This window comes from Lissotriton helveticus, chromosome 4_1 (assembly GCF_964261635.1).
Source record: "Lissotriton helveticus chromosome 4_1, aLisHel1.1, whole genome shotgun sequence".
Classification (NCBI taxonomy): domain Eukaryota; kingdom Metazoa; phylum Chordata; class Amphibia; order Caudata; family Salamandridae; genus Lissotriton; species Lissotriton helveticus.
Genome location: NC_136063.1, coordinates 778,972,948 through 779,117,126, shown reverse-complemented (window position 1 = coordinate 779,117,126; position 144,179 = coordinate 778,972,948). Strand labels below are relative to the sequence as shown.

Below are 144,179 nucleotides of genomic sequence, written 5' to 3'. Positions count from 1 at the left end.
CTGTCTTTCTTTTAACATAACTGTCTGTTTCCTTCCCTTATACTTACTGTTCTTTTTTAAAAAAAAATTTTTGGGGTTCGCTTCCGGTTCGCGTACCGGGGAGCGAACTGGGAAGTGAACTAAGCGAAATAGAGGTTGGCACAGTTCCAAATATTGTACCAATTTTTTAATAACGGGGAGGTAGTTCTGAAAAGAACTTTTTTTTTATTGTTTTTGTCGTTTTATATTTTTTTTATTATTTTTCTGAACATTTTTTTACTTTTTTTGAATTTTTCTGAAGTTTTATATTTTTTTTGTTTTTTTTCCGGAGGGGGCAACGAAAACGATTCATTGTAAAGGGCTCAACAGGAGCAACAAAACCAAAAAAAAGAATTTATTATTTGGGGCGTTTCGTACAAACTTGCATATGATAGTCAATAGCTCTGTTGATCAGAGTGATGCTTCTTTCTCCATAGCAAATGAATCCACTGCAATGTACGCAGACTTGTTTTACTTCACGAAATCTTGTTTGTATATTTGGCACCATCTCCCTGCCCTCTGGTCCAGTTACTTCCGGTACAACAGATCTTCCGGCCATAATAGGGAGATTATCTAGGTCGTTACGAAACTGTGCAGCACTGTAGTTGTTAGGATGCCACCTAGTCATATGGCGATGCATTGTGTAGTTTCCGAAACTGTATTTTTTGTCGGTCCCTCTGGACAGTCTATCTTGACATATAAGGCAAGTTACGTATCTTGCATTTACTTTTTTCTGACCTTTGGGAATTTAAAAAAATTGCCAAATGAAGTTTTCTTTCCGGTGAGACGTCCTGGGCTCCTCAGGCAAAAAGTGCCTCTCTTCGTGCTCGTCGTCCTGTTCCTCTTCTTCCTCTTCTTGCTGAATTATAACTTGAGCAGGTGGTCCACTCTTCCTTGGATGTGGTGGAGGTGGTGGGGAAGCACCAGCTGAAGCTACTAAAGAAGCCATTGCTCACTGGTAACAAAGGGTCTTTCTCTCACAATGATGAAAGTCAGAGTGAGGAAAGAAGGAGGGATTTTCATCATTTGGGAAAAACAATAGTTCTCAACCAATGAAAAGTGTTCATTTTATATTATATGACCTAGTCTTACATCATTAGGAAACCAAAAGTGAAATGAACCAATGAAAAGTGTTATTACCAAGTCACATGACCTGCTGTGTTTACGTTACGCGCTTTGCAGGGCCTCCCGGTTTGCTTCCAGAAACCTGTGCTTTGCGACTCGGTAAGCGTACCAGTTCGCTAACGTAGCACGTCATATGACGTATCACGCGACAACGCGAAACGTCATGCGGACGGGAGGCGTGATGATGTTGTTTTCTAACGCGGCAGTTGCGGTAAAGAAACGTTTACCGGCTCGCGGTCTATTTCGCGGCATCAAGGTCAGCTAACGGGAAGCTTCCCGATTCGCGAAGCGGGACCGAAGAAAAAAAAATATTAAAAAAAAAAGTTATTAATAAACATATAAAATATATTTTTGGATTTAAAGAAGAATACATTTTACAGCTACAGATATTAGCTGTTAAAAAACCAATGAAATTCACTGAAAAAACCATAGGTTATAGACCATATATAGTTAGGAATTAGCATTTACAAAACCTTGAAAATTCACTGAAAAAACCATAGGTTATAGACCATATATAGTTAGGAATTAGCATTTACAAAACCTTGAAAATTCACTGAAAAAACCATAGGTTATAGACCATATATAGTTAGGAATTAGCATTTAAAAAACCTTATTTTACTCACACAAAACCATTGAAATTCCATATATAGTTAGTTGCACTAACTATATATCGCGCACCTGCAATCCACTGCTGATCATGTCACATATTACATCATTCATGACATGGTCAGTGACATCACTGATGACATCACTGATGACATCTCAAATGACATCACTGATGACATCACTGATGACAACATCCAGTGACTATATGTTTCTGTAAAGTTAAAATATGTCTTACATATTGAAGAATGAGTGGATGTATAAGTGTCTGGATGAAGGATTTAGTAGGTGCGTGACTGACTGTATGAGTGAGTGATTAAATGTGTCTCACTGAATGCATGGGTTAGTGACTAAACTGTCTTAATTTGTGCATCATTATGTCTGTTGTGATGTAAACTGCTGCATGTGTTGATCATTAGCTATACGAGAGGCTATATGTGTTATTAATTGGTTGCCCAAGTATTTCTATGGGAGATTGAGTTTGTGTGGGGGTGGCTGGAAGGTGTGTGACTCTGTGCATAGATGTGTGAGCAGTATATTCACTAGGTGTATGAGTTCAAGAGTGCATGTGGAAACAGCTACATGGGCAGTTGACTGTGTGCATGAGTGTATTGATGAGTGAATGGATATCTCAATGCTACATGTCATAGTAAGTACATATGTAAAACACAGTACATGTGAGAGTTGGCATATATAAATAACTGTGCATGAGAGCCACTGAATGAGTGAGTGGTTGTATCGATCATTGTGAACTTGTATCAGGGATTGTATAAGAGAGTAAATATGTGTTAGTATATGTTTCAATAAGTAAGGTGTGTATAACTGTATAGTTGAGGAAATGGAGGTGAGATTGTTTCTTTGCATGACTGACTGGGTGTGTGAGTAACTCCATGGATGAGTGGCAGTGTGTGAGTGTCTGTATACACTGAGTGTATCTAAGGTTATATTAGAGTCTGAAGAGGTTTATCGTATTAGCACAAGAATGATGTCAAATGAGACGTCATCAGTGATGTCATCAGTGATGTCATTTGAGATGTCATCAGTGATGTCATCAGTGATGTCACTGACCATGTCATGAATGATGTAATATGTGACATGATCAGCAGTGGATTGCGGGTGCGCGATATATAGTTAGTGCAACTAACTATATATGGAATTTCAATGGTTTTGTGTGAGTAAAATAAGGTTTTTTAAATGCTAATTCCTAACTATATATGGTCTATAACCTATGGTTTTTTCAGTGAATATATATATATATATATATATATATATATATATATATATATATATATCCACAGTCCTGAGGTGCCAGAAACAACGAACGGACACAAACCAGGTACAGACCACACAACGAGGAGTTAGAAGTAGATGAAGTGCTTTAATCCATAGACGGGGACAGCAACATGACGCGTTTCGTCCGGGAAACCCGGACTTGATCACATGGCAAAACCCAGAGATTTTAGTGGTTAAATACTGGTAGTCGCGAGACTCCTCCCATCAATTAAATAACATAGAAAAAATATCCTTAAACATCTATTATGGTTAACCATTATACACCAGGGTACAAATTCATGCATAAAATGCAAAGCATCAAACATTCAATTAAAAATTGAAAAATAAATTTGTTTGATAAATAAAGGGCAAGTGCCCAAAGGTCAACCACAGTGTAATCTGCATCAAAACTAAGCAATGTAAATTGATATAAAGGGGGTCAAGACGATAAACCAGTATGTAGGAGTAGAAACCACCTGAATAGATTATAAGTGCAAGAATTATAGTGCAAATAACATAATCCCAAAGTTTGGGAGAGAGCAATATGTATCCTGGTAAAAACCTGGAGCAAGATGTAAACAAATGTGATAAAGTGCATAGTGCAAGAATTATACATATATATATATATATATATATATATATATATATATATATATATATATATATATATATATATATATATATATATATATATATATATATATATATATATATATATATATAACCTACTGGCGGTCGCCAGTAGGTATATATAGTTAGGATTTTTTCTCTATGGGATTTTTGAAAATTCTATGTCTAATAACTTTGGCGTTTGTGGACGGAATTGGCTGAAATTTTCAGGAAAATGGAACATTTTGTTTCTGAGCAGCCACTGAAAATTTGGGGGGGGGGTTCGTCAAGGGGGGGCCGAGAAAAAAGGGGGGTCCCAAAACGCGTTTTTCCCATGTTAATTTCCATAGGGCGGTTGGCCTCACTTTTAGCCCGAACGGCTGAATGGATTTGCACGAAACTTGGCAAAATTGTAGGGACTGGTAGCCCGATGTGCCTTTGCTAGGTCTCAATATATGTGCTCCAGTGGATTTTGAGAAATTAACGTTCAAAAAAATATATATATCTGTAAGCGCGCTCCGGGCAGCGCCCCGGTTCGCGTACCTGACGCGTAACGGAACTTCGCGAAGCGAAGCTGATTGGCTCTCCGGTGTCTGTCAACATTCTAAACAGTCCGGAGCGGCCGCCATCTTGTCTCTTGGTAGGATCGAGAGACAAAAGGAGGCAAAAACAAAGGGGTAAATGACCATAAGGGGGCATAGAAGATCCTCCCTGACCCTCTAGGTTTGATGTGGAGGCTTTAAAAGGGCCCCGCGGGGCAAAAAAATAATATAAATTTTTTTTTTTTTTTTGGGGGGAGCGCTCGGTACGCGCACCGTTAAGCGGTCTGGGGAGCGTACTATAAGGAAAAAAGAATGATAGACTATGATATTTTGAAATATTGTATGTTTATTGATTGTTCTTTTTGTTGTGTTTTTTTATTTTTTTTATTTAAGTAGTAGTATTTATGATTATTAAATATAATTTTATTTTTCGGATTCTTTTTCAAAATTTAATAGAACGTCTAGCATTTGACTGTCCGATATGTCTTCTTTTTGACTGAACATAACTTCCCACATTTGACCGTCCTCGTATTGAAGTAAGAAATCCACAGATTCTACACATTGTAGAAGTTCATGGTCTCGTGATTCATCCATGAAATCTGAGTCATCATTGTTCTCAATATCTTTTTCTGTGTTGTTCTCCAGAACAATTTTGAAGGAAATATTCTGCTCTCCTTCCATTTTCTTGCTGTAATTTGCATAAAAAATAAATATATCAGTAGAGATAGGGCACTGTTGGGTTTAAGTTCAGACAGGTACTTGTGAGTTTATAACAGAGAAGTAATCTATGGGCACTGTATGGTTTCAGGCGTGAAGTAGTACTATTAAAAAGTGCCTGTGAAGAAACCTAAGTAAATTCATAATTATACCACAGAAACCTAAATCAATCCATAATTATAATAAACAAGCCTTTCTCAATGTCTAACTCTTACAGTGGGACAGTATATAACTATCTAAAAATGTTTTCCCAAATTAATTTAAAGTGCATGACATAGTTCTCCTTTCAAATTTACAAAATAACATCTTACCTTTTAAAAACAAGTTTAAGTTGTGAGTGAAAATGATCTTGCAATGTAGTTCAGGAAGTAGTAGTCAAAATGGCTGTGTTTCTCTCTTTTTTTTATATATATTCAGGTACATAACCAATCAAATGTCAGGTAAAAAAAGTAGAAAATGAAAGTAACATTTTAATTGGTTGTCAATTCCAACACTTCAGATGTGTTTTGTGAAGTAATTTACCTCAGGGTATTTAGAGAGGTCTACAGGCTAAATGGCTAAATGGAATTTCAATCAAATTTGTGAAAATGGTAGGGATTGGTATGTAGTATGAGCTAATCTATATTTGGTGAAAGTGTCTCCAGTCGTTTTTCTGTAAATTACTTTCCCACCTTTTTTAATGGAACGCTTCCCGGTGAGCGCCCCGGTACGCAAACCGGCAGCGTTACGGGAGTCCTCCATTTTGTATTACGGTAGAATTGAGATACAAGATGGAGGGCAAAAAATGTTCAGAATGGGTAGAAGGGGGCACGGTAGACGTATCCTGACCCCCTAGGTTTTCTGAGGGTGGCTGAGGAGGTCCATATGTGCGAAAAAAAAACATTTTTTTAAAAATTTTCGCGCGGTTAGCGTCCGGTGCGCGTACCGGGTAGCGCTCCAGGAAGCGTAAATTGTGAAATTTAGTAAAAAACAAATTACATTCAAAATTTGTTTATGGTGATCATAGTTAGGGTAGCTCTGAGAAGAGCTTTTGGGTTTATGGTAGATTTAGGTACTTATAAGTAGGTACCAATGCACAGTCTTAAATTCAGAATGAAAACTCTGTTCCCCTCATCTGAGAATTGAACTCCATCTCCTCTGTAGATATCTTGCATGTAGTAACGCAAGTTATTGTTGTAGATGCAGCCCATTCCATGGTCTCTCATGTAAGCTGAAACAGACTTATTTACATGCTTCCTCGATTTCTCAATTTGTGGACAAAATTGGTTTGACCACCTCCATTTCTGTCTTTGGCATATATTTGAATATACCAAGGCAGTTTGAGGAAAAAGTGCCATCAATTGCTCAAAGGTGTCCTTTAAAAGCATTTCCAGACCTACCCCAGTCAAAGTGCCCAAGTCATTACCTCCACAGTGCACAATTAACAGGTCAGGTTTTGGCAAAAGCAAAAAGGTTTTCGCCAATGGTATCAATTGGTGACATTTTAATCCTCTGTGGCCAATCCACTTAATTTCCACATTTTGTAAATTGAGGTTAGGTAACATTTTGTTACCAGCATACCTTTGAGCCCAGTAGATGTAACTATGTCCAACAATCCAGACAGAAAACATGGTGAGAGAAGGTTCTGCTGCAGTCAGATGAAGTCTGGCAATGAAATGGCAGTTGAAAAAATAAGAGTTTAAAATGAAAAAAACTGTGGAGTTTCTGTGTTAATGAAGCAGTAGCAGTGATTGGTGGATTTTGATTGCTGAAAACAGAAAGTTAGGGTGCATGGATGAGTTTTTTGAAAGATGTAATTTGAATGGTCAAGAAAAAATCATTTAATGAAACATTGCACTGGATATGCAGGTGTACTGAGAGTTCAGAGTTCAATTGAAACATTGTTGTGTGAACTTGCAAACATCAGAGGTCTTTCAGGAGGTGGTTGCTATGCAAAAAAGGCAGAAAGGGCAGAGGGGGGAAGGGTGTTGATTTGAAAAAAGTGAAGGAAGAGTTTTGATTGGGTGACATGAGAGATATGTGTGATGAATTATAGCATTTCTGTGCTTTTTATGGCTGCAGCCTCTGGAGTGCATACCTTTTGCTCTGCTAAAGACAAATTGGTGTGTGTTTGAGACTGTTTTGAAAATCATAAAGTATTTGCTAAGGTGAGAAAAGATTCATTTAATTTAGATAGAGAATAGTATGCTTTAGGGAGAAAATTATGAAGAAAGTTGTGTATTTAAAATGTTGCTTTTAGTCAAGTGTTTTACAAATAGATTTTGTTTCTTTGAGTTACATAGCCATGTTAAAAGTGATGCAAAAATAGTGCAAGGGTCTTACAAAAATACTTTCATGTGTCTTAGGGCATTTTAACTCAGTTCCCTATGAATGTAGGAATATAATTGCTTTACAAGATGTGTTTAAAAACGTTTTTTGAAATCAATTAGGTTTCTTGATATGTACTGCTAGAGTTTCATAGGTTGCTTGGGGCATATTTACAAGGCTTTTGAGTTCTTTTGATGTAAATTATTCTCATTTTATTTTCAGACATTTCCTTGTGGTGCAAGGTCCTTGTAAATACGTCCCCATGTGTGCTTGGCAAATTTAGATTTTGATTCTTTGAGTTACATAGCCATGTTAAAAGTAACACAAAAATGATGGAAGGGCCTTAAAAAAACGCTTTCATGTGTCATAGGGCATTTTAAGTCATTTCCCGATGAATGTAGGTATATAATTGATTTAGATGATGTGTTTAAAAACGTTTTTTGAAATCAATTAGGTTCCCGGATATGTAGTGCTAGAGTTTCATAGGTTGCTTGGGGCATATTTATAAGGCCTTTGAGTGTCTCTGACGTTATTTTTCCCATTTAAATTTAAGACCCTTCCCCGTGGTGCAAGGTCCTTGTAAATACGCCCCCATCTGTGCTTTGCAATTTTAGATTTTGATTCTTTGAGTTACATAGCCATGTTAAAAGTGACTCAAAAATGGTGCAAGGGCTTTAAAAAAACGCTTTCATGTGTCTTAGGGCATTTTAAGTCATTTCCCCTTGAATGTAGGTATATAATTGATTTAAATGATGTGTTTAAAAACGTTTTTTGAAATCAATTAGGTTTCTTGATATGTAGTGCTAGAGTTTCATAGATTGCTTGGGGTATATTTAAAAAGCATTTGAGTCCCTTTGATGTTATTTTTCCCATTTTAATTTAAGACATTTCCCCGTGGTGGAAGGTCCTTGTAAATACACCCCCATGTGTGCTTGGCAAATTTAGATTTTGATTCTTTGAGTTATATAGCCATGTTCCATACAGTGCTCACCTTCTGCGTAGTCTTTGATATGCTAGACTCCATCTGCACAATGAGATACCTAAGCAAAGGAAACACAGGTGATGTGATTGTGAAATGAGGAAAAGAAATTCCACATTTTTCAATTACATCACCTGTGTTTCCTAACTTTACGAATAACATTGTGCAGATGAGGTTTAGGCCTGTACACAGACACAGAAGAGGTCTGGCCTTTGTTCAAGAGTGAAGTGGACATGACTTGCTTCAATGGTAGGCCTGCACATGTATTATCTCCTCTGTACTCTTCAACAAGCTTAAATTTAATCTGCAACCCTGAGTAGGCCTCACCTCAAACAAACCTCTGAATAGGCCACACCTTATCGTCATCCTGAATCAATCATTTAAAATGTTAGGGACAGATTTATGATAGCCGTGTGCCTCTTTTGCGCCACTGTGCGTCACTTTTGTGACGCAGCGGTGCAAAAGATTTCCTATGTGGCGACATATTTACAACTTGATGCATCTAGGCAGATGTGTCATGCTGTAAAAAAACGCTTTCATGTGTCTTAGGGCATTTTAAGTCATTTCCCCTTGAATGTAGGTATATGATTGATTTAAATGATGTGTTTAAAAACGTTTTTTGAAATCAATTAGGTTTCTTGATATGTAGTGCTAGAGTTTCATAGGTTGCTTGGGGTATATTTAAAAAGCATTTGAGTCCCTTTGATGTTATTTTTCTCATTTTAATTTAAGACAATTCCCCGTGGTGGAAGGTCCTTGTAAATACACCCCCATGTGTGCTTGGCAAATTTAGATTTTGATTCTTTGAGTTATATAGCCATGTTCCATACAGTGCTCACCTTCTGCGTAGTCTTTGATATGCTAGACTCCATCTGCACAATGAGATACTTAAGCAAAGGAAACACAGGTGATGTGATTGTGAAATGAGGAAAAGAAATTCCACATTTTTCAATTACATCACCTGTGTTTCATAACTTTACGAATAACATTGTGCAGATGAGGTTTAGGCCTGTACACAGACACAGAAGAGGTCTGGCCTTTGTTCAAGAGTGAAGTGGACATGACTTGCTTCAATGGCAGGCCTGCACATGTATTATCTCCTCTGTACTCTTCAACAAGCTTAAATTTCATCTGCAACCCTGAGTAGGCCTCACCTCAAACAAACCTCTGAATAGGCCACACCTTATCGTCATCCTGAATCAATCATTTAAAATGTTATAGACAGATTAATGATAGCTGTGTGCCTCTTTTGCGCCACTGTGCGTCACTTTTGTGACGCAGCGGCGGTGCAAAAGATTTGCAATGTGGCGACATATTTACAACTTGATGCATCTAGGCAGATGTGTCATGCTGTAAAGTCCTGTGCCACATGAAACCGATGCAGCAGTGATGCAAAAGATGCACCATGTTGCAAGGCAGGCCTCACTTCATCTCCAACAAGATACCGTCAGTTTAAACTGTAAACATTTAGGACTGTGTAGGGGGCATGGAGAAGCTGAATGTTCTGTAAATGTCAAAATTGTTGTATACAGTGCTCAACTTCTGTGTACTCTTTGATATGCTAGACTCCATCAGCACAATGAGATAACTAAGCAAAGGAAACACAGGTGATGTGATTGTGAAATGAGGAAAAGAAATTCCACATTTTTCAATTACATCACCTGTGTTTCCTAACTTTACGAATCACATTGTGCAGATGAGGTTTAGGCCTGTTCACGGACACAGAAGAGGTCTGACTTTTGTTCAAGAGTGCAGTGGACATGACTCACTTCATTGGTAGGCCTGCACATGTATTATCTGCTCTGTACTCTTCAACAAGCCTAAATTTCATCTGCAACCCTGAGTAGGCCTCACCTCAAACAAACCTCTGGATAGGCCACACCTTATTCCATCCTGAATCAATCATTTAAAATGTTAGGGACAGATTTATGATAGCTGTGTGCCTCTTTTGCGCTGCTGTGAGTCACTTTTGTGACGTAGCGGCGGTGCAAAAGATGTGCTATGTTGCGACATATTTACAACTTGATGCATCTAGGCAGATGTGTAATGCTGTAAAGTCCTGTGCCACATGAAACCTGCGTCAGGTTTCATATAGGCGTTTTGTTGCAGGGTGGGCATTTATTTGCATGAAAGCCCTGTAAAACTAACACAGTGAAATTTAGAAGATTTCACTGAGTCAGCTTTATGGCATTGCTGAATCAAATCCTTACGCCTGTTTGAAACAGGCATAAGGAGTGATGCACCATGCAATGTGTGGCTTGCTCCTGTGCATTGCAGTAGACATGACGCGCTTACGACATGATTCCTGCAATGTGCTGCTTTTGCGGCACAGATGCGTGACGCATCTGTGCTGTTTTTACTCAATGGTGCTCCACATTGTAAATGCGGCACACCATGGGTGGCAGAGCAGCGGTGCACATTAACTGGTGCATCCCTGGGGATGCGCCAGTTAACATAAATCTGCCCCTTTACATTTAAGTATGAGCAGGGGACACAGTGTCGGTGAGGCTTATCCAAGGTTAAGAAGAGATGAGTCCTGTTCACTGAAAAATTGGACATAGGCCTCACCTCCTCAGCATCGCTGGACATGGATAAATAATAGCTGCAAAATGTTACTCTTGTTAAACAATTTTACTATTATAGTCTCTGAGATTTGTCTCTTACTCTGCAACATCTCATTGTTGTTCTCTTTCTTTAAAGATAACGACAACATCAACCATGAGTGATAATGAGCAATCCGTTGATCTCGATCTTATCGTTGAAATTGTCATTGAAACATCAGTGGAAGTAGATCCCTTAGATGATTTAAATCCTGAGGATGATGAAGAACATGATGAGGATGCCGATTTGTCAGAATTGTATGACATAGGGTGGGAAGCTGACCTGCTTGAGCCTCTGGAACTATAAACATTTATTTTTAAAATTTACTGGAAATAAAAAGTAAAAATGTAAACTGTTTCATTTAAAATTAAACACAACTTCAAAAACAGGTTATGTGTAGTGTCTTTAATAAAATAGTCTAATATGCTCATAAAATTAGATCAGATTCACATATAAAACAGCACAGGTAAAATGTAGAAGCATTCCATTTCTTTCCTACTAATTGTGAATACTAAATTTGCCAAAGCACTAAAAATTATTCTATGTAAAAATGACAAGTAGTGTGTTTTTTTTGACGACTGTTATTGATTTACTGTTTGGTAATCGTGGTTAATAACATTTTTATTATATTTTACCACAGATTCAACTGCAGATCATTTCGAAATTAGAGAATGCCGTCTAAGGATAGAATCCGAAAGGCTACAAAACGTCAAAGACAGCAGGTTCATAAATTGTTGCCGCAGTCCTCTACCAAAAAAACTTGTCAAGTCACCAAGAAAGCTCCGGGTAAGACAACGAAATCATTCATAAGAAACATTTGTAGAAAAAAAAGTAGTACTACAGAAAATGTTTTAGTCCAGAAAAAGAGAAGCAATTTAAACGGAAAGGAAAGGCCAATCAAAAATGTTACTGCTAGAGCAGGAGATAACTCTGTGCATGATAGTAGAAGGAAACAACAGTTTAGGGACATTCATAGACGAATGTTCCGCAACAGGATAATTGGCAATTTGTTAAAAAATATTAAGAAAGGTCAACAGAAAGTGGTTTTTTATAAGAGAAAAAAAAAGTTGAGAAAGTTATTGATCAGGCATTTGAAATTAAGCGAAAGTTATTTATTTTGATAATCAATAGAATTAGGAAGCTAAACAAGGCAATTTATGATTTCAAAAGAAATAGCAGATGGAAGAGAATAGTTAATCGTAGTAATTTTTGTGAAGTTTTTTCAGGAGAATGGATGCATAGTTCAAGTTGTGAGGCATTTTTTAATGAGGAGAGTTATTTCCAGGATAATGATTTGGTGCATGCAGTTGACACCAGTGGTCGAGCTTATGAGGTAAAAGATGGTTGTCCGGTTGAAAAAGAAAAACTTGTGACAACAGAGGCAGAAGAGGTGTTAGGTAATGAGGTTTTAGGAAGACGTCCTAAGGGACCTGTGTACACCTGGAAGTGTAGTAGTATTTGCAGTGTGCGACAGGATTCCATCAATTTGCTTTGTGATTTTGTAGGGACATTTAATAAGAAAAGTTTGAAGCAGAAAATGAAGTTGTTGCAAGAATTAGATCCTTGCAGAGTGAGAGAAGTGACAGGTTTGCATGGTCATTCACTGGCTTGTCTTTCCAGGAGAGTATGCCAGAGTGTTTTTCATAATTTCAGGATGCTAGCAGTGCATCATAATAAAGTGAGGAAATTAGTTAGAATGTTGTATTATGCTAAGAGTCCAGCAATTATGCTTAAACAATTATGCACTGCTCTTTTGCATGGTTCTGAAATAGATGTGAAGAATATTTGTGAAGAAATTGAGTTTTGTTACTTTGAAAGTAAAGAGGAGAATGTTGAAATTGACCCAGAAGAAGAGGGTAATGTGGAAGATAGTGTACAGGTTTCCAGTACAGATAATTTTCAGAAGGAAATTGCCACGTTTCAGGTGAAATCAAGTGAGAGGCCTAATTTCACTTGTGTGTGTTGTCGACGCACTTATTATAAGAATCAGACTAAGTTAGTGGATTTATATGCAAAAAGTGAAAGGGAAAATAATAGTGAATGGAAGGATTTCGCAACATACTTGATGGTAGAAAATTGTTTTGATTTGGGATCGGATCAACGTGTGTGTACTTATTGTTGTAACAAATTAAATCAAAACCAGATGCCTGCTAGAGCGGTTCATAATAATCTGGAATTGGTTGAGATTCCTTCTGAATTGAAGGATTTAAATACTTATGAATCTATTTTGATTCAAAGTATCCATCCCTTTCAGGCTATTGTAAGAATGGAGCCAAAGACAGAGAAATTACCTCCATCAGATTTACAGAGAGGATTAAAGGGAAGAGTTGTTTATTTGCCTCTAGATTTGAAGAAAAACATTAATACAATTGGAGTAGAAAAAGTGGAAGAGGAACCTCTGGTTATCTTAGTTAATGGGGTTCCGACAAAGAGTAAGAAAATATGGCAAGATTTAGTGGATGTTAGGAAAGTCAAAAAGGCAACATTGTATTTGAAAAAAAATAATAAGTACTATAAGAATGTATATGTTGCAGAAGAGGAAGTAAGTGAAGAAGAGGATAGCGATTTGTGTGCTGGTCAAATTGAGAGAGTAGAACCCTCTAAAAATGAAGAAATATATGAACATTATAGTGTTCATCCTTTGCATTCCAAGGAAGTCATGGGGAATGCTATTGAGTTGTTTCAAATGAGTCCCATTAGTGTTTGGGAGGAAAGTTTGGAAGCTCGGTGTTTCCCACAGCTATTTCCAACAGGTCAAGGAGGAAGATATGATGAGCGACCTCATCAAATTCCTGCTTCTGAATACCGGACTTTACGATGGTATGCAGAAGATCCTAGGTTTCGACAATGCATTCCCTATTTGTTTCATCTCCTGTTTGAAAGCGATCTGTCTGGACTGTCATATGCAGTGAACCACATCTTGAAAAGTGGTATACAGATGCAAAACATCTCGGCAAGTGACTTTATGGATAAAGTCAATGTGCAAGACAGTATTTTGGATTCTCACCTGATTAATCTCATGGCTGGTCAGCGTGGTACTAATGAGTACTGGTACCGTCGTCATGGTGATTTAAAATGTATGCTGAGGAACTTAGGAACTCCCACATGGTTCCTCACTCTCAGCTGTGCCGAGTATGGCTGGGAAGACTTACTTGAATTTCTACGAGAGGCAAATGGAAACATTGAAAATATCGAATTCAAGACACCCGGAGACCTGTGCTCTTTGGATCCAGTGAATGTATGCAGGTACTTTAATCATAGATTTGAAGCTATGATGTCTTTCATCATGAATAAGAAGAATCCACCTCTTGGAGAGGTGCTGGATTTCTTCTGGAGAAAGGAGTACCAAGCAAGAGGCGCTCCTCATATACATATGCTGCTGTGGATCAAGGATGCACCTAAATTTGGAACAGATCCAGAAGACTTAGTGATGAGTTTCATAGAACAGTATTCTACATGTGCTGTTCCAAACGCAAAGGAGGACAAAGGCCTAAGAGAACAAGTTCTACGCTTCCAAAGCCATCGTTGTGGAAAGTACTGTCGTCGTAAATTCAGAAACAAGGACAAGTTCTACACCAAATGTCGTTTCGCCTTTCCACGACCGGTGATTTCTAAAGGAAGAGTGAACAGTTTGATGTCTTCGCTGCGACATAATGTGATGAAGAAATCACCTAAAAACACATACAATTTGAAAAGGAACGAAGAGTCCAAGTACATCAACGACTACAACCCAGTGATTTTGTCCATGTGGAATGCTAACATGGATATACAGTTCGTGGCTGATAACTGTATGGCTGTGGCTCGGTATGTGACATCTTACATCACCAAAAAAGAAAAGACAGAATTGAAGGATATGTGGGAGGACATTTCCCATGAAAAGAGCCTCAGTAAGAAGTTGTACAGTTTCAGTCTGAAGATGTTGTCACATGAAGCTGCCACTGCCATGATTGAAGTGGAAAGAGCCATGGCACATGCTCAGGAGGATGCGGTTAACTTAGAAGACTTGGAAAGACAACTCAACGTTGAGCAGAGGAAAATATATGACGAAGTTACCAACCAAATTGTTCATGGATTAAGTCATGAGAAGAAAGAGTGCTCATGTACGTCGTTGAAGCCTGTCCGACTGTACGTGAGTGGAGAAGCGGGAACTGGAAAAAGTTTCCTCATTAAAGCAATTTCATGTTATTTGCAGAAAAGGACTGAGTAATCGCTGTCTTGTGTTGTCACCGCTCCAACTGGACTGGCAGCACATAACATTAAAGGTATTACTTTGCATCGTCTACTGATGCTGCCAGTGGAGCATGATAACAAATTACAATACCACAAGTTATCTGGAGATGCTTGTTGTGAAGTTTCAAGAGTCTTGAGGAAAATGAATCTTCTTATCATTGACGAAGTAAGCATGGTTTCCAATGTCATGCTTGCCTTTGTGCATTTGAGAATGCAAGAAGTTCTCAAAACAGAGTATGATGTGTTATTTGGTGGCAAACACATCATTGTTTTCGGTGATCTTCTGCAGCTGACACCAGTGAAAGGACAACCTGTGTTCAAAATGCTCACGCATGAAGATACCAGGAAGTGCCTAGGGAGCATTGGCAACGTCAATATATGGTTAAACTTCAATTATGCTGAACTGCATGAAAATATGCGTCAGGCGAAGGATGAAGATTACAAGAATATTCTACAAGATGTTAGAATCGGAAAAGTGACCGAGCATGGGAAAGAAGCTTTACATGCACGATTACTGTCAAATTTGTATCCAGAACAAGACGTTGTGCCTGAGAATATTTTTCAGAAAATTACTGAGAAGAAATATGGAATATGTTTGATGCCAACTCTTGCAGAATGTGCCATCTTCAACAACAAAATGTTGTATTTAGAAAACCAAGAGATTGTGAAACTGGAAGCTATTGACAGAGTAGAGCATATGGGATCAACAATTATTTTGTCTGAGAATTTGAAATCAAAATTGGATTCATTAGAGAAGACTATATCTAAAACTGCGGGTTTTGAAAAGACTCTGAATGTGTGCTTAAATTGCCGTATAATTTTAAGAAGGAATTTACATGTTGAAAGAGGTCTGGTAAATGGATCAATGGGTAATGTTGTTGATTTTGTGAAATACAGAAATAGGGATGGAATTGAATTTTTAAAAATTAAATTTGATGGCATTGAGGAAGTACAGCTAATTGGTCGTTGCTCTGCTAGGTTTTTGCTTGTGAAAGACTTATATGTTCGCCGTAAGCAGTTTCCTGTTTGCTTGGCATATGCGGTGACAATCCATAAATCGCAAGGTTTAAGTGTAGACAGTGCATTGGTGAATATTGGCAGTTCTGTGTTCAAGGAGGGTATGGCATATGTGGCATTGTCACGAGTCAGAACTTTATCGGGATTGTACTTGATTGAGTGTGATGTCACAAACATTTGTGCTGATCTAGATTGTGTTAAGAAATACAATAGGTTAAGAAGAGAGTATGCGCCACATTTGCCTCAATATCCTTTGTTTGAGAAACGTGTGGTAGGCCGGAAACGAAGAAATGTGACCAATAGTAGGGAGGTTGTAGCAAAAAGACGAAAAGTCGATGAACCAGAAATTATAAGCAGAAAGAAAATGGATTCTGTTGAAGATGTTGTTGGTTTTGAATTTGAAAACAGTTCTGGTGTCAACTGCTATGCTAATGTAGTGGTTAATGTTTTGTTTTCTCTAGAAAATGTAAAAGAAGAGATTGTGGTCAATTCGGATCAAAGATGTTGCTGCTTGCTGAATTCTGTGTTAGAGAAATGTAGCACTGATAGAACAAAAATAGAAAGTGTGTCTGAAATTCGAAATCTGTTAGACAGATGTTCAGGTCAAACACAATTCTCTCAAAATATTCAGCAAGATTGTCAGGAGTTTTTAATGTATATGCTTGATGTATTGCATGATGAAGGTGTAGATGTAGATCACCTGTTTGGGCTTTCTTATCAATGGCAGCATGACTGCGAGAACTGTAGGGTATCAAGTACTTCTAGTGTAGACTCAGAAAAATTTATATATTTAACTTTGCCAGACAGTAAATCAGTGTCCTTTAATAAGCTAGTAAAAGCAGCTGATCACAACATGGAGTGTAGCCAATGTAAGTCTGAAATGTTGTCAACAATATTTATACAAACATATGGCCAGTATGTTATTTTAATGTTCCAACGATGTAGGCCTGATGGAACAAAATTGACAACTTTAATTAAAAATTTTGTGGCTTCGCAGTTGTCAATATCAGGAAGGACTTTTGTAACTGCAGCAATTATATATCATGACGGTCCTTCAATAACATCAGGACATTACACAGCTTATTTAAAGTCTAGAAATGGCTGGTCATTCTGCAATGATTCTCTTTTAACTTTAAAAAAAAAATTGCCTTTTGACCTTAAAAATTCTTACCTGGTGTTTTTAAAACCAAAATTTTAGGGAAGGAATCTCAGGATTTGCTCTGAGGAATTTCAAGAGGTTCTAATGGCTCCTACACAATTTGGCCTTGAGGATAAGTGTAGTACAGAGTCAAAAGTTATTTTTGAGTTTTAAATAGTTCCTGGAAAAAAAGAAGGTTTTCTTACAGAAAGTGGTGGGCACAGATTAGTTAAAGGACAACAGAGTATTTCCCAAAGCAAACGGTGTTCTTACCATAACACTTGACGTCATGGAAAAATAACTGCACTTTGAATGAGTTCAGAAAAACTGTTTCTTTTTATAAGCTAATTCAAGCAGCCAATAAAAACATGGAGTAGAGGTAATGTAAGTCTGCAATGCTGTCTAGATTATTTGACCAAACTTTTGGTTATAATGTCATTTTAAAATTCCAACTATCTAAACCTGATGAAAGTAAGTCTTCAACTTTAATTACAAATGTTGTGGCTACACAGTCGTTTATTTTAGGAAGAACATTTTTAACTGCAGCTATTATATGACATGATGGTCCTTTGACAAGATCCGCTTATTACACAGCTTATTGAAAATGTAAAAAAAGCTGCTGTTTCGTAAATGATTCCTATTTGACTACGATACAATGTTGCCTTTTCACTTAAAAATATTCTTACTTTCTGTTTTCAGAAAAGAGAATTTAGGGTAGGTAACTGGCCTATAATGATTCTAGGGGTTGATATAATTTTATCTACTGTTTTAAATTGCTTTGTGATTAAAAGTGATGTAGAGAATTAAATAATTGTAGTAGTCATAGAGGTAGTGTAAGTCTGCTTCATAGTAAGCAGTATCAGTGTCATAGGAAATGTGGAACATGAGTGAGCAAGAAGGGTGAGATATTACTAGTACAGGATTGTGAAAGTGATCTTGAACGTTTTCTTTCTGAAAGTTGCGGAAATACAAAATGACGGGATTTGCTTAGAAGAATTCCAAGAGTTATAAATGGCTCTTACACGATTTGGCCTTGTGGAAAAGTGCGGGAGAGAGCGAGAAGTCATTTATTGTATGTAACATATTTGTCAAAACGATGGAGCTTTTCTTTCAGAAAGTGGCGGGCTGAAAATAATAACAGCACAACAAAGTGTAAGCTGTTCATAGGATATCCTTCGACGTCATGGAAAGTAAGTTACTTTTGAGGAGTTCTGATTTCTGATTGGTTATGTTATATTGGTTTTTTAAACACAATCATTTTGATTGTGGTTTTTTTTCCCCGCTGTTATATGATGAATACCTTCAAGTCACTGTTTTTAGTGAAATTTGATAAATTCTGAGAACAGCAAAAATAAACCATTTAACATGTATAATTAATTCTGTACTTTTTGTATTTATGATATACATTTAGAACTGTGTAGGAGCCATGGAGAAGCTGAGGCTTCTGTAAGTGTCAAAGTTGTTGCATACAGTGCTCACATTCTGCGTAGTCTTTCATATGATAGAGTACATCTGCACAATGATATACCTAAGCAAAGGAAACACAGGTGATGTGATTGTGGAATGAGCAAAACAAATTGCACGTTTTTCAATTACATCACCTGTGTTTCCTAACATTACACATCACATTGTGCAGATCAAGTTTAGGCCTGTCCAGGGAAACAGAGGAGGTCTGGCCTTTATTCAAGAGTGCAGTGGACATGACTCACTTCATTGGTAGGCCTGCAAATGTATTATCTCCTCTGTACTCTTCAAGAACTCTAAATTTCATCTGCAACCCTGAGTAGGCCTCACCTCAAACAAACCTCTGGATAGGACATACCTTATTGGCATCCTGAAACAATCATTTAAAATGTTAGGGACAGTTTTATGATGGCTTAGCACCTCTTTTGCGCTGCCGTTGCATCACTTTTGTGAGACAGCAGCAGTGCAAAAGATGCACCATGTTGCAAGATAGGCCTCACTTCATCTGCATCAAGATACTGTTAGTTTAAAATGTATATTTTTAGGACTGTGTAGGGGCATGGAGAAGCAGAGGCTTCTGTAAGTGTCAAAGTTGTTGAAAAACTGTTTGTCCTTCAATCTTTTCCCTTGTCTTTTCTAATTTTTAAATACATGTTTTAATATTTTTCAAATGTTTGTTCTCTCTTTCACAGATTGAAAGTATAAAAATAACAAGTGACTAAGTTAACGACAATTATAAGGTAAATGTTTTCTACTCTTTTCGTTACATTTCTATCACATTTAACTTCTATTAGTTTCACTACTTCATTTCTTTAACCCTCACTTTCCTGCCTTTGCTACTTCCCTCATTCCTTTCTCTATTACTTACTTACTCTACTCCTTCCACTATTTTTCTCAGTCCCTCTCTTCTCATACTTACTCACTCTTGTTCACTCACTCCGTCTCTATTACTCTCACTGTCTCTGACTGATCACTCTTTCACTACTTGTTCATTATGCTTTCTCTCTGTAGTTCAAGCACACTAAGGGGCATATTATCAACACAGACAATAAAATTATCGCTGCTTTTATCGGCAGAAAACTGCCGCAAAAGCGGCTTTAGCGGCAGTTTTCTGCCGCAATAGCGGCTTTAGCAGCAGTTTTCTGCCGATAAAAGCAGTCATTATCGGTAGAAAACTGCCGCAAAAGTGGCTTTAACGTCAGATTTCTGCCGATAAAAGCAGCAAAACTTTTATCGCCTATGTTGATAATATGCCTCTATGTTATTTACATTTCTTTGCTGTTTCAATCATTCCTTTTCTGTTACTTCTTCTTTTCTGCATTGTGTTTTTTCTCTCTGTTATTCCAATGTTTTAATCTTAATTTGATTATTCAGTCACATTCTCTGAGAAACTCTTGTTTGTTAGTCTTCTACTTTCCTTTTTTTCTTTCACTTCCTTATCTATTTTGTTTTTCACAATTATACCCTCTTCCATCTTTTCTTCGGTAAATAGATCTATTAAACAGTATCTTTGGTTTAGTCCCTATAGCTGTCTTTGTTTTAACATTACTCTCTGTTTCCTTCCTATATACTTTTTTTTTTGGTTCGCTCCCTGTTCGCGTACCGGCGAGCGAACCGGGAAGCGTACTCAAAAAAATAGAGGTTGGCAGAGTGCTAAACATTCTACCAATTTTTTTATAAAGGGGAGGTAGTTCTGAAAAGAACTTTTTTATAAATTATTTTTGTTGTTTTATATTTTTTTATTATTTTTCTGAACATTTTTTTACTTTTTTTGTATTTTTTTAACAGTTTTATATTTTTTTTGTTTTTTTTGGGAGGGGGGAAACGAAAACGATTCATTGTAAAGGGCTCAACAGGAGCAACAACAAAAAAAAGAATTTATTCTCTGGGGCATTTCGGACAAACATGATTGTCGATAGCTCTGTTGATTAGATTGATGCTACTTTCTCTGTAGCAAATGAACTGATTACAGCGCACGCACACTTGTTTCACTTCCCCGAACCTCATCTGTATATTTGGGACCATCTCCCTCGCCTCTGGTCCCGTCACTTCCTGTACAACTGATCTTCTGGCCACAGACGGGGGATTATCTTGCTGGTCACGTAACTGCGCAGCACTGTAGTTGATAGGATGCCACCTATCCATATGGCGATGCATTGTATAATTGCCGTAACTGTACTTCTTGTCTGTCCCTCTGGACAAACCCTTCTTACATATCAGGCAAGTTACGTACCGGGCATTGACTTTTTTTTGGCCCCGGGGATATTTAAAAAATTGCCAAATAAAGTTTTCTTTCAAATGAGACCTCCTGGGCTCCTCACGCAAAAACTGCCTCTCTTCCTGCTCTTCCTCTTCTTCCTGTTCTTGCTGAATGATAACTTCAGCAGGTGGTCCTCTCTTCCTTGGAGGTGGTGAAGGTGGTGGGGAAGCACCAGCTGAAGCTACTAATGAAGCCATTGTTCAGTGATCACAAAAGGTCTTCCTCTCACAAAGATGAAAGTCAGAGTGAGGAAAGAAGGAGGGGTTTTCATCATTTGTGAAAAACAATAGTTCTAAACCAATGAAAAGTGTTACTTTTAGGTCACATGACCTAGTCTTACATCATTAGGAAACCAAAAGTGAAATGAACCAATGAAAAGTGTTATTAACAAGTCACATGACCTGTTGTGTTTACGCTACGCGCTTTGCGCCACGTCCCGGATCGCTTCCGGGAAGCTGCGCTTCGCGCCTCGTTCGCGTACCGGTTCATTTCCGGGTACGCTAACGCGGCGCGTCATATGACGTTTCACGCGACAACGCGATACATCACGCTGACGCGACGCGTCACGATGTTGTTTTCTAACGCGGCAGTTGCGGAAACGGAACGTTTACCGGTTCGCGGACCGGGTCGCGCCACCAAATTGAGCTAACGGGAAGCTAACCGGTTCGCGGACCGGGATCGAAACAAAAATAAAAAAAAAAAAAAAAAATACATTGTATTAAAAACATATAAAATATATTTTTCGATTTAAAGAAGAATACATTTTAAAGCTTTTGATATTTGCTATTAAAAAACCATTGAAATTCACTGAAAAAACCATAGGTTATAGACCATATATAGTTAGGAATTAGCATTTACAAAACCTTATTTTACTCACACAAAACCATTGAAATTCCATATATAGTTAGTTGTACTAACTATATATCACGCACCCGCAATCCACTGCTGATCATGTCACATATTACATCATTCATGACATGGTCAGTGACATCACTGATGACATCTCAAATGACATCACTGATGACATCACTGATGACATCACTGATCACATCTCAAAAGACATCACTGATGAGATCACTGATGACATTATTCATGTGATAATACGATGAATCTCTTCAGACTCTAATAAAAACTTAGATACACTCAGTGTAAACAGACACTCACAGACTGTCACTCATCCATGGAGTTACTCACACACCTAGTCAGTCATGCAAAGAATCAATCACACCTCAATTTCCTCAACTATACAGTTATACACACCTTACTTATTGAAACATATACTAACACATATTTACTCTCTTATACAATCCCTGATACAAGATCACAATGAATCATACAGCCACTCACACATTCACTGGCTCTTATGCATAGTTATTTATATATGTCAACTCTCACATGTACTGTGTTGTACATATGTACTTACTTTGACATGTAGCACTGAGATATCCATTCACTCACCAATACACTCATGCACACAGTCAACCGCCCATACAGATGTTTCCACATGCACTTTTGAACCCATACACCTAGTGAATCAACTGCTCACACATCTATGCAGAGAGTCATACACCTCCCAGCCACCCATACACACTCTCAGTCTCCCATACAAATACTTGGGCAACCAATCAATAACCCATATAGTTAATCATATAGTTAATGATTAACACATGCAGCAGTTTACAGAACAACAGACATAATGATGCACAAATTAAGACAGTTTAGTCACTAACCCATGCACTCAGTGAGACACATTTAATCACTCACTCATACAGTCAGTCATGCACCTACTAAATCCTTCATCCAGACACTTATAAATCCACTCATTCTTCAATATGTAAGACATATTTTAACTTTACAGAAACATACAGTCACTGGATGTAGTCATCAGTGATGTCATCAGTGATGTCATTTGAGATGTCATCAGTGATGTCATCAGTGATGTCATTTGAGATGTCATCAGTGATGTCACTGACCATGTCATGAATGATGTAATATGTGACATGATCAGCAGTGGATTGCGGGTGCGCGATATATAGTTAGTACAACTAACTATATATGGAATATATATATATATATATATATAAGTATATATATGTGTCTAACAGAAGTAATATGTATGTATATTATTAGTTTTTATTTCTAGGTTCTTCAAAGTTGCAGGAAATAATGTGTGCTTATACTGTAAGGTGAATGTGCTAAATTGCTTTTTAAGCAGTACATAAGCCAGGGACTACAATACTGGGTGTGCATTGACAAAGCCAAAAGGGTAACACATTTTTTGAGACCTACTGAATTTAACAACGCTTGTTTATTTTTATGTTGCAAAGAAACGGTACGTACCTGATTCAAGTAGTTTAGTGAAATGTTTTTGCATTTTTGTTTTTATGAGCCTGGGGCAGGTTGTGCACAGGTGTCACTGTGACAGAGATTTTCAAATATGTTTGAGGTTGAGACAAGCTATAGCCCAACATTTTTTTAATTCCTTTTTCTAGACAATGGATTTTTCTTTAAAGTATCTTATAGAAAAGGCAATATAATTCCCAGGTTCTTTCCTTCATTTGGAGTTCCCTCCTTACCTCAGCTAGCCAACATACAGCATACAGCAGTGCATAGCTAAACTATTGCCAGGCCGGTTGAAGGACATTTGCAGACTTCAGATGGATGTATATATTTTTTACCTGCTTTGAAAGTTTAAATACGCTTGGAATTATGACAGTATAATGTTTTGGAACTAGAGCCCCTTTTGGGTGTGGTCATGTCAACTGTGAGTCACAGGCCACCGACAGTAGCCCCAGGTCACCGGCGCAACACTTCACTGAGAGACAAGGAACACAGATATGAGATGACGAAAACTCATGTTGAAGTGGCACGTTTATTATTAATTCACAAGTGGACCAACAAATGCGTATCTTTAGCAAGATAATAAATGCATATCTATTCACACTACTCAGTAAAAACCATGTAAGAAATCACAACTTCACTCTGTCAGGGGCAAATTCCAAATAGACAAAGGCTTAAAAATGTTTTGCAAGGCGAGCTGAAATGAGTAACTTTTAAAAAGGCATAATGGAAAACTGCTAGAGATCCAAAGACATGGAGTACATTTGTTATAAAAATCATAGTGCCTAGAATCAAGCCTTTCTAATGAGAACTATAAGGCAAGCTGGAGTGAGGATCCAATAAAAATCACGTTTAAATCAGCTAGAGACTCAGAAAGACACAGAATACATTCTATGAAAATATAGAGAACTTGATACAAGCCTTCCTGAAGAGAATTATTCATGCAGGCGTAAACATTTTAAAGAGACCCAGAATGCGAGGGGCCAGGATTAAAAAAGGAATAATTGAAATTAATTAGGGAATGAAACACACATTTCTATTAAAATTCTGTGCCTGGAGGCACCCAACTAGGTAGACTAACCAACAGGGTCTAGTTATTTAAAAGAAGCCTTAAATGCAAGGAATTGGGTGTGGATGGAAATACCGAGCAAAGTCAGAGATTTAAAAAGGCAAGGATATTATCTGGCTTGGGTGGGCATCACCTGAGGGAGTAGGTTTGGCAGTCCCAAATCAGATAAACGGCTGGCCGGAGAACTCACAGCAGCAAGTTCTGGCTTCAAATTTGACGGTTGGGTCTGATATACTTTGGAAAAGCTGAACCATGGTTCTATTCTGACGTCTTTACTGACGCATCTTTGGTTAAGGTGGCTGACCGCAGGTCCAAGAACACGGAACTGGTCAAATGGGTTAATCGGGTGGTTGGCCATGTTTGACCCCAAGACATAAACAAACGGTCATGGTTGACCACAGAATATAAACAAATAATTATCTGATCACGAACAGCTCTCTAAAAAGTATACGTGAGAGTGAAACTTGGGACATATGCTAAATATCGCAAGACATTGCGGTTTTCATTTGAGCAAGCTATCTTACAAAATAATGAAGCAAGATGTAAAATTCTGTACCAGCTGACTTTGTGTACGTGCAAGTGTGGGGTGTCTTGAAATGGTGCTTGTGAAAGGTTACGGTACTTTCCAGGGTTTCTCAAGTTACCTCGCTGTGTTCAACACATCAGAAATGCACGTTTAACATTATTTTAGGCCTAGTGGTTTTTGTTAACATAAGGCGGTGGCCTTTTGCCTATAACCCCAGAATTCAGGGAATCTGTGGGATTTCATTTGCTGTTTATACATGGCAAAAACTGTGGGTCTACAAGCACATTTTCAGATTTTGTCCACTAGGGCCCACATCAGACCTTCATCCTACCAAGGTCGATAAAAAGCCCTTTCTGGTGATTAAATGGTAGAATGTGACCCTTCATCATCTCCCTGCTCTTGTTCATTTATGAACAGTCTCCTAACTTATTATCTTGGTGCTAAATTTCTTTTCATACAATGACACTCATCAGCGGGATGCACCACAAAAAACAAAACAGCAAAAAATAAAAACTTTTTAGAACCGCCACAAAGGTATTTAGTCAAAGTTTAACCAATCAGTGGCTATCTACTATGGCACCTCCTCCAGCAATCCATTTCTTTTATATCTTGTTCAAGTTGTTGATGGCATTGGTCAGTTGGTCAGTTGAGCCATTTTCTTCGTTGTTAGTAAGATACAGCTCACCTCCTTATCCAAAGGCATACTCTTCTCTTGGTATTTCGAAGCCAGAGTCCTTCTGCCTTGGTCTGGAGCATCGCAATGATGGTAAAGGAAAAAGAACTGGACTCTGTTCAACCGGCAAACCTCCTTTGGTGGGTCTTTGAACGCGGTCCCCTTAGAACTGAGCACACTGCCATTTTCCGTGGAGCCAGATAACAGAGCCAGAGATGGGCATCGATGTGGAAGATATTTTCTGCTGGGACCATCATGGAGACTTTGTGCAATGTTCTAGTGAGCTCAGGCTGCTCCTTAGTAAGGGCTGTTGAAGATAGAGCCATTCTCTGCAGGCCCAGTAAAAGTCCATTCGGCCGGAGGAGCCATATTTATTGTCCGAATCAAAAACAGTGCTGTTTGTAATGTGTGTGCCGACCCACAGGTAACATGCCATTCTAGAAAACAGAAAAGAAGTGTCTTTTAATTTTAGATCATTTCATACTTTTGGACATTTTTATCATACCCCCACCCCAAGTACACTATCTGTCTATCGTATTTTATAATCCTAGTCTATCCTATGTTGCCCTAAGAGTGCTTCTTTAGAACCTCAAGTTACTTGGGGCACTCAATTTTGCCATGAGCGTAACTTTTTGCGAATAACAAAAACATCTGTTCTAATCTGTGATGGGCATTGTAGTGTGTGGGGGACGAAGCAATGATAGTCTGACAGAGAACCTGCTATCATAAACCCATTGATCCTGCAAAAAATTACACTATGGGCCGTATCATGAACGATCATCTAAAATAGCCTTGTTGCCTTCACTTCTTTTCTGTATTTGTCAGTGATGACCTCATGCATCATTGAGGTGGAGGGGTGGTCCCTTCCTGTTCTATGTATAAACACCTTAGAGAAGGTGGCCTCAATAATCTGACAATAGTTTGTGTATCCTGCAGGAGGTCTTCTATAGTCTGTGGTCGTATCTGCCTAGGTGAGAAAATCTATCTGTGCCTTCTGCATGGAGAGTGTATGAGTCATGTAACAGTACTCCTTAGTCTTCTATTGTTGTCATCTGACTGTATCACATGCTGTGTAGAAATTCATGAGCAGGATGCTGTCTCACTGCTTGGGCATTATTCTTATTTTGCATTATTACTTCCAACAGGGGAGAGCCAGATAAAAGCAGGTTTGTAATGCTAATCTTGGCACATTCATAATTTCTGTACAACTCATGCCTTCTTCTTTTCCTATATTAATTTTAGATCCTTGCACCAAAGTTCTTATGTACGCGATGTCAATATCGTCGATAAATTCATCAATGTCATTTGAACGAGACATTTTTGGTATCAATATTACCAATCAGACCAGTCAAGCCCCGACACCACCAGGCAGCTTGCGATCCCTCAAGGAAGCGGGTATGGCTCTTTTGATTGGTGTCACTGGGGCTGGAAATGGACTAGTCATTTTGAGTTTTGTCGTAGATGCCAACCTTCGAACACAGAGCAATTATTATCTCTTGAATTCAGCGATTTGTGACTTCTGCATAGGTAATCTGATACTATTCTTTGCTTTCTTACACTGATATGTGGATTTTCATGTTACATGTAGATTTGTGAAGCAGACTATCACGGGGGGAGTGTCCTGGAGCTCAACAGGTGTCAAGTCAAATGGTGGGCCTAGTGAGACCACTTGAAAAGCCAGGTCGTCATTTCTTGTGGAATTCAAGAAATGAAGACTTGGTTCTTATGTGTAGTGGCTGGTCATTCTATGCTTTAGAAATTATGTAGGAGTGGGCCCGACTATCATATTTAGTTTTCCTTATGCATGGGATGTGTGAAAGTAGGATTCCGGACAAGTGGAGGTGTCTGGAAGGTTTGTGAAAGCAGATGCTTTTGTTGTGGTATGCTGAGCCACTTATGACTTTAGGTCTCTGTTAAACAATGGTAAAATGCTTGTGCTCTCTCCTTAATGAAAAGTAAAAATTACCTTAATCTAATAGATACACTGAATTTACTTGTAAGCCCCTAGAATATGGTACTGCATGTACTCAGAGCATCTAATTAAATGTTACTAGTGGGCAGCAGCAATTATTTGGCACCCACTAAAGTTGGCCTTTAATAATGTTTCAGCCTGCCACTGCAGCCTGTAGTGCAGATTTAAACTGCCAATTCAGCCTGGCAAAATTCACCTTTTGCCAGGACTAAACTGTTCCATTAAATACTTATTAGTCAACCTAAGTTATGTCCTAAGGGGTCCTGGTACGACATGTGGGTTTTGCTTTTACGTGTCCTACCAGTTCAAACCCCCTAAAATGGGTTTTCACTGCTGTAAGAATTTTTTCTCCCATAAGCTAACATTGGATTACCTTAAGTCAAATATTTGGTGCTAAATTCATTTTGGGAGCAGATAGTGAAATGATGTTTACACTTAAATGAATTGTGATTTGAAATCCTCTTTAATGGCAAAGTCAGAGTCTGTATTATGATATTGAAAATGTTGCTTGTACAAAGTTAGCATTACCCTCCCCAAAGTTTTTAGGGCCTTTTGAGGATTTTCCAGTTGACTGGATTTGCTGACTGTCAAGAATGCATATCAGGCCAATGAAATAAACAAGGGTACTTGGGTGTAGATGGGATAGGGTAAACCTGGCAGGATGACTGTGGAGGAGCTGTGCCCTGCCCTAATTGCATCTCAAATGACCTTGCCCACAGTGCACACAAAGGTACCTGGCACCAGAGCTGCCCCTGCCTTTGTCACCGTAGATAGTTTGGAACCAGAGGAAGGGGAAGAACTGATCCGAACCAGTTTTAGGGGTAGGTTAGGGAATTCCCCCACACAAATGTTCCACCAGGTATAAAAATAGGACAGTCAGGACACTCCTGAATCTGTGGAAGATTCAGAAGAAGGTCTGTCCTGCTTCCAAAAGGGCTGCCCTGCTGGTTAAAGGACTGCCTAGCTGTCTGAAGAAGGAAGTTTGGGTCTGCGTGCCTTAATCCTAGGCAACCTAGAATGACTCCAAGGGTCAATTGGATGACCTTCTGTATGAGTTACAGGGGCACAACAAATTTCTAGAGGCTTTAATGCAATAGACAGACATGCCTTGACCTGCCTAAGCCCTGCTGCTGGCCTCTGCTGGAGTGAGTCCTGATCCCCAAGAGATGCCCCCCAGGTCTTGGACCATTGGCTGTCATCAGTGAAATGTCTTCCAAAAGTAAAGATGAAAATCCTGAAGTTTGGGCACCTCAGGACTGTTAAATGACCTCTTTACTGCACAGACCGAACACCACCTCCAAAACAAATGTTCAGCTGTACCTGCTCCTCAAATCGACTGTGAGTGTCCACAATGATGGGCAATGCGAGACCTGCAGTTAGTGCTACAGCCCACGGCGACCCCCAACATTAAGCTTTGTTGAAGACTGGCTCTTTGCATTACAGCGACGAATGTCCACGATACTCGATATGCTCTTCATGCTGAAAGCCTCCTCCTTACGACCTCCTCCAATGGGAACAGCACTCTTCGTGTCGCCCTTCAGAAGGTAACTCTTTAGCGGGACTAACCTGGTCCCTGTATCCAGCCCACGTTCCATCGTGGTTGTCCTGAACCTGTGACTTACCCTGGTCCAGTGCAGCCAGATAACCATGAGTGGGGAGTTCTGCTTCTTGGCACTATTTTCAACAAAACAAAATAAAAACCATAGTTCTACTGATTAAATTGCATTTATTTTGATCTCATTTTATTTATTAAAATGTACACTATTTTTCAAATTTTGTTTGTTATTTCTTTGTGTAGTATTTTCATGTTATTACTCATTGCATTGCCTCTAAATACCAAGCTACCACATGGTTAATCAAAGGGTAATTTAGTCACTTTTGTGACGAACCCTAGCAAGGATTGTGGTCATTGCTTGAGTGGGGCTTCCAACCCTCTCAACCAACAACCACATTTCTTTCAGTCAGAATAGTACACACAATAGACAAATGGTAATTATTCATTTACCAAGAAACCAACAAGTTCATGTAAGATCATAATGAGACCTTGGAGTGCATCCCCTCTGTGCCTCTCAAGAAAAGCAAATATATTATAAGGTTCATACATGACATCAACATGTTTTTGTGGTTTAGCAAGTGATTATTCAGATAAGAAATATAATTTCAATGGCCCTGATTAACAAAATGGCTTGCAAAAGTAAAAACATCTATGCACCATAGATTTCTACCAACATTTTGTATAGATTTACAACCCTTTTCAAAATTACAACGATCCCCAGGAGTATGCATGGAAATTTTAGTCAGTCGTACATGTCCCTGTATAACCTTCCTCAGCCAAACTTACTCCTGTAGATTGTGTGTATGCTGATTAGTCCACATGAGTAACTTTGCCCAGCTTTCTTTTTCGTAACACAAATCTTTTAATGTCCTCAACTGCAAACATTTCTCTTTGTGAAAATACCCCTACTTTCCCCTTTATGATAGGGGCATTCCCTTCTCTTTTCTATCTTGGAAACACTCTTACTCATCCTTTTCCTGAAAATATTATATGTATGGTTTAGGAGTTAAACACACAAAGCAAAACCTTTGAAAATACCCCCAAATGTAGGAGTTTGCAGGTGTTACAAACGTTTTGCCTTGTCACCCTGCCCTCCACTTTCCCACTTCTACTGCCATAAAGGTGGATTGTAAGGAGCAGTATATTCCATCGAGCACCATTTTAACTAGGAGATGACAATTGTGTGCATTTAAGTTTAACTCTGGTATGCAAATACATGTATAAATCAAACATTTAATGAAGGCATTTTCAAAACAGTTATCTTAATCATTAGTCTAACGTGCAAAAATATTGAATTACTGAATTTTTATTGATTTCATTGCAATACTATTTTGCAGGTACGTTTTCGACCCCATTGTACATGAAAAACTATGTCATGAATGGAAAATGGGTCCTTGGAATGCATATCTGCAAATTGTGGCTTGTCGTAGATTATATCATATGTCAATGTTCAATTAACACTATAATCCTAATCAGTTTTGACCGTTTCCAGGCAGTAACTAAAGCTGTAAGTATGCGAATATAGTAATAGATGAATCACTCTAAAATCATCATATTAACAATACACACGTTTCTTATTTGATCATGGCAAACAATGACACTTATTACATTTTTCTTTTGTTCATAGTCTACCATCTTATTCATCAAAAGAATTTTGTTTTTTCCAGCAATAACTTACTTTGTACTTTGTCCATAACGAATTTGCTTTCCCACTACAGTTTTATAAGGAATTGTAATTGTATTCTAAACATTTGCCAAGTTACACAAAGTGCATATATAAGGTTAAAGAGTTCAGAGTATATTTTGTGTCATTTTAACTTGTAAAAGGTAACATGTTTAAAGCTCATGATTTTGCTGCTTACTGCAGAGGCTTGAGTAGAGTTCATAATCACATTGTTGGTTCTAGATTTGAAATATGTTTGCATGACCCATTTTTATAAGCGAACTACCGGCATGGCTACACATAAGAACATTTTACTACACCCTGGTCTGAAGGATTCTTAAATGTCTGAGTACAAGAGAGAGTATGGTTAGATTGGGTCTTGGATCTTCAGAATTGTAACTTCTCCCAAGTTCTATGGGTAATAGAGACCTGCTGTACCCTAAGGATAAGCGGTCTTGGTCTGGTCAGTCAGCCTGCTTGCACAGTTGAATGTCTGTGAAGTTGGAAACTGGGAATGAGCTGGGGCTGTATTTTTTTTCTTGCCTGTCTATCGAATCTCTACCTTCTGTCTAGCGAAGGAAAATGGGATTCAGGGAAAAGAAAGCTGTTTCTGCAGTGGCGATATTCTGGGGACCAGTGCTTAATTTGTGCCAGTGTTTGCCAGTACGTGCCACTGGCACTTATTTCTTCGCACTGGCATATATTTCATAGATCAACACATGGTGGCGTTGTCAGTCTATTTTTACAAAAGCTCCAAAGCAGTGGTGTTTAACAATGCAGTATATCATTAATAGTAATAATATCAGCATGCCCCAACCAATCTTATATCTTTAGGCAACCTAGTAGATGGGTGATGGTAGTAGGTGACGTTTATTCTGGCATTTGCCAGATTTAGCAAGATCTGTGGATGGTGCCATCTGCAGGAGCCACTTCAAAAATATCTTGGTACCTGCTACTTATTCGTTTTAGAAATTAAGCACTGCACAAAAACACGATATAAAGGAAGAAGGGAGGGACCTGCAGGAGTGAGATAAAGGTACTGCACATGTATGGTCGTGGATTAAAGAGGCTTGAGATCCATTCAAGTCTACCAGCCTTGGTATCGAACATACCAACATTTAATTGCACCAGCCAAGGGCTTCTGAGCAGAGCATCTGAGCACAATTGAGGCACTGGTTGTAACTGGCCACTTTGTTGTGTAACTAGTCAGTTTGCTGTACACATGAACTGCTCCAGATGACGGGGACTCTGAGCATCTGTCTGCGTGGGTAGTGTAAGTCTTCTTTCAGGAAATGTTGCTCTGAGATGTTTTAAGTATAGGCTGCAGAGGACGATGTCTTAGCAGATACCTGCCTGGGGCACTTTAGGTACACAAGCCTTGTGGTTCGAGGGCTTGAGGCCTGCCTGGTGGAAGTCCTGGCTTGCCAGGTATGAACTCACTGGGCTGTGACAGCCTCTGAGCTGAGTGAGAAGGAAGTCAAAAGCTGTTACCTAGAGGGTAACCTGTCAAATTTCACAGAGGAATCTGTAGGGTCCCTAGTTGGTTTACAGTGGCTCAAGTTGGGTTTGTCTGAGGCGTGGCCTATGTGGTGCCCACTGGCACTTCCAGTTGACCAGATGGGGGGTTAGAGTTGACAAGAGAGGACAGGATCCTGTTTTTATGGAGGACAGGTAGGACAGTGTTCCTAGAGTTGTCCCCATTAGCGGAGTGGCCTAGGGATGACTTTCTGTCAGCAGAATAAGTGGACTTTATTCCTTAGAAAGTCAGCCATCCTCAAGGGTAGTTTCAGCTAGGTCCTGTGGGTGAGGGTCCGAAGTCCTGAGAGAGGCCTGTGGCTTATTCTTTAGCATCGAGTGACCCTGTTACATGAGGATACTGAGGTTCTGTATTCTCCAAGGGAGAATGGCCAGTGACCTGAAGGACATATTTGACACCCGTTGGGCATGACGGCATCAGTTCTCAGACACAGAACCCTTGCCAGGAGGAGTGTGATGGGCACAGAGTTGTTGGACCAATGACAAGGTTGAGCTTAGACCCGTTCAGGCTTGGGAGGAGCTGATTGTCCAAGATGCATCTGACCTAGAACCAGGAGGGTTCTTAGTGCAGTCTAGGTTCCTTGTGGGAAGAGGCGTCTTAACAGTTTAGCTAGATGGGAGGTCTTGGGGGTAGGAAGGCCACCTTAGGATATCCGTGATGGTGGATAACTTGTGAATAGCGTGCCTGGTCAGAACTCATTGCCACTTGTTGCTGCTGAATAGGAGAGAATACCAAGGAGCAAAAGCTAGCTTCTTTGCCTAGATTAACCTTGGCAAGGTGTATATATGAAATTGGTACCACTCATTTCATCCCACAGGCCTTTTTGCTTTCTAACTACCCTGTTTTGAAGTTTTTCTGTGAATGAGGTTCACCAACTCAGTCTCACTCACAATAAATTCTAAGGAAATTTACTGAGATGTAACTGCCAGTGACTGTTTTTTAATATAATAATAATATTAATAATATTAACAATAATAATAATAATAATAATAATAATAATAATAATAATAATAATAATAATACGGCTATTTATAAGGCGCAAAACAGTTACCGCCCAAAGGAGGTGTCCCGGCGCTAAAACAAAAAAGCAACAGCACAATAAAAGGACAAGGACAGAATCAAGAATCAAATCCCCCTCCAGAATCAATCTAGGTTAAAAAGCCAAGTCTTGACTGCCTTCCTAAATAAGCATTCTGAGTACATTTGCCTTAAAGCTGGCGGCAAAGAATTCCAGAGTCTAGCTACTCTCGCCACAAAGGATCTACCACCCTAGCGCTCCTTCCTAATTCGTGGGGTGGCCAGTAGATTCTGATTGCTGGACTGCAATAGGCGAGATTGTTTGTAAACAGATAATCGCTGTTTCAAATAATTGGGGCAAAGCCCATGGAACGAACAAAACGAACGAAAGGCTAAGGTCAGGGCCTTAAATTTAATTCTATTGGCCACTTGAAGCCAATGCAGTTCTTTAATGTATGGGGAAATGTGTTTTCGCATGGGCACACATCTAAGCAGACGTGCTGCCGCGTTCTGAACCAGTTGCAGTCGCTTAACCAAATAGTCCGGTAGGCCAAGATAGAGGCCATTGGCATTATCCAACCTGGATGCCACATTTGCATGAACTATGGTGCACCTGCAACTTTCTGGTAGCAGATGTAGACATTTTCTCAAATACCTCAATTTTCCAAAACAGGTAGATGGTACTTTCTGAATTTGAGTGGAAAATGACAGGTTAGCCTCCCATTGAACTCACAAATTTTAAACCATATCAGTAGGGGTGGGTGGTGTCCCCATTTCCTGCGGCCACCATAGGTCCGAGTCAGGCAGGTTGATTGTTCCAAAGAACATTACCTCCGTTTTTTCAGCATTCAACTTTTATTTTTTGTTGTTCAAACAAACTGCAACATCTGAAAGACAGCTCCTAAAACTTTCAAAGGGCTCGTCTGCCTGATCCTTGGAAGGGAACACCAGCTGGGTGTCATCGGCATAAGATATAGCCTTGACCCCCCAGCTGAAAACAGGGGGGCCAAGTAGATGTTAAACAGCAGTGGGCTTAACGCTGATCCTTGAGGCACCCCACACAACAAATGCTTCTGCTCCGACTGATAGTATTGATCAGCCACCCTCTGAGTCCGCTTTTGAAGAAATGACCTCACCCACTCCAGGGCGGTTCCCCCAATGCCGAAATCCAGAAGGCGTTGCACCAGAATCGCATGACCAACTGTATTGAATGCGTCAGATAGATCCAGGAGGACCAGCATAGCTGAGGCCCCCGAATCCACTGCCGCCCTCACCGACTCAGCTACTTTCACAAAGGCTGACTCTGTGCTGAAGCATGCTCGAAAACCACATTGCGTGTCATGTAAAATGTTACTGATTTCCGTATATTTAGCTAATTGTCTCTGGACAGCCTTTTCCAGCATCTTGGCTGGAGCTGGCAGATGGGAAATAGGTTTGTAGTTAGACAGGACACCGGCATTGATATTGGCTTTTTTCTTTAAAGGCAGGAGTGTTGCATGCTTCCATAAGTCAGGAAAGGTGCCAGAACCAAGTGAGGTATTCCATATGTTCAGTAGCACCAGGGGGGCAGAATGGGCTACTTCCTTCCATACTTTGGAGGGACAAGGATCCCCTGGGGCACCTGACCTGCACTTCAGCATCTCAGCCAGTGCCTCCTACTGAGAAATGGGGGAAAAACAGGACAAGAGAGGTTTCCTGGCACTACTCTCCCTAGCATCAGATTTAACTGTTTTTGAACTGTCTTTAAAAAAGTCAGAAAGCACATCACAAAAAAGTTGCACCGGCTGAGAATCAGTAGTTAATTCGCAGGGATTAAGAAAGGAGTTAACCCACCTAAACAATTCTTTGCCAGGTTTATCCGAGTTGTTCATCCTTGTAGCTATATACACCTTTCTAGCCACCTTAATTGCTCTGTGCAACTCTTTCATAGAGGCTTTATATACCATTTATATACCATTTTGGCAGCGTCCCTCCATTTTCGCTCCAGGCGTTTGCAATTACTTTTCAGAGGTCTGCTACTGCACAGCTGGTTACACATAAACACACACAGCCATTTAGCTCACCCTGGTATCTGCAAATAGGTTGCCTGTCACAGAAGAGACTCTTCAGGGATTGGTGCTGATCTGTTGTAGGACTTATAATGTGAGTGGGCATTCATTTTGTAGATCTGCTGTGTTTTACTAAACCTGGTGGGTGAAATCTGCTTCACTGCACAGTTTTGCCATACTTAGGCCTAGAGATACTTGTCACATATGTATCATAGGGTAAAGATGTACCCAAGTGGAGAGCCACTGTCACTTTTGTGATAAGTGTACTCATTATAGTGCTTGGTGAATTATATTTTTTCCTGGCTCAGTCCTAGTCAGATTCCAGACCTTTGTCTCCCATATTGGATACATTTAATAACTCCACTACCCAAAAAAAGGATCAAATTCCTCTTAGTACAATAGATCCATTTGACAGTGCTTGGCTCTATTCCTGGGAAAGGAAGGGTAGGGGAGAAAATCTGCTGGTGCTAATTAACTCTTTACAATGTACTTGGCCTGGGCAAGCTCACACCACCAGATACAAAGGGAAAAGGCAAATCATCTGGAGCCAAACACAGGAGCTGCTCCCCTTTGAGGTTTTGATGGGAAGAGTTAAAGAAGCTGTGTCAGTATGGGTCAGGGTTGAGGCTCCCCAAGAAGATTGTTCCATAGATCATTTGATGCTGCCAAGTTGAAAGGTCCCCGAATGCTAGCAGGTAGATTCTGGCAGAGGTGGTGTGATGATATAGTACCCTAGGATTGTGCAGATGTGCCCATCATCTAGAATGTTTCACTCACCTCCTCATTTAAACCCCCTGAAAAGGCAGACATATTTTGGAAGACACTAGACTTGTGATCAACAATGGCAAATAAATGTCCAGCTGAAAGGAGAAGTCACATTATCCCACTGAAAGGATGGAGTGGAAGACTTTGACTCCAACTGGCACCAATTACTATGATTGGTCTCTCCAGGGATAGCAGTGCAAGCACCCTTATGCCCCTTGAGGTACAGTTGGGGGGATAGACCTACTATTAGCATCTTGGAGGGTTATCCTGAGACTTCTGTGGATTGGTCCTGTATGAGTGTGCCCTGCACAAGAAGGGTGATCACTGACTGCTTTTGACATAAAGGTGCCCTGCAAGACAGTCAAAACCATGGTACCAGGGGAGTGCGGCATGTTGGTTGTTCAGTTTATGTTCTGTAGAAGACACCCCACAAGTAGGGGAGGGCATCAGGGGCTCAGGCAGAGGTCAAGTTTGACGAAGGGAGCTAAATGAAAAGCAAATGTATCGATCAGGAGGCCAGAAGAAAGTGTTCTAGTGGTCTAGAGCTGACTCTCAGGAGACAAAATGACACTAAAATGATACAAACCGACCCTGGAAAAAATGTCATACACTCAGAATAGTCCAAGCGGAAGTCCCTGTGACTGAGTGGCTGAGGGACATTACCTGACTAGGAGGAACAAAGGAGGATACACCCACAGAGTACTCTCTAGGGTAGACTGAGGACCAACTGTAAACAAACTAGAAATGTTGCTTCCCGCTAAATGTTAATTCAGGGAGAGCGACGGAAAAACAAACTACTCTTCAAAACAAGCAAATTGAATTGTGCAGTGGAAGGCAAACTCTTGCGACTCGTAATCTCAAGTCTCACCAGATTTCGCAATCCTTCCCAAACACTGCACTGAAACTAAGGGTAACTTGGTGGCCATCTTAGAGTGTGCCTATTCTCTTCACATCCACCCACAGATTGATGTGAGAGGGTTCGACTAAGACCCTGTTTTACCAGCACTCCTACCCAGAGTAATGACGCTCGCTTGATTCCTGACACAATCTCTAACAGTTCCTGAAACACCTTCCATCACTCTGAAAAGGACCAATGAAAGGCTTACCTTCATTTGTAGACCCAAGATACCTGAAATGGTCTTTCCCACTTCATCCCAAAACCTCATGATTCCTGGGCATTGCTGAAACATGTGGAGATCCACCGCCTTTTTTAGACCACACTTTGGGCCTCATTATGGGGTTTGTCAGAAAGCAAACCAACTGACTCCTTGTCGGAATCGGTTCTGACAGACCGATTACTATGCTTCCGAACACCATTCGGAAAGTCTCCCATTGACTTTAATGGGAGCCTGTGTTCCGAGCGACAACACAGGCTTCTACTGATAAAAAGGGTGGTTGCGGAAAACCTTGCACATTGTGGCGGCCAACCCATGGTGCCTGCCACACTGTGCATTGTTTGAAAGATGGGTCCCATGGGTACCCCCACAGCCCCTACCCAGAGCCTCAGGATGGAGGGTCTGCTATGGGCCCCCAAAGTCAGTTTCTGACAGCCTTTTTATGTTGGACAGGCCGATTTGGAAAGGCTGTGTGAATCTGGCCTCGTAATACGCCGGTCGGAAATGTGATCCATAGAGCTGTACGACTTGGCTTTGACCAACTTGGAGTTTCCGAATGCCTGTTGGAACAGATTCAGACTGACCGGATGGTTTGCTTTCCAACCGGGTACATTGCAATCAGTTGGTCGGAAATTATTCTGACCGAGTCGGAAACGTAGGTTCCGACACGGTTTTGTCAAGTCAGACTGCCATTCAGAGCCTTTCTGACCAACATCGTAATGAGGCCCATAGTTGGTCTTCCATTCCCCATCTTCGACAGCTTCCCAGGTGTTATCAATCAATCAATCAATCATAAGAATTTGTATAGCTCGCTACTCACCCGTAAGGGTCTCAAGGCGCTGAGGGGGGGGGGAGTCGCTATTGCTCGAACAGCCAGGTCTTGAGTTGTTTCCTGAAGGAGAGGTGATCCAGGGTCAGTCGTAGGTGAGTGGGGAGTGAGTTCCATGTCTTGGCTGCCAGGTAGGAGAAGGATCTTCCTCCGACGGTGGATTTCCGAATTCGTGGGACGGAGGCGAGGGCGAGGCTGGCGGATCGGAGCTGGCGGGTGGGTGTGTAGAAGGTGAGGCGGCTGTTGAGGTACTTCGGGCCCATGTCGTGGAGAGCCTTGTGTGCGTGGGTGAGGAGCCTGAACGTGATCCTCTTGTTGACGGGGAGCCAGTGTAGGTCTCTCAGGTGGGCAGAGATGTGGCTGCGGCGAGGGATGTCCAGGATGAGTCGCGCTGAGGAGTTCTGAATGCGCTAGAGCCTTTTCTGGAGTTTGGCTGTAGTTCCAGCGTAGAGGGTGTTCCCGTAGTCCAGGCGGCTGGTGACGAGGGCCTGGGTGACCGTCTTCCTGGTTTCTGTGGGGATCCATCGGAAAATCTTTCGGAGCATGCGCAGGATGTTGAACCAGGATGATGAGACTGCGTTCACTTGCTTGGTCATCGTGAGGGAGGAGTCCAGGATGAAGCCCAGGTTGTGTGCGTGGTCCGTTGGTTTGGGTGCGCTGCCCAGGGCAGGGGGCCACCAGGAGTCGTCCCACGCGGAGGGAGATGGTCCGAGGATGAGGACTTCCGTCTTGTCTGAGTTCAGTTTCAGGCGGCTGATCTTCATCCATTCTGCGACGTCTCTCATTCCTTCCTGGAGGTTGGCTTTGGCGGGGTCGTTGGTGAGGGAGAGGATCAGCTGGGTGTCGTCGGCGTAGGATATGATGTTGAGGTTGCGTCGGCGGGCGATGGCTGCGAGAGGGCTCATGTAGACATTGAAGAGGGTTGGGCTGAGTGAGGATCCTTGCGGGACGCGGGAGTAATTAGAGGTGGTTTCTCTGTAAAGAAGCGGGCTTGACAATGGAATTTAATGTACGAATCGATACTTGCCACATATATTGTCACTGCTCCCTCAGCAAGCATCCTCCCCACAATTCCTCTGCAAGTTGAATGTTCTATCCATAGTGTCTTGTAATTCACAATACTAGAAAGAGACGTCTTTGTTCCCTGGGGGTTTCCCCCACAAGTTGTTCTTTCATGGAATTTCCAATACAGAAAAGCAGCTCCTGGCTTTGTTCCCAACTTTTCAATTTCAAATATTGAAATTTTGAGAGTTTATCCCCAAATAGCTCATTTAACTTATTCTGTGGTATAATGTTACCGTCTTGAGTAAGGTCTCCCCAGTGACGTACACATGCATTCCTTATCGGTAGCTCTAGCTTGTCTTTTAGACACTCCAGGGTTCCTGGAGATTCCGAAATAGGTGCTGAATGGGAATAGTTGTCTAATTTTAACCATCGTCCATTAGAATACCACATTCTAGCCAATGCTTGAAGTACTTTTAATTTGATTTTTTGAAGTATTTTGGACCTCCAAATTTAAATAGGAACCTGTCTACATCCGTATTACTTTCTTTTATCATTGCCATAAACATAATTCCTAATTCTGATCCACCCTGAATAATAAAAAGCATTCTGGAGTTAGTAGGTTGGAAGGGCCAAGCATAATATTGAATGCCTGGTAGCGATAGCCCACTTTTCTCCATTATTCTCTGCAACTTTTTCCATGAGACTCTGATCCTTATATATGCCCAAATAAAGGCATTTACTGCCTGCTGGACTTTATCAATCAAAGATTTCTCAAAATGCAAGGGGATCGTATTAAAAAGGAAAGCAATTTTTGGCAATATCACTATCTTGACCAGATTGGTGCGCCCTATATTTGTTAGAGGTCGGTGTACCCATCCCTTCATTACCTGCATAGTTTCATCGTAATAATTTGCATAGGTTTATTTCTGGAATTTTATTTGTATCTAGTACAATTTTTAAACCAAATTATTTCATTTTTTTCTTTATCAAAGGGTTATCCATTCATTGGTTCCATACCAGGACCTCTGCTTTCCATTCATTTCCTAGATAGCCGGATACTTTGCCAAACTCTGAAGCTATCAAGAAGATCGCCGGCAAGGCCACTTCGAGATCATATTGTCACTTGTTGCCACTTACCCTGTAGGTCTTGTTGGTCCTCAATGCCAGCAATGTCCAGTCCTGGCACACCTGCCACCAACTCTGCTGGGATGACTGATGCCACCTGCTCCTCTAAGGGGTTTAGCATCTCCTGGTCGTCGGGTCCTCTTCCTCCAGGGAGGGTCGTCTGCCATAATTCTTCTTGACCTAAGCGCAGCCTTTGACACGGTGAACCACTGCATCTTGGTTCACTGCCTCAAAAAGGTGGGACTGTCAGGAACAGCCCTCTCATGGCTTCAATCATTCCTGGAAACCATCACTTTCAGGTTTTCGAAGGTGATACCTCATCCAAATCCTTCCCTTTACAGTGTGGAATTCCTCAGGGCTCAACTCTTAGCCCCAATCTTTTCAATTTGTATATGGCCCCGTTGGCGGATATTGTATGCCCCTTCTGTGTCCATATAGTTACATACGCCAATGACACCCAGCTGGTTGTAGCACTGAATCAGGCAAAGCAGTCACCCATAGCTCTCCTCTCCTGCCTTAAGGAAGTCACCAACTGGATGAGCTTATCACATCTAAAGCTCAATGGGGATAAGACCGAGCTGATGGTTCTCGGCAACCTGCTTAGTTTAAAATCTAACACCATGTGGCCAGCCAATATGGGCCCGGCTCCCATTCCAAAAACGGAAATAAAGAACCTGGGAATCTGGTTGGACCAAGAACACTCTTTCAAGACCCAAGCGATAAAGACGGCCACTGTGTGCTTTGGCCTAATTAGAACAATCAGGAAAGTTCTTCCCCTGCTCCCCGGTCAATCTAGAAAGCTCCTGATCCAGGCTCTGATCCTGTCCAGATTAGATCTTGGGAATTCTCTCTATCTGGGTGCCCCGAAGTCAGTAATCGCCAAGCTGCAGGTTGTTCTGAATTCAGCAGCAAGACTGCTCACAGGAACGAGCAGCCGCTGCTCAGCCAAAGCCTCCCTTCACTCCCGTCACTGTCTCCCAGTTCAGGAGTGAATCCACTTTAAGGCCCTATGTATCACTCATAAATCTTTGAAGGGGAATGGCGCACCCCTCACCAAGGCCCTAGTTAGATCCTATAAGGCCCCCAGAATTCTCCGTTCTGATGCGCTCCATCTGGCAGAGGTTCCAAGAATTATGAGGTCCAGATCAGGTGGTCGTCTCTTTTCATATAACTCATCAAAGCTTTGGAATTCCCTACCTCTCTCCATTCATAGGGAACCCAACCACTTGACCTTCCGGAAACAACAGAAGACCTAGTTCTTCCCCTAGGAACTCTCCCCTCCCTCCTCAGTGCTGTCACAGCGCTGGGATGCCTCTGGGTAGCCATGCGCTCTATAATTCCATTTATTCATTCATTCATTCTAGTCTGCATTGCCGCATTAGGTTTATTGGCCAGTTTCTCCATGGTCGTGCGCGTATAATCGTGTCAGCGCTTCTTGCAATCAGACACTGGCCTTTTAGCTTGCCAGAAACTGTTGATCTTATCCACTATGGAGGTGCCAAAAACTTGATGTTCATACTTTGTCACCTCTGTTACCAGAATTTGATTCTCCTCCTCAGTGAAATCTTTCTTCCTCTTCTCCTGGGGGATCTGTCTGAACATCCTGGTTGGTGCTAGGATCATTGGGTTTATTGCCCTGGTTGCAGCTGCCTGCTCCAGCTCTCCCTTTTGAGAAATAAGGATGTGTTTTTCTTGAAATATGTCACTTTTTAATAGATTTTTGACATGTGCCACACTCCAAAGTGGCGCCAGACTGATTTGCGTGCTTTACATGCTGCAAAGCAGTCTAACATCACTTTGAGTAAGTCCCCTGACCCTGGTCGGGGACACACTCTCTCCACAGCAGCTCCACGCCCATTTCTCTGCCGTCGAGCCTACTCTCTTTCTCTTGGGAGGGTTTAGAGTCCCCAGTGTGCCAGTCACCTCTGCCTGAGAGTAAATATTTTATTGATTCATTGTGGGCTAGTCGATACTGTTTGTGCCGATTTTGAATTGTTGTGTTTTAATCTTCATCTCTAGTTAAGGTTGTTGGCTGATTCTCGTTGTCTCCCCACATCCTTTTTCCCACCACTACTGCACCTGCACCTGTGACCCCACCCCACTCCACTGCAGATCTCGCCTCCCAGCTGATCGTCCCTCCCCTTCTTAATGGCGGCCGCTGCACGGTCGGGCCACTGGCGCACCAAAGGCGCAACTAAGGCAAGCCCGTCTGAGCCCATCCGCGTCCCTACCACGGCCAGCACCAGGAACCCTGAATCTCGGAGGCCCCACCATTATGATTCCACCACCCTCCACGCACTCAATCCCGGAAGAAACACCAACTGCGAAAGATCCTCACCGAACACCACCCACGGACAGTTCTTGTGCAGACCCTGCAGAAGATCCTTCACCATCGACAAAGCCCCCACGACCGTCGAAGGCCCGCTGGATGCACGCACCGCCAATGCCCTGACATGCATCCTCCTCAAGGTGCGCTCCCGACACTGACACGCCATAGAGATCTGGGACCCGATTGCCACCCTCTCGCCCGACGTTGCCTTCTTCACAGAAACCTGGACCAACATTGCCACTGCCATCCCTGATGGCTACAAGATCCAAAGAAAGGACTGCCCCAACCGCCCAGGAGGAGGACTCCCAATCGCACACTAGACCCCCCTCCGACTCTCCACCTCCAGCACGAGTGACCCCCAGTCCAACACAGAATGACTCCACTTCCAGATCCAGACCAGCCCCAGGACCACACTACACGGCATCCTCGTCTATAGACACCTGGGACCTCACACGCAGTCTGCAACTACCATCGCTGAGCTTTTCGCAACCCCACACCATCTCCTCCATGGACTACATTCTACTCGGGGACCTGAACTTCCACTTCGACAACTGCAGCAACCCCGAATCCACCACTCTCCTTGACAACCTCGCCAACTTGAGACTGAAGCAGCTCGTCAACACGCCCACTCACAGAGTTGGACACACCCTCTACCCCATCTTCACAGGAGGGACAAATATCAGTTTCAGCCACATCACCCAGCCCCTCTGCATGGACCACCACTGCGTTCACTTCACCTTCAACACCACCACTGCACTAAAGCCCGTCCACTCCCACCACAAAGGAACTGGAGCAAGGTAACAGAGGAACACTTCAACACCACCTTCCTCCAAGACCCCCCCAGCACCACGACCAACACCAACTCCGCAGCCAAAGAATTTCACCGCTGGATCTCCTGCTGCGCCGACAAGCTGACACCCCTCCGCCAATCCGCCAAACAACATCCTGTGAAGGCCACCTGGATCACCACAGAACTACAAGAAGCCAGGCACTCCTGCAGATGCCTAGAGAAAACCTGGCATAACCAGAAAACCACGGAAGCATGGGACAACCACAGGAAAGCTCTGAAGGAATACCAGCAGCACATGAGAGACACCAAACGGACCTTCATCAGGGATAAAGTCCACACCAACGTGAGCAATGCCAAAGAAATGTTCGTCATACAGCATTTTGCCAAAACCCCAGCGAAGCCACAGACATCACACCTTCCCAGGAACTCTACAACAAGCTCAGCTCCTACTTCCATCTGAAGATCAAGGCCCTCTACGACAACTTCAGCGAACAGACCCCAGACACCACCCCACTCCCAACCGCCACTGATAAGCCAACCGTCATGACCTGGAATCCCACCACCGTCTAACACATCACCGCGACCATGAAGAAAACCCACTCAGGAGCCCCGACGAACCCCTGCCCATCGCACATCTTCCACAGGCCGCTGCAGCCATCACACCCGAACTAGGATGAACCATCAAAGCCTTCTTCAGATCCAGCACTTTTCCAGTCGCCTGGAAGCAAGCAGTGGTTAAACCCCTCCTCAAGAAACCCACGGACTAGGCAACGGACCTGAAAAACTTTCGGCCAATGTCTCGTCTCACCTTTGCGGCCAAAGTCACTAAGAGACTCGTAAATGTTCAGCTGACTGCCTTCATCGAAGAGAACTCCATCTTAGATGCCTCGTAGTCTGCATTCCACAGCAACCACAGCACTGAGACCGCAACTGATGACATCTGCATGCTACTTGACCAGGGACACACTGCGGCCCTCATCCTTAAAGACCTCCGCGCAGCCTTCGACACCGTCTCACATCGCACGTTCGCAGCCAGACTTAACGAGGCTGGGATACAAGGAGCCGCCCTCGACTGGATCCAATCCTTTCTCTCCGGCAGAACCCAGAGGATCAGACTCCCTCCCTTCCTCTCCGAACCCACAGATATCAACTGCGGAGTACCCTAAAGATCATCGCTCAGCCCTACATGGACTCTCTCACGGCTATCATCAGACAGCATGGGCGCAGCATAGTATCCTACGCTGATGACACACTGCTCATCCTCTCATTCACAAAGAATCCCGAAGACACCAGATTCTGCTTCCAGGAAGGAATGAAAGACGTCACAGTCTGGATGAAAGACAGCTGCTTGAAGCTTAACTCAGAGAAAACTGAGGTCCCCGTCCTCGGACGCTGCACCTCCGCCTGTGACAACACCCGGTGGCCCTACACCCTCGGGTGTCCTCCCACCCCTACAGTGCACACATGAAACCTCAACATCATCCTTGACTCGTCCCTCTCCATGAACCGCCAGATCAACTCCGTCGCTTCCAACAGTTTCAACTGCCCGCGCATCCTCTGCAAGACCTTCAAATGGATCCCCCGACTGCAGAAGGACCATCACCCATGCGCTCATAAACAGCAGACTGGACTATGGCAACACCCTCTATGCCGGAATCTTCTACACAAACTCCAAACCATCCAGAAAAACGCAGCCAGACTCATCATTAGGACACTGCATCGCGAACACATGACCCAACACCTACGAGACCTCCACTGGTTCCCCATCGATAAGAGGGTTACCTTCAAACTCCTCACCCACACCTACAAATCCCTCCACAACATCGGACCAAATACCTTAACGAGTGAGTCTCCTTCCACGTACCCAAGAGGAACCTCCATTCCGCCGACCTGGCCCTGGCAGAGGTCCCCCGCATCCGCAGAAATAGAGCAGGCAGGAGAGACTTCTTCTAGAGTGCAGCCAAGAACTGGAATGAGCTCCCTGTGAACATCAGATGCTCCCCGACCCTGCCCACGTTCAGGAAGGATCTCAAGACCTGGCTCTTCGACTGATCCGGAGCTGCACCCCACCCCCGAGTGCCTTGAGACCCTCACGGGTCAGTAGCACGTTTTATAACCCCTGATTGATTGATTGATTGATTGGCTGCACAAGCGTCACTTTCCTCTGTGGTAGCCATCCCACATATGTATAATGTATTTTGATGCACTATGGGGCATTATGTCATGGTGATTCGTACCGTAAAAGTAGTGGATCCATGACATTTTGTGGTGATATAGAACAGCACAGGTTTTTCTGATGCATCACTGCCTTACTACAGCAATGAGTCAACTCTCATAAATGAGGGCCTTAGTGTCTTTTTCCATGAAAACATTTAAATTGTAAACTGATTGATTTTTAGCATAGTTTCATTTTTTCTCCAGGGATAGATAAGATACTCTGTCAAAATCATCAGCTAATTTCTAAGGCTTCTACAGTCCTGATTTCGAGTTCGTCTTAATCAAAGTAGTATTTACTGCACCTCATAAATAACGATACTTGAGTGTTGGTTGCTTACCAGATTGAATAAATAACACCACATTGCAAATTTTTGGGGAATAGCATGCATATTTTGATGCTTAGCGTACCAAAATCCACAAAGTACGGTAAATACAGTATACTTTTCCCTTGTTAAATTCTGGCAGGTTTGAACTGCTGAAAGTTAATGAAGGTTGAGATATTTAACACACCCAGGGGCAGCTTTACAAGGACTGGCGCATCTCTGCATATTAGCAGGGATGCACCAGTAAAGATGCGACACGTAAAACTACCCTTGTGCCACCATGGATGCGTGGCTTTTACAATGAGGCGCATCATGGTGCAAGGATAGTCAGATGCGTGTGGCATCTTGTGGCATAAGGGCAGCGCATTGATGGAGTCGTGTTGCAAGCGCGACGCAACTCCAGCAATGCTCAGGGGCGCCCTATACCTAACATGCAGCGCCTCTCCTGGCTTTGATGCAGCAGGGACGTAAAAGTGACTCCGTGAAATCTTGCATACATTATACCCAACGCAGCTATAATGTAGCGCAGGGCTTTACATCGTGACGCATCTCAGTAGATGAGTCACGTTGTAAATCTGTCGCATAGTGGCGCATTGTGTACGATGCTGCTGTGTCACAGAAGTGACGCAACTGTGTTGTAAAGATGTCTCAAGGGGCTTGTAAATATGCCCCCCAGTTTTTACTGGGTGTGTTAAAAAAACAGATTGTAATTTTGACTTAATCATAATAAGAGCCTATGTGTACTAAACTGCATCCTTAATTGATGCAAAGATAAATATTACATTGCTTTATATTGCAATATGGTAAACATGAATGGAATGGTCATTGTAGTATGTTTAGGAAGCTAAATGTTCTTTGCCATTTCTGTACAATATTTGTATCATGTCTTAAAAGTGAGACCATTGGAAATGTTACTTGTTTCTTACAATGAACAGGTCAAAGTATGTAATGCATTACAGTGAAACAGGATTGAAGCTTTTACTCTGCAATGTTAAAATGAACCCACAAACCTTCAATGAAAAATGTGATTTTATTGTGTGACATGACATTTGCACTCATCACTGATATGTGGTAAGTACCAGATTCATTCTCACCTAGAAAGCAAATTGCCATTCCAAGTAGGAGCTCTATGATAGGTAGGTCATTTGAAGACAGACTTTCATAGAGCATCTAATGACATTACATGTGAATATATTTGGGTGTGCACAAATGAAAAATTGCTATATGTTGTCAAACAGGGCGGGCTTTAGTGCTCTCACTACCACCCTTTAACAGCACCCCTCGTCTCCATAACTACTTTCTCTCAGATGCATTAAATTAGTTTTTTAGCGCCATCCGTACCAGTGTAAGATGCCATTTTCCATCACACCCCCACACACACACACAGACAATCATACATGTGTAGAACAGTGCATAGGAAATGTTACATAAGGCACAGGATTATGAGGTGTAAAAGTCATCTGTCATCCATACTGGAAGGCAGTGCAGTTTAAGTTTGCTTGGTCTGGAGAAGCACAAACTACGAATTTAAAACTTAACACCATGGTTTGGGATTCTTTTTAATAATAAGAATTAATTTCCACTCAAATAAACCCTTTTTGCAACATTAGGATAATGAAAAATTGGGGAAAAAATAAGAAAGCTCTAATCTATACCTTGCAGTCAGCATGTAGCTCTTTAAAGAGAGTTAATAGCTGACTGCGCTATCATAAGATTTTAACTTATAAAATGCAAGTAACAAAATGATCTCTAACAAAAGCACTAACCACTGACCTATTTATATTATATGCACTCTGTGATTTGCATAGTACACTTTCTTTTACAGTAGGCACATTAACCCTCCCTGCTACCTTACACTTCCACTGGACAAAACTTCGATCTGGATCCAGGAAGAACTTTAATCACCTGGAGTTATCTTGACATTTTTATGGCTTCCTCAAAATTGCTGGTGGCCGGAACACAGCAACAGGTGCTTTTAAATCATAATATACTTGCAAACACAGAGCCCCCACCGGACGTCAGCGCCCGGTGCGGTGTAACCGATCGCACAGCCCTAGACCACCCGGCCTTGTTGTCAAAGCAGGTTTTGCAGAACACGTTGTTGCAAAGGCCACAGTGCTCCCTTAAAGAGAAAATGGTCCCAAATAGCCAATGCTCCAGAAATGTAATTTTGAACTTCAGTTAATTAAAAGCAATTATTAATTGATAATCATAAAAGTACAGACTAAGGGCCAGATGTAGGTGGCTAAATACCGGTCGGTAATGCCGAAATTCAGTAAATTTCAGCGTTACCGACCGGTATTTAGCCATTCCTAATATAGGTAAGGAATTGGTAAATACTGATTCCTTAATACCGATTCCTTATTGCTCTTGCATTTAAGGAATCGGTAATACCAATTCCCTAAATGCAATGTAGGAAGCACATTAAAGAGTGCTTTTGAGCCTTAAGAAATTGGTAATTACCACTAACTTCAAGGTGGTGGTGATTACCGATTTCCCTTAAAAAAGCTATTTTTTGCTTTTTTTGAAGGGCCATGTGGCACACATCTATGCCCTTAGGGCATGGATGTGCGCCACATGTGCACACATGCACATTTTAGGGGTGCAACAGGGTGTCCTTTGGACACCCTGGCACCCTTGAAATACCTCCCGGTATTACCGATTCGGTAATACCGAGTCGCTAATACTGAATGTCTTCACATTCATTCCTATGGGCTTCCAAGCCCATAGAAATGAATGGGCAGGTACTCCTTATTACTGAATCTCAATTACCGATTTGGTAATAAGGAATATTAAGGATTCGGTATCTTTTACCGAATCTCTACCTACATAGGAAATACCAATTTCTTAATAGCGAATCTGTAAAATTCGCTATTAGGAGATAGGTATTTCTGATTTACCTACATCTGGCCCTAAAACCCTTAACAATACATCTTTCATCATAAAAAAGACTTTGAATAAATATGCAGTTGGAAAAAGAAAAAAAATCATATTGCAAGTCTTAGTAAAATTGACTGATCTGAAAAGTAGGAGTTTTTCAGGAATACTGTAGATCCACAAACTCCACTGTATTCACAAGTACAACAATGCCAATTACTTTTACATAACTTCTTCCCTGTTGAGTTACACTGTAATCAGAATAGTAGATATAGTGTGTGATTGTACTATGTGTTGTAAGAAAATCACAGCAAATGTGGATGCTGTTGCCATTTCTTTAGCGGAACAAAACTGGTTATTATAGAACAAGTGATCCACCACTACTTAGATTGTGTTGTAGTCATTTCTTGATGGGGGAGAGGGTAGTTCAACAATAAAATCCATAGAGATGGTATGCCACAGCCTAGAGGGTCCCAGAAGAGGCTATAATGATGATGATAGTGGAGTGGTGGAACTCTTCTACTGAGCACAGACTGCGCATATTAAAACAAACCTCTTAGCATCTCTGGAGTCATAGTTTACCGCCAAAAAAGTTGTTTCAATAATTGCACCATTTTGTTTTCTCCAGTATGTCATGCCAATGGGCTAGTGTGGCAATATCTTACAAACAATTCTTGTAACTCCTTTGTGGGGAAGAGAATATTTGTGCATTTCTATGCAAAATAAGATTTTATTCTTTTCCCAGGCTCCATCCATTCTATCAATGTTTTTACGAATGTGCTTCCCTTCCACACATCATTACTTAAAGCCGCTGTAAATAGTACCTTTTAGAAAAATGTCATGTGCTTCAGTTGATCCAGTACTTTTGCATTGTTCAAATCAAAAGTTTGACAGGGTATCTGCTTCACCATTTTTACAAGCCGGATGATAACGGATAAGAAAGTCATAGGGCTATATGTACAAGGACTGGCAAAAACTACCTCTAACACTAGTTAGCAACAGTTTTCTTACCGTTGTGTACCGCTGAAAACTATCTCCTTGTTACCGGCGTATGTACAAGACGTCGCTACATGGAGATAGCTTCAGGGGGTCTGAGGTGAAAACTGACGCTAACATTAGCGTGATGGCGATAGGCGTTAGCGGATGAAAACAAGCGAAAGGCCCATTAGCGGCAAAAATACGCATGTTAGTCACCCCTACTTGAGTTTTTTTTGCCTCTATTGGAAAACATAGCCTATCAGTCAACCTCCAATAGAAAATAGGAAAAAAAACAATGAAATGCAGAATGGAGCAGCCAGGGCCAAGAGCAGCACACATCAACAACCCCCTCAAGCCACCCAACATCTAGGATGACCAGGATGAGAGCCTGGAGGCCTCACAGGACCTGCGCCTGGGGCCTGGATTCCTCACTGGACCTGCGTCTGGAGTCAGGATGCCTCACTGGACCTGCATCTGGAGCCTGGATGCCTCGCTGGACCTGCGTCTGGAGCCTGGATACGTTGCAGGACCTGCGTCTGGAGCCTGGATGCCTCACTGGACCTGCGTGTGGAGCCTGGATGCATCGCTGGACCTGCGTCTGGAGCCTGAATGCCTCACTGTACCTGTGTCTGGAGCCTGGAGTGGGATGTGAAGGAACTGTGGAGTCGATGAGCCTTGGCAGTAGACATTGAAGTGCGGCGATCACCCATACCTGTTGGTGAAGTCTGGCCGGTCGCATACAGATACGTTGCTGACCTGAGTGAGAAGACCGCCTTCCGCCCCTTGGAGCTGTGAATGGTAGAGGTGCTCCTGGGCACCAACATAGGCAGGTCTGCATCGCATACTATGATTCACCACTACACCGGGGTGCACAGAGGGGATTACCAATGGTGGGGGGCACCTCTCTGCAGCACAGACCAGATGAGGTTTCGCTGGCCGGACGCTGTGGAGGTTGAGGTCCCTGAGCTGCACACAACTTGTGTTGTGGGAGCGCTGCAAGTTCACGCCTAAGGAGGCCCTGCTGCATCAACTCTATCGGGAGGTTCACCAGCGGACTTGGATGTGACTGCTGTACCCAGGCTTGTGCAATCCCACCTGGCTGAGGCTCCTGCTGGCTGAGTCACAGATTTGAAGAGAGTTTAGCAGATTGCGCCACAGTGTCAATGTCCAGGTAAGGAGATGGTGGGACAGGTAGCGGAGGAGGCCCGGGGCCCGAGTCGGCCAGGCCTAGCACCTGTAGACGCACCTCCAGTGTTGGCTCATCTGCTATGATGGAAGAGCGTTGCCCTACGGCTTTCAAGCAGTGCAAGAAGAGGATCAATCATCACATGATGATAACTTCCTGATGTAATCATTCCATGTTTCCTTTACGGGCGGGAGGGTGGGAAGGGCTGCTCCACTCATGGAGCAGGGCAGGGGCAGAGTTGCATGCCCACTCAAGTGCGCAGTGGCTGTTTGGTTGGCCCGCTCAGGCCGCACAAAGCAGTCATGCGCTCTGTCCTGTTTGCAATCCAGGCTGAATTACAGCCTGCATGGAGAACATGCCCACACCTCCGGCCCCTGGCTGAATGCCTCGTCCCGGTGCCAATGACCAATCCCAATGCAGCATTGCAGCGTTGTGATTGGTTTAGGGGAGGGAGTCTGGCTGCCTACTTCCTGTTCCTGGAAGCAGACTCAGGAGAGCAGGAGCAACAAAGACAAGGGACCCAGCCTCGAGGTAAGATTTCTCTCATTTAAATATTTATAACACTCGCTCACACACAAACTCCCATGCCCATGCCCCATCCAGTGTTCTTTCCGGCGTTTCCCACCTCCCAGCTTTCCAGCCACCCGCAGCACTTCTCAGTGGCAGCCACTGTGCAGCCATGTGCAGGGGGTGTACCACTGGTGTACCAAAGGTATTTATGGAGTTACAACGCATACCATTATATCGCATTCCATTACAATGCATACCATTACTAGGCATATTGCAACAGTAAGGAAGGTGTTGAATTGCAGAGATGTAAACGTTACTATTCCCACTTCAGTGAGTGCAACCCTAAAACTAACCCTTGCGCCCCAAAGCAAACCCAGAACACTAAAATTCATTTTTAGCCTCCAAAACACACCCCAAAAATCATATTTGACCCAAATGCACACCCCAATGTTCATGATTGATCCAAAAACACACCCCAAATTACAAATTTTACCCCATAATACACCCCACATTTAATCTCCGGCACCCCAAACCCATACCAACCATAAAAATTTAAAATGCCCCACTACTGACCCCAGAATGAGTTGTAATGGAATGCGATGTAAATCACCTGCTTTGTTGGATTTGCGTTGTAAAGGCATTACGATGTAATGCCTGCATTGTAATGGACGTTTGCCCCTGTACCACGCTCAGCACCAAGCATCCTTCCTCTCTGACACTCGACCACTAACGCGGCAGCACCCTCCTCGCCATCAACCCTGGATGCCACATTGCCTGCCAGGAGCAACATCTGCTCCAGATCGGACATCACCATTGCCATCACTGATGGCTACTAAATCACCTGCAAGGACCACCCTGACCATCCAGGAGGAGGCGTTGCCATCACCTACAGAAGCTACACTCTGATTGACCACGCACTCTAATGACCCAACATTGACCATGGAACACCTTAACTTCCAGATGCGGACCAACCCCAAACCCATCCTCTGCTACACCCTCATCTGCAGGCCCCCGGGCCATGGACACCCATTCTCCGATACCATTGTAGACCTCATTGCACACTAGGCTCTCCCATCCACCAACTACATCCTACTCGGCGAACTCAAATTCCACCTGGACAACCCCAGTGACCAGAACACCACCCCCTCCTGGGGTTGCTCCCCAACATCAGACTCAAGCAGCTAGTCACCGCAGCAAGCCACATAGCAGGACACACGACAAAGCACGTCTTCTCCGCCAGCGGGAATATCAACTACAGACACACCACAAGCTATCCTGGACTGACATCATTGTATAGACCACGTCTTCACCATAGCCACCGTACACAACTATATGTAATCAATAAAGGACTGGTCTATTGTAAATAAATGACTCAGAACTGTATGTATTGGGGAACAGATTGTGTTCCTTCATGACGCCCTCACCCACCAACCTAGTTTGTGGCATGCTTCATCATCGGGCCCACCCAGTGACACCAAATGTGTCCCGGGTGTGCTTCAACGCCTGTGTTACAGCGGAGCTGGTATATTACTGAGAGTGCAGTGAAAGTGAAGTGATAAGTGAACAGGTTCAAAACTATGCAGTGGTCCCAGTGCCCAAAGGGCTATCTTTAATATCCGGGCCTCTTGGTAGCGTTAAAAACAAGGCTGTGGATGTAGGTGGAGTGGTAATTATGAACTCCTGCATCCAATGGTAGGTCTATATGTTTAAGCAAGGTCTTTATTAAACTTGCTTTCCTCAGGACCAATAGAAATGTGATGGTTGTACTAGTAGTGATTACATGGTTTTAAAATGTGCTGCACGCGCTAAGGTGCCTTACGTGTGGGAGGTGGGATTCCCTCTCCAAGCATAAGCTGCTGTTTTGAAGCAAATGCCCCTATAGAGATTCCCGGCAGAGGGAGGGACCACTAATGGCAGTCTCAACCCTTCAGAATCCTATTCAGCTGCAGCGGTTCTCTGTTGAAGCACACTCGGGACACATTCGGTGTCACTGGGTGGGCCCGATGATGAAGCTTGCCACCAACTAGGTTGGTGGGTGAGGGCTTCATGAAGGAACACAATCCGTTCCCCAATACATACAGTTCTGAGTCATTTATTAACAATAGACCAGTCCTTTATTGATTACATATAATCTCCCTGGGGACACGGACTGGCTATCCAGTCCTCTCTCTCTCCATGATAATTAATCACCGTACACAACTGCCATCATTGCCCCCCCTCACAGCTGGACCAAGGCCACCGAAGTACGTCTCATCAATTTCCTCAGCACCACCACTCCGCCAACACTTACAGATGATGACAACACAGCACGCATACGCCACGGATGGATCTCCAAGTGTCCTGAAAGCCGGGCAACCCTCAAGTACAGCACTGCATCAGTGCCTTACCCCTGCATGATAGCAGGCGTATGCATGATAGCAGGCATAGGGGTAACGCAGTGCCACAGGGATAGGCTTCCCCATGCATTGCTGGAGTTGCATCATGGTTGTAACATGACTGCAGCAATGCGTGACTTTATCGCAGACAGATACGTCAGGATTCCAGATGTGTCTGTCATTACTTGTGTCATGGAAGGGGCTAGTGAAAAGTGTTGCAACGCTGTCTTGTCTCAGCGCTGCAACACTTTTCATGAGTGAGGCCCAGGAATGCGCACTATCTTATTGATGGTGTGCAGTCCTGCCACGTAGTTTTGTCACAGGGCAGCGCAGCTACATTGCTTACAGCGCGGTCCAGCAACATAATCTGCTGAAATGAGGCCCCAAGGGTTATTTCCCTTTTTAAGACCAGCCATTTTCTGATCCTAAACAACTGTCTCTGACTGCAGTTAGAGGCAGTTTTTTTGGTCCTCCAAACTTAAAGAATCCTGTTGTAAATATCGCAAAGTGGGGTTAGCAGTCTCTTTTGCACGGGAAGGCTTCCCTTGTATGTCATTTATCGCTAACAGAATTAGCGATCTTTAGAATGGCTGTTTTTGCTGGAAAACTGCTGCTAACAGAAGTTAGCGACAGCTTGTTCATATGGCGATAACAATATTGCTGCAAAACTGTCAGAAAAGTGCAGCTAAGGTGGTGTTAGCCCCTTGTACATATGCCCCATAGTCTGAAAAAAAAAGAGTCCATCTCAGTTGTCTCACTGAGAATGCTTTGCTACACTTCAAAACGTGCATACTTTTGAGAACTGGCGGTATGGTGACAGTGTACCTAGGTCTGAATGAATAATAATGCCACTCCTCACAGATGGCTATAATAGCTAGAACTTTCGGTCTGTAACTGTATAAGTTTCCTCTACGGGTAACAGTCTGCACAAAATATATGCCACTAGGGTGTGCTTTTGTAACAAAACTCCGCAAACAGCAACTTGAGAGGTATCACCTTCTAGCACAAAGGCTTGGATTTATCTGGATGCTGCAAGATGAGCTCCTGTGTAAACTTCCTCTTACATTCCTGGAAAGCCTTTCCTGTTTCTTCATTCCGAAGAAATGCAGCTCTTTCTTTGAAAACAGTCGAGTTATTGGGATCACAACCGAAGATAAATCTTATATAAACCTACAGCAAAAGATTGTAAACCCCCAAAAACTGTCTATCTCTTTAACATGGTAGGAGCATTCTATTGCAACACTACCTCCACTATCCTTTCTTCTATTTGAATACCGTTTGAGGACATCTTTATGGAGCATATACTCTTCAATTTTAGCACACAAAATGTTTTCATGTCTCAGTTGAAGTTGATTGAATGTGCTGTACATGTTCTTCCATAATCTTTAAAAAAAAATAAGGATAGCATCCAAATAGACCAGGTGCCTTGCATAGGCTAAAGTGCATAACGTGGTACTCATAGTAACCACATTTGGTGTTAAATGGGTCTTCCATTTATCTCCAGACTTGACTTGTATTAAGTGATCTGATCCTCTAACATCAGAATTGGAATATAGGGGGGGCGTGGCTTACGCGCCGCTGAGAGACGACGGATCTCCCGTGAGCTCCGTAGAGCGACGGGCGTCTTCTTGCCATGAATTTCTCAAAACCGCCGATAGATACCTGATTTTAAGAGGTACATGTGGCGGAATATGGGCTCCATCTACTGCTAGCGGTCTCGGGGACGTCTGTGCCGATTTCAAGCAGTAACGAACTCCGGCGTTTTCCTCTCACCATAGGACGCGGGCGGCCACCATTTTGAGCCGCCGTGCCCGCGTTCCTTCATCAGCCTTCCAGCTATCTACAACTGTCGGCGCTATCCCCCCCAGCATTCCAGTAAGGTGACGATTTTCGTTTTTCCTGTCTCTACAACAGGTTCGACAATGAGCGCAGCTTCCAGCATGCCATGATAATGACTTGTCTCTTCAGCGCTTCTTCCTTTAAGGCTATGGCGGCCATTTTAGGATGTGGAATGGAATTGTATTTTTCTTTGCACAAACTGCGTCCATGACTGATATTCTCTGCCAGGAAACTCTTCACCTTGCTACTTTCTCCTATTTCTACTCCTCTTCATGACATTGTCGCTGATTCAGAGCTCCCTGTCATTCATGAGTGGGATTTAGTCCTGTGCACAGCGGTTTTTGGTCATTTTACTCAAGGAGTGAACTGCAGCTACCTATATAATCTTGTACCTTCGTTGTGTGCTCTTCAATCCTCTGTTTTTGTGCTCATCTCTCTGCGATTTCTGCTAGTCTCGCATCCTTCACTTCAGTGGTCTCCATATTCATCTGGAATTTGTCCTGTCCTCCTGGTGCCATAATGTCTCATGATGCGGGTAATGGTAAATCGTCTCACAGAGGCACCAAACCTAAGAGACCCAAAAATGACCCCCCCTCCCCTATTCACACATCTCCGAATCCCATTTTGGATTCCATCCTGGAGGAGGTACGGGGTCTACAACCTTTTATGTCTGCTACTAATGAGAAGCTGCAGCAGATTGAGGAGAGATGGGTCACTATGGAAGGTAAAGTCCTTAATCTAGAACAGCGTGTCAGTGACATTCAGGATATCTCATCTAAAATCCCCCAACTGGAAAAAGAGATTCAATTGCTCAAGCTCCACACTGAGGACCTTGAAAATTTCACCAATATTAGTTGAGATAGCGTGGGTGAGCAGCACAGAGAGCAGGCACGATATGACCTCCCCAAGCAGTCAGGCCTCCACATTGCGCCACTGAAGTGATGCGGTCAAGAAAGCGGTCGGTCAGCAGCACAGGATAGATCATTGGGCGTCAGCAGCCCGCGCAGACCTTCGCGCCTCACCTGCTCTCCAATGCCACCTGGATAGCCAGTCCATGCAGCTCCAGACGCCAGTGTAGCAGCGTAGTGCAAGGTGGCCCAGGGATATCAGCTCGGGCACACACCTCCTCAAAATGGCAGCCCACGGGTCGGGACGCTCACCTCCCTCCACCAGATGCCCAAAGGTCCTCACGAGGCCAATTCTGGAAAGAAGCCTCTCCAGCGCTGCATCCATGCCTCGTCTCCCGGCACATTCAAAGCTGCAGGTCTCCGCTGGGCGTCCATCCAGTGCCGGGCCAACACGTTTACAGCAGCACCTCCCGGTCGACTGATCCCAGGCTCCTCCACAACAGAAGCGCTCCCGCAACGTCAGATCAGCCACCAGGCGATGGGATCTCCTCCAATTTGCAGGGTCGACAGCAGTTCCCAAAATCGGCAGGACATCTCAAAGCGTCGCCGCCAGCAATGCAGGCCGCACTCCTAAGCCTCAGATGAAACACCGACCTTGAGTGGGAGGGGGAAGCCATGTCCCGGCACCATGGCCCGATGGCGGCCTCTGGTCGCGGGCCCTCGGAGCAGATATCTCGGCAGGTAGGCAGTCCAAATATCCAGGATTCCCCCCGCAGATGCCTGCTACTATGGTGGTCACTGTGCAGTGCAAATTGCAGCGTTTCGTCCCCTCAGCATGTACGGATCATTACAGGATGATGTCTCGGTCGGCAGAGCTCGCTTACAAAGCAGCCATTCCGCAGCACAACCAGCCACGCCCCTCTAATACTATTTTAGTTGATCAATGAATGCCAGATATGAAGAAAGGAAAAACTATTGTCAGATAAACACGTTTTGGTGGTTCAATTATTTCAGCTGATGAATTCCTCTTTGTGGAAACAACTAGCATAAGGGCTGGCTAGAACATATTTGTGGTGCTATAATTATGGTTGACATCACATTTTGTGTACAAACCTTTTATGGGGCAATAGTTATTGTTGATATGTGTTATGTATATAGCTATGCTTAAGCTTGTTCATACAAAATGAATTGCTTTAAAATTGTAATGTTTAACGAATTATTCTAATATATATTTGTTCTTTTTTGATGCTACGTTTAATAAATTATACTGTTGTACTCTTGTACTCTAACATTTAAGATTACTTGGCTGTTTACATGTTTTGACTTCCCACCAATTGCAATACCCTTTTGGTGTTACGGTTAAACCAGATTTTGTTATGATTTTGCACCAGGCGTTCAGAACTCTCGGGTGCAGTGCTGACGCAAAGTAATTTTTGGCATTTACTAAACAATGCCAAGCAACTTGGCATGGCTTTGCATTGTTTAGTAAATACAAAGTAATTCAAAGCAGAACATAGCGCTCCCTTGCATTACTTTGCATCGAGGTGGCGTAACATGGGTGGAGCATGAGGATTGCCATGCATCAACCCATGTATTTTGACACAAAACCAGATTAACAAAGATTTGTAAGCAGGGGTTTGCAACGAAATGGTGTGCATACCCTACAGAAGAGTACTGAAGAGAAATATTTGCATTAGTATATCTGTATTTCTCATTGTTTCTTCCTCTTTTCATGTGTGTGGCATTCTGCAGCACACAGAGAAAGAGGATTCTGCCTCTAAGGATTATTTTTGTGCAGAAAGGTATCCCTACATGCACAAAAAAAACCAAGCCATAATGCATGTGCCCTTGCACTATTGCGGTGCACTATACGGGGCACTCCTGCATTTCCCCTAGAGCTGGTGCTAAATTAAGCTGGCTAGCACCAACGCAGGCAACCTTGCACCATGGTGCCAGGGTGTCTGCGTTAAGTGAAATGATTGCTTATGTGCAGGAAGGTGTCCCTTCCTGCACATAAACAATCATAAATGATGATTTGTAACTCCTGTGTAGGCTGCATTGTGCGGCACCGATAGAAGTTGCAAATCGCAATTGCATTTTGCTGTTTCTATATGTACTGCACAATGCAGCACACATAGAAACAGCAAAAACGAGAAGAAATATAGCATTTCTCCTAGTTTTGCCCTGTTATGACTAATTTTAATGCTCTCCATATTCACGCCACCCTTGTAGATATAGGGCAGCGTCAAAATCAATGGGTACTGTGGCGAAACGCCCACTGCAACACACATTGCCCACCCCTTTCTCGCTAAATATAGCGTAAAAGGGTACCTTATTTACAAGGAGATAATCAATCACATTATGTGGCTTAACTCTTCCTTGTAAATAAGGTGAAGCCCCTATCCTCACAGAAACGTCGTAAAAAGATGTTTCTGTGGCAATTGGGGCTTGTAAATATGCCCCAAAGTTTGACAACAAATATTTCTTACTAAAGTTTTCCTTTGAACATAGTAAAAGGAAACACAAATTGTTACTGTAAAATATAAAACCTAATAAACTGGCCACATGAAAAAAACAATGTCTGTTCGGTGCTTTTACTTAACAACCTAGAGGACAGCTGTACTTTTTGGTTTGGTCCACAAGAGGTTTTCGACAATAGACAGCTAAAAGCTGTCTTTCCGAAAGATTTAGAAATGGAAGGGACAGCACAGAAGCAAAGTGGGTTCAAAATTTTCGGAATTAAATATATACATATATTTCTTTTTCTAAATGTATTCATTATTTTACAGGCTGCCTACAGAGAACAGCAACACAAGTTGAAGCCTGCTGTGTTGAAGATGGCTGCTGTGTGGATTCTTGCCTTCCTTGTTTATGGGCCAGTGATTCTTTTATGGGAATACATAGCTGGCTACAGCAATATTTCAGAGGGAGAGTGCAACCCAGAATACTATTACAACCATTACCTTAGGCTTTGTACATCAACAATATTTTTCTTTACACCTTTTGTTGTTATTCTGTATTTGAATGTGACCATCTACATCAACATTAAAACTCGTACAAGGGCAAAACAGAAGCATTTAGTTGTTCCTACAAGAGATTACAATGCTCAGAGCAATACCACATCCATCTTCACCATTCCAGATTTGGAAAACAATGAGGCCAACAGCAACTCACTTGCAGGACCAGGATGTAGTACAACTCGACCTTCAATTTCAAAAGAAAGTGGACCTATGAAGCACATTCTGCACACAGACTCTTCGAATGGAGTAACTGTGTTAGAGATACCTACTGAAAACAAATTAAAAATACCCCATAGTACAAAGCCCAGCCCTTTGTTGTCTGCTGACATCAAGATTGCTAAGTCTTTATCAGTTCTTGTGGCTATATTTTGCCTTTGTTGGGCTCCCTACGCATTGATTTTGATTGCTGGTACAATTTGTCAAGATGTTTGCATACCAGCAGAGTGGAGTGATGTAACGAGCATCTTCACTCTTCTTAACTCCTCATTTAATCCCTTTATTTATCCATTTTGCCATCCCGCATTTAAGAAGGCATTTGCTAAAATATTGTTTCCTAAAAAGTGTGGATTTAAAGGTGGCTGAAACAAAACTGGGAAAACTACCGGATGCCGAAGTTTTAATTAACAAGAAATGTAAGAATTCGCTCCTTCCCTTAAATGTGTTCATGATAATAATAATAGCACAACCGCCTTATTGCGTGCAAACAGATTCTGTGAATTTTCCCCAGTCACAGTTCAATATTGAAGTACGAAGAAGAGGTAAGTAGCATTGCGCACCCATCCCTCGCACTGCGTAATTCAGGAATTTTTTCTCACGATCAGTCATTCTCGATGGGTATCTAATTTTATTCGAAGGTAAACCAATGATGATATCCATACTTCATTCCAAAATTAATCCACGTATTATGATCACTTCAGAGACAGTGTAGTTCCAAACTGATGTTTTATTTAACATGTTCAAATGCCTCCTGTCATCCATCCAGACTTTTAACAGCAGCACGTGTATAAAAAACATTCTTAATGAGATTGCTCATTGTGTTCCACCTAATGCATTTCGAGCTTTAAGGCTCTTCGTCATGGGTTACTGAAACAGATAAAAAGATAACTAAACTTACTATGCAAAGCAAGTTTCACTTGGTACTCTAATGAAACGTAATCATGTGACCCTCATAACCTCCTCTTTAGCCTTCCTCGCCACATGACTAACAAAGTGAGCTCCAGCTCCACACCAGAACCCTTCCAAAGCAAACAAGTCAGCCTCCCATGCCTCCCATCCCTTCCCATCCCTTCCCAATATGGCTGACCCATACACTCCATGACCACCATATTTTTGCTTTGGAGCGTTCTGGTGTGGAGCTGAAGTTCACTTTGTAAGTCATGTGGCGAGGAAGACTAACTTGGAGTAATGAAGATTACCAGTAAGTAATTGGGGCATTAACCCCACCTACCCCTCAATCACAAACCAAAAACCACATGTAATTGGAAACAAAACAATATTAAACTCCTCCGAGCAATACAATCACCCACCATCTCGAAAATAACATAATCCACTTAAGCTTCACCAGTCAAGCCAAATTTATGAAAATAACTCCTAAGCAAACTGAAGTGCAAGGCCCCTACAACCTTTAAAGATGTTCCCGAGTCCTTTTGAAGTACTGGCCCCTTTAGTTATTGAAGTTACCATTCCCAACTAACATTATGTAAAACCCTCAGCAAATTACCTTAGGAGCCATATTCATCTGCCTTCTAACTTCATGCGCGTTCGCTCACTGCTGGCTCAAGCGGCGTGTAATGTATCTACTTACAGCCGCGGCCCGTGGAGGGAGTTGCGGTGGGGTGAAAGGCGGGGCGGAGAGGGGCAGGGTGGGGGATGCTAAAAACCGGAGTATGAATAATTGGAGGTAAGTAAACAATGTAATTAATAAAACGAATTTCGTAGTGTGGGCTGCATCACAAAATGCGATGCAGCCCGCGCTACCCCCTGTGATCTTCCCTTTCAGAGCTCCAAGACTTAAAGTGGTATTTCAAACCTAACGATGCAGTTCCCCACTACAATATGCATGAATGAATAAGTAAACTGGATAGAAGCACATTAGCCCATCCATAAACCAAAACCAATCATTAATTCACCACCACCCTTGCCGTGATCAAGAAATATTAAATATAAAAAAGCGTGTCTAGAACACATCTATGCAACTAATATTCATAAATAATGAATTCACAGCAGTTCATGCTACTGCGATAAAACAAGCCCTCACAAGAAATACATCATATTGAACATAAACGCTGGTGTGAACAAAATCAGCACAGATAAAAACGAAATTACTCTATCCAATGAAACCAGAAATATTATTACAGTCAGTGAAATTAACTCAATATCCAGCTGGACCTTCCGTGTTTTTCCATTGCCTCTGAAGTGATGATTAGTTAACTGTCAACAATGAATTCAAATTCCAACTAGTCATCTGTGGGGTGCAAACTAACAAAGGGACAGTATGATAGCGTAGCAAGAAACAAGAACTAGCATCTTCACTCTTCTTAACCCCTCATTTAATCCATTTATGTATCCATTTTGCCATCCCGCGTTTAAGAAGGCGTTTGTTAAAATGTTGTTTCCTTAAAGGTGTGGATTTAAAGGTGTCTGAAACAAAACTGGGAAAACTACTAGATGCCGAAGTTTTAATTAATTTAATGCGCTGGGTTTACCTTGTGAGATTATGGTGGGGAGGTAATGGATTGGATATATGGTGAATAATTTTATAAACGCTTGGAAAACATGATTATAGTCCTCAACTTAGTGAAGTGTTTTATCAAGTCCATGAAGTTGGCAACTAATGTGAAATATATATTGGTATTTGTAGATGCCCCTGATGAAGGGAATGTATTTCCCGAAATGCATTGGGTTGTTGGAATAAAGTCATGGCATGTGAAACCCATTTTACACTCCTGTGTTTTCATGAACATCTACGTCAAGTTATGATTGAATATAATGAATTGAACACAAGTGAATAGAAATGGATAAAATTAACGTTGAAATAATGAAGAAAATATTAAGAGAAAAGCATATAAAATTGATTAATTGGATTCAAACTATGTTTAGGCTGTGCAGCCTGGTGGAATCAAAATGGGTTCCTGTGTGGATTTGTCATGTTGAACAGCGCAACGAGACGAAGAGCGAAGCTGGCATTGCACGCTGTTAAAGTCCGAATGGTGAAAGAAAGATTAAAACATGGATTACTAGGAGTGCATCTCATCTCTTGAATCTAATTTGAAGTTTTAATTAAGGCAGGTTGATGATGTAGGTATACCATATTTATGAAGAACTCATAGACAAGAAGGTGGGTGTCGATTTACAAAAATGCTAGGGGTACTGGAGCTGACATCAAAATCCCTAGTCCTCAACAACATCACAATAAATTACATAATATGACTTTTCACACTGATTCCTCTCAGGAAGTGATGCCACATGACCTTGATAATATTACAATGTTCGACAAAGATGAAGCTAAAATCCCCTTATGACAGTAAAATGAATATAAGAACACAGGAGGCAACATTACTCATGTCTCATTACATGAAAGAACATGCGTTCCTTCCAATAGGACCACATGCGTGGTTTATATCACAAACTATCGTGATTTGATGGTTCCTCAGTGTATAACTAAAAGGGATATGTACTTATAAATCACAGGAAGATGCTAACATTGAAGATTTAAAAAATAATAATGATTATGTTCAGCTATGTTAATACGTATGGGCCATATAACTAATATTAAGTATGTCACTCAATTGAATTATGTTTTCATTGTTAATACATTTTATTTCTGATCTCTTGTAAGGCACTATCAGTGGAGTGAAGCTCCGACGGGAAGATTTTGTTCAAACATACTTTTCCTTGTGTTCCCAATAATGAAACTTGAAAACAAGCTGTTTGAAATGTGTTTATGCTTTATTTCTTTCATTTTTAGGTCTCGGCTGCACACGCGGAAGCGTGTGTCCGCCGACAGCCTATTGTTGCCGTGTCTCCTTTCCAGGAGACACTGCTGGCCGCGCGCATCGCCTTGGAGGCGATTTCAAACGAGCACGCGCACTCTCACACACACACACACACACACACACACACACAGAAGCGCCCATGCACGCACGCACGCACATACAGCCTCCCACACACACATACACACGCACACAGACACACGAGTGCTGCCCCCCTCGCCCCCCCCCACACACCGCACACCGCACACCGCACCCCCCAGCCCTTTCTAACTTACCGGGGCAATCTCGGGGGACTCCGCCGCTGCAGCTCTCCTTTCACGGGGCTCCCTCTTGGTCAAGGGAGCCCCGCAACATGTCGCCTAACCTCCTGCTGGCGGGCCCGGGGTTCTCCACTGCTCACAGGAGCCCCGGGCCGCGATACGCATGCCTCCTCTTCCGGTCCGGACGCGGCCCCGCCCCCGTCACAGGCGACATTGCCTGACTTCCGGTGGGTGCGTAGATTTCCGTTTTCTTTCTTTATTTATTTATGCAAATTTAAATAATTTATGCAAATTTAAATAGCGCGGACTTTACCCGAAGGTGTCAGAGCGCTTCACAAAAGGACCAATATTGATACAGGAGGAACAAAATACAAAATACAAAAACAAACCATAAGTTACATGGAGCAAAGTGACACTAGGGGGCAACCAGAGCAATCGGTGCATTACAGGAGAAAAAAAAGTGATATGGGTGCAGGTTACAAAAACGTGCAAAATTTATGTATATGTGTGTGCATCGATCGGTTTCTGGATGTTGTGTACGTACGTGTTTCCATTTATGAGCTCTCTCTCTATATATTTATATGGACAAGTGCATTCTTGTCTGTTGTTCCATGCATACATGTGTTTGTATGCCTGCTTACGTATGTGTAAGCATAAGTAATACAGTGGCCAAGAGGCCGGCGCTTGGGGCTTCGAGGCGCTCTCGCCTGCAGCAGGCAAAGACACCAGCAGGCAAAGACACCCTGGGAGCTGCTGCAGCAGCTCTGCTGTGTGTCGAGTTCCTCTTCGGGTGCTTTGGCAATCAGGAAGTTATGCGCAGAGCTGAGAGGCCAGAGTTAAATGAAGTTCAGCGGCTGAGAAGCAGAGGAGGCGGCACCCGGGCTGGATGGAGCGAGGTCGAAGCTGCCTCCCAGCTGCAGGCAATGACCCCCGCATCCACACCGCAGGTACCTGCTGACCACGGCCCCCTCCTGGCCTCGGGGGAGGGGGCGCGTGTGTGTGTGTGTTCTGTCCACTTCAGGGCTCGTCCCGTTACCTCGGACATGTCGTGAGGCGATATATTGATTATAGCGCTTTATATAAGCGCTAAACTATGAATTGTATTGCCTCCAGGCGGCTGGCGCCTCGAAAACCCCGAGCGCTGCCGTGTTCTTCGTGCCAGTTTAAAATGCGATTTTTTTTTTCTCTTTTAAAATGGCCAGTTGGCTTCTGACCTCTTGGTCATTTCCGCAGCTTCCTCTTATTTGAAAAAATGAAAACATGCAGAGCAGCTGCTTTGGTGTTTTTCTGGTTTGTTGTTTGCTAAGATAGCTAAGTGGGTTGATGGCGATACATGCGTGTTTTTTGCGGGTGATAGGTTGAAAATCTTGTAATGTTCGCTTGGTATACCTTTCGGGTCTTGTGCTGGGGTTGGTTCTCTAGTGTCTTTGGTTCTAAAGACAGATTATTTTAATAAAGTGTTGTGCACACACCTGCACTTTAAGAGGACTGTAAGTAAGACGTCATGTTGTTACCCATCTCATTGGTATTAATTTCATCGACCTTGGAAGGATGTCTGTAAACTGAGAAGTTTCAAATTTGGAACCCATGCCTAATGCGTTACTTATAGCCACCTGCTACCAGGGTTTTCTCCTAAGTGCCGCCACTGGCAATGCCAAGTGCCTGTACCGCCAAAACCCATGGCTGCAGCCTTCCTCTCTCTTCCACCCCCCTACACTTCCTGCCTCTTTATCTCGCTCCTGCCGGTTCTTTTTCTCCGTTTTATCACAGTTTCACGTTTTTTTCAAATTCTCCTTCCTCTTTTGTGCTTTTGCTGCTTTTTTAGGTCTTGGCTATAACACGCTGAAAACACAAATATAAGCCCACAGATGCATACACACATATATAGGCACTCACGCAGCCCACACAATTGCACATGGTTCCATTTGGCTACATAAAAACGCACACTCAATGCCACACAGAAACACGTAAAAGTTTGATTAGATATGCCACGTGGATCCATGCACACACGAGGCATACACGCTCTCAGGCCAACACACACATCCAAACGCGCACACATGGATCCGTGCACAATGTGTCACACACACACATGCACGGGCAAACACATTCATCACTGCTCTTGTGCTGCATGGAATATTACAGTTGATGTTGCAATATTTAGCAATGCCAATAGCTCAAACTTAATTAACCCGAGACCTATTGCATTGCAAATGCTTGTTATTTAATGTGAAGCGTGCATATTTCACTACTGAATTTATATATTTCCCAGTGTGTGTTTTCCCAAAAAGCATGGGGAGGCCCCCATGAAAACAGCCCAATTCTACAGGCCGCACTTTGGATATTTCACTGGACAGGACTCAGATTTATGATTGAGCTGAAGCTCTGGCATGTCTCCTACAGAGTGACATATTTCTTTCAAGGAGGGAATGATTAGGTGGATGTTTTTATGCACGGGTGAAGAACCAGTTAATCACAGTTGAGGTGTGCACATGCTGTCAATGACTAGCTACCTCAACCTATGCCACTTTCAGTCAACAAATGCCACAGTCCCATCAGCAAGTGCCATTTCCAAGCTATGTCAACATTCCATGGTGGACTCTGCAAGGCCTGCTTCTCTATTTAACTAAATGACTTTCTGGCATTCAGCTAATCATTACCTGTTTTCTATGAAATGATCCAGGACCACATAAGATGTCTGAGTCAAACATCATCATTCAAGATCTACTGACTCTCTACCTTTATCTTAACCATACTAAGACCTAAACTGGTATTTTTAGGTCTCGTGACCTACAATGCGCGCAAGCGCATTGAGGAGCGAGAATTCAAGTGCTCGAAATCCTCGTCAAACCAAGGGCTTCGTTCCTTGCGGTTTTCTTGAAGTTCACGTGGCCACAGGCACGCGCTTTTGGGCCATAAACTCTGTTCCCCACAGCCTTACATTCATTTCTCCTCCCCCTCCCCAGCCAGCTTACCCCAGGCCGTCCCAGCACTCCTCCCACACCAGCACCTCCCCTCTCTCTCCCCGCAAACACAGCCTTTACTTTAATTTCTCCTCCCCCTCCCCAGCCATGCCGAATTCTCCTCCCACCTCCCACGGCCGGCCGTCCTTTCTGCCCGCACAAGCCTTCTCTTCTCTCTGCTCTCCCCTCAGGCGCCGTGACATACTTCAAAGGCTTATCACTTCACACGGCCGCAGGCCGTGCAACCAGAGCACTTCAGTTGGTGCGCAGCCCCCCTCCCAGCACTGCCTTGTTACTCTCGGCAGCCAACTTTCGTTTCATGGTGGAACAAACCTCACTGATAACACTTCACACGGCCGCAGGCCGTGCAACCAGAGCTCTTCAGTTGGTGCGCAGCCCCCCTCCCAGCACTGCCTTGTTACTCTCTGCAGCCAACTTTCGTTTCATGGTGGAACAAACCTCACTGATAACTATCGTCTATTGTAGCGAACAACACCAGGTTCAACTTGTGACTTCAGGCGCTACACGCATCTTTGCAGGGTGTGTGCACAACCTAACACCATTTTTTGTAGTTAACTTTACGAGTATCATTGGGTATTACGACCCTGTCTACGTGCCTTGAAGTAGCATCCTGATGGCTTAAGGCGCTTGCTCACAAGTCCGCACTCGATGCACTCTCTTATCTTCTCCTTCCTGCTACCCAGGCTCCACATTTCACCCATTGAAATAACTTTAGAGCAGCATAAAAGGGTATACAAACAAAGTAATGTAACTAAACAGAACATATATTCTTAACTAAATGTGGCATATACATGGATAATATATGGAACGTATGTAAGCATAACATACCATATGTAGAGTGCAGAGTGCAGATTCAGAGTGCAGTGTGCAGAGTGCAGATTGTGAGTGCAGATTGAGAGTGCAGATTGTAAGTGCAGATTGTGAGTGCAGATTGTGAGTGCAGATTCAGAGTGCAGAGTGCAGATTCAGAGTGCAGAGTGCAGATTCAGAGTGCAGAGTGCAGATTCAGAGTGCAGAGTGCAGATTTAGAGTGCAGATTGCGAGTGCAGATTGTGAGTGCAGAGTGCAGATTGTGAGTGCAGAGTGCAGATTGTGAGTGCAGAGTGCAGATTGTGAGTGCAGAGTGCAGATTGTGAGTGCAGAGTGCAGATCCAGAGTGCAGAGTGCAGATTCAGAGTTCAGAGTGCAGATTCAGAGTGCAGATTCAGAGTGCAGATTCAGAGTGCAGAGTGCAGATTCAGAGTGCAGAGTACAGATTCAGAGTGCAGAGTGCAGATTCAGAGTGCAGATTCAGAGTGCAGAGTGCAGATTCAGAGTGCAGAGTGCAGATTCAGAGTGCAGATTCAGAGTGCAGAGTGCAGATTCAGAGTGCAGAGTGCAGATTCAGAGTGCAGAGTGCAGATTCAGAGTGCAGATTCAGAGTGCAGATTCAGAGTGCAGAGTGCAGATTCAGAGTGCAGATTCAAAGTGCAGAGTGCAGATTCAGAGTGCAGATTCAGAGTGCAGAGTGCAGATTCAGAGTGCAGATTCAGAGTGCAGAGTGCAGATTCAGAGTGCCGATTCAGAGTGCCGATTCAGAGTGCAGATTCAGAGTGCAGATTCAGAGTGCAGAGTGCAGATTCAGAGTGCAGATTCAGAGTGCAGATTCAGAGTGCAGAGTGCAGATTCAGAGTGCAGATTCAGAGTGCAGATTCAGAGTGCAGAGTGCAGATTCAGAGTGCAGAGTGCAGATTCAGAGTGCAGAGTGCAGATTCAGAGTGCAGATTCAGAGTGCAGAGTGCAGATTCAGAGTGCAGATTCAGAGTGCAGAGTGCAGATTCAGAGTGCAGATTCAGAGTGCAGAGTGCAGATTCAGAGTGCCGATTCAGAGTGCAGATTCAGAGTGCCGATTCAGAGTGCAGATTCAGAGTGCAGAGTGCAGATTCAGAGTGCAGATTCAGAGTGCAGATTCAGAGTGCAGAGTGCAGATTCAGAGTGCAGATTCAGAGTGCAGATTCAGAGTGCAGAGTGCAGATTCAGAGTGCAGAGTGCAGATTCAGAGTGCAGATTCAGAGTGCAGATTTAGAGTGCAGATTCATAGTGCAGATTCAGAGTGCAGAGTGCAGATTGTGAGTGCAGAGTGCAGATTGTGAGTGCAGATTGTGAGTGCAGAGTGCAGATTCAGAGTGCAGAGTGCAGATTGTGAGTGCAGAGTGCAGATTGTGAGTGCAGAGTGCAGATTGTGAGTGCAGAGTGCAGATTGTGAGTGCAGAGTGCAGATTCAGAGTGCAGAGTGCAGATTCAGAGTGCCGATTCAGAGTGCAGAGTGCAGATTGTGAGTGCAGAGTGCAGATTCAGAGTGCAGAGTGCAGATTCAGAGTGCAGAGTGCAGATTCAGAGTGCAGATTGTGAGTGCAGAGTGTAGATTGTGAGCGCAGAGTGCAGATTCAGAGTGCAGATTCAGAGTGCAGATTCAGAGTGCAGAGTGCAGATTCAGAGTGCAGAGTGCAGATTCAGAGTGCAGAGTGCAGATTCAGAGTGCAGAGTGCAGATTCAGAGTGCAGATTCAGAGTGCAGATTCAGAGTGCAGAGTGCAGATTCAGAGTGCAGAGTGCAGATTCAGAGTGCAGAGTGCAGATTCAGTGCAGAGTGCAGATTCAGAGTGCAGATTCAGAGTGCAGAGTGCAGATTCAGAGTGCAGATTCAGAGTGCAGAGTGCAGATTCAGAGTGCAGATTCAGAGTGCAGAGTGCAGAGTGCAGATTCAGAGTGCAGAGTGCAGATTCAGAGTGCAGAGTGCAGATTCAGAGTGCAGAGTGCAGATTCAGAGTGCAGAGTGCAGATTCAGAGTGCAGATTCAGAGTGCAGAGTGCAGATTCAGAGTGCAGATTCAGAGTGCAGAGTGCAGATTCAGAGTGCAGATTCAGAGTGCAGAGTGCAGATTCAGAGTGCAGAGTGCAGATTCAGAGTGCAGAGTGCAGATTCAGAGTGCAGTTGCAGAGTGCAGTTGCAGAGAGAACTCAGCAGCACCACCACAGCATCACTCAGCAGCACCACAGCATCACTCAGCACCACCACAGCATCACTCAGCACCACCACAGCATCACTCAGCACCACCACAGCACCACTCAGCACCACCACAGCACCACTCAGCGCAATCCCAGCATCACTCAGCACCACCACAGCATCACTCAGCACCACCACAGCATCACTCAGCACCACCACAGCACCACTCAGCACCACCACAGCACCACTCAGCGCAATCCCAGCATCACTCAGCACCACCACAGCATCACTCAGAGACATCACAGCATCAATCTGTGCAACCATTCAACAACAACTGGTTCAATTATGCTCTCTCAATGTTTCAAGCTTTATTACAAATGTCACAAAAAGATGTTATTTCACTTCTGTTCTTGGATTTTCATCACAATAAAATACACTGAACATAATCTTCACAAACGTTATTTACAAAAGTTTAAGCTATTGCCAATATAAATGACAATCACTTTTATTTAAGTATTAATTATTTAAAAAAATTAAAAGCCGTTGCTATTTGTAATATCAATACATCTAAGTCACGTAAATACAAAACATGTTGCATTACAAATGCTATAGTCGTCACATGTGTGAAAGTTATAACTATTGGCATTGAAAATGACAAAGCTATTAATTTAGCTATTTTCAAAATCAACACATAAATAAAAAAATTGTCATTTACAAGACCAATAGCTCAAACTTTCATAATGCGAGACCTATTGCATTGCAAATGCTTGTTCTTACTGATTTGAACATTGCTAAGCGCCAGCTACAATGGACTTGAATCCACAGCAGGTTGCCAGGTGCCTACTACATCACTAAGGGCCATGTTTGACACAGTGAAAGTGATCTGCCTCCGTGTCTTCTCCTCCCTTTCCTAGTCACTCAGAGATGGCATAATGTTTAGACTGAAATATACTTGTGAACAGTCTAAGACTGCAATCATGTTAAAATTAATATTAGAACATATGTTCAAGCAAATATCCCTTTACAATTGGTAAGATGGCAGTTTTGGTTCTGCACCTCACTTAAAGCATTTTTGCCAGTGCTGATTATCTTTGCAGCTAATCACCACATGCCGCAAGACACATTTATGTTGGCTGCATTGCAGGCCCTGTGCTCTCAATTACAATATGAGCGTGTGCCAAGAGCCTGTCAGACTGTTTGAGGTGTCAGTGATGCAGTACAGGAATGGCATAACAGATGTAGCCACTGTAGACTACATCGAAGCAGGGTATGGATAACATGTATTGACTGTTGGTGTTTTTATGCCTGTAACCGATGCAGCCATTACAGATAAGGGGTGTCCCGTTACGAGTTTGTGAACCCGGGTAGCATTCAATATAGAAGAATAATGGTCCTCAAACCAAACATTTCATATCGGAATTAATCCCAAAATCTAAATTTTTGCGCAACAACCAATTCACGCTCCTCATGGGCAAAATACTTTATTACGATCTTTTCTTGTAATATGCATGAAAGGATGTGTAGAGATATAAACTTCATATGTAACAAAACCAAATTTATTTAAATGAATGGATTTTAATCGCTATACATTTGGTGGTTGCTCCAGAGGGAGAACGTGCAAGGAAAGTGGTGCTCGAAAGTAAGTAGGTGGGGGAACTAAATCCCAAGGTGAAGAATAGAAAAAGGTTGAAGTTTTTGTGTGAGATTGATCATACGTATCAATCTATCTGTCCTGTCCCAATTGCTATTTTACAGGGTCTATTTACAATGGTTAGTACAATCACAGATTGTAATCATCTGTGGCACTTGGCAGTGGTACAAGAATGGGTCCAGGTACATGAATGGTTGTTGATGTTTCGACTCAACTTGTGGCATGTAGGATGTTTAAGCCTTGCCTGCGAGTCTTCCTCAGGACGAGATGTGTGGGGAAGGCGGTGGAAGGGGGCAACCAACCCCTGGTAGAATGTACTTAATCTGATGGGGCAAAGGATGCTATCAGAGCATGATTCAAAATAGAACATCCTAGATCTTAATTAAACACTAGCACATCCAATAGCCATGCAATTATTGAGCTTACCCGCTCCAATCCGTGTGCGGATAGTGCCGTGTTTCTTGGCTCAAAAGGACATAGACGGAAGCCCATCCACGGTCAGTCCGCTAATGCAACTCAATTGGATAATTTCCGAAATAACAATGATCACAGTATGAGTTGTCTGAGTTACATACACCTATGTCATATCCAACAGGTCACATGTGGGTAATTGATTCCCCATATTACTGAGAAAGAAGGATAAAGTAAAAATAAAGTAAAAATTGTGCCATAAGTGCCTAATGATGGTAACAGGTGTTAAAGGTGGAGGTAAACCGTTAGATCAGTAGAGCAGACCTATGGTGGTATGTGATGTGAAGCATCCGGTATACCCCGTGTTCATATAACAGGTAGGTAAGAAGCCAACAGCCCCCTCTCAAGCTCAATACTGCACAGTTCAAAAGCGATTCAATTAGGCCGTGGCACAGAGTCTTATTTAAAAACACGAAGCGACCAACGAGTGGATTCACGTGCACAATTTCCTAGAATGTCCGGTAAAAAACACAAACAATCACAAAAGGGGGCCGTGGCACACAGTCTATTAACTAAGAGGCCTTCAGGGTATTAAGAACAAGGGGAGGAGGCCAGCGGGTACAGTTCCTCAACTGGTGCTCATCGGCGTCTGTTTGGTAACAGAGACAGCGTCGGAATGATGAGTCTCCCTTAATATGCGTGCTCGCTGTCATTGCGCGTTACGCATCAGGATGAGGAGCGAGGAAAGACTACTGTATTAACGGTAACTGCTAAGCTGCGGTGCAGTAATTGCTAATTCATGGAACTGAGTACTCGATAATTCTACATTAGGTCCGAGTTCGATGTAGGTTGAGTTAAGCCCTCGTGGCATTAAGCAAGTGTTAAACCATGATTGGCGACTTTTTGGGCTCATAGAGTGGCTAGTGCCGTGATACTCCCTAAGACTGTATTCACCCCGCACAGGTCTTAACGGCAGTGATGTTGCCGACCAAAACATTGTTTAATACCACGAGGGCTTGTAACGAGCGATGACAGTGTAATGTTGATTATGCCCCCACACATGCACAGAGTCCAGGTAGGTAAATTGGCTTGTCTTTATTACAATTATTAATATGCCAACACGAGCTAAAGGGCGCCGAGCGTCTAACACGACTGCTCCGGTCGCCAGCTCCGTTCTCCCTGCTTTCGCGCCTTCACTCTGGCGCCTACCGCGCATGCGCGCCCTTCGCGCTCTTGTCTATGGCGTGACGCGTCATCGCGTTCACGCTCATAGACTAGAGCGCATCCTACATATCTCCCCTTTTTAACAATAAACAAAATTAACTATTCACCCTCCATCAAGTTGCACTAGGTGTCCCAATGTTCTCTGGCTGGCAGCCAGGGTGCCAACTTATCATTAATGTCCACCCATTTCATAGTCTCTATATCTTGAGGGCACTGTAACTGCCCGGCCACTACGGGTGTGTCTTACCGGCATGCTCTCTTCCACCTCTCTGTCTCCGCCTGGTCCCGCACCATCTCTCCAATCTCCACTCTGAGTTACTCCAGCCGGAGTGACATCTCTGACTGCGCGCCCTGCGCCGGGAATGTCTATCTCACTGTTCTCTCCTGTTTCCTCGAGCAACACTTCTTCAGCCTGCTCCAGTCGAGGCGTGCTCTCGTGGAAGTCCTTCTGTGCCTCTGTCTCTTCCAGCTTGGGCCATACAACAATCCTGTTTACTCTAGCCATGCGGTCTTGGGACCACACTCTGCCATCGCTGAGGAGGGCTGCTCTGCCTCTCACCTCCTTGACTTGTAGAGGCTGACTATATTTGCTGTCGCCTTTCTTTTGAAGGGTAGGGAGTTTAACCCTAACCCACTCTCCTTCCTCCAGCTCTGTTCCTTTCACATTCCGACGTTTGTCATAATTCGCAGCATAAATCTTTTGGGCTTTTTCCAAGTTATGTTGAACCACCGCAGGGGACCATTTACTGGTAATGGTCTTCTCCCTCCACACAACATTGTCTCGTGTGAACGGATGCCGTCCTCTCAACACTTGAAACGGACTGTACCCCACCGCCGTGGGGGTGATCCTGTAAGACCACAGCATGCTCATTACCTCAATCTCCCAATCCTTTCCCTGCATGATGGCCGCCTGTATGGAGCCCATCAGCACACGGTTGAACCGCTCCACCTGACCGTTGCATGCGGGATGATACACTGCCGTGTGTTTGGATTCGATACCATTCCTTCTCATGAACCTAGTCCATTTGTCCGAGACAAACTGCGGGCCATTGTCACTAAGAATGGTTTTGGGGATGCCTTCCCTTAAGAAAACTGAAGTCAGGAATCTCAAAATCGTGTCAGTGTCCATGGATTCTTGAATGTCCACCTCAGGCCATTTTGAGTACTTGTCCATCACTACGCACAAGTACTTGTTCACACCTTTGCTATCCAGGACCGGTCCCAATATGTCAATTGCCACATTCTCCCAAGGTCCCTGTGGCGTGTCGAACTTCCCCATGGCCGGTCGGAGAGGCCTCAGCACTTTGTCAGCGCCCTGGCATTGGCCACACTCCCTCACTTGCCTTTCAATGTGGACGTCCATGCCTGGCCACCAATACATCTGCTTGACGCGTGCCTTGGTCTTTACAATACCTAGGTGGCCCTCATGTAGTAGAGTTAGTAATCTGGGTATCAGTGAATCCGGCGGCACAACTCTTTCGCCCCGATAGATAAACACCCCAGAGTCACTCAGGGACAGTTCTTCCCTAATTTCATAGAACTTTCGTACTCCATCAGTGAGCTTCCTTTTGTCAGGCCAGCCTGATGTTAAGTATCTCTTGATCTCCCCTTTTCCCATGTCCTCATCATAGGCGGACTCCCATTCTTGGGCACTTATCGAACTCTCATAGTCCTCCATGCTTGCCACCATCTCTTCCCTATCCAGGGCTTCCTCTGGCGCCGCTTCCATCGCCGCAGCCCTGCTGAGATAATCCGCTACCCTGTTCTGTGTTCCCGGCAGATATTCAACATCGTAGGTGTAATCGAGTAGCTTCAGAGTCATTTTTGCTATTCTCGGGGTCGCTGTCTCATGCCCCGAGGAAGTCAAGACCTTGATGAGGGGTTTATGATCCGTTTGCAGTTTAAATCTTGTACCCCAAACGAACTGTCGGAATCTGCCTAAAGCCCAGGTGACTGCCAGCATCTCTTTTTCAATTACGCTGTATCGTTGCTCCGTCGGAGACAGCGCACGGGACGCAAAGCAGATCGTCTCAGTGGCCCCATCATCCCTCACTTGAGCCAGGACCGCCCCTAAGCCCTTGTCACTGGCATCTGTGGTTACCACGGTCTGGCCCGATGGAACGAACCCTTGCAACGGAATAGCTTGACTAATGCAGGTTTTGATGGTGTCAAACTCCTCTTGCGCCTCTGCGTCCCACTCAAACTTGGTCTTGTCTCTGATGAGTTGTCGCATTCTGTATGTCCGGGTGGCAAAGTGTCTCACAAATTTACTATAATACTCGGCCATTCCCAGGAACGACCTCACCTCTTCCTTGGAGCTGGGTGCCTTCGCCTCCTTTATGGCCGTCACATTTCGTTCTTTGGGTGAAATTCCGCTCGTGCTGATTTCATGCCCCAAGTATGTCACCGAATGGGTCCCTATCTTGCACTTACTCCATTCCGCCGTTAGCCCTTTGTTCTGCAACACTTCCAGCACGCTCCGCAACTTCCTGTCGTGATCACCTTTCGACGAGCCCATCACCAATATGTCATCCTGAAAGTATTGTACTCCAGGAATGTCCTTGAACAAGCGGTGCATCAGCTTCTGAAAAACAGCCGCTGCGGATGCCAGGCCAAAGGGCATCCTCCGGAACTGGTAGCACCCAAATGGAGTGATGAAAGCGGTGAACTTCCTGCTCGATGGATGCAGCTCTATCTGGTAGTACGCAGACGTGAGATCTATAGTGGAAAAGTGAGTCACACCTTTAGTCTTGGCGAGCATCTCCTCGATTCTGGGAAGGGGAAACTTTTCCACGATGAGACTTTTGTTGAGCTCGCGGAGGTCAACGCAGAGCCGTACCTGCCCATTTGGCTTCTTGACCACGACCAAGGGGGATAGCCACTCTGCACTATCCACCGGCTCTATGACACCTTGCTCTTCTAGCCTCCGGAGTTCCTGTTGTACTGCTCCGCTGGTGGATATGGGAATGTTCCTGACTTTATGCACCACCGGTACTGCACCCTCCTTGAGGACCATTTTGTGAACGAACTTGTCCAGTTTTCCCACTGATCCGTCAAAAACTTTGGGGTATGCTGATTTCCAATCTTCCTCTCTCGTGAGGGGCCACTCGTCCGTCAAGAGAATCTGTTCTTTACCTCCCGGGTTGAGTATGATCCCCAGATCACCTGCATCTCTCCACCCCAGCACTGAAGGTCCTTTCTCAGCTATGTACAGGGTGCACGTGGCCGACCTCCCTCTAAATTCGAAGTCGAAGTCTCGGCACCCCACCAAAGGAATGGCATTTTCCGTGTACGAGATGGGTCTGATGTCCGGCGGCCATAGGTCTGGCCCCACCACAGGCACAAAGTCTTCCTCCCATATGGACCTTTGCACGATGGTCCAAGGAGATCCTGAGTCGACGGCCACGTGTACCTTCACTCCCCCTATCAGCATGTCCGTGCGAGGCTTGTCTCTTCGCTTCCCCGTCACCTCAAGTACCTGGTCCTCGATGCACAACACCAAGTCGTCGTCATCCAAATCGTCCTCCTCGCTGACGTCGGCTGCGGCCGCATCGACGCACTTGACCGTGGATTTCTTCCCCTTTTTGCGGCAGACTTTCTCAAAATGGCCGACCAGGCCGCAAAATGAGCATCTGGCGCGAAATGCGGGACAGCGTTTATCCTGCGCCGAATGTGCCGTGCTGCCACATCTATAACACGCAAACTTGTTGTCTGTACTAGGGCGGCCTGCCTGCTTCCCTGTCCATCTCAAGTCCTTCCTCTGATCACCATACACTCCCTTGGCTCTCCCAGGCTGGGGTGCATCTTCTATTTTGTTTACCATTTGCCTCGGCGCGTTCTCCCGTTTTGCTGCCTCCGCACCGCGTCGTGACATCTCAGCCTTTTTGACCATCGCCACCACTTCTTTAAGGGACGTCTCACTCTGCGCCCACAGTTTGTCCTGGACCGACCTGCACGTGGTGTGCATAACAATTTGGTCTTTTATATATTCTTCCTGAAGCCCTCCATACTGGCACGTGATGGCCAAGCGTCGGAGCGCTGCCACGTAATCATCAATCGACTCACCAGCCTCCTGCTTCCGCTGCTGGAAATTATACCTGTCTATAGAGACACAAACTGCTGGGCGGTAGTGGCTGTCCAGGTCATCTAGGGCGTTTTTGAAGACATCTGTCTCATTCACTCCCCTCTCCTTGGGCACCAGATTCTTGAACACTCTCACCCCTTCCGGGCCCAGGTTGTGGAGCAATAGTCTCTTCTTCCTTTCCGAGGTGAATTCCCCTTCATTCTCATCTTCGAGTGCCTCAATATAGTTTTGAAAATAATCCTTCCAGTCCTCCCATTTTAACTGCGGTTCGCCCGGTCTAGGCAGGAATGGGACTGGGGCCATCAGAGCAGACGCTTGATTTGCCATTCTGGCTTCACCTCTGGGGTCTACCCCTTGGGCACTGTGTTGGCCGAGTCCACCGGATGCTCCCGCACTCTCTGCCGTGTTCCCTTGCCCTCTGGGACTGCCAGACGTGCTATCCCTTCTAGTCTGTGTGGGGTCGTCTGTTTGCGCCCTTTCCTCTGACTTGGGGTCAATGCCCTTGGCTGCCAGGGTGCTGGCTATGCTCCCTTTTCCTAGCCCAGCACTGACCTGGTTGTTTGAGCCGGCTCAGGTGGGTTCCCGTGGTTGTTTCAGCTGCTGCCACGCCCTCTGCTCGTTTGTTCCTGGATTGTCTGTTGCTGTTGTCCTACTGCTGTAAGTATGGGGCTGTCATGGAGGGTCTGCTCCTGACCCTGAAGTGCCTGGTGTTCGTGGTCCCAGCCTCGTCGCCAATGTAATGTTGATTATGCCCCCACACATGCACAGAGTCCAGGTAGGTAAATTGGCTTGTCTTTATTACAATTATTAATATGCCAACACGAGCTAAAGGGCGCCGAGCGTCTAACACGACTGCTCCGGTCGCCAGCTCCGTTCTCCCTGCTTTCGCGCCTTCACTCTGGCGCCTACCGCGCATGCGCGCCCTTCGCGCTCTTGTCTATGGCGTGACGCGTCATCGCGTTCACGCTCATAGACTAGAGCGCATCCTACAGACAGCAAGCACACATATTAAGGGAGACACATCATTCCGACACTGTCTCTGTTACCGAACGGACGCCGATGAGCACGAGGTGAGGAACTGTACCTGCTGGCCTCCTCCCCTTGTACTTAATACCCTGACGGCCTCTTAGTTAATAGACTCTGTGCCGCGACCCCCTTTTTGTGATTGTTTGTGTTTTGAACCAGGCATTCTAGGAAATTGTGCACGTGAATCCACTCATTGGTCGCTTCGTGTTTTTAGATAAGACTCTGTGCCACGGCCTAATTGAATTGCTTTTGAACTGTGCAGTATTGAGCTTGAGAGGGGGCTGTTGGCTTCTCACCTACCTGTTATATGAACATGGGGTATGCCGGATGCTTCACATCACATACCACCATAGGTCTGCTCTACTGATCTAACGGTTTACCTCCACCCTTAACACCTGTTACCATCATTAGGCACTAATGGCACATTTTTTACTTTATTTTTACTTTATCCTTCTTCCTCAGTAATATGGGGAATCAATTACCCACATGTGACCTGTTGGATATGACATAGGTGTATGAAACTCAGACAACTCATACTCTGATCATTGTTATTTCAGAAATATATCTAATTGAGTTGCATTAGCGGACTGACTCTGGATGGGCTTCCATCTATGTCATTTTGAGCCAAGAAACACGGCACTATCCGCACATGGATTGGAGCGGGTAAGCTCAATAATTGCAGGTCTATTGGATGTGCTCGTGTTTAATTAAGCTCTAGGATGTTCTATTTTGAATCATGCTCTGAGAGCATCCTTTCCCCCATCAGATTAAGTACATTCTACCAGGGGTTGGTTGCTCCCTTCCACCGCCTTCCCTACACATCTCGTCCTGAGGAAAACTCGCAGGCAAGGCTTAAACATCCTACATGCCACAAGTCGAGTCGAAACGTCAACAACCATTCATGTACCTGGACCCATTCTCGTACCACTGCCACGTGCCACAGATGATTACAATTTGTGATTGTACTAACCATTGTAAATAGACCCTGTAAAATAGCAATTGGGACAGGACAGCTAGATTGATACGTATGGTCAATCTCACACAAAAACGTCAACCGTTTTCTATTCTTCACCTTGGGAATTAGTTCCCCCACCTACTTACTTTCGAGCACCACTTTCCTTGCACGTTCCCCCTCTGGAGCAACCACCAAATGTATAGCGATAAAGTTCCATTTATGTAAATAAATTTGGTTTTGTTACATATGAAGTTTATATCTCTGCACAACCTTTCATGCATATTACAAGAAAAGATCGTATTAAAGTATTTTGTCCATGAGGAGCGCGAATTGGTTGCTGCGCAAAAATTTAGATTTTGGGATTAATTCCAATATTGTGAAATGTTGGGTCTGAGGACCATTGTTCTTCTATATTGTAACCGATGAAGACATATTTACTCAGGAACATATGTGTGCATGCAGGTGTATGCTTATGACTGCGCAAGTAAGTGTGTATGTGTGTGCGTGATGTTCTTCCATGCTTAACCCAAGTATGGTGTGGGCAATGACAATAAAGGTATTCTTGCCATATTGTGGGAATACGTGCATAAACCGGGCCACTCTTGGTATAATGCTGCCACAGCAAAATGGCGATAATTCATGACGTATTCGGATATCCAAGACATGATTGTCAACAGCCTCTTGTAATGTAGCCCTGACATTATAACGGTAATTCTTAGCAGAAGATGCTCATTCCTGGCATACGAAGGTGGAGCGTGTTTTCAAAAATAAATGATTTTATGTAATAGTAAAAAGTGCATATTTGTATAAAAGAACAATCTCCCCTTCTAAGTCACTTAGAAGTGACACAGCGTTTGACCCAAAAAAATCTACCAGTGAAACCATAAGGCTGCATTCATTGTTATAAATAAAGTAGTAGAATTCAAAATTGTCTCTCCAACAAATGTATGGGACTGGACCCCAACTGGGAAGAATTACTGACCCAGATGATTCAACTGCACAATAGAGATAATAAAAACATTCTCTATGAAATGTGGCTTACTCTTGTCAGTGTTTGGGTGGTTCCTAACCACCTATTCCTGACTCTCCATGAGGCGGACGTTGTGCAGTAAAGACTTGTACATTTGCATTATTTTCTATTTGTACCTCTTCCCTGTGTGACTTTACAACCTGTACATTTGCAATTTTTGTTCATGTTTGTGTCTTGTGTGTAACTCATGTGGTCCAAAGTCCTTATGTATCGCAACTGGTTATTCTTTTGTAAAGCGCTCTGACACCTTCGGGTAATGTTCGCGCTATAGAAAATCGCTTTAATAAAATAAATTAAACTCATCGAGGTGATGAAAAACCACCAAACCAGAGGCCCGCCGCGCTCATCAGATATGCACAGTTTGCACTCTGTGGAAAACCGGTGCTATGTTAGAGAAGGGGATCTCAAATTATGGCTCAGATCTCTTCATCAAAGTGACCAAAAGCCGATAACAAAATGGTCTGTTCCACACTTACAGTGCGAATGGTTGTGTTTCTTGTTATGGGGCCGTTACCATGTGTCTCAAGATATCACGATTGGCGGGAATACACTCCCTGTGCTCTCAATCACATTCAAGTATGCAGGCAGAACATACTAGATAAGGAGTGAGGTAATTTAGATAATACGTGGGAAATGGAGTCAGAGCTGATAACATTGCAGCAGGGTGAGGCTAAAAAGCCTTGATTGCTGGTGTGTTGAAATCTGTGTGCGAGCAAGAGCATTTGTGCATGTGTGTCTTTGTGTATGTGTGTGGGCTTGTGTGTGTGTGCGTGTGTGTGCACGTGGCGTGGGTGTGCGTTTGTTGACCGTTTTGTCTTTGTTCTTATGCCTATTTCTTTACTGGCCATTCAGCCACGACAATTTTTTGGGGGCATGTGTGTGTATATGTGCCTGTGGTGGCCATTTTGTTTTTGTTTTCCACACCTCCTCCTTCGCTTGCCATGTGCTGGATCAGCTAACTACTACCATTTTGTGCAGTCAGTGTATGTTGTATTCTTATATTCCATATTTAAAACTCATATTCTAGGAAGAAGTTCATGCAACGTTTGTTAATTTTTTGTTTTTTTCATGATATTTTTGTTTGTGCTTGTGGCTTATTGTACTACAGTGCTGTTGTTTTTGATTCAGTAATTCGATTTTGCCTGACCCAACTTCCTTAGCATCCTGGTGTTACCTTGAGGTATCTGTACATAGCAGCGGACCTGTGCTGCAAGACCAATCGCACAGCTTCTATAGAGCACGTCACAATCTTATTTTGTTTCACGTTTGTTTTTATTTTGTCATATTTTCCACATGTAATCCAAACTTTTCCTGCTTTAACACGATGGAACAGTCCAAATATCCTTTAGCTTCACATGAAATAGTTGTGCCCATCCAAGCCTCGTACTACTTCACGTTAACGATATGTAATTCATGAAAGACAGCTTTAATTAAAATCCCAATGCATTTCGGGCTCTTCTTTTTAGCCCTTCGTCAGGGGAAGCTGTTAAAAGCTTCCCCTGACGAAGGGCTAAAAAGAAGAGCCCGAAATGCATTGGGATTTTAATTAAAGCTGTCTTTCATGAATTACATATCGTTAACGTGAAGTAGTACGAGGCTTGGATGGGCACAACTATTTCATGTGAAGCTAAAGGATATTTGGACTGTTCCATCGTGTTAAAGCAGGAAAAGTTTGGATTACATGTGGAAAATATGACAAAATAAAAACAAACGTGAAACAAAATAAGATTGTGACGTGCTCTATAGAAGCTGTGCGATTGGTCTTGCAGCACAGGTCCGCTGCTATGTACAGATTCAACTTTATTTACATGCGCCGAGGCGAGGCATGTTACCAATCTGCACGCATGAAAGGATTCTTTTGCTTAGAACCGGAGAAAAATAGATAAACAGGTGTGCCACTGCACCCCCGTGTTCAATTTAAAATTTTGCTTGCCTCACAAGCAGTGTGCACCCAAGAGGAAACGAGCCAAACATGATGAACAATTACATCATCACGATGGAAACCGTCAAGTTTCATGGATAAAAACAAGAGACTGATGAATTCGCTCACATTAAATTGTTTCAACTTATCACAATGCATTCAGTAAATGAACAGTGATTGAATGTTTAGTCTTCTAGAACTATATGTATTTAACATCAATGGTATAAGTTCGTTTTTCAAAATAAGTTATGCACCTATGTATATTCTACTGTGACCGTATTTTATTGTGACCATATTTTGGGTTTCGTTATTTAATTTTGCATGGTACATAGGGTGCTGCACATTTCCATTGGAGTATTTAGACTATTGATTGCTTTTCTGTCATGTGAATGAAAAGCGTTAATCCGGGTTTGTTCGTAGGGTGTTGTACACTGATACAGATTGATGGGAGGTGTAGTTTTGGAAGGGAAACAGGAAGACGAGGGTAAACTCTGGAAGGTTTCTGGCACTTAATTAGATATAACCCAGTTCAGGTGATTAACATACCGGGAACGAGGGGCGCGAAACGCAGTGTTTAAATTGCGCAGTGAACAGCATTAGAGCTGCTTGAGAGGGAGATGGAGGTTGCAGCAGTGATGATGTGTCGGCAGTGTTTGGAAGGAGGCAGGTGAGACTGAGAGAGCACAAGTTTGAAAAAATGTATAAGTACGCCATATTTACAAGCACGTAGTTAGTTTAAACATGTTTTGCACACGAGTGTTTTATATTCAATAGCGAAATGTATAGAATGTTAAGTAGAGTAACCATAATTATAACGGTGTGAGATTAAATGTAGAAATGTTGGAGTATATGTGAAAACCTCATGGTTCTCTCATGTTAAAAGAGTCATGTCCGAATTAAATGTAACTTGGATTCCAGTATTTTGTGTAGGCCTTAGGGCAATTCACAGCAAACCTGAACGTGCTGCTAAAATAATGTGAGATAAAGTTGACATGGTTCTTTCAAAATGTACTATTGAACTTAGGGTTAAAAGTATATGCTTTATAGATGTGTTATTTTAGAAACGTATGCTAGTTAAGAATGTTTGCTGTGTAAATCAAGTTAACGTTTTAAGAGTGCAGGAACCTGCTGCATGTAAATCAAGTAGGCCAGAACAGATAATGTCATGTAGTTTAAATCGTCATGTGCTCGTTAGAGGAGAGGTCGTGAGGTGTCCAGTATGGAGCTCTGAGAGTGTTTTATGGCCTAAGATATGGTGAAGTCTGGAATTTGAGGCCCACTGCAGGACGAGCTGTATGCAGGTGCGAGGGTCCTAATCAGCTCGAATGAAAGGGACTTTGTTCAGTGGCGCCTTGCGCAGGCCTGTAGGAGTTTCCAGGAATTTCAGGGGGTATCAGCGCACGGAAGAAGCCGCCTGGGAACCAAGGCCAACTTTAACGAGGGTCTTCAAGAGTACCATCATGGAGTTTGCCGCGGAAAGATGTACCACGTGAGGGGCGTCCCAAGGGGCGTTTCTATTGGAAATGTGATTTGGTATTAGGGAAAGAGACCCGGGAGGAGGGCAGAGCAGATGATTTTGGGAGCCTAAGGAAGCGGATGGGTAGGCAGATAGGCTGATCAGGAGAGACCCATTATCAGAGAAGAGACAAAGAGAAGTGCGTGATCTTCTTAGGAAATCACCACGGCTGACACCTAGAGGGTAAAGATCTTGTTAAGTAGGGATGTCATTTAGTGTAGTGTAGGGACAGACTAACCTTAAATTTTCTTTCTGTAATGACTTTGAGGTTGCAACTTGTATTCATTTTGGCAACGCTCATGTTATTAGAAGTTGTACTTATTATCTTGTTCTTCAGACTCAGACTATTCAAAAAGTTCATGTTCATAGTGATTCCGATCTACCTCTTGAATCTCATTTTGAGAAGTTTGTATCTTCAGTTATCTTTGACTTTATATTAAATCTTTAAAACTTTATTTTGGTCAGTGGTCATTTAGAGTGGTGTAAGTTCTTAAATTGATTGTTTATTGCGAGATTACCTTTTACTCAAGACAGGTACCAACGATTCAGTCGACAGGAAATGGGATTTGGTAAGATAATTAGTAACCAGAAATCCCGCGTTAGCAGTTGGTAGCAGAGTGAGGATGGTTATCTTCTTGAGGAAGGTAATCTAGAGAGGTTAGTTTACCCCAAGGCCCGAGACGCCGAGAGACGAGCAGCGGAAGAATCGTGTGCCGAAAGGTGCAGACGGTGCGAGAAAAGCAGCAGTATCGGAGAGTGAGTATAAAAAGGGTCATGCGTGAACAGATTGCGGTGTTTTGTGTTGTATTTTTATTGTAATGTCTTGCGGAGTTGAATGCCTGTAGTGTGAAAGAGAGAAGGTTGTGAGCGCGCGCAACCTGGTAAACTGGTAACCTGGTAAACGGGTGTACTGGTGAAATCTTAAGTTCAGGCCAGAGCTTAAGTGGTTTTGGGTGTATCGAACATCCAGGGTAGTTGTCGACCATAGTACGGAGGTCACGAGGTACCATTGACCGCCGTGGATCCAAGATAGGGGGAGTGTAAGAGTGAGTGTATGAGTAACGGACGCTGGTCGAAAGTTACTGCGTGTGAGTAACCTATCGGAGAAGGCGATTGTCTGGAAGTAAACGGAAAGACATTTCGCCAAGTTAGGGTGACAACTACAGAAAGACTGTGGGCGTACAGTCAAAGAAAGGTGATCGCTTGGACGGAAGTAATCATTTTTCAGAGTATGAATGGGATGCGTGCATGACCGAGGAGACGAGCTGAGAAAGGAGGGGAACTGCTGCGAAGGGGGACGGGTGACGTCGGCTAGAGCCGCGCTCTGATTGAGCGGTTGGTGTGACGTTAGCTAGAGCCGCGCTCTGGTTGGGCGGCTAGAGTGACGTCGGAGGAAAGCCGCGTACGGATAGGCCAGTTAGTGAGAACGGCGCTGAGATTGGTGGAATATCATCAGGAAGTAAACAAACGCGGAGAAAAGAGAAATCATGAAGTGTTTTAAGTGTTTGAAAGGGATTTTTAAACGTAAACAAAGTGAACATTATTACGGGGAAGAGGCTCCCCCAGAGGGTACGCCAGCTCATTATATGGCAACGAATGTGGGGCTGCATACGATATTGTGGATTGGGGCTTGGAATAAGCTTACGGAAGGAAATGAGGAAATGCAGTTCCCGAAGTATGGAACGTTTAAGTTAGAGGTGTTACATCGGCTAAAAGCAACCATGTCCTCATCGAAACCCTCACCTAGACCAACACAGTTTGAGGCTCTTAATGCATGGATTAAGGCTGCACACGACCGAAATTTGAACAGGCGTCAACAAAGGCTGACGCGATCGGTAAGGGCAGTGCGAGATTCCAAATGGGATGAGGAGGAAAAGCGTTGGAGGGTACAGACTATTGAGGTGGAGAAAATGTATCCGATGAGGGAGGTGTCAGGAGGAGGAAGCCTCATGGAAGAAGACGAGGAAAGCGAGTCGGAGGACAATCTGATAAACAGATTGTTAATGGATAGACCACCTCCGAGAGTGGGATTGATAGAAGATAGAGGGCTCGCAAGGGAAGATGGGAATGAGATAGAGATATATACACCACTCCCTATATCGGAATGGACACCTAGCAAAGGCGGAGAAACACCTCCAAACAACACTGTACAGAGTGTAGTGGGAAGGTTTGTGGTGCAGAAAACGCCAACCACAGAAAGGGTTGAGTCTGTGGGATTGCCAGACGCTCTTCAAGTGCCTGTTACCATAGGACCCATAGTTTCGATCTATAATTCTGAGAGAGATAGAGGGGAACAACAAAGGCAATTGGATAGGGAAAGGATTGAGATGGAAAGGAGGAATAATGTGACGAATGCATGGAAACAATTACCAGGTTCGGTAACGTGGAACACCCCATTAGACACAACTGTCGGTCCCAATTCAGAACAGGGAGGTCCGAGAGGACCAATGGATCTAAGGGGACCGCGGCCAAGATCTTTTTCAGAGTTAAGAGCTGATTTGAGGGAATGGGACGGGTCCATAGTATCTCCGAGTAACAGGACAAGAACGGAACCAGAGTGGGAAAGCAGGGGAAACGGGACAGTATCTCATTGTGGGGCCAGCGAGAGTAGTCAGAGCCGGGAAGGCCAAAGTCAAGAGAATAGAGGGGATGCATGTCCTACAAATCAGAGAGAACAGCCGGAACAAAATACTAAGATTGTAGAATGTGAGGAAATGTCCCGTCTCTGGGGGAACGGAGGAGATGAGGCGGTACGGGCTTTTCAGAATAGGTTTAGGTGCCTTCATCATACACTTGGGGAAGACGTTCAACATTGGAGAAAGGAGAACAGCGATAGGTCCCGCCACGCCTCGAATAATCAGGAATCACAGGGAAGTAGGGAAGAGAGAGGGAGTAATAGAACCTCTTACCCTCTATCCCGTGAAACTAGCCAGGATGGAGAGAGAGAGGCTGGGAGGCATGAAGGAGTGTTTCACCACCCACCCCGAGAAGACGGAAAGGCATGGGATCTAGAGAGATGGGAACAGGGGAGGACTCCTTATAATTCACCAATACCTAAACGTAGATCTCGGAGCTGGGATGGGAGAGATGCGGATGGAGGAGCTAAATTGAGTGTCTTGAAAGCTGAAATAAAGGCAAAAAGGCTTGATGTTACCAGTTTAAAATCAGATGTTGATGAGATAATAGATGGAACATTGCCTTTGGAAAGGATAGAATTGTACGAACAGGATGAGTTATTGTTCATGGCAAAGGATATTACTAGGAAAGCTAGAGCGTTTCATGAAAAACTGACTGATTTGGCAGACAAGTATGCCGTGGATTTGTCTAGGACAAGGGCATTGCAGAGCAACCACAGATTACAGTACGCAGACCAAGATCTAGATGAGAAGAGAACTACTGGATTAAAAACACACATAAGAGAGTTGGTAACAGGGATAAGAGTGTGGAGAGAACTGGATAAATGGGAAGAAAGGTGGTCGAAAAAGGGCACGGTTAGGAGAAGTACAAATGTATTGACTTCTGAGGGAAGGGCAATGCATATGGAGGCATTCCCTTTGCGAGAAATATCAAATGGAAATTATGTACATGTGCCCTGGAGTAGAGGAGACTTAGCCGCATTTACCAACTCATTTCCGAAGTTGCGGGACAATCCAGTCGAGTGGTATAAGCAGGTAGAGAGGTTTGTTAAAATTTCGAAAGTATTGTGGATAGATTTGAACACGTTGTTTGACATCGTGGTCCCATCTGATTTGTGGACCCCGTGCAAGACTAGTGTCGAATGGCCAAATGCTGAACCATTGAGGGATGTTCGAACTAATGGACCATCTGAGATTGTCATGCGAAAGTATGAAAGGGTAATAGCATGGCTGAAAGATAAGGTACCACCACAGGATATAGATTGGGTAAAAATAGACCGAACAAGGCAGGAACCCAAGGAGACAGTTCACGAGTTTTATGAAAGATTGTTGAAAACATTCAAGCAATACAGTGGACTAGATGTAATGGATCCCAAAGACATAGGGCAGTTCGTGTCAAAGTTTGTCTTGGGGTTGAGACCTGATATTTGTTTGATGATACAGCAACATTTAATCTGTTGGCAGAACAAACCACTAGATGAGATTTTACGATATGCGAGGTACTGCAGTGACGAGATAGATTCTAAAGCCAAGAATCTAAAGGAGAAATTGATGGTGGTGCAAATGCAGTCCGCTGGGAAGGGTGGACAGCAGAAGCAGGGGATGGGACGAAAACCAAATGGTCAGAACAAAGATAATGAAGAAGGGCAGAGACCTAGGATAGACTTTGCCACTTTAAAGAAAACGACAAAGTGTCATCTGTGTCATCAGGTGGGGCATTGGCGACGCGAGTGTCCCTTTAACCCTGAAAACGGAGAGCTAGAAGTAGAAGAGCAGGTCCAAGAAGACCCAGTGCAAAAAGTGACAGTCCCAAGCAGTAAGGTGGCCAAAGGGGGGACTTCGGCTCCACGGGCCCAATTCCCACAGCCACCGAAGATAGCAGCTGGAGGAAAGGTCTTTAAACAAATGCCTCTGTTTATCGAGGAAGAAAAATGTTATTACATTGATCCATTGACAGGACAACGGGTGAGCAGTGAAGAAGACTGTACCCTCGGGGCAGTTCTAGAAGTGGATCAGAGAGGGCCATTTGTTGAGGCAGAAGTGGCAGGGTGTCCCACTACGTTCTTAGTGGACACTGGGGCTACTCGTTCGACTCTGAGATCAGCGGTAGTTCCAGACTTGCCGATGTCAGGGGAAACAATTCAGGTGGTAGGAGTCGCAAATAAAAGAATGACTAGTCCCTTGACAGAACCAGTGTCTGTGAAAATTGGAAACCACATGAACGAACATCAGTTTGTGGTTTGTGACTCGAGTCCGGTATGTCTGTTAGGAAGGGATTTGTTGTGCAAATTGAACTGCACCATATACTGCACCCCGCAAGGAGTGGAGGTACAGACTACCGACGATGATGCTACCTTTAAGGTGGCCAATTCAAAATTCTGTGTAGAACTATATCCTACTCTGACTGTAGAAGATCTTCCACAAGACTTAAGAGATGCAGTGGCGTCAGAGGTGTGGGATTTCACAGGAGAAGATATAGGATTGATTAAAGGGGTAGAACCGGTAAAAATTCTGGTAAAACCAAATGTTGAGTTTCCAAGAACGCCTCAATACAAATTGTCCCAGGAAACGATTGCGGGAATAAAGCCTGTGATCGAGTCAATGATACAGCAGGGAATACTGAAGGAAATCGTGGGCAGTCCTTGTAACTCCCCGATTATGGGTTTGCAGAAACCTAGCGGGAAGTTTAGGATAGTTCAGGATTTACGAAAAATTAACAACATAGTCGTTTCATGTTGTCCCGTGGTACCGAATCCATCAGTAATATTGTTTCAAATACCATGTCAAGCAGAATGGTTCACAGTGATAGATCTTTGTCAGGCTTTCTTTTCAATCCCATTGGATGAAGAGAGCAGGTACCTTTTTGCGTTTAAAATGGAAGATCGCGTTTTAACATGGTGTCGAATCCCACAAGGATTCACAGACAGTCCATCCATCTTTAATCAGTTGTTGAAAAAGAATCTTGAGAATCTAGTACTGCCACAGAACTCGGTTCTGGTACAGTACATAGATGACCTACTTGTTGCGTCAGAAACAGAGGAAGCTTGTAAAGTAGATTCAATTGCCTTACTGAATCATTTAGCTGAAAATGAACATAAGGTATCTCCGAGCAAGTTACAGTATTGTCTGACAGAAGTACAGTATCTAGGGCACAGGTTAGAAAAAGGGAAACGTAAGGTGTCCCCAGAGAGGATTGAGGCGATAATGAAAATGAATGCGCCTACAACACAGAGAGAAGTTAGAATGTTCTTAGGAATGGTGGGTTACTGCCGACAGTGGATAGTTAACTTTTCACTGAAAGCAAAGCCCTTACAGAAACTGACGCACAAGGAGGTGAGTGATCCGGTACCATGGGATGAAGAATGTCTGGTGGCGTTTTTACAGCTGAGAGACGATTTATGTCGTGCTCCGGCTCTGGGAATGCCAGATTACGAAAAGTCATTTTCACTCTATTGCTGTGAGAGAGAGGGATGTGCTTTGTCAGTCTTGGCACAGACCCACGGTAATGCCCGTAGACCAGTTGCATACTTTTCGGCTACATTAGATCCAGTAGCCGCAGCGTTGCCCGGATGTCTCAAATCCGTTGCCGCAACGGGTGTCAGCATTGAAAGGAGCGAAAGTATTGTAATGGGACATCCAGTGGTGGTGTATATACCGCATTCAGTTGAATTGTTAATGACCAGGACGAAGACGCAGCATCTGACCAATAGCAGGCTCACGCGTTATGAGCAAGTTATACTTGCCGCAGAAAACGTGACTCTCAGGAGATGCTCTGTCTTGAATCCTGCTACTTTGATGCCATTACCTTCGGTAATAGAAGGCGAAGGATGTGAAGACCACGATTGCCTTGATGTGACTGAACTATGCACGAAACCCAGACCAGATATAGTGGATGAGCCATTGTCTGACCCCGATGAAATTTACTTTGTTGATGGCTCATGTTTAAGAGACGATACTGGTCGGTTAAGAGCAGCTTATGCTGTTTGTACCATTACTGGAGTTGTGGAAGCCGCTTGCCTGGAAGGAGTACATTCCGCACAGGTAGCAGAGATTATTGCCCTAACTCGTGCCTGCATAGCAGGAAATGGAAAGAGAGTCACCATCTACACGGACAGCCAATATGGTTTCGGTGTGGTTCATGATTTCGGGCAGTTGTGGTCTCAGAGGGGTTACATGACCTCCTCTGGTTCGCCCATTCGAAATGGAGAATTTGTGCGATTGCTGATAGAAGCATTACAAGGTCCTGTTGACATTGCAGTAGTGAAGTGTGTAGCTCATACTAAGAATACAGATTTTGTGTCACAAGGTAATAGATATGCTGATGAAGTCGCACGCTATTGTGCGGAACAAAGTTATTCTTTCTCAAAGGTGGAAATAGAAGGTGCAGAAGAAAAGACTGAATTAAGTATGATGTTAGAAACTGTAGACACTTGGGAGGATTTAAGGATAATGCAGGAGAACGCACCTGAAACAGAGAAAAAGGCATGGGAAATAGCAGGCTGTGTGCGAAGTGAAATGGATTTTTGGGTTTCAGCAGATGGGAGAGCTGTGTTACCTGAAGAATTAGCTAATCCCATGGCGAGAGAAATACATGGTCCAGTACATCTAGGAAGGGATGCTATGATGAGAGTTTTTAGGCAGACTTGGTATTGCCCGAAATTCAGAATAGCGGCAGAATCAGTATGTAAGCGATGTGTTACCTGCCAACAACTGAACGTAGGCAAACGAACACCAGTCACACTGAGTCACATTGGGAGGTCGGGGGGGCCTTTCAATAGAATGCAACTAGATTTCATCGAAATGCCAAGAGTCAATCGCCTTCGGTATGTGTTGGTGATTGTATGCGTATTTTCCAGATGGGTTGAAGCGTACCCTACACGTAGGTGCGATACACTCACAGTGGCTAAATTGTTGCTCAGGGAGTTGATACCGCGCTTCGGGGTGCCTGCCTCTTTGGAATCGGACAGAGGAAAACATTTTAACAGCGAAATAGTGAAGATGTTGTGCTCCACACTGAATATCGATCAAAAGCTGCATTGTAGTTATCGACCAGAAGCTTCAGGAATTGTGGAACAAGTGAATGGCACTTTGAAGAATAGATTGGCTAAAGTAGTGGCATCCACATCTTTGAGTTGGCCAGATGCTCTTCCATTGGTGCTCATGAGCATGCGCAGCACACCTGATAGGAGGACAGGTCTCTCTCCCCACGAGATCCTGATGGGGAGGGCCATGAGACTTCCTACAGTTCCAACTACTGCTCTATTGAATATTACAGATGATCTGATCTTGGATTATTGTAAAGGACTGTCTGACGCCATCCATTCTGTGTCCCTTCAGGTGCATGCGGCTGAAGTTCCAGCAGCGAGGAACCTGTGTCATGACCTGAACCCAGGGGACTGGGTCTTGGTTAAAAAGCACGTCCGGAAGAACTGCCTAGATGTTCGCTGGCGTGGGCCCTTTCAGGTAATCCTGATCACGAACACCGCGGTGAAGTGCGGGGGGCTGCCAAATTGGATCCATGCATCCCATACTAGAAGAGTTCCAGCACCTCTAGAAGGAACAGCTCCCATCCCAGACGAAAGCCCGGAAGTGGAAGAAGAGTTGCAAGAAGGGATTGAGGCAGCTGAGGAGGTGTCGGAAGAAGTTGGGAACGCATCGGATTCAGAAGAAGAGCGAAGGCAGGATGGCAGTGAGACAGAAGACGCAACCGAAGGAGAGAGCAGAAGTGAATACGACTCAGACTCAGATCCGTATCGGAGCGATCAAGAACCAAGTGGGAGGACAAGGAATAGGAGAATAAGGCTTGGAGCTGCCACTTGGCCAACAAGGAGAAGAAGGCTAAGTTTGAGGTCGGCCCAGGAAGAAACGCTTACTCCTATATCCGAAGACTCAGATCCAGAAGAAGATATCCAGGATCAAGCCGAGGAGGGTCTTAGAAGATCAAGTAGGGTGCGAGTGCCTAGCAGAAGATACTCTACTCCCGACTGGACCTACCTTGTTGCAGATGTCTGGGAGACACAGAACAGGGAGGATCAGGGAAGTGGAACTGATCAGAACTGACCCGATCATCACAGTGCAAATAAAGTTTCTACTGCCAGGAGCGGAGACCGAAAGGTTGCTGACACTCAACATCGTTCATCCTGCTCTCCTGAGTGGAATAAGAAAGTTGCTTTTAGAGACAGTTGAGTTTCCAGTTTGCTGTTCACGATATCCAATATTGGAGGGAACTCTTCTTCGTTTGGAAATGCTTGAGCGAGTAGTAGAAATGTTAGGAGCACTTATTGTTGTGGACTAATACCATATTGTGAATGTCTTCAAAGGGGCGCAGAACTGGAAAGGTGAAGAAAGTGATCTTGATTAGAACGGACCCCTTTGTAACTGTGGATGTAGAACTGATAGTACCAGGAGTGGAGATTGAAAAGACATTAACTCTTCATTTTGTTCGTCCCCTGGTCCAGAGTGAAATAAGGAGAATAATCCTAGAGACAGTTGAATTCCCGTGTTGTTGCAAGAATTGCCCAGAACTTGAGGGAATGTTTCTTCGTATGGACATCTATGAGGATGTAGTGTCACTCCTTGAACCATACATAACTTCAGACGAAAATAAGACTGTTGCAAAGAAATTGTAAACTTGTTGCAAGATAACCTAGCGCCGAGTGGAAGAAGAAAAGTGATAGGGGTTTCATTTTAGTGGATGGAGAAGGGCTAGGGTTGTCTATATTACTGGACTTTGAATTGTTTTGCGGAAATAAATTGTCAAGCTTCCAAGTGTTCCGAGAAAGACATTGCAAGAGAGAAAGACTTTGTTTGAAAAGAAGAGGAAGTGAATGCTGGAAGATAGTCGAAAAATACACTGTTTGAGAACATGGAGGCTGGCAACCCGAACCGCAGGGCAAAATGTATAGCTGTTACATTTTTAGGAGTAGTGGTTTCTCTTATAATTTTAGTGGTAACTGTTTCATTCCTAGCGGGACACGAAGGGGATGGAACCACAGTTAAGGAGGATAAGGGAGTGTCAACACCGAGAACTACCATTATTAAGGAGAAGGGAAACATCAATGAGAAAGACAAAGCGTTGTTAGATGCAGAAGTAAAAAGGTTACACATGGATGAGTCACAGGGGAATTACAAGTCAAATGCTTATGCTAAGTTGCTTTATGAATATGTTGATGCCATGGAGGTAAAGGACTGCTATGTCTGTATGCAATTACCAATTTCGGTGGAGGAGGGTATCAAATACCATCATCTCCCGTTGACATATGGGATAACGTGCAGTTTATTGTTAAGTATGTTTTATGGACGAGACGGATTTGAGTATTACTTCTCGAATTTCGACTCGACATTGCCAGAGGTTCCGAATTTCAAGCATTTGAACAAATGGGACTACTACAAAAGCGAAGACAGGTTACACAAATGGTTTATTCCATGGAGAACGTTAGATACTTCACATGCTCGAATCAACAATCTGACTTGTCAAATATCAGAAGTTGAGAAAAAGTTTATAGCACAGGTAGATACTAGATACAGGAAGCAGAAGGTATTGAAGGCATCAGGACAAGGGGAAACAGATTGGACCAAGGAGGAAAGGGCACAACAACGAAAAGGTAGTATTGGTCCAATTGCTTTGGATAAGGAGAAACGGGGGAAACTGTGCATTCACAGGAGTTACTCCTATTATGAAAACGTTTATGTAGGACAAGTAAATTGTGAACATGCCTTTCAATTGGAGTACTACTCTAAGAACTTCATGAAAGGGATGCAAGCAATACCAAATGTATATTTTGTATGTGGAAGATATGCCTATGTGAAGTTACCAGATAATTGGTACGGATCATGCTATCTGGCTGTTGTCTTCCCTAAAATATATCATGTTGAGAATTTAGACACGCCTAAGAAAGAAATATCAACTAGATGGAAGCGAGGGCTGGGTGCAGCAGAAGTAGTTGGAGATGTAATAGGTGCTGCATTCCCTTTCTTAGGATTGATAATGAATGACATTAAGATCAGGAGGTTAGCTACAGTCGTAGATAGACTGTCTGCCAGTACTGCAAGATCCTTGATGCTGATAGAGGGGGAGATGCAATCGATTAGGGCAATGGTTCTTCAGAACCGACTTGCTTTAGATGTTCTGTTAGCAAAAGAGGGAGGAGTCTGTAGGGCCTTGAAGGTACAGGAATGCTGTACTTACATTCCAGACAATTCAAAGCCTCTAGAGAAGTATATACAAAACATCACTGCCATACACTACGAAATTGAGGACCTAGCAAAGGTAAATGTGTGGGAAAAAGTAGGTCATGGAATGGGTAAAGTTGGAAGTTGGTTTGCCAACTTAGGAAAGGGTATCGTTTGGTACATATTGAAGCCCATCATCATAGTAGTGATTTGTGTAATCACTTTGTGGGGATTGGTGCGTTTGTATCAATGGTATAGAGCAAATAGGTTACAGAGAGCTATGAAGAAACAGGAAGAAGAGTTGACAGCGATGCAGGACACTCAATATAAGAGTCTGAAAGCATTAGAGAGTATGAAAAGAAGTGGTACTGCCCTGTCTTCACTTTAAAGGTTCTACATTTTTAGTGTCATGGTAATGATGACCCCTAAAGGTCATCAAAGGGGGGACTGAGAGAGCACAAGTTTGAAAAAATGTATAAGTACGCCATATTTACAAGCACGTAGTTAGTTTAAACATGTTTTGCACACGAGTGTTTTATATTCAATAGCGAAATGTATAGAATGTTAAGTAGAGTAACCATAATTATAACGGTGTGAGATTAAATGTAGAAATGTTGGAGTATATGTGAAAACCTCATGGTTCTCTCATGTTAAAAGAGTCATGTCCGAATTAAATGTAACTTGGATTCCAGTATTTTGTGTAGGCCTTAGGGCAATTCACAGCAAACCTGAACGTGCTGCTAAAATAATGTGAGATAAAGTTGACATGGTTCTTTCAAAATGTACTATTGAACTTAGGGTTAAAAGTATATGCTTTATAGATGTGTTATTTTAGAAACGTATGCTAGTTAAGAATGTTTGCTGTGTAAATCAAGTTAACGTTTTAAGAGTGCAGGAACCTGCTGCATGTAAATCAAGTAGGCCAGAACAGATAATGTCATGTAGTTTAAATCGTCATGTGCTCGTTAGAGGAGAGGTCGTGAGGTGTCCAGTATGGAGCTCTGAGAGTGTTTTATGGCCTAAGATATGGTGAAGTCTGGAATTTGAGGCCCACTGCAGGACGAGCTGTATGCAGGTGCGAGGGTCCTAATCAGCTCGAATGAAAGGGACTTTGTTCAGTGGCGCCTTGCGCATGCCTGTAGGAGTTTCCAGGAATTTCAGGGGGTATCAGCGCACGGAAGAAGCCGCCTGGGAACCAAGGCCAACTTTAACGAGGGTCTTCAAGAGTACCATCATGGAGTTTGCCGCGGAAAGATGTACCACGTGAGGGGCGTCCCAAGGGGCGTTTCTATTGGAAATGTGATTTGGTATTAGGGAAAGAGACCCGGGAGGAGGGCAGAGCAGATGATTTTGGGAGCCTAAGGAAGCGGATGGGTAGGCAGATAGGCTGATCAGGAGAGACCCATTATCAGAGAAGAGACAAAGAGAAGTGCGTGATCTTCTTAGGAAATCACCACGGCTGACACCTAGAGGGTAAAGATCTTGTTAAGTAGGGATGTCATTTAGTGTAGTGTAGGGACAGACTAACCTTAAATTTTCTTTCTGTAATGACTTTGAGGTTGCAACTTGTATTCATTTTGGCAACGCTCATGTTATTAGAAGTTGTACTTATTATCTTGTTCTTCAGACTCAGACTATTCAAAAAGTTCATGTTCATAGTGATTCCGATCTACCTCTTGAATCTCATTTTGAGAAGTTTGTATCTTCAGTTATCTTTGACTTTATATTAAATCTTTAAAACTTTATTTTGGTCAGTGGTCATTTAGAGTGGTGTAAGTTCTTAAATTGATTGTTTATTGCGAGATTACCTTTTACTCAAGACAGGTACCAACGATTCAGTCGACAGGAAATGGGATTTGGTAAGATAATTAGTAACCAGAAATCCCGCGTTAGCAAGAGTTCATATAAAATCTGGAAGATGTAACTATGGGATAAAGAGACAGGTTCAGTGTAGGGGGGAGGATTCGGGCATAGTAGTTCTGTGCAGACAAAGGGCGTTAATGTTTTGCATGTTCGGTTTAATTTTGATGACTGGGGAGGCTAGTGTTTACGTTGTAGCGCGAGCATATGGGCAGGTTCTACATCGAGGAAGGAGTGGGGGAGGTTATCGCGTTCAGTAAACGTAGCAGATTCAGAAAATCACTCAGCAAGTTAGTTAATAGTTCATGGGGTGATGTTTGGAGATTCACAAACCAGAATGCCATGAATACATTTGGGTATTAGAAATAACGTTGTGGTACTGAGGATTAATGTGGGTTGGTAATTTTTCCTACTCTTTCAATTTTAACAGCTTCCCCTGACAAAGGGCTAAAAAGAAGAGCCCGAAATGCATTGGGATTTTAATTAAAGCTGTCTTTCATGAATTACATATCGTTAACGTGAAGTAGTACGAGGCTTGGATGGGCACAACTATTTCATGTGAAGCTAAAGGATATTTGGACTGTTCCATCGTGTTAAAGCAGGAAAAGTTTGGATTACATGTGGAAAATATGACAAAATAAAAACAAACGTGAAACAAAATAAGATTGTGACGTGCTCTATAGAAGCTGTGCGATTGGTCTTGCAGCACAGGTCCGCTGCTATGTACAGATTCAACTTTATTTACATGCGCCGAGGCGAGGCATGTTATCAATCTGCACGCATGAAAGGATTCTTTTGCTTAGAACCGGAGAAAAATAGATAAACAGGTGTGCCACTGCACCCCCGTGTTCAATTTAAAATTTTGGTTACCTTGAGGTAGCCAGCAATATTTGTATTAAATTATTCAGTTTGCGCCTGGTCCTTATATTCCATGAGTTCCCCATGGTCCCAGTAGGGGAACCAACAATTATTTTATATATTTATTCAACTTTTACCTGTCCCCATATCCAATGGGGCCTCCATGGGACCTGAAGGGGCACCAACCAATATCTTTTATTTTTTTATTTTTGTGTGCACCTCTACCTCCCATGAGGTCTCCATGGGCCTTGGAGGGACACCAGCTATTATTTTATTAATTTATATGATTTTTGCCTGCCCTACCTATCTTGCTGAAGGTCCACATGGGCCTTGGAGAGGGACAGACAAATAGTTTATTCATGTGTTCAATTTTCGAATGGCTTCCCGCCTCTCATGGTCTTAGCATAGACCAGCAATGATGTTGCTAATTCATTCCCGGTTTACAAAACTTTATTCGGCATTATGCTATCAAAGTTCATACTCATTAAAATTGGACAAAAAGTTCCCATACAATAGAAATAATCAAAAATCAAGATAACAATTCATGTATGTGTTAAAATATAAATACATCATCATCCTGCCTGCCTTTGCCGCCTCCTGCCTGCAGATTCCTTCGCTCGCTGCCCGCTGCTCCTGGGAATTTCCTGCTGCTCCTGGGAATTTCCCGCTGCCCGCTGCTTCTTGGAATTTCCCGCCGCTGCCTCCCTGCGGCCCCGCCCCCCTGTGATTCCATTCGTCGCCCCGCTCCCGCCACCCAGCTGCTCCTCCCTCCCGGCTCCTTACTTATGACGCCCCCAGAGCGACCGCGCAGCGGAAGCGCGCAGCGGGAGCACCGATTGAGCGCCGAAGGTGTGCCAAAGGTAAGCCCGTCTGCGCCCGTCCGCGCCTGGCCCGTACCCAGCGCCAGGACCCCTGGCCCTCCCCGCCGAGGCAAGACGACCCGACTGACCTACGACGCCACCAATCTCAACGCACTCAATGCCGGCCGGACCCACGCCTGCTGCCGAGCCACCCCGGGACGCACCCACGGACCCTTCACCTGCTGCACCTGCAAGTTCACCTGCCTCGGAACCTGCCCCGCACCCGCCAAGACAAACACCAGCAGCAACCACCTCAAGTGCATCCTGATCAACACCCGCTCCGTCCACAGACACGCCGTGGAACTCTGGAACCTCCTCGACGCTACATCACCGGACGTCGCCTTCCTCACGGAAACCTGGATGAACGCCTCCTCCGCACCCGACATCGCCATCGCCATCCCGGACGGGTACAAGATCATCAGGAGGGACCGCATCAACCAGACCGGAGGTGGCATCGCCATCGTCCACAGGAACACCATCCGCATCACGACCGACGCCAACGACTCCTTCGCCGCAGCCGAACATCTCCACTTCCAGATTCACACCGACCCTAAGACGACCCTCAGAGGCACCCTCGTCTACAGACCCCCGGGACCACGCACACAATTCAGCGAAGACATCACAGACTTCATCAGCCCGCACGCCCTCCCCTCCACTGACTACATCCTCCTCGGGGACCTCAACTTCCACCTGGAGAACAACAAGGACCGCAACACCACCGCCCTGCTGGAAAACCTCGCCAACCTCGGACTCAAGCAACTGGTCAACACCCCCACCCATTACGCCGGCCACACGCTTGATCCCGTCTTCTCTTCCAGCAAGTACATCACCTTCAGCCACGCCACCGGACTCCACTGGACCGACCACAGCTGTGTCCACTTCAGCTTCAAAAGACCCACGACCCACCATCACCCGCAACAGGTACCTCACAGGAATTGGAGCAAGATCACCGCAGACCAGCTCACCACCTCCTTCAGCCAGAGCCCACCCGCCAACACAACGGACCCCAACGAAGCAGCCCGCAACTTCACACAGTGGCTGACCGCCTGCGCCGACGACCTCACGCCACTAAAGAACCCTCCCAGCAGACCCAGACGCAAGAAGGCATCCTGGTTCACCGACGACCTCAAGGACTCCAAGAAGACCTGCCGCACCCTCGAGAAAGCCTGGCTCCTCGACCGGACCACCGACAACATCACCGCCCTCAAACACGCTACCCGCAAGCACCACCAGCTCATCCGCACCACCAAGAAGAAATCCCTGAAGGAACGACTGGACAACAACGCCCACGACAGCAAAGAGCTCTTCACTATCGTCAAGAAGTTCTCCAACCCCAGCACCGGCACCAACGACATCACTCCGTCACAAGACCTCTGCGACTCCCTCGCCTTGTTCTTCCACCGCAAGATCGCCGACATCCACAACAGCTTCGGCGCCCCACCCAGGCACCCAACCGTCGAACCAACACCCCCCACCGCCACCCTTCGCACCTCGACCACGGTGACCACCGAAGACACAGCCCGCATGATGAACACCATCCACTCCGGATCACCGACCGACCCCTGCCCACACCACGTCTTCAACAAGGCCGACTCCACCATCGCACCCCAACTCCGGAACATCATCAACGCCTCCTTCAACACCGCCACCTTCCCGGAGAGCTGGAAGCACGCCGAGATCAGCGCCCTCCTGAAGAAACCTACAGCGAACCCCACCGATCTCAAAACCTTCCGCCACATCTCGCTCCTCCCTTTTCCTGCTAAAGTCATCGAGAAGACAGCTGACCGCCTTCCTCGAGACGAACGGATCCCTCGACCCCTCGCAGTCCGGCTTCAGAGCCAACCACAGCACCGAGACCGCCCTCATCGCAGCCACCGACGACATCCGGACCCTGCTCGACAAGGGGGAAACAGTGGCCCTCATCCTCCTGGACCTCTTCGCTGTGTTCGACACGGTCTGCCACCGCACCCTAGTCCAGCGCCTCAGCAACATCGGTATCCAAGAGAAGGCACTGGAGTGGATCATCTCGTTCCTTGCCGGAAGAACACAAAGAGTCCGCCTCCCCCCGTTTCGCTCCGAGGCCACCAAAGTCATCTGCGGCGTCCCGCAAGGATCTTCACTCAGCCCCACCCTCTTCAACATCTACATGAAACCTCTCGCAGCCATCGCACGCAGCACAACCTCAACATCATCTCTTACGCCGACGACACCCAGCTGATCCTCTCCCTCACCAGAGACCCCGACACCGCCAGAACCTGCCTACACGAAGGGATGAAAGACGTCGCCGAGTGAATGAAGAACAGCCGCCTGAAACTGAACTCGGACAAGACGGAAGTCCTCATCCTGGGATCTTCGCCCTCCGCCTGGGATGACTCCTGGTGGCCCCCAGCCCTGGGCACCGCACCCAAGCCAACCGACCACGCACGCAACCTGGGATTCATCCTGGACCCCTCCCTCTCGATGACCAGACAAGTCAACGCCGTCTCCTCATCGTGCTTCAACACCCTGCGTATGCTTCGCAAGATCTTCCGCTGGATCCCGACCGAGACCAGGAAGACTGTCACCCAGGCACTCGTCACCAGCCGACTGGACTACGGAAACGCCCTCTACGCCGGAACCACAGCCAAGCTACAGAAAAGACTCCAGCGCATCCAGAACGCCTCCGCCCGACTCATCCTGGATGTCCCCCGATGCCGCCACATCTCCAGCCACCTGAGGAACCTGCACTGGCTCCCCGTCGACAAGAGGATCACGTTCCGGCTCCTCACCCACGCACACAAGTCTCTCCACGACCTGGGCCCCAAGTACCCCAACGACCGCCTGACCTTCTACACGCCCACCCGCCAGCTACGGTCCACCAGCCTTGCCCTCGCAGCCGTACCACGCATCCGAAGAGCCACCGCCGGAGGAAGATCCTTCTCTTACCTGGCTGCCAAGACTTGGAACTCCCTCCCCATCCACCTTCGGCTGACCCAGGACCATCTCGCCTTCAGGAGACAACTCAAGACCTGGCTGTTCGAGCAGTAGCATACCCCTCCCCCCAAGCGCCTTGAGACCCTCCCGGGTGAGTAGTGCACTATACAAATGGCATGATTGATTGATTGATTGATCTGATTGATAGAAATGTCATGGCACTATAAAATCTTTATCCTAAAATAAAATAATTTGATTATTTTCACCTTAAGCAATGCTTTATTATTTTGCCTAATTCTCTACATACTCAACAGAAACTGTGAGACCGCAAACTCTACACAGTGACTAGTGTTGTTTCTTATAAATTCTCAAGACCTCTCTATGCATCCTGGTTATGAGATTGCGACACAGTGGATGAATGTACAGCCTCCTGAAACCTTAATACGCTGGGCAAAAGAATAAAACTTGCTCAATTGTTTCATTGGCCTCAGAACAAGATACACATTGCTCATCACAGGAATTCGGTGCACACCCCTATCTGGCTGTAAAAGAGGAAAGAGGGAGGGACCCATATCTAAACTGCAAGTAAACATTCCTTGCACTTCCCAGCTCGATTTCGTTCATAAACTGCTCCCACCCATAACCATCTTTCTGTTAGAGGAATGCCATGGTCAGGGATCGTACGTTAGGCTGGCTATGCAACAAACTCATCTTATTTTGCCAATAAGCATTCTTAATTTGGGCCTTGGAAATTTCACTTACCTCAAAGGGGGCATTCCACAACAGGCTGTAACGAATATTTGAGCGAGTTGCCCTCACAGACTTCAACCACGGAATAGCATCAGTACCCACACTGCACAATATCTCCAGTATGCCTGACTGATAAACAGCCAGTTCGGGGGAGGTCCAACATCTCTTCCAGTACAGGCCAATCACATCCATTATATTTGTTTGCCCCATATCCAGCTTTAAGGGGTGCAGCGGGGTGGTAATAGGAAGACCTGTTTACTCTTGCACGAAGTGATTTTCCACTAGCCCAAGAGTGGATACATTCCTGAGCCCCAAAGCTCTGCGCCATATAAGGCTGAACCAAGTGCCTGGTAGTTGTAAATCTGTAATATGGGAGAGATGGGACGAAAGGATGAACCCTTATGCAATTTTACAGTACCTCAGAAGTTTGCTCTAGCATGAGCCTCCTCCTTATTATATAATATTGCCAATGAAAGTGTTCAGTAAGGGTCCCTACAAAATACTGAAAGGTACGAACACATTCCATGAAAGACCCTCTAAGAGTACGATTAGGATGCATCGTGCTACAAGGATTAGGAACCATATATTTTGTTTTAGCAATGTTAATGTCCTAACCTCCGAGACTACAAAAGGTATCAAATCTATCATAGGAGATTTTGAAATAAGCAGCATTTCATCGGCAAACATCCGGGCTGGTATCCTAATGTTTGCGTGAGATGGTGCATTGGAATCACAGTGGTCCACAAAGGTCACTAAATCGTTAATAAAGAGTGAGAAGAAAGTTGGTGCAAAGATGCACCCTTGTCTCACCACCCTTTTAACAGGGAATGGTTCTGTCATTTCTCTCTCCTGGCCACATCTTACTGTTGCAAAGTTATCTTACTGCAAACTCATGTTCATATTCAATAAGTGGTGAGGTACCTGTAAATCAGACTAGTCTGTTATAACTTGGTGCAAGAAATCAAATCCAAAGCTGATCTAAGCTGAAGCCACACATAGACATCCCCGTCCCAGTAAAACATATGTCCAATATAACAACTGAAATTGAAGCACCTGATCCAATATGCTAGTCCGTTCTCTAAACCTGGCCTGCAGGGGAGACATCCGCTCTTGAAATCTATTCAGGATGACTCCTGTGAAGGATTTTTGGGTGCAATCTATTAGGCTTATGGGCCTATAACTAGTCAGGAGATCACAAGCTTCCTTCTTAAAAATGTAGATAATGTCGGACCCAGCCCAAGTAGAGGGCATATGGACATCACTCATTTTGCCACTGAAAATGTGAGAAAATAAGGACTCCACACCTCAGGCATTTCTAAAAAAATATCTCCTGGGACCTTATCCAGTCCCTGGGCTTTTTTGGGAACAATTTTGCTTATTGTCAATGCAACATCCTTGGAAGTAATGGCTTAACTATCATGAAGGTCACCAAATATAATCTGCGGCACTGCCTCAGAGCTAATGGTAGCACGACTGAAAGGTATAAAAGGATTAACCCCTTCGCTGCGGCGGCAATTCTGCCGAGCGCTGGGGGGGGGGGGCGCGGCGCTCGGAACCGCTCCGTCATGAGCCTCGGGTGAGCTGTGCTTGTGACGGACCGGTTCCGTCACGGCCCCGCCCGCTCAATAGAACGCACCGTGCTGGCGCGGCGGCCGGGCCGTGACAGAACCGCTCTGTCACCAGCACAGCCCACCCGAGGCTCGTGACGGAGCGGTTCCGTCATGAGCATGCATGAGGTTAACATCAGATGGTACACTGGATTAATAAACAGAATATAAATTAGAACAATGAGTGACCCAGGCTGCCATGGATATGTGGTTTTCCATCGGGGTATGGCCCTCCATCCTGCCAGTGGCAACTATGCTCCAGCCGCGGTTGGTACCCGGTGGTGACGTGGGGCGGGGCAGGGTGGGGGGCAGTAATCTATGGATTACGGAGGTTTACAGGAAAGTAAACATATAAATAAATAAAACGAATTTTGTTGCATGCACTGCATCGCATTTGGGGATGCAGTGCACACAACGAAATTAAGACACCCTTGTTAATTCCCATAGAAGCCCATGTTAACACAAGAACATGGGCTGATTAACATGATTAATCAGCCACTCTCTCTGTTGTTCTTTAGTCTTTGACACAATAAATGTGTATCGATTCAAAAATCGGAGGACAAGACACCGCCACTCTTTCCGCTCTACACTGCATATTGTACCAGGTGGGGGATTTCTTCCTCTTCCCAGACAGCAGCATTCCACATAAAATAACTCTCTTAAATTATCAAACAATTGCCTGTGAACATTGGTAAAATTAGCCCAAGTACCCAACACCTGCTGGGGCTGCTCTAATAATGACAAGTGAGCCTCTATTCCACCAGCAATACATCTGTATGTTTTGCCGGTTAGCTTTCCTAAGTGTGAAATGGCACTCCACTTGACCCTATGCCCATTAGTAGACATGGCCAACCTTCTATTTCATTGCAGTTGGATTGTACAATGGGCATTAGCATATGCAAATCTACTGCATTGTTGTTTTTACTACTGGGCATCGTTGTCATATGTATGAGGAGAGACACCAGCCAGACATCCAGAAGCAAATAGTCCAAAATACTAGCTCCCTGGTAGTCAGTTAAATTCGTGTTTCCCCTCCCTATCTGAGCTTGACCTGCCGTTACATGCTCTGGGCCCCAGATTTTAAGTAAAGGCCTTTAGCTGGACTGCCAGGGTGCATCATCTAATTGCTGTTGTTATTGCCAGCTCAGGTATACACAGTCCTTGGTCTTCCCCAGAGGAATGGAATCTAAAATGCACATCTACAGTCTCAAACTGACAATTAAGGTTACCCCCACAATTGTAACAACCTCAATTGGAAGTACAGCTTTGTGTGTGGATATTAAGATAACGACGACCTACAGTAGATAGTATAGATATGGCAGGTTGTAGTGCTTGGAGATACATGACTAATACCCACTATGCCTGGCGAACTCAAGTTGATTTCTTTAATAATACCAGTGAGAGTGCTTTTGGCCCATATTGTAACACCCCCCAAGGGTCTGCCTCTCCCTGAAGGGTTCACCACCTCACTGATGACTGATGGTAGCAAACCCTAAACGATAAAGTGGAGTGGTAGACCAGGACTCTTGAAATAGGCATATATCATAACAGTCAACAAATTTACATCACTCCGGATTGGAAAGTTTAGACTGGAGGCCTGTTCCAAGAAATCAGTTTAAAAGGAGTGACAGAGTTCAAATTCCTGACATCTCAGGCCACTGAACTCCTTTGACTCTCCTTCTTTCAGTCATCAAGTAACCAATGTCCACCAATGCTTCATAATGGTTTTGAACTGGTATGCCAAGAAATGGGAAACATCCTTTACAACGCAACTGTTACAACGCACTTCCATTACGACGCAACCATTACAACGCAAGTCATTACAACGACTTGTGCTGAGGGGCGCTCTAGGATAGGGAATAGTTTTAATTTACTATCCAACACCTTCCCTACCATCCACGGGGACTGGAGTTGGAATAGTAAATGAAACTATTCACTATCCAGCACCCCCTAACGCAAGTCGTTGTAATGACTTGCGTTGTAAAACATGCGTCGTAAAGGCATGCGTTGTAATAGCATGCGTTGTAACTACATACATCCCCAAGAAATGGGGGTGGGAGAGCTAGGAAGCGGTACAGAGATGAGATCACATAAAGGGCCGAAGGTGGGCAGTCTTTGTTTATAAAAGTGGCCCAAGGGAAGTGGTAAGATGCCACAAGCAGCCGGCCAATTTCCTTCTTGCCCAAAGAGCAAATGCTTGACCAAGATGGGTGACTTGGAATTAACAAGTACACAGTCGCCTTGTCAGTCCACGGGCCCTGGACCAATCCAGCCCACCCTTCTTGTCAGCAAGATATTGCTCTTCAAACTAAGAGAACAATTCCTGTGCAACATCAACTAATTCAAAGTCTTATTGAGTAAATCATCATGCATTTCCCCAGGTCTTTTCACAGTGGAGGAATTCCCAAAAGAATTAGGACACAGGGGAGAATCAGGAGGGATATTAATCACTGTCTGGATGATGGTTTGAACTGAAATCCCCTTAGATCGTAACCCCCGTTTGTCATTATTCAGGGGCGGCTCATTTTGGCATTGCCTACTCCAATTAAAAATATAAGGATCATCAGGTGTTAGACGGTTCACAGAATTTGGCTTATTATAAGTGCACGCTGGTACTGGGTAAGCGGACAATGGGTGTTTCCAGCAGACCTTTAGCCCACTACCGTATCAAAATTTGAGCAGATGCTACAATGAGACTCTATGTATCTGGCACCCCTGCCAGTTATGAACCAAACGCCTATGTTCAATAGCATCCAGCCATGCAATAGCCAGCAAATTGCCACCTGCACTATATCTTTAAATGTATATATACAATCCAAAGATTCACCCTTCCTGTTGCCTTAGTTGACATATTAATTATCCTCTCCTCCCCAAAAGGTCAAAATATGGTAGTCAGAAGGGGAGATTGGGGTTGGTATAAGGATTGACAATGACACATCACTCTGGGTAGCTATTTCTATTAAATTGGGTTTGTCCAGGCGCTTTGAGCATTTGGTGGCTGGCAAAGAACATAGTGTAGGCTTTTCCTTAGCCAAAGGTGGTGTTATGATTAAAGAATCAAGTGACCTTGCAATGGGTGGGCCCAAACAAGGAGGGGCGGGAGATTTACCTGGTGGTATCACCATATTAATTGAGCTAAGAGAAAGTCTTCTCTCTGCAAGATCGATTTCATTGCAAATGATGCTTACTGTCCTCAGCATCCTGTCAGTTGAGGTTGTGGGAGGTGATGTTGTGTCAAAAGTCCTCCAACCTTTTTCTTAACCGCATGTGCACTAGCGGTTTTCCCGCTGCGCACTGCGTTTTTAAAAAACCCGCGTTACATGACGAGCTCAGCTCGTCATCAGCGTACGACAGGCGTCGCTGATGACGAGCTGAGCTCGTCATCAGCGTCGAAGGGGTTAACCATTGTGTTTAAAGTCAAGTAGAAGGCCACAAATAAAAATTGTAGGAGTTGGTGTGAGTCAAATAACAAAATAATATCTTTGCATACTTCAAAGCAAGACCAAAGAGAGTGGTCCAGCCCAGCTTCATCCCAGCTCTGATGGTTGCAGATGAGCAGCGGTAAACTCCCAGCACTTTTAGCATGATGACAGAACTTTCTCTGCCTCATTCAGCAGCATGGGCCTCTAGGGGATGTAGTCTTAGCCCCAGAACCAGAGCACTGCTATGTTGCTTCCTCAAAACACTCCAAAGGTATGCCTTCAATTCTATTTTTGCTAGGCCTCATACTTCCCATAGGGTCTCCATCGGTCCTGGAGGGGCACCAAGTTAGCTTTTCCCCTGTAATGTCTATCAAAAATGTTTCGTGCATGCATGGGTACACTACTGTTAAGAATTGATGGTGATGATGATGATGATGACTTGTATTACAATAGCTAGATTGCTTAAGTTTTACTGACCTCCTGCTTCATTTTTATTGCATGCAGGTGCATTAAGCGTCACATCATGCACAATACTGAGATGGAAAGAAGTTTGAGAATTAGCTGACAGGAACATCAGAGTGATCTGCTAGGTGCTTCTACTTTTGATAAGTGCCGCTTACCAATAAAGATAGATGGCCCCTAAAAAAGGAGTGTTGCTCAAATATGTTTTTACCATAAATAAATAAAAAGACAAGAGGTGTTTGGCATAACAGGAACAAGTTGATTTAATTAAACACAGACTATCGACAGATAGTCTGAAAGTACAAAAGTTTGGGACTCACATATATACATTTTGTGGGTAGAAAATAACAACTTTGAAAGATAACATAGTCATAAATAACAATTTTGGTAATCTGATAAGGGACACAGATGCCCCTCGACCTCGGGGAGAACTAGTTTCGACCAGTACTTATGTTTTCAGATGTCTACTGTGGAGAGCATGTGATTATCTCTTGCAGTGTGCATTTCATGTCCTTGTTGACTGAGTGTTTCAATCTACAAGTGACATCTAACTTTGTAGTATTTTGGGGAACATGTGCCTCTGGTCAAATGTGTTTTATTGGGGTCAATTTCCTTGGTCTTGTTTATCTGTGGGAACTATCAGGGTTTTCCGTGGGTGCACATTTGTCTTTGGGCTAAGTAAGCCACCATCTGGGACCTGCCACTCAATAATCGTGGGTTGGGGTCGCTGGGCCTGTCTGACCACATAAACTTGTCTTCGGGTTGATGGGGAGGTCACTTTGCATGAATCCAATAGCAATTATACAAGTTTGTTAGAACTCCTATGAAAAATGTGGCAGCCATTGATATCATTTTTACCAATCCCATAATATTATGTATATGTTGATAAAGTCTTTACTGATATTGACATTGTTGCGCATGTCTTGATCATGGCACAGATTGATATTGTTTCTACGGGTATTGACATTGTTATCTTTGCATGGATTATCACATACGTTGACATTGCATTTATGAGTATTAACATTGTTGTGCAGGCATAGTTTATGGCATATGTTTGTGGTGGTGAGCCTCAGCAAGGCCTACCAGTGCAAGGGATTCGCCCTTCTTTGCACAGAGTCCTCAGACCAATAAGAAGAAGTTGGCACAGAAACTGGAATAGAAAATACAGAGTTTATTTAACCTCATGAGGTGGAACTACATTCACACAACACTCTTCGTTAACCGCATGCGTGCGGGCGGAATTCCGCCCGTACGCTGAGATTTGCGGTATCGCATGTTTCATGACGAGCTGGGCTCGTCATCAGCGTAGCAGGAGGCTACCTCATGACGAGCCCAGCTCGTCATGAGCGTCGAAGGGGTTAATGTATGACGTAGCACACTGAATGGAAGGAGCTTGGTCCTTTTATACCCACACAGGGGCTCAAATGAAGGCGGTACAAGTACAACATGCTGGTTTTAGGTACATATAAGGTCATACAGAAAATGCACAGTCAACAAGTGGGAGTAGCTAACAGTTGCTAATTCTGGTGAACACATCCTGACAGTTACAAACTGGGGACAGCTGCAAGGACAGCTGCAAGCTCAACTGAGCATGTGCGAAGCAGAAAAGGCTAAATATATCTCGTTCTAGGCAGATTTCAAGAGCAGTTAATAGGAAGGTAGGACAGAACACATGGCGAGCACGTGGTAGCACATGGCAAACAAAATGGCTGACAGAAATACAAGATGTATTCCACAAAACGGACAAGATAGTTTCTGAATACAGGATGGCTTCTGCTAATGCTAACCTAATCACTGCCAAATTACAACAGACAACCCTTTTAGCATTAGCTGAAGACATTCTTTTATCTGGGATAATCTAGATATGCATCCTGTATATCAATGCTCATTAGTTCAGTGACCTCTTTATTTAGCATTTGTTGGGCTTTCATTTCTGCAACATTTCTCTTGGCAGGTGTACAAGCAGTGATGCAAATGGAGCAAAGCATAGGACCATAATGTATACATACAGAGCATGAGAATAGTATCATCAATAGTATACATAAGATAGTCAGTAACTTCCAGTGCCAAGTAATAAATAGTGTCCATATCCAGTTAAAAAATGTCCATGTACCAGTCTCTGGGTGAATTTCTGCAGCAATCTTATGCAGTTTAGAGAGTGCATCATATACTGAAGGTGAGTGATCTGGTATAAAGACACAACAGCTGCTGCCAATGATGCGGCATGCACTACCTCGATCAGCCAGAATCACATCAAGCACCATTCTGTTCTGGAGTGCTACAATCCTTGCAACTTGCAGCTCCTCTGTAATGTTCCCAAGTGCCATAGCTGTTTGATTGGTGACAGCTTCCACAACACGAGTTAATCGCCTCATCTTTCTGCTATTCAATGCAGCTCCCACAAAGAAGAACAAACCCAAATTGAAATCAACATATTGTTGCAAAGTGGTATCAGTCTGTTCAACCTCATCTGTACTTATAGTTCGTGTGCAGCTATTCTTGGTAATGTCATTATAAAACTTTAAATTCTGGTGATATGATGGAGGGGCCAAGAACACAGGTGGTAACAAAAATGATATGTAACATACCCCGGACCACCCAACAGGTAATTGATAGTATCCTTTATTACCGCATACAAAATAAGTATTATGTGAAGACATAAAACTACTGTAATTAGCACCTTCAATAGTCAATGTTAAAATACATTCACTCTGTCCTACTGGAGTTCTTCCAGCATTACTAATACATAAATCTGCTTTAGCTCTGGTCACAGAAATCACAAAAGGTCCAGTGTTTTTAATGTTCCTCATATTTGTGAAGACATATGGTGTCGAAATGTTATCAGGTTGATACTCTTCCCATTCCCATTTAGTCCCTTTAGCTTGAGGATAACCATCTTTGTCTTGATAGCATACTTTCTTCAGACGGAAGTTAATTCCACCTACTGAAGGCTTTCTGGAAGCAAACAAAAGTGCATACCAAGCTTGACAGGAACCATTTTGAGAAAATGGTGGAGGAATAAAAGGTGTTCCTCCTTTCTTATGGTGCGCAGGTATCATCCCACACACCCAACAGTTTGGTAATATTCGTGGCGTTATCCATGTGATGCAACATCTGGATGAATGTGTTATTTAGGTAGGATTGTCGATGCTTCTGCTCATGGTAGGGAAGCGTGAAGTAATGATGTTCAATTGGCGCTGTAGTAGTGGCAACAAACAGCTGTCGAGCAGGAGCCATTTTCTCAGCAAACCAGGTGATTATTGCCATAACCACCAGAGCAACAACAAACCCTACAGCACAAATGATTCTTTTGTTATTCATTACAGCAACAACGATAATTGATCTTTCTAAAAACTAGTTGAAACAATCGTTGGAGCTATTATCCCTGGGCACGGGCCAAGACGGGTGTCACTACACTACGCAGGGCTGATCCCCCCCCCTTGCCACATCGGATCTCCATTTCACTAACCCAGGGCGTTAGCTCAACCAGTCTTGTTCAGCACTGCAGATTCTTTCCTCGGTCTCAAGTGGTTTCTCAATGCTCCAGGAATCGTGTGGTCCGGGAAGACTTACACAGATTCATAAGGTGAGATAGCTTGACCTTTCTCCGTCTCCAGAATCTCTTGATGGTCGGTCAACACAGCAGGTTCCACCAAGGCAGGCGACACAAGCTTACAGTGTGTGCTTTGGACCCAGTTCTTCTTGTTCGTCACTCGAACAGCTGTCCTTGTAGCCAGGAGCACCTGCTCCGGACCGTGCCACCTCGGCTCCAAGCTGTTCAATCTGTCGAAGACCTTGACCATCACATGGTCACCAGGACGGAGTTCATGGGCCTCACCTGTAGATCTGTCAGGAAGCACTTCTCGAACCTGTTGATGAATAGAGATCAAACTGTCAGTTAACTGTGTCAAATAATCATTCAACAGAACACAAGGAACATCATGTATGGGGCGTGGTTTAGGAACCCCCTAAATGTTCATTGGCCTTCCAAAGACCACTTCATACGGGGTAAGGCCAGTTCGGGAATGTGGCACCGATCATATGGATAGCAATGCCAAGGGTAATGCATCTGGCCACTTTAAAGACGTGGAAGCCAGTATTTTCGCCAACTTCAATTTTAAAGTAGCGTTATACCTTTCCACCAATCCTGCTGATTGCGGGTGGAAGACTGTATGGAATTTCTGTTTGATCCCTAATCCTTTCAGGACATGCTCAACAACTTGCCCAATAAAATGAGGTCCGTTGTCCCTCCACAAAACCTTACAAACACCATATCTAGGGAAAAACTCCTTTAGAAGCACCTTCGCTGTGGTGAGAGCAGTATTATCCTTTGTAGGGTGTGCCTCTATCCATTTGCTGAAGGCACATACCACCACTAGGACATATTTCAGATTATTGCAGCGTTCGAGTTGGATGTAATCTATCTGCAAAACTTCAAAAGGTGCGGTTGGGGTAGCAAACCCTCCTGTAGGAGTCCGTGTCCCTTTTCCAGGATTATACTGCTGACAGATCAAACAGGACTGTACTACTCTTTTAGGTGTGCTGGCAACTTCAGGATGCTCCCAAAGTTGTGTAAGCAATTTAGTTATTGCTAGAGCTCCAACATGTGCCAGCCCATGTGCCATTTGAACCATAGGTTGTAAATAGGCTGCTGGCAATTTCCATTTATCCATGTATTTGTTGCACCAACAACCCTCATCGTCCAATATTCCTTCTTTAGATCATTGTTCAAGTTCTTTCACAGAGGCAGATCTCTGTATATCCAATACGTCCTCTCTAGCATCATGTCAATGCTCAGCTTGTGATTTCACTACGTACATGGATGTAGTGCTTCGCTGCATTGCAGTCTCATGGGCTACGCGGTCTGCAAGGGCATTGCCTTGTCCTATTTTGTTAATGATTTTCTTGTGCGTGCTACACTTTATAATAGCAACTCTCTTTGGGTATGTAAGAGCAGTCAAGAGATTATGCACTAATTCTCTGTGCAGTATCTGCATCCCGTGGGATGTAAGAAAGCCTCTTTCCTTCCAGAGTAGGCCAAAATCATGAATCACCCCGAAAGCATAGCAGCTATCCGTGTAGATGTTCACACACAAGTCAGTGCTAAGTTCACACGCTCGTGTCAAAGCTATTAGTTCAGCTGCTAGTGCCGACTTCTGTGGTATCCAAGCTGTTTCCACTACTGTCTCAAGTGTCGTAATTGCATATGCAGCTGAAGTCGTGCCATCTGGTAACTTCAAACAGGAACCATCAACCCACAGTTCCCCATCTACACCTGGAAGGGGCGCATCTTGCAAATCGATGCAACCCTTTGTCTGTTCCTCACTAAGGAATATACAATCATGAGGCTCCATTGACTGAGACTGAGTCGCAGGATATGGCAATGCACTGGCTGGGTTCAGTGTCACGCACCTCTTCAAGGTAATATGAGGTGCTAACAGTGTCAATTCATATCCTGTCAGGCGAGCACTAGTTAAGTGTTGTGTCTTGGTCTGATTCAAAAGGGCATCTACTGCATGAGGTACTAGCACCAACAGTTTGTGTGACAAAACTATCCCTTCACTCTGACGTATGGAGACGGCTGTCGCTGCAACCGAGCTGAAGCACCCAGGCAACGCACGAGCAACAGGATCAAGAACTGCAGAAAAATATGCACAGGGACGCTGTTTGTCACCGTGTGTCTGTACTAAAACTGACAATGAACACCCATCTTTCTCGTGTACATGGAGTCTAAAAGCCTTTGTGTAATCTGGTGTGACTAACACTGGTGCAGACCAAAGAGCTTGTCTTAACTGACGAAAAGCATTTTGGCATTCATCTGTCCATGGAAGGGGGATCGGAGTGTTTTTAGTTAAAAGTGCTAGAAGGGGTTTAACGATGTGTGAAAAACCCAATATCGTTTGCCTACAAATTGAAGTCAAACCAATTAATGCACGGACATCTTTCTGTGTGGAAGGTACTGGTGTGTCTAATATTGCTTGAATGCGATCTGGTGTTAGTGCACAGCCCTCCTTAGACAGAAGGTACCTAAGTAGGTTACCTTCGGGCTACAATATTGCAATTTCTTCAGTAGTACTTTATGATGGTGTGTAGCAAGAAAAGAAAGCAAAGACAAAGTAAATTTTTGACACTGCTCACGTGTATCAGCTGCCAACAAGATGTCATCGACATATTGTATGAGAGCCACTCCTTCAGACAAAGTAAAGGAATCGAGTTGTCGCTTTAAGGCTTGACTATAAATACTCGGACTCTCAGTATACCCTTGAGGAACTCTACAAAATCTGTATGATCGATTATTCAAAGTGAAACCGAACAAATATCGGCTATCAGGATGAATAGGAATCGAGAAGAAAGCATTCTTCAAATCGATTACAGAAAATGTAGTTGCTGTCGGAGGGACCAGGGTAAGCAATGTCGTTATGTCAGAAACCACAGGGCACTGCGGTACTACAATCTTGTTAACTTCTCTCAAATCAGTGATGAATCTGTAAATCCTAGTGTCAGTATCTTTTTTCAAAATGGGAAGAATCGGACTAGTGCAAAAATTGTAAGGAACTTCTTCCACAACCCCACTTTAATCAAATCATGTACAATGCGTGTGAGTGCTTCTTCTCCTTCTCCAGATATTTTATACTGAGGTAGTCTTGGCAATGAAGAACCCTCCTTGACACTAATATGCACTGGCGGAATGACCATTTGCCCTACATCAGTGTCTGAAGTAGCCCACAAAGTACTAGGGAGTGAAGCTAATGCAATGTCCTCTTTAATAATACAGGATCTCTCAATCACAGGGCAGTTGGCAAGGCAATCCGGGCGGAAAAGAGACAGATGGTCTTTCCGTCCGCCGAGGTTCCCCTGCCATACTAATATGGCGGGGGGGAAACGAGTGTGGATGTCAGGCGGATTGCCCCCGCCAGGCTGCATGGCGACATCGTAATGGGCCCAGAAGTGTTTAGACAAGGCTCTACGAGTAGCTCCTGTATCAACCAGAAACTGATCAGTAGAACCCAAAACATGTGCTGTGACATAAGGACCCCTCTGATCTACTGGAACTTCAACTGATTCCTTATCCCATCCTAGGCAATCCAATGCATAAGCAGAATCTTGAAAATCAGACGGCACATAGTCGGACATTTGATATTGGTTCCGTCTATCAAAGGTGTTAAACCCATCCTGTCCACGTGCATTAGCATCAAACCTAGCACGATCATTTGTGCTTCCTCTAGGCCCTGAATATCCTGAACGATTTCTCATTTGTCCCCCACCACGTGGACACTGCTGAGCACGCAGTACTGTCCAATCAGAAAGCCAATGTCCAAATTTCTTGCAGTAAGCACACTGATCAACAGACAAATTCGAACGAGTATAGGAAGGAAAGGACAAACCATAAGATCCACATTCACCTCTATCATTACCTCTAGAAGGCTGACCATAAGCCTGAACCATTATATCCTTTGTTTTCAACTCTTTAGACTTTTTATCCTCATTACTTTTAGCTTCTAATTCTTGTCGTTCATAATACTGAGCCATAGTTAGGAGAGAAACCGGAGAAGAGGTAGTCCATGAACTTTCACTCGCCTCTAGGCGGCTAGCTATTCCTGGCAAAAGGTTTGCGACATATTTATCGACAAACAGATGCCTACCCGTGTCATCTGTCAATGACTGGCCACTAAAATCGTGAAATGCTTCTTCAAAGCGTGTGAAGAAGTCAGAAACTCATTCATCTACCTTTTGCTTGCAAGATGCTAACACTGTCCAATCTATCTTTTTAGGGGGAATAATCGTCTTTAACTTAACTAATATAGCTGCTGGGAGATTTAATATTAACTGACATGGTTTCTGTGCAGGTTCTCTATCTTCATCTACCTGCTCTAAATCTTTCCACAATGCTCCAAATGTTGCATGATCATCAACTTTACGCACAGTTCTCCACATATCAGGTGGTAATATTTGTCCAAAAAACAAAACAATATCAGGCAAAGTCATAGTACAAGAGCTAATAGCACCCTCATCTACCTCATAAAAGGCTGCTGGATTGTTTTGTGGATCAGGCAATGCATTTTTAAGTGCCATAACATCTGCTCTATTCCAAGGAGTGTAAACCAATTATAAATAAAATATCCTTTTGCATCTGTAGAAGTCTTATCATCACTTGTACCCATTCCTTTAGGAGGAACATATAAAGGCGCGGCATCCCGTATGGGTTTCACATTAATTACAACATTCTTATCTGTTTCAGGAGTAGCTGATTCAAGGTGTTGGTGCTGCTGCTTCTGCTGCCTTTTTCTCCTCCCGCAAACGGGCTGTGTCAACAAACAGTTTAACCAAGCGTCTGATCGTGTCAGCTACCTGGGAGAAGACAAAAAGACCTTCACGTAGTTGTTTACAATCAGCTGCTACATCATCGGGCTCCATTTCTGCTGAATATTTCCTGCACCGTTCAATAACCTCTGCAACAAATGTATCAGTAAAATATATTTGCTCCCTTTCCTGCCAATCTTTTATACTATCTAAAAGTTCAGAAGCAGCATTAGTACTAAGAACGGCTTTAAGCGCAGCAGAACTAATCTCAGACGCATGCTCAGCAGATAACATTGAGCGAGTTTCTCGAGCTTTGTCCTGGTCTGTAGAAGAGTCCTCATCCGACTCATGAGGAGCAGAAGGAAGAGTATACGGAGGTGGACAACGATCTAATAAGAGAGAATCATCTTGGAGTTTATTAAGAATAGGATAAAGAGGTCTACGAACAGCGTACTGGCCATTTACTTGTAAATGATGCTCCCTATGTTCCCTCTCTCTAATTTTTTTCATTTCCCTATTTTTCATTTCCAATGCTTTCGCATGAATGCTTTTACGTTGTTCTTTTTCAATCACGCTTCATTCGCTCACGCACTTCTTTCTCCCACATTCGCACACAGTCAAACATATCTTGCCTAGCCTTTCGCTTAAACATTCGTTGCTCCACGTGCTGAATCTTTCGCAAATCAAATGACCCATGCATAGGCCAACGCAACTCAGGATCTTTACGAGTTGTTGGAAATGGGATCCCCGGCTGGCCAGGGCTTTCGCCAAAGTCAGTCAGAGACCACCACTCCCAAGTCAGGGCAAGGGAGTTACACGCCAAGATAACCCCTACTCACCCTCTAGGTAACGTGGCGCGAGCAGCAAGGCTAAACTTGGAGGCGATGTAGGCTAAGTATTTGCGCACGCACCCCAGCAACAACAACCAAAGGCCCACCACAAAGGAAACTCCACACAAGGTTATATAAAAATAGCCTTTGTATTACACCAAAACACATTAGATAAAACACACACTTTACAATGTGCCAGAGGCACGGGCAGAATTTACAAGGGATTATTTACAAGACAGGGCCACCTGGACCACTGTCAGGAATCAGAAGTAGCACTTTCAGAAATAATACTTTTGCACAAAATAGCACACAACCAGTAATTATTGGTAACCAGGACCTCACTAGCACCACCTGTACTAGGGAGAAAACAACCACCTACACATCACAATACCTGTGGGGGTGGAAGCACATAACACATGATGCAATGCATAACATTCATTCAGAGGTGTAAGGAGGGAAAACACATGAGGCATCACATTACATTCAGAGGTGTAAACAAAATGAACAATTGCGCCAAACTGACATTAGTCACCACCTGTGACTGTCCCTAGGACAACTGGCCTCTCTAGGGCTAGGACGCCGTGTGTCCCAAAGTCAGGGTCCTAAACGTTGCAGTTGCCCACAAAGTGCTGGGCAACTGGGGAGCAATGCTGGTGGGGACAACGTTGGAGCCTCTCAGGCTCTGAACAAACCAACTGGCCCCTTTGAGCCTCGCTGGGCTCTTTGCACAAAAAGAATGTCCCTCTGAGCCTCTCTCAGGCTCTCCAACAGGAATTCCGCCTCACTAGGCAGGGGGGTCCCTCACGGGGGACCCAGGAACACTTAGGGCGCCTGGTGCCCCTCTCAGGGCTCTGAGCCTCTCAGGATTCAATAAACAAATGTGGGCACGTTGGAGTCCCTCTCGGGGGACTCGGGACAACAGGCAGAGTAGGCAGAGTCCCTCTCGGGGGACTCGGAGCAGTTATGGGGCCCAAGAGCCTCTCGGGCTCAGAACACAGGCGGAGTCCCTCTCGGGGGACTCGGCATTAGGTGAGGCCCCACGGGCCTCTGCACACAACGAGCCTCGCTCTGGAGGGGAGGGGCGGGCACCGGCAAAGTGCCCCGACGCCCCCTCCCTTCCGCACGCACTCACCGGGTCTCTGGTGCTCGGCGGCGCTCTCCTCCCACCGGGGCTCCCTCCTGGTCCTGGGAGCCCCTCGACATCCGGCGACTGCTTCCTGGCTGGCCCGGGGCTCTCCCCAGCTCACGGGATCCCCGGGCGGCCATCACTCCTTCGCGGACTGCGGGGGCGGGACTTCCGGCCGGCCGCGCTCTGATTGGCCGGCCGGCCAAGCACTTCCGGGTCGCACTTGGCAGCGGCCCGGCAACGTTTTCTAAACACTCCAGGCTGCGGCGGTGAAGTCCTGGGCAATGCCGGGTGGGCACCGGCCTTAATTACCATAAAGCGCGGTGGGCACGCGCTCGAACGGCGGCAATGTCCCCGGCAGGGTGGGCACCTGCCAGGGGGCTCAAGACTCGTCACGGAGCGGGGCAAACGCCGGGTGGGCTCCGGTTTCCAAATAACAATAAAGCGAGGTGGGCACTCGCTCGGCAAAAACAGCGGCAACCTCTGGGCCAATGCCGGGTGGGCACCGGCTTCCAAGAATACAGCGCTCCCAAGCGCTCTAACAGCTGATCAAGCGCTCCCAAGCGCTATAGGTAGAAATCCAGCGCTTCCAGGCGCTATAAGAGCAAGACACAGCGCTCCACAGCGCTAGGGCAAAGAACAAGCGCTCCCAGGCGCTTTAGGGCATTCCACAGTCCAGCAAAAGTCCATTAGGAGTCCAGGGGCTGGGCAGGGCCCAGGGAGGCAAGCCTTCCCCCGGGCCCCAGCAGCAGCATGCCCCTGGTCAGATTCAAGTTGGGAACAAGAACATTTTCATGGGGTCACAGCCCCTCTTTTATACACCTTTTCCCTTTGTCTTTAGGTGCAGGGTGGGGGCAGAACCAGTCGCAGCTGGTTCTGGAGCACTGTTGATGGCCCAACCACCCATTCTATTCACAGGCAGGGCTAGGGTCATCAGACACACCACAGGGGGGCGGAGCCAGCATTGTGTGGGGAAAACCCAGCCCATCCAGGACACAGGTACACTCCTCCCACACATCACTCATGCTAATCTCCCACTCACCACCGGGGCAGACCCACACAGACTTCCTGGAGCCTGGCATCCCAGCCAGCTCCAGCCAATCACACGCCAGCACCCTCACAGCACACGTACAGCCATGTCTAGAAATGGCGCTTCCCTACTAGACACATACATGCGGCATACACCATCTCGCAGCATTCACTCCCCCGAGTTCACACATACCAAACTTGACCATGCACACCTCATGCACCAGGAACTACCAGGGACACAGACATTCCCCATGCATTCCTATGGGAGGGCAGGCCAATCTCACACACGCACTCAGGGAGAGCACGCACTTTACACTGCGCCACAGTGTCAAAGTGCGCAAAGACCAGAGATCACTATAATTTCAAGGCAAAAAGTTCAGGGGTGACCCTGCCAGAAGGCCCAAGTCCAACACGACCCCCTTCCAGCCAAAACGCAGGGTAGGCCAATCACCATTGTGATGGACTTCCCTGCTTGGGGCGATAGAACACGGACGCGGGCCCGCACTGCAGGGACACCCTCCGGTTCTACGCCAAGTTGATCCATAAGACAAGCACATCCTTAAAAAAAAACACAGGCCCAACTAGGCTACCCCACTGGTACTCCTTAGCTGTCCACGGCTAGGACCAGGCCCTAGGCCACCTAGATACCACTGGTCCTTGCCAATCCACAGAGTGGGGGGTAGTAACCCCTGGCCTGCACTAGCCATTCTCCACTCCCTCTCAGTGTAGTTCCAAACTACCACTGATCCTCCAACCTAGGGTCCGCACCCTCAGGCTGACTAGATGTCACGGGCAAGATTGCCCCACCCTACCTCTACTTCTGAAGCACCCTCCAGAACACAACTCTCCCACCGGGAGTCCACATTCACCGGATGCACAGGGGTCAGACTCCCTCTGACCCCCTTCCAGAGTTCTGCACCCTCCCACTGTAGAACAGGGTCCCTCCACTTAAGGTAGGCCCCACCTGCTCTCAGGGTAGTACCACAACACTCAGCCAAGAACCCTAAAGATCCCTGCTAGGCCTGTACCACCCCTTCTGGGAAACACAGGGTCTCTTCACTTAAGATGAGCCCCACCTGTGTTCACAGGGGTACCCCTAGAAGACAAACCGGCCAGGACACTGGCTACAGTCGCCCTGCCGTCCAGGACAGGCAACACCTGACCCTGGCTCCCCAACCTAGGGACGCTACCCTTTGGTTAGATGCCTGGCGCACCAGGACTTCTACAAGTTGGAAACAAAAATCTAAGACTTTCTCTCCTCCTTCAGCAGCAAGGCAACCACTGCAGGTCAATACCCCATACAGCTTACCCGGTTCCTTCTCATCAGGCAGGAGTTCCCTCTTGTAACTTCAGGACACTACATACAGTTGCCCTGACGTCCAGATCCGGAAACACCGGCTACTGGCTCCCCAACCAAGGGACGTACCTCTTTGGTCAGATGCCTGGCGCACCAGGACTTCCTTGAGGGTGACACATAACTAATGTGTCGTGTACAAGTCTGCCTGACACTCAGGACAGAAGTGGCACCACCATGGTCACTCCCTGGCGACACAACCCTTCTGGTTGGTCCCTGACCCACTGGTTCTTCCACTGGGGAACCTATCCCCCTCGCACCCCTCCATCTGGACTTCTGCACCCTCCCAACTGGAGCGGTACTGCCAGATAATAGAACTACTAGAGCCCTGCTTACAGGCGCTCCACGTTCTCTCCACACTGGGAGATCTCCCTTAAAGGACGCTCCATACGGACATGCTAGGCTCCCTCACCTGGTGTTCTTAAAAAGAAAAACACCCAGACTACGAAGACCAGGCTTGTGCTCCACTGAGCCACTTCCACCACACTGGGCTGGAAGACCAGAACTTTCCTTAGGGTCACTCCCCCACAATTAACACAATGGCACAGGGGCAGGGGAAACTCCCATGAGCTTCAGGCCCACCCATGAAATCCTGTTCACTGAGGTTCTACATTCTTCAAACACTCTAGGAGATCCTCCTCAAATGACCTATTGGTACAGCCTAGGCCCCCGACCTGATGTTCCCTTCAGAAACATTCCAGGCCCTGACACTGGGTTTCGGGCACCTGGAGACATGCAGTCCCACCCACTCCTTCTCCTCTTGAGACAGGACGTGGGCCCCTACACCGAGACCTAGCTGGGCTACACTGAACCTCTTCCACCACGCTGGGCTGGAAGACACCTCAGACACTCCTTTTGGAATCACTCCATCCCCTATGCCTCTCTCCTCCCAGAACATTACCAACTCCAAAATTCTGTCTCTCAACAGACCACAGAAATCAAAAAGCAGGCTCCACTGTCTGCAGACGTTCTTGGGAAAAGTTCAACACACAGGACTTAGGTATCTGAACAAAACAAGAGTACACAAGCATTCAGCAAGCTCCCCATCCAGAGAACTCACAAACACGTCCAGTGCCACACACCATTCATCCACACACACCCCTCCCCAGACTGGTAAGGCAGTTTCTACCACCCCTGACTTCTCAACCTGACCACACTTGACACAGGTACCATTACTCCAGGGCAGGGACGGGGGACACATGCACTGGACACACTTATGCTGCCACCACTGGATCCCACCCTTCTGGTGAATCCAGAAAACACACTGCACTTAGGGGGATGATCTACCCTCCCGAGCTAGGGACACCTAACTCAAAGTGCACAAGAAACACATTTCCCCAGAAATGGCATTTTCAGCAAACTCCATACAATAATCCCCAAAATGTTTTTATCTAAAATGCAGAGTTTTGTGGTGCAGCCAGCTGCTACTAAGGTACAACGCAAACACAAATCCTTATCCCACCGCTTGCCGCCAATGTTGGAAATGGGATCCCCGGCTGGCCAGGGCTTTCGCCAAAGTCAGTCAGAGACCACCACTCCCAAGTCAGGGCAAGGGAGTTACACGCCAAGATAACCCCTACTCACCCTCTAGGTAACGTGGCGCGAGCAGCAAGGCTAAACTTGGAGGCGATGTAGGCTAAGTATTTGCGCACGCACCCCAGCAACAACAACCAAAGGCCCACCACAAAGGAAACTCCACACAAGGTTATATAAAAATAGCCTTTGTATTACACCAAAACACATTAGATAAAACACACACTTTACAATGTGCCAGAGGCACGGGCAGAATTTACAAGGGATTATTTACAAGACAGGGCCACCTGGACCACTGTCAGGAATCAGAAGTAGCACTTTCAGAAATAATACTTTTGCACAAAATAGCACACAACCAGTAATTATTGGTAACCAGGACCTCACAAGCACCACCTGTACTAGGGAGAAAACAACCACCTACACATCACAATACCTGTGGGGGTGGAAGCACATAACACATGATGCAATGCATAACATTCATTCAGAGGTGTAAGGAGGGAAAACACATGAGGCATCACATTACATTCAGAGGTGTAAACAAAATGAACAATTGCGCCAAACTGACATTAGTCACCACCTGTGACTGTCCCTAGGACAACTGGCCTCTCTAGGGCTAGGACGCCGTGTGTCCCAAAGTCAGGGTCCTAAACGTTGCAGTTGCCCACAAAGTGCTGGGCAACTGGGGAGCAATGCTGGTGGGGACAACGTTGGAGCCTCTCAGGCTCTGAACAAACCAACTGGCCCCTTTGAGCCTCGCTGGGCTCTTTGCACAAAAAGAATGTCCCTCTGAGCCTCTCTCAGGCTCTCCAACAGGAATTCCGCCTCACTAGGCAGGGGGGTCCCTCACGGGGGACCCAGGAACACTTAGGGCGCCTGGTGCCCCTCTCAGGGCTCTGAGCCTCTCAGGATTCAATAAACAAATGTGGGCACGTTGGAGTCCCTCTCGGGGGACTCGGGACAACAGGCAGAGTAGGCAGAGTCCCTCTCGGGGGACTCGGAGCAGTTATGGGGCCCAAGAGCCTCTCGGGCTCAGAACACAGGCGGAGTCCCTCTCGGGGGACTCGGCATTAGGTGAGGCCCCACGGGCCTCTGCACACAACGAGCCTCGCTCTGGAGGGGAGGGGCGGGCACCGGCAAAGTGCCCCGACGCCCCCTCCCTTCCGCACGCACTCACCGGGTCTCTGGTGCTCGGCGGCGCTCTCCTCCCACCGGGGCTCCCTCCTGGTCCTGGGAGCCCCTCGACATCCGGCGACTGCTTCCTGGCTGGCCCGGGGCTCTCCCCAGCTCACGGGATCCCCGGGCGGCCATCACTCCTTCGCGGACTGCGGGGGCGGGACTTCCGGCCGGCCGCGCTCTGATTGGCCGGCCGGCCAAGCACTTCCGGGTCGCACTTGGCAGCGGCCCGGCAACGTTTTCTAAACACTCCGGGCTGCGGCGGTGAAGTCCTGGGCAATGCCGGGTGGGCACCGGCCTTAATTACCATAAAGCGCGGTGGGCACGCGCTCGAACGGCGGCAATGTCCCCGGCAGGGTGGGCACCTGCCAGGGGGCTCAAGACTCGTCACGGAGCGGGGCAAACGCCGGGTGGGCTCCGGTTTCCAAATAACAATAAAGCGAGGTGGGCACTCGCTCGGCAAAAACAGCGGCAACCTCTGGGCCAATGCCGGGTGGGCACCGGCTTCCAAGAATACAGCGCTCCCAAGCACTCTAACAGCTGATCAAGCGCTCCCAAGCGCTATAGGTAGAAATCCAGCGCTTCCAGGCGCTATAAGAGCAAGACACAGCGCTCCACAGCGCTAGGGCAAAGAACAAGCACTCCCAGGCGCTTTAGGGCATTCCACAGTCCAGCAAAAGTCCATTAGGAGTCCAGGGGCTGGGCAGGGCCCAGGGAGGCAAGCCTTCCCCCGGGCCCCAGCAGCAGCATGCCCCTGGTCAGATTCAAGTTGGGAACAAGAACATTTTCATGGGGTCACAGCCCCTCTTTTATACACCTTTTCCCTTTGTCTTTAGGTGCAGGGTGGGGGCAGAACCAGTCGCAGCTGGTTCTGGAGCACTGTTGATGGCCCAACCACCCATTCTATTCACAGGCAGGGCTAGGGTCATCAGACACACCACAGGGGGGCGGAGCCAGCATTGTGTGGGGAAAACCCAGCCCATCCAGGACACAGGTACACTCCTCCCACACATCACTCATGCTAATCTCCCACTCACCACCGGGGCAGACCCACACAGACTTCCTGGAGCCTGGCATCCCAGCCAGCTCCAGCCAATCACACGCCAGCACCCTCACAGCACACGTACAGCCATGTCTAGAAATGGCGCTTCCCTACTAGACACATACATGCGGCATACACCATCTCGCAGCATTCACTCCCCCGAGTTCACACATACCAAACTTGACCATGCACACCTCACGCACCAGGAACTACCAGGGACACAGACATTCCCCATGCATTCCTATGGGAGGGCAGGCCAATCTCACACACGCACTCAGGGAGAGCACGCACTTTACACTGCGCCACAGTGTCAAAGTGCGCAAAGACCAGAGATCACTATAATTTCAAGGCAAAAAGTTCAGGGGTGACCCTGCCAGAAGGCCCAAGTCCAACACGAGTGTATTGGTTCCATAACGTGCTGTACATTATGGAAGAAATACCATACTTAATATACATGTCCCTATTAGGCATCCCCTTCCGGGGGGGCCGGTTGTGCTTTGTCGAGTAAACTGGTACCTCTACAAAAGCAACACATCCTACAAAGTGTGCTGGAAAAAGGCATGCCAAAAATAGTGCAGAATTTGCAGTATTATAATCAAAGTAACGCTTAAGGTACTCTTCGTACTTTGGGCCGTTCAAACAAATTCAAATAGAGAAAAATCTCCTCATTACCTGTCTATATACATTTCAATTCATATATAATTTTCAAACAAATACTAATATTGGTCAATCCTTCAAACAAAAGCCACTGTAAGTGTTTCTAAACTAGCTTACCAATCCAAGGCATCAAAAACCAACAGCAAGTGCCGCAGAACGACTTTTACCAATCAAATGGTGTCCAAGTTCCATCTGTCCAGTTCTCAAATCGACCAAATGGTCACTGCACGGAGAATCAACAGAAGAGATCTCAGTCGAGGACCGGCACCACCTGGATGGTCAGATCAGAAAGAAAGGAAAAACGCCGTGGTTGCCAAGACTCGGGTCTCCTCAGGCAGCGATCGTGCCCAAAGCGAGATTCCAATCCTTCGTCTCGACCACACTTTTGGCCATCCGAGTCACCGATGAGCCCCACATTGGGCGCCAATTTGTGGTGGTGAGCCTCAGCCAGGCCTACCAGTGCAAGGGATTCGCCCATCTCTGCACAGAGTCCTCAGACCAATGGGAAGAAGTTAACACAGAAACTGGAATAGAAAATACAGAGTTTATTAAACCTCATGAGGTGGAACTACATTCACACAACACCCTTCGGTAATGTATGACGTAGCACACTGAATGGAAGGAGCTTGGTCCTTTTATACCCACACAGGGGCTCAAATGAAGCTGGTACAAGTACAAAATGCTGATTTTAGGTACATATAAGGTCATACAGAAAATACACAGTCAACAAGTGGGAGGAGCTAACAGTTGCTAATTCTGACAGTTACAGACTGGGGACAGCTGCAAGGACAGCTGCAAGCTCAACTGAGCATGTGCGAAGCAGAAAAGGCTAAATATATCTCGTCTCTAGGCAGATTTCAAGAGCAATGAACAGGAAGGTAGGGCAGAGCACTTGGCGAGCACATGGTAGCACATGGCAAACAAAATGGCTGACAGAAATACAAGATGGATTCCACAAAACGGACAAGATAGTCTCTAAATACAGGATGGTTTCTGCTAATGCTAACCTAATTGCCGACAAATTACAACACGGTACCATTGATTTTATTGATATTACCATTATCAGGCCTGCACACATCATGGTTACATCAATTTCACATTCACCCATCCTAACAGGAGGATACTGCCACATAAATGCCCAGGGAGAAGAAGAAGTCTGTTGTGCCACTACTACCTGCTGCACTAGCTCCCTCTCGGGCAAGAAAAGGCTGGGAGGAGAATCACCCCTGGATCAACGGCCCCACCACTAAAAACTAAGCCTATGGCTCTCAGCAATGCAGTGACTGCAGTCAAGGAGGGCAGAGCGTCTGAAATAGAACTGTTCCAGCAGCATCCAAATCTTCACAGGAAAGTCAAAAAGAGGAACCAAGGCCTGTAACACGTGATCTTCTCAAAGAAGGAGCAGGCCAAGCAAGTTGAGCTTGCTGCAAAGGAGGATGTTGTTGTGACTGCTCTTGCACTGAACACATCAGTTTCACAGTTCTGGCAAAGAAAAGAAAGAGCACTCCCCAATCTTTTCCAAGCCCCCCTTTTGATGTTCTGGATATAGATTGGAACGCACCAGGACGGGTCACGAGAGACAAGGAAAAAGGAACGCCCCAGAGAGTGGAAGTGAGGAAGGTGATGAATCAGTAGTTGTTAATGTGGAGAGTGGCACAGAGGAAGTACAGCTCACCTCTATTCAACCTGCTCTTAGTCATGTAATTCCACTAACTCTGAACACTTCCATTTTTTCAAGACACCTAAATCCTGCAGCAATCACCACCTCTACAACTGCCAAAGCTCACCCTATAAAAAGGGCCAACACAACTGCCTAGCTTCACACCAACTAGTTATTCAGGTTTTGGCATACTAAGAAAGCTCTCCCCCTCAGTTTAGAACGGCTTTACACTCAGGCAAAAAGAGGCGACACTGCAGAATGCTCAGTTTACAAAAAAATGTTTGCCGTGGTAAGTCAGATGGACATTCAGGTACGGGGGGCCAGTTGGCCCATCTAAAAAATCAACACACATTCATGTTGGTAGAGAATCTCAAAAACATAGCTACTGGTGGTGAGAGAATTTTTTTGCCAGGGCACGTTGAGTAGTGACAAAGACCAATTCAACCTTTGGTTCATCCATAGAATTTGAAATGAGCAGTGATGACAGTCTTCAGAGAGAAGTCCCTGTTTCATAAAAGACTGCACTATATTGTGTATCACTTCCTTAGAAAAGAGACACACATAGGTAAGTAGACACCACGCTTGTAGCAGATAACTTGCACCAAGGAATACTATCCTATAATGATTCATTTGATGTCTGGGACAGTCTGGTAAACTAAACTTGATAGGCCCACCTCTGTCAAAATTAAAGCGGTACATTAATTGGGAAAATGCAGACCAGTGTTGATGTAGCAAACTTTTGTTAAGTGACTTTGGATGAATGGACATGTCACATGTTGGGCACAGTTTAGTTTATTCATTGTTTGAGCCATCAATAATTAGCTGTGTACATGCAATTAGTTTCCTGTCTGGTTGCCTGAGCTTGGAATTGATACATGATTGCCTTTTGGCAAATTGTACACTACTAAGCCAACCTTTGCTCTGTACTTTAACCACGAATCCTTGTGAACCATGCATACTTTAGCACTCCATTATTGTCACTTTATTTTTGCATTCCACAGGACTTCTCTTATGGAAGGATTGAAACCTTAGTGATTCAGTCTGGCCTGTATCGAAGACGGACAGTTCCATAAGAATGTAGATGCAATGTTCATTTGTAAACAGTATATTTTTTCTTTTATTATAAATATTTTTGAATTGTGTGGGTCCTCCTTATGTTGTCTTATGCCAGCCTAGGTAACTAATAGCTAATTCAGGAATCAGTCACCTGCTAAAGAAAAAGACTGAATTGGGTAACGCAATTGTAATCTACCTTCCACAACAAATATGACATCAAGTGGTGTTCATGGACTTGATGCCTGTCGTGTTTGTCTATTCCTCACTTCTTCCTAATTCCCCATACCCAATCTTTCATGGAACCCCTAACCCACTTCCCCAGTTTGTTTGAACTGTTGTGCTGTTCATTTTGACTATCAACAAATCTCACTTTCGGTGCCACAGATGTGGTTAACGCTATGCAAATTTTCTGGAGGAGAAGGTTACAACAAATTGCTAATTGCACACCATCCCTTCTACGTCCTATCCAGACAAGGAGAGAAATCAAAGATCATTGAATACATTTCAACATTGATTTTGCAGGGGCAGATAGTATAGTGTGCACTTAGGGCCTCATTACGATGTTGTTCCGACCAACCGATTACAATGTTTCTGAACACCGTTCGGTCGGACTCCCTTTGACTTCAATGGGAGCCTATGTTCTGACCAACAACACCGGCTCCCATTGCAAAAAGGGGTGGTTGCGGAAAAAATTGCACCCTGAGTTTAAACACCATGCATGGTTTGAAAGAGGGGAGCCATGGGTATCCCCAGGGGTGCCAAATGGAGGCCTCTGGGTGAAGGGGGACCTGCTACAATCTGTGTCGCAACAACTGATTTCGAAAGGCTGTCTGAATCCGACATCATAACCAGTCAGTTGGAAACAGGGTAGGTAGACCTGTACGAGTCGGCTCTGACTGACTTTATTTCTCAGAATGCCATTCGGAACCTAGTCGAACAGTGCAACAGTTTCCGACTATTGTAATCGGTCGTTTGGATGAGTTTCCGAGTCGGTCATAAACCGATTTTGACAAACCGAATGACTTTCGGAGCCTTTCCAACCGACATTGTAATGAGACCCTTAGTTTTTACCACAATCTTTGCCGTATGGATTCTACTGAGGTAACAGTCTCACGAGTCTTGAGACTTGAGGGCTTCAATTTGCTTACTCTAGTAAAAAATTGTACACTATGTTACTAGTTATCATTTTGCCATAATGGTCTGTCTTTGCCTGGTTCACTAGCATTATTTCAAGTAGGAATATTCTTGTTTTCCATGTGAGGACTTCACTGTTTGCAGCAGGCTGCCCACCATCAACATTAAGAAGGCCCTTTGGAAAATCCTGTTTAAGGAATTAGGCCGATAGGGGAGGTAACAGACATTGCTTTATCTACTCAGGTATGAAAACAAGTTCTAAGGATGGGTAGAAATAATTGTTTTTGGTTTCTTTGTTAGCAGACACCATTAGTGGTAAATAGCTACAGATAGTTAAAATTACTGATGGGAGGATGTCTGCTGCTCTGCTCGATGACAGGGAGGGGAGTGGAGTTATGGTCACGGTCAGTTTTCCGAGACTGATTGAAGGGGGGTAAACTTGAGATGGTAAGGTAAGTAAACTACCTAAGGTGGCAAGGGATCATAGGTAAGAAGAGACTAAAAAGAGGAGGAATGGGATGGACACATTTGGACAATTACATTGTGTGGGGCTCAACTTTTGTTGCCACTATGTTGATGGTGCTTCCTATTTCATTAACAGTGATGCTACACTATCCTGTAATACCTGACTCTAATATAAAACAGAAACATATTTAATGAAAAACCACACCCCAAAGACCCACCTCACCTCCCTTAAAAGACCCATTCCCTCTCCCTAAACCCTATACACCACGACCCTTTTGTCCTTTCTACCCTCTACTCCTACAACAGGCCCATCCCCTCCCTAAAGACATGCACCTCCATGGTCTCTTTAAAATGTCCTGCTGGTTTTCCTGAAGCTTCTTTTTAACAACAAGGGTGACCCAATTAAAGTCAGCTAGGGACATTGGGAATCAATTATTTAACACAACAGTGGTCCCTAAAGGAGAATGAGCGGAGAGCAAGGAACACAGACCCAATCAGTGCTGTATTAGTAGAACTTGTCCAACCGGACAGAGGTTCTGATGTTTAATAAGTCAATAATTATTTAGGCAATATGCGGACAAGGATACTGAAAGTGGGACACAAGCCTGCATCCTACTACAGAAACATAGAGACATACAGTTGGGAAAACATTAAGGGGGGGCTCAGGCAATGCTCACGGTTTGTTTCCAAGACAAATCATCAATAGACAAACAAATTGCAAGGGACATCTCTACATAGGAAATAATAACATCACAGTGTATATATGAGAAGTTTGAGGTGCTGATGGCGTTTCAATCATAGAGAACAATGCAAGGATCATCTTCAGGACATAAAATAAGCATGCCTGTTAATACGTGCTTGGAGAAAATTGCTCTTCTGGGGAAGAATCCGTGAAAGAAGTGTGGCCAGCGTGCAAAGGGTGACCCGCGGAGGTAATTGACCGTCCGTGGAGCACAGGTGAAGGTTCCAAGGTCCGAGGTCAGCGTCCGTGATCCCCAGTTCAGCATGCCGCATCGCCCGGCTTCAGGCCACCACGCCGCTATTAATAAAAGGACTGTGGCTCCGCAATTGGTAGGCTCATCAAATGCCCATGCTGCCTCACTCCACGAGATGAACCGCTTATCTAACTCGCAACTGGCAGCCACGCCGAAAATACCATGGAACCTTCACCTGTGCTCCACAGACAGTCAATTACCTCCACAGGTCGCCCTTTGCACACTGGCCACGTAGGTGACTTGGCCCACATTTTCTTTTATTGCTCTGCCTTACAATCTTACTGGGACAAGATCTATGAGTATATACACAAAACCTTTCACTACCAACCACCAAGAGATTTCTCCTAAATTTTATTGGGCGTTCTAGATCCTCATCTTGTAAACATCCAGGATCGGCACCTAATGGATCTCATGCTCACTCTGGCATGCAAAGTCATTCTAAGCAAATGGAAAAGTGCTAGTGAAGTCTCATTCAAAATGTGGCAGGAATGGTTGTTTCTTTGAGGGCTGGGGATAACGAGTCTCTCCGTACTTCCCCATGGCGTAAATCGCACAGGAAACTGTGGAGCTCCCTCGACTCTTCGTATACATTCTATAACTAAGCATGGGCTGAAAATCCATTCCGCTCGCGGAATTTGAGAATTTTTGGCAATTTCGCGGTCCGCGAATCGCGCAAAATTTTCTAAGAATTTGCAATTTGCGAGTTGGCAGATTTTATTTGCTTAGTCGCGCTTCAAAAATACAATCTTGCGCACGCGGCGTTGACTTACCGTGATTCTGAATTTGCTGAGTTGTTTTCCTCCCGGTTTGCGTGCACTGCGCCATTTTGGATCTTGCTGCGCGATCGCGCGAGACTTTTCGATCGCGAGTACGTCATGGCGTGATCGAGACTATTCGACCGCGAGTACGTCATAGAGTCCCGCTATCTTGCAATGCGAGTGTTTCAGAACGCAAATACGTCATAAGGGCCCGTGATCACGTATCGCGAGAGTAAACAATAGCGAATACGTATATGCGCCGCGCAGCTGACATACGGCTGGAGATTTGAACATCTCGCTTTCCCGAAATCGCAAAAATTGCAATTCTGCACAAGAAATCAATCGCTGGCAGCATAAACCTTCTGAAATTGATGATTTGGATCAGAATAACTCCTTAGATTGACATTTGGCTGCAATTTTTTGGGAAAGGAGTGCATTTTTAGGGGGTTGGGAGGAAAGAAGTGCCCCAGAGTCTCCAACTTCCTGTTCCTGTCCAGCAGGCTCCTCCCAGTGCTATGTCCATGTCCTGGTCACTTTTCATTTGGATCTGGAGCTGGAAGGATTAGTCTTTGTGGCTGCTGCTGGATATTTGTATTTGAGGACTTTTTGTTTGGATCACTTTTGGAGTTGAGATTTTACAAGTAAGTTGGTGTTGTTTGTTTGGGGCATTGCAGTTGCTGCAACTACAATTTATAAACCTTTTCACAACTTTAAAAAATATATATTTTGGGTAGCCCACCGTATCCAGTAGGCCCAGGGTTAGTCATGGGTGCATGATACAACTGTTTCTGTGAGTTTTGTTGAACTTAAATATCATTTACGGCATGGATGGCATGGAATTGAATAGCTCACTGTTATATCTATGTGGATGTTTTTTGTAATTTTGGGGTGCGTGTTAAAGCCACACTAGCCAGTAGGCCCAGGGGTAGTCAGTGTTGCATGGGCCAAGTCTTTCTCTGGGGTCTCTTGAATTTAAACATCATTTAGGGCATGGGTGGCATTGGAATGGGGTGATGTGTGTGTGTATTTTGATTTTGTGGGTGTTGTTGAGGCCTGCTCCAGGGCCTGGCTATGTGGGTGGGGGCATTTTGAGGCCTGGTGCAGGGCCTGGCCAGGTGGGTGGGGGTCTAGGGGCCATATTGAAGCCAGCCAGTGCTTTGTGCCATAGGCCTGCACCCAGCCTGCCTTGCTTTCATCCATTACGCCCAGGTCTAGTCAGTGGTGCGTAGACCAAGTCTTTCTGTGGGGTCTCTTGAATTTAAACATCAATTAGGGCATGGGTGGCATTGTATTGGTGGGATTTTTGTGTGTATTTCGATTTTTTGGGTGTTGGGGCTTGGTCCAGGGCCTGGCCATGTGGGTGGGGGCCATTTTGAGGCCTGGTCCAGGGCCCGGCAATGTGGGTGGGGGTCTAAGGGCCATTTTGAAGCCAGGCAATGTGCTTTGTGCCATTGGCCTGCACCCAGTCTGCCTTGCTTTTATCCATTATGCCCAGGGGTAGTCAGTGGTGCATGGGCCAAGTCTTTCCGTGGGGTCTCTTGAATTTAAACATCATTTAGGGCATGGATGGCATTGGATTGGGGTGATTTTTGTGTGTATTTTGATTTTTTGGGTGTTGTTGGGGCCTGATCCGGGGCCTGACCATGTGGGTGGGGGCCATTTTGAGGCCTGGTCCAGGGCCTGGCCATGTGGGTGGGGGTCTAGGGGCCATTTTGAAGCCAGACAGTGTGCTTTGTGCCATAGGCCTGCACCCAGTCTGCCTTGCTTTCATCCATTATGCCCAGGGGTAGTCAGTGGCGCATGAAACAACTCTCTCTGTGTGGTCTCTCTTCTATTAATTTAAACATCCATTTTGGATTAGAATTGCAACTTTTATTTTGGGTCTTTCCGTTTTTGGGTGTGTTGTGTTAATAATAATAAATGCCTAGTTGCAAATATTAATTGAAGCACGACATATGCAACATTTATTTAACTGATGTTCCTCTGGCTTCATTTGCTTTTAGGTGCACAAAGACTGAGAACCAGGAATCATCCTCATCATCATCACTTGTTGTAGTGCCAGGAAGAAGTCCTGCTGTGGTGTGTGCACAACTGGCCACAGACAACTCTGCAACTCTTGTAACTGCGTCCTGCTGTTCTGACATCTGAAGAAGATGGGCCCAAAGAAAGGTGGCCGTAGCTCCTCTACCAAGAAAGTTGCCAGTGCCACTGCAAGTAAGAAGGAGCAGAAGAAGCAAGTGGCACCACTTACCAAGGAGACTGGTGTGCCGACAGACACTTTGTTTGGAAAACAAAAACTATGCCTGCAGCAGCGGTGTCCGCCGGGGACCAAGCTGAAAGCAACACCTCCGCCTCAGTGCCACCACACCAAGTTAGGCCCAAGCCGATGAGTGCCGCAGAGGCAGCCACTTTAATTGCTCTTTCACCATCGACCAGTGATGTTGGCGTTGACTCATTGCAAAGTGGCATCCAATCAACGCAGGGTGTAACTCATCTGACGAGTGTTCAACCACAGCCGCAACGACAACCACAGGTGCAACAAGGAGAGGCGCAAGGAGAGGCACAAGTAGAGGCTCATGGAGAGGTACAACTGTCCACAAGCTTGTTTCTTCAGAAGTAGGGGCACATCAGGAAATTGAGATTCATGCGGAGGTATCAGCCCAGCAAGCCACTCCTCCTGATGATCCATTGTCTTCCAGATCCCCAGCAAGGAAAAGGTCGAGGAGGGCTAGTACAAGTTCTTCTTCAAGGCCCCTTCCTTCTGATGATCTAGATCTTGATTGGCACCCACCAATGCAGTCTGAGAGGGAGGCACGCCATGAGCCGACAAAGCTAGGTAAAAGGAAGGTTCCCGCAAGGCTTTCAGTTATGGGTGATGACGAAGAAGAAGTAGAAGTAGTGTATTCTGCTGCTGATGAACAGTCTGATGATGATGACCCAGTCATCACCGTCATCATTCCAGCCCCAGAGGACATGCAGCAGACAGACATTTTTACCCTATCCAAAAATGCTGCTGTGCAGGATGTGTGCGGCGTGGCAACACTGTTACCTCCACCAACACAGGTAACTACTACACCAACACAACCTACAGCTTCCATATTTTCTCTTCAGAAGTTGCCGGCAGGGACCTCCGTCCAGCTCAACCTCCATTACCTCAAGTAGTGGTGCTGTAAGTGCACAACAGAGTGAAATTCCACCACGCCCATCCTCCACTTCATCTGGCATTGAAGGTAGCACCTCCCCCAGCACCAGAAATCTCAACTCCCCAGTTTGGGACTTCTTTAGTATTAGCAAAAAGGTGGAAAACCTAGTCATTTATTCGATTTGTAAACAAGTAGTTACGCGGGGTAAGCTTGGTATCAACTATGGTACCGGAGGCCAGAGAGGTCATCTAAAAAAACACCACATTATCCAGTGGGGAGCGCACCTCAGTAATATCCGGAAAGCCAAAAGTACAAATCCAAATATATCCATTGATATTGCATCTGATGACCATGAGCTGATCGTGCAGGGGGGCGGTGAAGGACCAAGAAGAGACATTTTTTCTGGTACACACAGTTCCCCTGGAAGCAGCACTGCAGTGGTAGCGCCCACACCCTCCTCTACCCCTGCATCATCTAGGAGGCACAGTAGTCTGGTAGAGACACCAGTGAGAAAAAGTACATCAATGAGCCAAACTGGGTTGAAGAAATCTGGATCCTCATCACATATGAAAAGGGTCCAGACCACCATTAAAAGCATTGTAGCAGGGTTTCCGTTCTCCCACAGAACTGTGCATAGACATTTGGAACCTCGGTGAATTAGGGTGACCCAAAACTCACCTAAGTACCCAAGACCCCTTACCAGGCTAGCTACAGTGTCTCATTGGTCATAACAAACTCCCAATGTTTAGACAAACCAGAACATGAACTTACGATACCTCAGGCTACGTGGAACACATGAACACTCTTTCGTTATACAATCATTTCAAACCAGAACATGGAGTAAATGAGGACACGTGCACATTTGAAATATTTATTTACTAATGCCGTTTTCTCAAACGCAGTATCTTAGATAATACAAGGAAACATATTATCAGAAGCAAAGTTATCAGCATAGTTACTAGTCCATAAAAAGCAAATGGTGACAGCATGCTAAGATGCTGTAATGAATAAGGGTTAACACCACCTATTTCTCACCCTCCCTAACTAGCATATTATATTAATATCTAAGAAGGTCTCTTTGGGTTTTAGAGGGGCGGGCCCATACCTCAAGATCTTAGAATGAAGAGATCACATCAGCATACACCAGCTCTCTCTGCATGCGAACTGCATCAAGTGTGTCTGTGTGCTCTAAGCAAAGCAATATAAAACGCGCCTAAAGCCTGAATTTGGCAGAAGCTGCACTTATGTTATGTCTATGAAGGTGCGGAGATCAGACTTCACAACAATTCTGTGTCGAGTTATCCTTGAAGCTTCAGCACTCTCTGTACAGACATAGTTTACTAAGCAAAGCTGATATCAGAGCAATAACATATTATTCTCATGTAAATCACAACGCTCTTGTAGGTTGAAAGCTAAATCAACAATTAAGTGTCGTGTGCAGAAGCAGCAAAAGGAAAAATGGTGCTTAAACATTTAATAAGCCCATGCTAACTTAACAGAATATATCGATAAGCAGTAACTATATGACACCCCCCCATGATCCGAGCACAGATAAGATAAGATAAGATAAGATAAGATAAGGGCCTCCACATGAAAACAGAGTTCAAGACCGGTGAGCAATGGTTAAATTTAAAAAGAAACGGAACAAAATTCCATGACCGAATTCAAAAATTTCAAAAAGTCAGTAATGTTTCTCCAGTTCTCAAGTCAATAGGTCTGGGAGGTGAAAAACGCAAAGAAAAAGTTGTCATGATCATAAATCAAGAATGTTTTTAGGGAAAGACCGAATATGCAAAATATGCAGCAACAGCCTCCAACATGAAATCATCGTCTTCATCCGAAAACAGTTCAGCCATCCAATTTAAAAGTGGGAAAGAACATACGTGCTCTTCTACTACCGGAGCCTCTATCACCATCAGAGGAAAACTCGGTGGGTTTTCAAGAAAGCTTTGTGCCAAGAAATCCTGCGCTGCTGCGAGTATGTTCTAAGGACCCATTAGTCCATGCATCAATGCCAAGGCCATAATCCTATCGCCAGAACAAACCAACTCGTGAGCCACGACGGAACACATCAGCTGATTAAAATCGACGTCAGGAGAAACCGTCTTGCAGAGACACAAATCAATGACCCAGTCAAACTCACAGCTCAGGCAATGAAATACAGGCTGGACACAGGTGAAATAGGAAAATCGAAACGATAATCCAAACGCCGTGCTTAAAGTCGCTAGCGGCAGTGTGCCATAATATTCAAGCATCCTGTTGCGAAACAGTGCCAGGAGGGGTTGCGCGGCTTCTTGCACATGAAGGGCATCCATATTTAAAGAAACAAAAAATTACCAGGACGCCTGCCGCCAGTGCCAGTAAAACCGGGAATCCACCAAACAGGCTAGAAAAAATGGAATGGAAGAAAGCAGGAATGACTCCAAATATTTTCTCAAATGAAGTCACGAGACCGCTGCTAACTATTTTAAAAAAGTGCGCCAGCCCCGTCGTCGAGGAAGCGTTAAAGATAGAATGAACCAGTTCGCTGAAATGCAACGATAAATCAGTATTTAAAAGGTCTTGAACCTCTGTACGGGTGTTAGCTATGTGAAGCACGAATGTTTCTCGAGCCGAACTCAAGGCCACTTCTTTTTGGGACAATAGAGCTCTTATTCTGCTCATGCCATTGAACTCCGCTTTCAAGGTTGGGATGCGTGGCCAGATGGAAACATCCCCGTTCCCATGCGTGGGTGGGTACAGCACATATTTGCAGCAAACGACACGCTCAGTTACCGTTACCACATAAGCAACACCTTTAATTAACCCGCAACAATCTTCATTATTTAAAAGTAAATAACTTCCGTTTCCCAGCAAGGTAAAAGTCGGGGTGATTGCCGGAACCGGGGTCCCTTTTAAAACACAAGCTAAGTTAGGCCGGTCCTGGTTACAAGAACCGTGCAATTGTATGTGCCTACACATTAATGAGTGATCTGGTGTTTCTGTACACTCCTCCCCATTCAGATAAACTTCCTGTCCGTCTTTCAAACATCTATAAGTGAAAGGAAGGGACCAGACTTCAAGGAGAAACGCACTACCTAATGGCTCATAGCGACCTATGGCAACATATCACATACAATTTGTAAATTTATACAAAGCAAAAGGCAAGGTTATCAAACCGTGGATAAGCCACGTTGCAGCGGAGGCCTCTGCCACAGAAAAAGGCAAGGAGTCTAATCTCTCAATATGTAACATAGAAAACGAAGCATCTCGCATGGAAAGCAAGCGCTGCTTGTCAGTCAAATTAAAGGGGGCAAAGAGAGAGGAGACATTCATGTAGGGCCATGGCACCTTGCCAGATTTAAGTGTTTGAAGGGTCCATGCAAATTGCATGATAGAACGCAATTGATTCTGACCATGGTACAATACAGACACATCATCCTGCACAATATCCACAATAGAAGACACAATATTATCTAACGTGTAAATGCGGGAAGAAAGCATGTTAATACTATTGTCTACTACTGCAAGCACCTTTTCCAGGTTAGCTTGATCTATAGCTCTAAGGTGCGTCGCCGCCTCAATCTGTGACGTTTTCCAGATATCATTGTAAACAGCATATATCCACCTTTTTGATCTACCACTAGCCGGGCCTTTTAGGAAATCATTTAAATCAATATCATCATTTAGCTTCGCAAGATGTAATTTTACTGCAGACAATTTAGAATGTGTCAGCCAATTTTGACATAATTTGCCCACTGAGTAAGTCGTGACAGAATGTTCAGATTCAAAACGTGGATCAGGTTTGACCTGTGTAAAGCCATCAGACAAACCCAGAAAACGGTGCTGGCATGAATCAGCACTTCTGTGCCACATCAGCCAACCTTTTGGATCCATACTGGATATGTTAAAGGATGAATTCAGCAATAGGGTCTGTAAGTCCCTAATCGAAAACTGAGTATAATTACTCCAGCCCGAATATTCTTCTAACTCTGGGATGGTTGGAGAATTTAATTTTTTAGAAGTAGCCAATCCAAAGCACGTTGTCTGTGAAACAGAGGAATTCAAAAACAACATTTGATTCGGGATGAGACAAGCACGGTGCAAAGCCTCAGTGCCTTGTACCTGCCAGCTTTTAGAACCCCAAACTGATTTTAGGTCAATAGTTTCCTTCCATAATTCATAGCCGCCAACAGCCAGCTGATCAAGAAAGGACTTCGAGTACAATAATTTGGTATCGGTAAGTCTAACCTTGGACATAGGCTTCTGTGTCATTTTGAAATAAAAAGACTCGGGATTAGACTGATTAAAGTCAGTAAAATAAGTGTACTTTTTCAAAAAAGTACTTGAACTGCCTTGTTTAGGAGCGGGGCAATGCTCCCATTGCGTGTAATTTACAGTATTCCTTCTGGAAGTCGTTTTATGTAGGAAGTGATTGCCAAAATGTTGAAAGCAAAACAAATCACCATAATTAGCAGATTCTAAGTACAAATCCTCAGCATCAAAGGCAGCATAGTATTTCAAATCAGAAAACAAAGACTCTACGGCCTGAACATCCCAATCATCAGAACGTATGTTTTGTTTCACTACATCCCCCATGTTCACTCTAAGCACATTAGGGACATTAACAACCTCAGTAGGGCCATGAATTTGAAATCTAACGGCATCCCACACTATCCCATCAAGGACAGGCCAAGCAGTGATATTAACAAATGTCAAGTCTCTTTTCAGCCTGTGTGCAGAATGCGACGAGGAAAGGGGGGCCAAAGTTCCGTTGGGATGGCGAATGCATGTTCTTTCCTCGACATAGTGTCCATTTATAATTCGGAAAAAATAAAAAACAAACCCAATTGACATAAAAAGGTAAATTGAAAAGAGCACCAGCCAAATGTATGTCCAAGGGGGTATTAAAAAATGTTTTTGAAATAAGCTGGCATACACTGCAAAACGTGAGGGTTTCTTCGAGGCATTGGAAACAGTGTCAAACGAAAATCTGGATTCTGTGGCCAAACGTGCTTGCAGGTCAGGCATTGATAAGTCAGTGGGGTAAGTGTAGTCAATTTCATCATGGTCTGTACCAGACAAAGTACTTAATAGAGGACTGGAAATTGCAGGCAATTTGATGGCCACTTCAGGTTCAGTACTAGAAGCAGTGGCCAAAACAGAATTTCTCACAATGGAAGGACAGGAGACTGCCGGTGTCATGCTAAGAAGAATCGGCGACTCTGTGTATCTTGACATTGTCATTTGAGATAAACCTGTTTTCCTTACGACCAGGAAGTGGTGGTAAAATGACTGTTCTCGTGCCCTTCACCCCAAGGACTGGAACCGGAGCTCGAAAAGAAGGACCAAATTCTTTCTTGTTATCGATCTTCTCTCGAACCAGTTCTCCAACTTGGGGTAGCCAGCCGACTACCGGGATCTGCAACGCAACATCCAATGTGGAGGGCAAATGTTCCTTTGCAAGACTGTCTCTGGTCTCTTGTAGATCCTGTAAAACATTGCAATGTTCATCTACGTCAAAGGGTGTGGCGCGAGCCACGCAGTCTAGACCGTCAAGGTCAGGGACGTACATCTTGATGCCAAAGAGCATTTCGTATGGGGTCCGCCCACCCAGAGACCTTCGAGGGAGATTATTAAGAGCACGCTGCACGCCATAGAGGTGGGTCAGCCAGTTTCTGCCAGTGCCTATAACACGAGATGTCAAAGATTGCTTTAAATGACGGTTCATCCGCTCCACTACACTATTACCCTCAGGTCTGAAGGGAGACGAAAACTTGACTTGGACCCCCATCGAAGTCATGGCATCCTTATACGCCTTAGAGGCGAAAGCCAGACCCTGATCCGAATGGAAGGTACCACAGGCAAAAATCCCCACAAAGATACGCAAATCCTTAATGACAGTCCGTGAATCAGCGCTGCGATGGGGCCAAACCCACACAAAGCGTGTGCATGAATCAACTGCTACTGAGATGTACTTATACGCAGTATCAGAGGAAAAAGGACCGCAGTGATCCAAATAAACACAACCTAGTGGTTTATTCGAAATGTACAACTGTGTCTGTGGCGGACGCGCAGCAGTCGAAGGTTTAATCTGCTGACAAACGTCACATTGAAGGACATAGTTTCGCGCCTGTTTGTACATTCCCCGCCACCAGAAACGTTGTTGTAATTGAGCTACAGTGGCCGAGACGCCCGCATGCGCAGATGCCACACCTTCATGTGCCGCTGTAATCAAGCTTGCTCTGCGATCTGAGTTGGGAATCAAACGTTCCCCAACATCAGGAATTGTCACAAAAGGAACCTTTTCGGGACTTAAGTGGTATGTGTACTTCGAAGGGAACCCCGTAGGATGTTTACCTCCCTTCTCAGTGGCAGCAACAGCCGCCAAGATGTCATCATCTATCTTACTTTTGGACCGTGTAACTGCTGCAACCAAGTATGTAGTTACCGACAGCGTGAACTCCAACACGCTGATGGCCAAGAGTATGAATTGCAAAAACGAGTGGCAACGCTGCCTTAAGCTCCGCCACTCGAACCCAGATCATCTTGTGTTTTATTGTGCTACCCTTGGAATCACGAAAATCATTCTGAATCCAAAAGAACAAGTTTTCATTGTAAGACTGGACACAGTAGTAAGAATCACTTACAATAAGAGTAGTCACACTAGGATCAGCGTACTCCAACGCTAGTAAAAGAGCACGAAGCTCAGCCAATTGTGCGGTGAAGTCTCCTAGAGGCTGCGTGTGTACTTCCTTGGAATGGAACTCATCGTACACCATGGCACCGACCACAATGGTGCATGCGGAAACGTAGGCGTGTTTAGAGCCATGCGCAACCTGCGACGAACCATCAGTGTAAATGATGCAATGGAAGTCTTCCAAAGGTCGCATAGCTAGAGGAGCAGGATGAACGAATTCATACTGCAAGTACTCTTGTGACCGTAATGAGGCGTCAAAAATAAACGTGACATCCGTGGACGTCAAGGACGCAGCCCATTGAATCCACCAAGGGTGCAAAGCTTTTGAATTCGGTACACTGGCTCTCGTAACCACCTCCAAATGAGGACAGGGTGTAACAACCAACATCCGTTTCCCCTGTGACAGAGCTCGTTCCTTAAGAATCGCCATCTGCACAGCTGTTAAACCTTTTCCAGCGTGGGAAACCGCATTTCAGCCGAAGTGTACAAGTGTGACTTGTAAGCAATAGGTACTGTGTCTCCTTCATTAAAAGTGAGGTACGTGAAACCCACTGTCCCAGGAATTATTCTTATCACCAGGTTGGTGTGGTTATCACGAGTCAGTAAAAATTTAGAAGCGAGCAGATCAGCCTGCAAGGATTGCAAGATGGCTGAGTGCTCATGCAGCCAGCATGATTTGGAAAAAGTTGGTTGTATCAAAGCATACAAAGGCTTGATACGCTGGGCATATTCCGGAATGTATGTCCTCCCGAAATTTAAAAAGCCCAGTAAAGACTGTAATTTTTTCAGTGTTGTAGGAGCACGCAACTGTGCGCATTTCTCCAAGAAGTGAGGAGCCAAACCTCTACCTTCATTGTTAAGTTCATAGCCCAGGAACAACACTGTGTACTCGGCAATGTGCGATTTTGCAAAGTTAAATTTGTAACCCATATCTGCAAAGTTACAAATAATCGAATTGACACGACACAGATGCTCCCAAATTTCGTCGTCTGTGAGATAAATGTCATCCACATACGAGCAAGCATCTGGGTCGATCCTCTCCAAAAGAGAGACTATGCGGGAGGTAAATATACCAGGACTATTCTTATAGCCCATTGGGAGACGCCGAAATTGTTTTTGGACCCCAGCGCTTGTAAAACTGGTCCATTGGGAGCTTAAGCTATCCAATCTGTGGGCATAGAAACCGTTGGAAATGTCAAGCGTTGTTTTAAAACGCTTTCGCACTAGACTATCCACTAGGGCAGAGCCGTGAGTATTCTGTACTGCACAGTTACGGCAATGCGAGTTTAAATGCCGGTAATCCAATACCAAACGATACGATCCGTCAGGCTTGGTCACAGTAAATAGAGGGTTATTCATCGGAGACACACACGTTTCAATTACACCCTGATATTCCAATTGTTCAAGGATCGCCGTGACGGAAGCCTTGGCTTCCCGCCGGATGGGATATTGAGGTTGAGGCTGCGGCTGAGACCGCAAAGGAATTTCGTGGCTCGGGGACAATTAATCCCAACCATATTGGTTGCGGTACAGAGCCGGTGCGAGAGCCAGAGCCCACTCTTCTGCAAACTGTTGCGCATGGTCTTTCGAGACAGTGTTCGCGAAACTGGGGACGATTACCTCCTCCCCTCGCGGCGCTGCAAGCACAAAAGGTGGGGGCCAGTCAGCCTCCGAAAGCAAAATGTCATACGTAGATGAAAGGTTTTCCCAAAACACCCATTTAATAGTGCGTTGTATGTCTCCTTCAATTAACAGGACAATTTCAAAAAGTCTATCAGGGCGAGCTACTCTCGTGTCTGCAGTTTCTATCACAACATAAACGTCAGTCGCTGTCACCTTCAGTAGTGGATGCAGGGCCTCTCTCACTATGGTAATCTCCGCCGCGCTGTCCAGCAAGGTCAGAGCCCACGTCAGATTCCGAAGCCGCGTTCTCACTATCTGTGGCATATCGATGCGCAGTTAAAGCCGCGACTTTCTTTTTCGCAAACTGCGGTCTTTTTGGCGTTGAGTCTTCCTGCTTCCCAGCGCCGTCTGTCTGGCGGGGCTGGCCACGTCCTTGTTGGCCACCACGTCCCCTTCCGCCTCCTCCGCCACCGGTCTTCGGGGCCGATGAGTCCTGAAAGGAACGAGGAGAGCGTTGATCAGAAACCTGAAATCGATCAGGTGATTTAATCATCGCGCGATCGCACAAATCATAAACTCTCTCTGTCGGCGCAGAAATTTGTGGCGCAGAATAAGAATCCTGAGCTTGCTGTTGTTGCTTCCCCTGTTTCTGTTTTTTAGGCCAATTTTGTTTTCTGGACTTGGGCTGGACATCTGCCTCAGCAGATTGTCCTTGTGGTTGTTTCTTCTCCTCAACTGCAAAATACTTCAGACCCTTACTTGTGCGACCAATAGTTTTATATGCGGCCACTACAATCTTCGCTAACTGTCGGGGTTTTTCGGCATCGGGTATAGCTGCCAAAGCATTTGACACCTGAAAGCTCACTGCATCCCCCTTTATATTGGAGAGTATGAGATCGCTTACAATCTCAAAAGAACCACACAGGCGCATACCCAATTCAACCACTGCCTCCGGTCCGTGATCATCCTGTACACGTTTAACGATCGTAGGCAGCACAGACATAGATGGGGTGCCGAAACACCTTGCATAAACAGCCGCAAAAGTTTTTCCCCAACTTTCACAGTCAACGAGTTCAGGAGTTAAATCCTTAGGCAAAGTAATTGTCAACATTCGATGTTTATCAGCAGGAGTAGAATTCGAAAACACAGCTTCCAGTTGGTCAAACTTCTCGGCAAGCCAGAAAGGGAACTCATCTTTGTCATTGGGGCGCTTACCAAAAACCGAATTGACCATAACCGGATTAAGCTTTAAACCGCTATGTTCCGTTTGAACAGCCGGACCCCCCCGGGGGATCACCCGGGAGATGACGACCTATGTATTGCACTAATGCACGAATCACGGCAATCGAAACAACATGTAGTCTACGAATATCCGCTAGGGGACGCGCGCTGTGATTCGGGTGCGGGGTAAATCCAGCCAATGCAGGCCAATTTGTGCCTGGAATGGACAAAGGACCTAACCTCGCAGCGGATAAAGAATGGGGTAGGGCGCCACCAAACCAAACGCGATGCTGCCAATGATCAATAGGTATTTCCAGTGCCCTGTACGGTGTATATTCAGCCGGTACAGGCGAGGGGGTGTAGGTGTGGAACACACCAGAATTTGCGTCCACTGCCGGAAATGTTACCCACGAATAAAACAGTTCGTAAGGGTACGCCGGATCCGCACACACCACCAAAATCACAGCCAAGCCATCCACTGGGACTTGGAAAGTCTGTAAATGGTTGCGCACCGCAATGCGACTATGCTGCGGGATGTCCACAGCCTGTGCCATGATTACACCGGAACTACAGAAAAACAAAGTAAACTTTGTAGCACAACTGGGTAGTAATTCAAAGAAACCATTTTTGATAGATTCAAGCTTGAAAAGACCTATTCAAAAAAATAGGTAGGTTTTTCCGACACCACCGTTTTCCGGAAACGACAGTGAAGGGGTTAAGGATTGAATGAAATACTACTCAAGTGTCATGATATAAGACCACCAACGTTGGGCGCCATGTAGCAGGGTTTCCGTTCTCCCACAGAACTGTGCATAGAGATTTGGAACCTCGGTGAATTAGGGTGACCCAAAACTAACCTAAGTACCCAAGACCCCTTACCAGGCTAGCTACAGTGTCTCATTGGTCATAACAAACTCCCAATGTTTAGACAAACCAGAACATGAACTTACGATACCTCAGATTACGTGGAACACATGAACACTCTTTCGTTATACAATCATTTCAAACCAGAACATGGAGTAAATGAGGACACGTGCACATTTGAAATATTTATTTACTAATGCCGTTTTCTCAAACGCAGTATCTTAGATAATACAAGGAAACATATTATCAGAAGCAATGTTATCAGTATAGTTACTAGTCCATAAAAAGCAAATGGTGACAGCATGCTAAGATGCTGTAATGAATAAGGGTTAACACCACCTATTTCTCACCCTCCCTAACTAGCATATTATATTAATATCTAAGAAGGTCTCTTTGGGTTTTAGCAGGGCGGGCCCATACCTCAAGATCCTAGAATGAAGAGATCACATCAGCATACACCAGCTCTCTCTGCATGCGAACCGCATCAAGTGTGTCTGTGTGCTCTAAGCAAAGCAATATAAAACGCGCCTAAAGCCTGAATTTGGCAG

The 144,179-nt window shown here is 44.7% G+C and overlaps 1 protein-coding gene across 1 annotated transcript; it reads left to right on the top strand.

Moving 5' to 3' along the window:
- Positions 1-25,705: 25,705 nt before the first annotated feature.
- Positions 25,706-62,934, top strand: LOC144828065 (histamine H3 receptor-like). Its single transcript, XM_078686202.1, has 5 exons — positions 25,706-25,790; positions 26,733-27,017; positions 30,355-30,524; positions 59,183-59,659; positions 62,866-62,934. Exons 1-5 carry the CDS (start codon positions 25,706-25,708, stop codon positions 62,932-62,934), a joined length of 1,086 nt encoding a protein of 361 aa, XP_078542328.1.
- The last annotated feature ends 81,245 nt before the right edge of the window (positions 62,935-144,179 follow it).

Excerpts from the sequence above, each read along its gene's own strand:
- LOC144828065 (XM_078686202.1), top strand. The coding sequence starts at position 25,706 with ATGGGCATCGATGTGGAAGATATTTTCTGCTGGGACCATCATGGAGAC. Across the intron at positions 25,791-26,732 it reads TGAGCTCAGGCTGCTCCTTA|ATCCTTGCACCAAAGTTCTT; the intron begins GTAAGGGCTGTT and ends TATTAATTTTAG. Across the intron at positions 59,660-62,865 it reads ACACAGACTCTTCGAATGGA|GAAGTGATGCCACATGACCT; the intron begins GTAACTGTGTTA and ends GATTCCTCTCAG.